A 144,179-nucleotide genomic window follows, 5' to 3' on the forward strand; every position below is an offset into this window, starting at 1 on the left:
AAGTATCCCTGGAGAAGGAAATGGCAATCCACTCCAGTATTCTTGCCTGGAAAATTCCATGAACGGAGGAGCCTGGTGGGCTACAGTCCATGGGGTCACAAAGAGTTGGACACTTTCTTTTTCCACTAAGTATGTATCCATAACCATAATGCAGTTCAATTTTGCCTTTTAAAACTATTTATGTGCAAAATCATACAATGTATTGGGGTGTTTTTTAAACTCAATATTGTATTTTAATATGCCTCTGTTTTATTGCATGCAGATGTATTTCATTAATTTTTGCCATTGTATAGTATGTCAGTATATGAAATCAGTTCAGTCGCTCAGTCATATCCAACTCTTTGTGACCCCATGGACTGCAGCACACCAGGCCTTCCTGTCCATCACCAACTCCCGGAGTTTACTCAAATTCATGTCCATTGAGTCGGTGATGCCATCCAACCATCTCATCCTCTGTTGTTCCCTTCTCCTCCCGCCTTCAATCTTTCCCAGAATCAGGGTCTTTTCAAATGAGTCAGTTCTTCACATCAGGTGGCCAAAGTATTGGAGTTTCAGCTTCAATATCAGTCCTTCCAATGAATATTCAAGACTGATTTCCTTTAGGATGGACTGCTTGGATCTCCTTGCTGTCCAAGGGACTCTCAAGAATCTTCATTAACACCACCGTTCAAAAGCATCAATTCTTTGGTGTTCAGCTTTCTTCACAATCCAACTCTCACACCATACATGACTCCTGGAAAAACCACAGCTTTGACTAGACAGACCATTTTTTGGCAAAGTAATGTCTCTGCTTTTTAATATGCTGTCTAGGATGGTCATAACTTTTCTTCCAAGGAGCAAGTATCTTTTAATTTCATGGCTGCAGTCACCATCTGCAGTGATTTGGGAAATACTACAATTAAATTAACTATTCTATTGTTGATGGATATTTCAGTTATTTCCAGTTTGGGTACACATAAGCATACGCAGGTGGGAGGTAAACACCTAAAATGTGAAATTGCTGAATCACAGGGTACACATCCGAGCTAATGTGTAGCCATTTTCCAAAGTATCTACACGAACTCACACTCCCGTCTGCAGTATATGCGGGATCTTTGCCAAATCCTCCTCCCCAACCCTGGACGCTGTCAAGTATTAAAATGTTTGCCCGCATGGTGAGCGTGGCCCGTATCCACAGTGGCTTTACTTTATCCTCTTCTGATTATTAACCTTTTCCATCCACAACATATAATTATTGGCCACTGGATTTCTTCTGTGAAATTTCTGTCCAAGTCATCTGCCCATTTTTAAATTGGATTCTTTGCTTTCTTAATTTGTAGGAGTTCTTTACATACTCCCTTCCCACTCGGTGGCCTGTCTTTCCTTGATTTTCAACTTTGGAAAAGCCAGTATGGACTGCGAGCGGCTTCATTGGGAGTTTCCGGGATCCTGGGAGCTGTGCCCTAGACGCGGTCATCACAACCCGTCCCACCCTCTCCACCTGGACCGACTAGATCCGGCACTGTGTAACGGGGGATGCCGGGATGGATAGCACAGGCCCCGCCCTCTCGCTGAGGCTCCGCCCACAGCCGGGCGGCCAGAGTCGCGCGCGGGGCTGGCTCTGTTGGCCCCGGTCTCCAGGGCAGCACTGGGAGACGCAGGGCGGGACCGGGAGGCGCCAGCACTGAGGATGCGGGGCCTCCAGGGTCGCGGCAGCCAGGAACGCCCGGCAAGGTGACAGGCGGTTGCCTCCCAAACAGGGTGTGCAGTGCGCCCCCGAGCAGGGATTGGGGGTGGACGGTGGGACCGGGGATGGGGATAGGAGAAAACCTCTCGAGGAAAGTGATCCAGGTGGGGAGAAAAGGGAGCCCACAGGCGGGAGCACTTGGGACCCAGACAGGAAGGACAGACGGTGGCCGAGCAGGGACGGAGCCCAGGGGCCGGTGGTCGGGATCTAGGAAGACTTTGGCGCCCAGACTCCCAGAACAGCCCTAACCTGGGTTGATCAGGCTGGTCCGGGCCATCAGACCCACCGGATAACCCATCACTTCCTGGGCCTTAAAACGCCGCTGGCTGCCGAGTCTTGTCCATCAGAGAATAGGTGGAGGGAGGAAATAAATGCCACGCCCCCTTGGGCAGCTTAGGACTTGTTCCAAAACAGGGCAACTTTTCCTCTGCACTCATCTTGGTGGATGAACCCTTGAAGGAGGGCTACATTTCACCTACAGAAGGAAGTGTGTTCCTCCCAATACTAATGTAATGGGCTGGGCCCAAGGATCTTGACGGGACCCCTTGGGAACGAGGGGTTTCTTGGTGCCTCTAGTCTTGTTTACTTAGGAGATACGTCAGCCGGTCTTTGTCTGAAATTTCAGTGAAAAACTTTGTCCAGTAGGGAGCCACATTCACTGCATTTAGAAGTCCCACTTTCTAATTTATTTCAGCCATCAGCTTTTCCTTTTTTAACCCCATGCTTTTATAAAATCACACCTCCACAGATGACCCAACTTGGATGGTATCTGGCTTTGCTCTCTTCATTATCTCCCAAACATCAACAACAAAAATCGTATCTTTTCCTATGAACATTTTTAATTAACTCCAAGAAACCCTAGTCTATGTCATTTAAGAAACTAAGAGTAATTGAAGGGACTGAATTATTTCATGAAGCAACAGTTCCAAATTGAAATACAATGATTATTTCAAGCTTTTTAAGATCCCAAGTACAGTGACTTGAACTCTTAAAGATGTATTATTACAAACTGTTTTGGTTAAAATGTGTTAGTATTTGAGGGATTTGCTGCTTTCTAAAAATATCCTAAAAGCGAAGGTTGATCCATTTATCAAAATTAATACAATATGGTAGAATGAAATATATATTTTTAAAATAAGGCAATTAATATGAACAGTTTGACAAATAATGTTAGTCTACCAAGAGGGGGGAACTTTAAGTTAAAAAGAAAACCATAGATATTTAAATATCATATGTATTTCAATATGAATGTTACCTTTGGTCTCTTTTGTTTGTTAAGGTGCTTTCCTCCAAGGAGTTACGAATGTTCCATAGAAGCGTTAGCAACAAGGTCAACTAGGACTAAAAAGAAGGTCGTGTTATTTAATTAAAGAAAGGATTTGCCAAAAGAACAGGAGTAGACCATTAAAAGAAATTTTACAGTAATCTCTGATCAGAAAGGTTGTTTCTGTTATCTGACCTACAGGGGGAAAAAATGGCATAAAGGCAGTGAGATAGAAGACAGAGCAAACAGAAATGCCAGCTAGAGATGAAAGGAAGCACAATCCAAAAACATCATTTCCTTTCAATCGTATCTGAACTCAAAGCACCCTTTCCGTAAACCATCTCATGGGTCTTTATGACAGCCCTCTGAGACAGGGAGGGCTCACTTGGAATCATACTCTTAAGCAAGTTAGAAGGGACCCCAGCTGTATTCAGGCCAATCTTCCACCCAGCCAACATTCCCCAGGACAGCATCCCTTTCAGGTCCACGTGGATACCCAGCCTCTGCTATGAATCACTGAATGGCAGAATTCACAAGGCCATCAAATCTTTTGTTGAACAGTTTTGATCATTATCATGGGGTTTTTATTAATACTGAGCTGAAGTTGATCTCCATGTTACATCCACCTAAATTACGTATTCCTACCTGGTAGCAACCTGGACATCAAAAAGTCTTTCAAATGAAAAGTCAGCCAGTATAGGTCTAGTAACAAACTAGCTTCCATCATCTTTTCAGTTCCAACTGTGGAAACCATACTGTCTCCCCCTCCTTTATTTTCCAAAAGGCAGACCCTGAACCTGTTTTACTCTGTCTGTAAATACTACTGAACACAGCATATATATATATATATATATATATATATATATCAGTGCCCTGGGTATTGGAAATAAGGCATTGAAGTACTATCCGTAATTACCCATTTGGCTTTGTCCAATCTTATCTGTAACAGGCTCTTGGAAGCTAGAGAAAGGATTCCAGTCATTTGATTTCCTCAAAAAAGCTGCATTTGATTATTCAGACTGTTTATGAGCTCTGCAGCAGAAGTGTTCCTGTAGATGCAAAAACACAATAGTTTTTCTGATAGACCTTTCTCATACTTACAAAAGGGTGCATACAAAAGCCTGCAGATAATATAATGAGGTTCTCTTACTTATTTAATTTTTTGATTAATATTGGAATTAGAGATTTTAATTGTCACAGAATAACATAAATATAATTTTTTTAGGCAAATGCTTTTGTGAACCACAACTTTAAATATCCAGCCAGCTGCTGCCATCCACAAGAGAGAATCCCTGTTCATTTTTGTATTTTTCTCAAGATGAGTCATAGTAAATTCATTCCCAAGGTGTCTATTCAATCTCCTGTTCATCACACCAACTTAAAGGTCCAGTCCACAGAGCCATCTTTTAAGAAAGAAGACTTACATTTGATTTCAAAAGACTCTTTGGAATCTGACTCAGAAAGCCCCACTCAAAAGATCAAGTCCCAGTCTGACCTTGAAGACCAAATTCAGGACAACGACATGGAGCCTGACAGCCTAGAGGAGGAGAACTTGAGTGAGACGGAAGAGGAAGCAAGCAGAAAAGCAGCTCAGAGGGCCAAGAAGGAAAACCTCCACACCCAAGATGCTGCTGCAATTAACAGGTAAGAAATTGGCTTGTGTAAGAAACAGTGGGTTCTGAGATGCATAATTATTGGTACTGTCCCAAGTGAAAGTAAGGACAGGCTCTTGTTTTGGGATTTTTTTTTTATAGTGGATACAATTGATTTACAATGTTGTATTACTTTCAGGTATGCAAAGTGATTCAGTTATAGGTATACATATATCTAATTCTTTTTTCATTCTTGTCCCATTCTTTTCTTTTTTCAGTATTACCGAATATTGAGTAGAACTCCCTATACTATACAGTAGGTCCCTGTTTATTATCTGTTTTATTGATAGTAGTGTGTACATGTTAATTGCAAACTCTTCGTTTATCCCTCCCCCTGAACAACCTTTCCCCTTTGGCAACCAGAAGTTCATTTTCTAAGTCTATGAGTCTGTTTCTGAACAGGCTCTTGTAACGAGCTCCTTTGTGATGTGTGTGAGACAGATCTCCGAGAAGTTAAGGACAGCTTAGAGCCAAGATTTTTGATGAGAATAGTTATTAACGATAAGGACATTTGTATTTCTTATGCTCCTTACTTCCTGTCCATATTCCAAGGTGCTACAACCTCACCTTGGAGAAATCCCAGAAAGCCTAATCTAGAAAAGTGCCATGATCGTGGACTCAGATGTTCTTGAGTGGGTCGAGGCAATGGTGTTTAGTGTATAATTTGAAATAAGTCCCTTTTAGTCTTCTGCAGCTCATGTTTTCTCTCTTGTGAAATGAGCCAGCCTGCTTCTCTCACAAGATTGCCATCACGTCAGTGAAGTACATTGTTGGGGGGAACTTGAGACCTCTACCTGATCCAGGAGAGGTCTACCTTCCTGGGCTTATATAATCCCAGAGATTTAATTTCTTTAATCATTAGTATTTAGGGTGTATTCACTTTATGCTAGAAGCTACCAAAACATCTAAGAAGATATAAATGAGTGCAATATTATTCAGTTTTAATGAAAATATAAGTGACACACTACAGTATTGAAGTTCAAAGCCATTGATTAGAAAGGGATCTTGAGATGGTGGTGAGTTACAAAGCATCTGAAGCAGACCAAGTGGTTTCAGATTCTGCCACCGACTAGTTGTGTGACCTTGGCCAAGCCCATTTAAACTCTCTGTGCCTCAGCTCCTCGTCAGTAAAAATGGGATAATAATAGTAGTTATCTCACAGTTTATTGTAAGGCTAAAATCAGTGTGTGTGTGCGTTTCATATATATATATATATAGTGCTTCAAACAGTGACTCTTAATAAGTTATGTATGTGTTAGATTAAAAAAAAAAAAAAAAACACTCTTCTACCATGTTCCCCCCCCCCCCCACCATAAAACCAAAGCTGAAGGGTTGAGGAGGAGCAATGATATAAAGTCAGAAGTAGGGCTTAATTTTGTTAGCCAACTAATAAGAGTGCATGGGATTGTAGAAAATAATGCCTTACCTTATTCTCTTAAGTTTAAGGAAATAATTTTTATAAATGTGCAGTATAAACTGCTTTTATTTTTTTGAGTTGGAATATAGCTGCTTTACCATGTTGTATTAGTTTCTGCTGTACAACAAAGTGAATCAGCTATGTATACATATATCCCCTCCCTCCTGGACCCTCTTTGTGTTAGATGTTTTTTAACTTAGAGCTAAAGTAAATTGAGGAAAGTTTATTGGAAGGCTTAGAACTTGGGCAGGCAGGGTTTTGGAAACTAGGCAAGATTTTGGGAAAAAAGAACAGAATTAACATGAGTGTGTGTGGCCCATTGAGCCCCATTTGATGACAGAGGATGTTTTTTGAATGTAGGGAAATTAGAGGAGGAGCCTGCTTACAAGGGCCTTTGTGGTTACCACCAGCCCATGCCACAGATATGACACTGAACACAGAACTCAAATGATGTTTCCCAAGAGTACACTCCTGGCACAGGCTTTCATGGGAGCCAGAATGAGAGCCCAGCCCTACGTCTTTCCCCCCTTTCTTCTTTCCTTCTTTCTCTTTCACTGAAGATACCAAGTTGAATCAAGCTCGTCTGCTTCTTAGGGGCTGTTGGAGTAGAGTAAGTCCCCTATATACGAACCTTCAAGTCATGAACTTTCAAAGATATGAACATATTATAAACTCTAACAATACAGTGCTATAAAGGCAATTTTGTTAGTTGGGTACTGAGGGTAGCTTTGTTAGACTTACAAATATATTGGACTTAACTGATCTTAACTGACTTAACCATCTTGGAATGGAACTCATTCGTATATAGGAGACTTACTGACAAGTGATAAATGCTATAACTGAGGTGCAGCCACAGAGTTAGGGGGTAAAAGAGGCTTCAGTTCAGTTCAGTTGCTCAGTCATGTCCGACTCTTTGCGACCCCATGAATCGCAGCACACCAGGCCCTCCTGTCCATCACCAACTCCCAGAGTTCACTCAGACTCACGTCCATTGAGTCAGTGATTCCATCCAGCCATCTCATCCTCTGTCGTCCCCTTCTCCTCCTGTCCCCAACCCCTCCCAGCATCAGAGTCTTTTCCAATGAGTCAACTCTTCGCATGAGGTGGCCAAAGTACTGGAGTTTCAGCTTTAGCATCTTTCCTTCCAAAGAAATCCCAGGGCTGATCTCCTTCAGAATGGACTGGTTGGATCTCCTTGCGGTCCAAGGGACTCTCAAGAGTCTTCTCCAACACCAGAGTTACCTGTGGCGGATTCATTTTGATATTTGGCAAAACTAATACAATTATGTAAAGTTTAAAAATAAAATAACATTAGAAAAAGAAAAAAAAAAAAGAGGCTTAGAAAGGCTTTAACCAGCTCTCCGCTCCTGACTGAACGGGGTTGGATATACCCAGAGGAAAAAACACAGGTTCTTGGGGAGGACAATAAGATGAAGCAGTATTCAAGGAAGATTATTCTGCAAGCTGGTGCATTATGAATTAGACGGTAAAAACACAGTAAAGAGACCACCAGATGGTAGTAATTATAATGACAACAGTAATAGTAATATCATCTCTTTTGAAAGGCCATTATAACTTCACTCAATTCTTCATTGCAATCCCACAAGAAAGTGCTGCTATTCCCATTTTACAGGTCAGGAAAATGAAGCTGACAGAGATAAAGTCACCTAACATCAGAGTGCTTTGTTACTGATGTTGAGGGTTTCTTTTTTTTTTTTTTTTAATACTTTGTTTATTTATTTACTTTGGCCATGCTCTGCAGCCTGCCGGATCTTAGTTCCCCAACCGGGGATCGAACCTGGGCCACAGCAGTGAAAGCGCCAAGTCCTAACCACTGGAACACCAGGGAATTCCCTGAGGTTTTTAATTAAGAAAAAATTCTAACCCATAGAAAAGTACAGAGAAAAATACCATCTCACCCTTACTGCCATATTTCAGATATATTTTTTAAAACAAAATGTTGAAGATAGTTTCCTTGTTCCTCTTCTCACACCCGTCTTCCTCCTCAGAGATAACCAACGCATACTTTTCTTCCGACCTTGCCGCGCAGCCCGTGGGATCTCAGTTTCCTGATCAGGGACAAGACGCTCATGGTGGAAGCGTGGAGTCTTAACCACTGGACCACCAGGGAAGTTCCAACCAATACATACTCTTATATGAGTATATTTCCTTCATAGCAATTTTTAATTCATTTCCTTCACAGCTAATGAGTGGAGATATACGTATATAAAGAATTGCTAGGACTTGGTGACAATTTAGAACTGGGGTTGGAAAGAACAAGAGAAGGCAAAGATTACTTTAAGGTTCTGACAACAAAAGCATTGTCAGAATACTTGTCCTGAGCCCAATCCCTGTGCCAGACACTTGACATGTATCATCTTATTTAATCCTTTTGGCAGCCCCAACAGGTGGACACTATCATGATCCCATCTTAGAGACTGCAAATAAGGCTTACAGAAGCTGGTTACTTATTTCACCAGGGGCGTGGTAGAGCAGCAAACTCCTGCAGTCTGACTCTATGCTTTAAACCATGTTTCTATTGTAGCACTAATCTAAGAGAGTCATAGTTTCCTAGGAAATAAATGGTAGTTTTATTTATAGAAACAGGGCATCAGAAAGGATAGGTATTCTTGTCTGTACTTTTACGAGGAAGAAACCAAGGCAAGGATCCATTATGTGACCTCATTTCCCCTATGTTGAGTTTTTCCTCTTAGAACAGTTTTCAGAGACCTGACTTTAACCTTGCTTTTTACCCAAGGACAATGTAAATACTATTCAATGTATTTTTTAAATTTATTTCTTTATTGAAGGATAATTGCTTTACCAGAATTTTGTTGTTTTCTGTCAAACCTCAACATGAATCAGCCACAGGTATACATACATCCCCTCCCTTTTGAACCTCCCTCCCCCTCCCACCCCTCTAGGTGGATAGAGCCCGTTTGAGTTTCCTGAGTCATACAGCAAATTCCCATTGGCTATCTATTTTACATATGGTAATGTTATTCTTTCCATATATCTCACCCTCTCCTCCCCTCTCCCCATGTCCATAAGTCTATTCTCTAAGTCTTTTCTCCATTGCTGCCCTATAAATAAATTCCTTGGTACCATTTTTCTAGATTATGTATATATGCATTAGAATACAATATTTATCTTTCTGACTCACTTCACTCTGTATAATAGGTTCTAGGTTCATCCACCTTATCAGAACTGACTCAAATGCATTCCTTTTTATGGCCGAGTAATATTCCATTGTGTATATGTACCACAACTTCTTTATCCACTTATCTGTCGATGGACATCTAGGTTGCTTCCATGTTCTAGCTACAGTAAATGGTTCTGCAATGAACAATGGGATACATGTGTCTGTTTCAATTTTGGTTTCCTCAGGGTATATGCCTAGAAGTGGGATTGCTGGGTCATATGGTGGTTTTATTCCTAGTTTTTTAAGGAATCTCCATACCGTCTTCCACAGTGGCTGTATCAATTTACATTCCCTCCAACAGTGCAAGAGCATTCCCTTTTCTCCAAACTCTCTCCACCATTTATTGTTTGTAGACTTTTTGATGATGGCCATTCAGACTGGTGTGAGGTGGTATCTCATTGTAGTTTTGATTTGCATTTCTCTAATAATGAGCAATATTGAGCATCTTTTCATGTGTTTGTTAGCCATCTGTATGTCTTCTTTGGAGAAATGTCTATTTAGGTCTTTTCCCCCACTTTTTGATCAGGTTGTTTTTCTGGCATTGAGTTGTATGAGCTGCTTGTATATTTTGGAAATTAATCCTTTGTCAGTTGTTTCATTTGCTATTATTTTCTCCCATTCTGAGGGTTGTCTTTTCACCTTGCTTATAGTTTCCTTTGCTGTGCAAAAGCTTTTAAATTTAATCAGATCCCACTTGTTTACTTTTGTTTTTATTTCCATTACTCTAGGAGGTGGGTCATAGAGGATCTTGCTTAGATTTATGTCATCAAATGTTCTGCTTATGTTTTCTTCTAAGAGTTTTATAGTTTATGGTCTTACATTTAGATCTTTAATCCATTTTGAGTTCATCTTTGGGTATGGTGTTAGGAAGTGTTCTAATTTCATTCTTTTACATGTAGCTGTCTAGTTTTCCCAGAACCATTTATTGAAGAGGCTATCTGTGCCCCATTGTATATTCTTGCCTCCTTTGTCAAAAATAAGGTACCCATAGGTGCAAGGGTTTATTTCTGGGCTTTCTGTCTTGTTCCATTGGTCTATATTTCTGTTTTTGCAGCAGAACCATACTGTCTTGATGACTGTAGCTTTGTAGTATAATCTGAAGTCAGGAAGGTTGATTCCTCCAGCTCAATGCTTCTTTCTCAAGACTGCTTTGGCTATTTGGGGTCTTTTGTGTTTCCATAAATTGTGAAATATTTTGTTCTAGTTCTGTGAAAAATGTCATTGGTAATTTGATAAGGATTGCACTGAATCTGTAGATTGGATTTGGTAGTATACTCGTTTTCACAATATTGATTCTTCCTACCCAGGAACATGGAATATCTCTCCATCTGTTTATGTCATCTTTGATTTTTTTCATCAGTGTCTTATAATTTTCTCTGTACAGTCCTTTTGTCTCCTTAGGTAAGTCTATTCCTAGATATTTAATTCTTTCTGTTGCAATGGTGAATAGGATTGATTCCTTAATTTCTCTGATTTTTCATTGTTGGTAAATAGAAATGCAAGTGATTTCTGTGTATTGATTTTGTATCCTGCAACTTTGCTAAATTCACTGATTAGCTCTAGTAATTTTCTGATAACTATCTTTAGGGTTTTCTATGTACAGTATCATGTCACCTGCAAACAGTGAGAGCTTTACTTCTTTTCCAATCTGGATTCCTTTTACTTTTCTTCTCTGACTGCTGTAGCTAGGACTTCCAGAACTATGCTGAAAAACAGCAGTGAAAGTGGACACCCTTGTCTTGTTCCTGATCTTAGGGGAAATGCGTTCAATTTTCACCATTGAGAATAATGTTTGCTGAAGGTTTATCATATATGGCCTTTGCTATTTTGAGGTAGTTCCTTCTATGCCCATTTTTTGAAGAGTTTTAATCATAAATGGGTGCTGAATTTTGTCAAAGGCTTTTTCTGCATCTATTGAGACGATCATATGGTTTTTCTTTCAATTTGTTAATATGGTTGATTTGCATATATTGAAGAATCCTTACATTCCTGGAATAAATCCAACTTATTCATGGTGTATGAGCTTTTTGATGTGTTGCTGAATTCTGTTTGCTAAAATTTTTGTTGAGGAGTTTTGCATCTATGTTCATCAGTGATATTGGCCTGTTCAGTTCAGTTGCTCAGTCGTGTCCGACTCTTTGCGACCCCGTGAATCGCAGCACGCCAGGCCTCCCTGTCCATCACCAACTCCTGGAGTTCACCCAGACTCACATCCATCGAGTCAGTGATGCCATCCAGCCATTTCATCCTCTGACGTCCCCTTCTCCTCCTGCCCCCAATCCCTCCCAGCATCAGAGTCTTTTCCAATGAGTCAACTCTTCGCATGAGGTGGCCAAAGTACTGGAGTTTCAGCTTCAGCATCATTCCCTCCAAAGAAATCCCAGGGCTGATCTCCTTCAGAATGGACTGGCTGGATCTCCTTGCAGTCCAAGGGACTCTCAAGAGTCTTCTCCAACACCACAGTTCAAAAGCATCAATTCTTTGGCACTCAGCCTTCTTCACAGTCCAACTCTCACATCCAGACATGACCACTGGAAAAACCATAGCCTTGACGAGACGGACCTTTGCTGGCAAAGTAATGTCTCTGCTTTTGAATACGCTATCTAGGTTGGTCACAACTTTCCTTCCAAGGAGTAAGTGTCTTTTAATTTCATGGCTGCAGTCACCATCTGCAGTGATTTTGGAGCCCCAAAAAATAAAGTCTGACACTGTTTCCACTGTTTCCCCATCTATTTCTCATGAAGTGATGGGACCAGATGCCACGATCTTCATTTTCTGAATGTTGAGCTTTAAGCCAACTTTTTCACTCTCCTCTTTCACTTTCATCAAGAGGCTTTTGAGTTCCTCTTCACTTTATGCCATAAGGGTGGTGTCATCTGCATATCTGAGGTTATTGATATTTCTCCTGGCAATCTTGATTCCAGCTTGTGCTTCTTCCAGCCCAGCGTTTCTCATGATGTACTCTGCATAGAAGTTAAATAAGCAGGGTGACAATATACAGCCTTGATGTACTCCTTTTTCTATTTGGAACCAGTCTGTTGTTCCATGTCCAGTTCTAACTGTTGCTTCCTGACCTGCATACAGATTTTTCTTTTTTTATGTTGTCTTTGTCTGTTTTTGTTATCAGGGTGATGGTGGCCTCGTAGAATGAGTTTGGAAGTATTCCTTCCTCTGCAATTTTTTGAAAGAGTTCTAGAAGGACAGGCATTAGCTCTTCTCTAAATGTTTGATAGAATTCTCCTGTGAAGCCAACTGGTCCTGGGCTTTTGTTTTTTGGAAGATTTTTGATCACAGCTTCAATTTCAGCCCTTATAACTAGGTTGTTCATAATTTCTATTTCTTCCTGGTTCAGTCTTGGAAGATTGAACTTTTCTAAGAATCCGTTCATTTCTTCCAGGTTATCCATTTTATTGCCATAGAGTCATTCATAATAGTCTCTTATAATCCTTTGTATTTCTTCACTGTCTATTGTAACCTCTCCTTTTTCATTTCTAATGTTGTTGATTTGATTCTTTTCTCTTTTTTTCTTGATGACTCTGGTTAAATAAAGGCTTGTCAATTTTGTTTATCTTCTCAAAGAACCAGCTTTTAGTTTTATCAATCTTTACTATTGTTTCTTTCATTTCTTTTTCATCTATTTCTGCTCAGATCTTTATGATTTCTTTCCTTCTACTAATTTTGGGGTTTTTTTGTCCTTCTTTTTTCAGTTGTTTTGGGTGTAAAGTTAGGTTGTCTATTCAATGTTTTTCCTGTTTCTTGAGGTAGGATTGTATTGCTATAAACTTCCCTCTTAGAACTGCTTTTGCTGCATCCCGTTGGTTTTGAGTTGTCGTGTTTTCATTGTCATTTGTTCCTAGAAATTTTCTGATTTCCCTTTTGATTTCTTCAGTAACCTGTTGGTTATTTGGGAACATGTTGTTTAATCTCCATGTCTTTGTGTTTCTTACAGTTTTTTTCTTGTAATTTATATACAGTCTCATACCATTGTGGTTGGAGAAGATCCTTGATATGATTTCAATTTTCTTAAATTTACTGAGGTCTGATTTGTGACCCAAGATGTGGTCTATCATGGAGAATGTTCCATGTACACTTGAGAAGAAGATGTATTCTTCTGCATTTGGATGGAATGTCCTGAAGATATCCTTCTCATCTAATATATCATTTAAGACTTGTGTTTCCTTATTAATTTTCTGTTTGATGATCTGTCCATTGGTGTGAGTGGGGTGTTAAAGTCTCCTACTGTTATTGTGTTACTGTCAATTTCTCCTTTTATGTCTGTTAGTGTTTATCTTATGTATTGAGGTGCTCTTATGTTGGGTGCATAGATATTTACAATTGTTATGTCTTCCTCTTGGATTGATCCCTTGATCATTATTTAGTGTCTTTCCTTATCTCTTGTAATATTCTTTAAGGTCTATTTTGTCTGATATGAGAATTGCTACTCCAGCTTTCTTTTCCTCACCATTTTCATGGAATATATTTTTCCAACCTCTCACTTTCAGCCTATATGTGTCTTTAGGTCTGAAGTGGGTTTCTTGTAGACAGCATATATATGGGTCTTATTTTTGTATCCATTCAGCCAGTATGTGTCTTTTGGTTGAAGCATTTAACCCATTTACATTTAAAGTAATTATTGATATATATGTTCCTATTGCCATTTTCTTAATTGTTTGGGGTTGATTTTGTAGATCTTTTTTCTTCTCTTTTATTTCTTAACTATATAAGTCCTTTTAACATTGTTGTAAAGCTGGTTTGGTGGTACTAAATTCTCTTAACTTTTGCTTGTCTGAAAACCTTTTTATTTCTCCATCAATTTTGAATGAGATCCTTGCTGGGTACAGTAATCTTGATTGTAGATTTTTCCCTTTCAGTACTTTAAGTATATCCTGCCATTCCCTTATGGCCTGAAGAGCTGAAAGACCAGCTGTTAAGCGTATGGGGTTTCCCTTGTATGGGGTTTTCCCTTGCTGCTTTTAATATTCTTTCTTTGTGTTTAGTCTTTATTAGTTTAATTAGTATGTGTCTTGGTGTTTCTTCTTGGGTTTATCCTGTATGGGACTCTTTGTGCCTCTTAGACTTGATTGACTATTTCCTTTTCCATGTTGGGGAAATTTTCAACTATAATCTCTTCAAAAACTTTCTCATACTCTTTTTTTCCTGGGACCCCTATAATTTGAATGCTGGTGCATTTGATATTGTCCCAGAGGTCTCTGAGACTGTCCTCAGTGCTTTTCATTCTTTTTACTTTATTCTGCTCTTCAGAAGTTATTTCTACCATTTTATCTTCCAGCTCACTGATTCATTCTTCTGCTTCAGATATTCTGCTAGTGATTCCTTCCAGAGTATTTTTGATTTCAGTAATTGTGTTGTTTGTCTCTGTATGTTTATTCTTTAATTCTTCTAGGTCCTTGTTAATTGATTCTTGCATTTTCTCCATTTTGTTTTCAAGGTTTTTGACCATCTTTACTATCATTATTCTGAATTCTTTTTCAGGTAGTTTGCCTATTCCCTCTTCATTTATTTGGACTTCTGTATTTCCAGTTTGTTTCTTCATTTGTGTAGTATTTCTCTACCTTTTCGTTATTTTTTTTTTTAAACTTATTGTGTTTGAGGTCTCCTTTTCCCAGGGTTCAAGGTTGAATTCTTTCTTCCTTTTGATTTCTGCCCTCCTAAGGTTGCTCCAGTGGTTTGTGCAAGCTTCATATAGGGTGAGATTTGTGCTGTTTTTGTTTGTTTGTTTGTTTTTCCTCTGATGGGCAAGGCTGAGTGAGGTGGTAATCCTGTCTGCTGACTGAGTAGGTATTTTTGTTTTGTTTGTTGTTTAGATGAGGCGCCCTGCACAGGGTGCTACTGGTGGTTGGGTGATGCCGGGTCTTGTATTCAAGCGGTTTCCTTTGTGTGAGTTCTCATAGCATAGGAACCTGGAATGTCAGGTCCATGAATCAAGGCAAATTGGAAGTGGTCAAACAAGAGATGGCAAGAGTGAACATCGACATTCTAGGAATCAGCAACCTAAAATGGACTGGAATGGGTGAATTTAACTCAGATGACCATTATATCTATGACTGCGGGCAGGAATCCCTTAGGAGAAATGGAGCAGCCATCATGGTCAACAAAAGAGTCCGAAATGAAGTACTTGGATGCAATCTCAAAAACAAAAGAATGATCTCTGTTTGTTTCCAAGGCAAACCATTCAATATCACAGTAATCCAAGTCTATGCCCCAACCAGTAAGGCTGAAGAAGCTGAAGTTGAACGGTTCTATGAAGACCTACAAGACCTTTTAGAACTAACACCCAAAAAAGATGTCCTTTTCATTATAGGGGACTAGAATGCAAAAATAGGAAGTCAAGAAATACCTGAAGTAACAGGAAAATTTGGCCTTGGAATATGGAATGAAGCAGGGCAAAGACTAATAGAGTTTTGCCAAGAAAATGCACTGGTCATAACAAACACCCTCTTCCAACAACACAAGAGAAGACTCTACACATGGACATCACCAGATGGTCAACACTGAAATCAGATTGATTATATTCTTTGCAGCCAAAGATGGAGAAGCTCTATACAGTCAACAAAAACAAGACCGGGTGCTGACTGTGGCTCAGATCATGAACTCCTTATTGCCAAATTCAGACTGAAATTGAAGAAAGTAGGGAAAACCACTAGACCATTCAGGTATGACCTAAATCAAATCCCTTATGATTATACAGTGGAAGTGAGAAATAGATTTAAGGGACTAGATCTGATAGATAGAGTGCCTGATGAACTATGGACGGAGGTTTGTACATTGTACAGGAGACAGGGATCAAGACCATCCCCATGGAAAAGAAATGCAAAAAAGCAAAATGGCTGTCTGAGGAGGCATTACAAATAACTGTGAAAAGAAGAGAAGCAAAAAGCAAAGGAGAAAAGGAAAGATATAAGCATCTGAATGCAGGGTTCCAAAGAATAGCAAGGAGAGATAAGAAAGCCTTCCTCAGCGATCAATGCAAAGAAACAGAGGAAAACAATAGAATGGGAAAGACTAGAGACCTCTTCAAGAAAATTAGAGATACCAAGGGAACACTTCATGCAAAGATGGGCTCTGTAAAGGACAGAAATGGTATGGACCTAACAGAAGCAGAAGATATTAAGAAGAGGTGGCAAGAATACACAGAAGAACTGTACAAAAAGATCTTCATGACCAAGATAATCACGATGGTGTGATCACTCACCTAGAGCCAGACATCCTGGAATGTGAAGTCAAGTGGGCCTTAGAAAGCATCACTACGAACAAAGCTAGTGGAGGTGATGGAATTCCAGTTGAGCTATTCCAGATCCTGAAAGATGATGCTGTGAAAGTGCTGCACTCAATATGCCAGCAAATTTGGAAACCTCAGCAGTGGCCACAGGACTAGAAAAGGTAAGTTTTCATTCCAATCCCAAAGAAAGGCAATGCCAAAGAATGCTCAAACTACTGCACAATTGCACTCATCTCACACGCTAGTAAAGTAATGCTCAAAATTCTTCAAGCCAGGTTCAGCAATACATGAACCGTGAACTTCCAGATGTTCAAGCTGGTTTTAGAAAAGGCAGAGGAACCAGAGATCAAATTGCCAACATCCGCTGAATCATGGAAAAAGCAAGAGAGTCCAGAAAAACACCTATTTCTGCTTTATTGTCTATGCCAAAGCCTTTGACTGTGTGGATCACAATAAACTGTGGAAAATTCTGAAAGAGATGGGAATACCAGACCACCTGACCTGTCTCTTGAGAAACCTATATGCAGGTCAGGAAGCAACAGTTAGAACTGGACATGGAACAACAGACTGCTTCCAAATAGGAAAAGTAGTACGTCAAGGCTGTATACTGTCACCCTGCTTATTTAACTTCTATGCAGAGTACATCATGAGAAATGCTGGGCTGGAAGAAACACAAGCTGGAATCAAGATTGCCGGGAGAAATATCAATGACCTCAGATATGCAGATGACACCACCCTTATGGCATAAAGTGAAGAGGAACTCAAAAGCCTCTTGATGAAAGTGAAAGAGGAGAGTGAAAAAGTTGGCTTAAAGCTCAACATTCAGAAAATGAAGATCGTGGCATCTGGTCCCATCACTTCATGAGAAATAGATGGGGAAACAGTGGAAACAGTGTCAGACTTTATTTTTTGGGGCTTCAAAATCACTGCAGATGGTGACTGCAGCCTTGAAATTAAAGGGCGCTTACTCCTTGGAAGGGAAGTTATGACCAACCTAGATAGCATATTGAAAAGGAGAGATATTACTTTGCCAGCAAAGGTCCGTCTCGTCAAGGCTATGGTTTTTCCAGTGGTCATGTCTGGATGTGAGAGTTGGACTGTGAAGAAAGCTGAGCGCCGAAGAATTGATGCTTTTGAACTGTGGTGTTGGAGAAGACTCTTGAGAGTCCCTTGGACTGCAAGGAGATCCAGCCAGTCCATTCTGAAGGAGATCAGCCCTGGGATTTCTTTGGAGGGAATGATGCTGAAGCTGAAACTCCAGTACTTTGGCCACCTCATGCGAAGAGTTAACTCATTGGAAAAGACTCTGATGCTGGGAGGGATTGGGGGCAGGAGGAGAAGGGGACGTCAGAGGATGAAATGGTTGGATGGAATCACCGACTCAATGGACGTGAGTCTGGGTGAACTCCAGGAGTTGGTGATGGAGAGGGAGGCCTGGCGTGCTGCGATTCACGGTGTCGCAAAAAGTCGGACACGACTGAGTGACTGAACTGACTGAGGGTTAGTTCTCTGGTAGTCTAGAGTCTTGGAGTCAGTATTCCCACTGTAAAGGCTCAGAGCTTGATCTCCTGTGTCACAAAGTAATTTAGTGGAAGAGATGAAATGGGCACCCAGCTCTCAATTTTCAATCCAGTGATCGATTTCACTACACAGGATCCCCTTAGAAGAGCCATTGGTTCTCTATTTTTTTCAGAGCACTGGAGGAAGAGACAGTCACCACTAAAGAGTAAGAAGAAAAGTAACAATTTCACAAATCCATAGTAGCCAGAAGAATGTGACACTTTTATATGCCAAGGGAGCCCCAAAAATATCAATGTATTTTTAAATAAAGAATAATATAAAGTCAAAAGCATGGTTAGGGCCTTGGTCTTCTGATTCACAGATCCTAAAATGATGGTATTTTCCTTAGACTGATTTGTCTTGGAAACATTAATGAAAGACTATAATCCCCAGGATTAGAGTGGGTTATGGCCCTGGTAGTTGTTTGGCTGTGCAATGCTTCATACATTGACTGGAGAACCAGTTCTCCACTACAAAGGAAAACACAACCAAAGCATTTAGTCAAGTAGTACCTCAAGAATATCATCCAGGGACTTCCCTGACAGTCCAGTGGCTAAGATTTTGCACTCCAATGCAGGGGGCCCAGGTTCAACCCCTGATCAGGGAACTAGAGCCAACATGCCGCAACTGAGAGATCCTGCAACTAAGGCCCCAGCATAGCCAAATAAAAATGTTTTTAAAAGCCTTAAAAAAATGTCATCCAGTTGAGCATTTCCTTACTGGCCCCTTTCTCTGTTCATCTTGGAAACTTTTCCTAGGTGTATCGTTGCTTGGATCTGAGTAGTTTATGAGTCGAGAAACAGACAAATTGATCACAGGCTCTCAATATAAAATTCAAGAGTGCTTTCATTTCTGGCAGGTAGATGGCATTCTGGGAACTGTAGTTCAAAATAATTAGTCAAAGCCTTGCCTTAAAACCAAGAAAAATCTCTTTCTTCTTGCTTTTATGGGCAACCATTTTAAAAGCTGCCTGCCAAGTCACTTGAGCTCTACTCTTGTGTTTTGATGTTACTAGAACCTCCTCAAAGCAATTACTCCCTTGTACCTCAGCAAAGCCAAGCCTCAGCTCAATGCATATGGATTAGAAAAACCTTTTACTTAATAGAAATTGGAGCAGCATTGACTGCAGTGAATGAATCAAGAGTAGAAAGAGGATCTTCACGTGATAATCCTTAAACCCCACTCCAGAACTAGCCTTATGACACTCGGCACTCAGGGAAAAGGAGATCAATGTAATTCCTAGAGCATTAGAAATAACCTCTTCAGCCCTGTGGCCCTCTGAAACCTCATATGATAAAAAAAAAAAAAATCAGAAAGCAGCAATACAGTAACTGGTATATGTGTTTGATAAGGTTTTATTTACAAAAATACCTCAATATAATTAGCTACTATTTGGAGGACCATTTGCTTGATATATACTATCTCACTTATCACAACAAGAGGCTCTTAGACAAATTTTGCAAATGGGGAACCAAGGCTCTGACAGTTTTGTTAGGTGTATGTAGCTACTAAGTGGCCGAGCCAGAAATTGAGCTAAATGAACTGTCTTCCAACTCCAAAGTCTGTGTCTCCACTTGTATGTATCTGGATAGGTGATCAAGGACTGATCTAGTCAAGAACTCAGTTTTGCTCTCTATCAGAAATTAAAGCTGTAACAGCTTCAATATGGACCGAACTGAGGCCAGATTAAATATGCATGTAAAGTGATAAATTTTAGTTAAGTAATATAAATCTATAACGGATCCTGTGTCCTCAGGACACAATAAATATTAATGGTATTTTACTTTTGGGCAGGAGGATCATTTGTTGTTGTTCAGTCACTCAGTCATGTCCAACTGTTTGTGACCCCATGGACTGCAGCACACCAGCCTTCCCTGTCCTTCACCACCTCCCAGAGCTTGCTCAGATTCACATCCATTGAGGGTCCATATGAACAGAATCACAGTAGCCTATATTCCCCAGCAACTCTCCTGGAAAACAGAATGTTTTCCTTCAGTGAAGGTTCTCTCATCACCTGGGAAGCAGAGCCCTCACCAAATATTCCCCATTCTGTCTAAAAGACCACCTTGTGCCAGAAAGTACTTGGTGGAAGACAGGTGCGGGAAAGTATTCTTAGTTAACTTGAATATTTAGAATTGACTGAAAGTAAGAAAAGGACTCAGGAATAATCATCTGCATTTTTGTGGTAGTATATAATTTTTCCTCTCAAAAGCTTTCACATATATATATATATGAAATATGTAGTATTTATATATAAATATGTAGTGTGTGTGTGTGTATACAGTTGATCCTTGAACAAAATGAATGTGAACTGAATGGGTTCACACGCATGAGGATTTTTTGTTAATAAATAGTACTACGGTAGTACAAAGCCCACAGCTGGTTGAATTACTGGATGTGGTACTGTGGATACAGAGGGTGGGTCCTGCCACTTGAGCATCCACAGAATTTGGTATTCTCAGCATGTCCTCATATATACCAGGGATGACTGTATGTTGTCTCCAATTAACAATACAAGAATCAAGTGAAGTACTGAATGGTGATTTTTAGGACTTAAATATTAGTATGGGATAAGCAAAACCAAAAGTACATAGAGAGACTTAGTAAAAACCCAAACTCAGAATTTTAACTTCCCCCTCCAATTTCACACATAAGATATATTTGAGCTGATGAGAGATTACTTCCTCTCATAAGTGTCATAGAGATTTATTTTTCCCCCTCTGATTGGGAGCGTAAAGAAACTTGAGGCTAGGTGTAATATTCTAGTTTTATCAAGAACATTCTGAGAGCTTCCAGGCATCAACTTTCATTCCTGTTGGTTTCTAGCAACATTCATCCATGTTAATTTATGTTGTCTTGATGAGATTTTCCATTTAAGGTCATTGGTTGGCCAGCCTCTTCAAATGCATTCTATTCTATACCCAAGGGCTTCCCAGGTGGCTCAGTGGTAAAGAATCTGCCTGCCAGTGCAGGAGATGCAAGAGACATAGGTTTGATCCCTGAGTGGGGAAGATCCTCCCAGAGAAGGAATTGGCAACCCACTCCAGTATTCTTGCCTGGGAAATCCCATCCACAGAGGAGCCAGGCAGGCTACAGTCCATAGTGTTGCAAAGAGTCAGACATGACTGAGCATGCATGCACATATACCCAATCCTATGGGGTTCACACAGTATTTGGCGATAGCTACTAGCATGTTGGTTATTTATTTCTGATCACATGGGTATCATCATATCAAAGAAGTGACCTGGTGTCATAGGTATTGGTCACTGCTGTCTTATGTTCACTTGCTCACAAACTATGCAGCTGTCAAACCCTGATGCGCTCCTCAGAGCAGGCACTGTGCCATCATGACAGACGAGCAGTCAGAGGAGGAAGTGAAGTGTGTGCGTGGGCATGAATTGTGTCTATTAGAGGCACAGTCCCCGCCAGAAATGCTAATGCTACCATGACTCCTGGGGTTTTATTGCCCTCGGAGAGGACCATGAGTTCCTTTCCAGCTTATTTCCAAATGGGGATGCATTACTGTGTTAAAATAAGTAAATAAACAGTGAGTTCGAAACCTCACAATGTGTTATTGAATTTATATCACCTACAGTCCTGCCAGTCTATCAAGAGGAAGACTGTAACCAAGTAACTGAGCAGATAAGTTTAACTGACAATCTTCACTGTATTCATCTGTTTCTACTCCCTGACAAATTTGGTAATGTGGAAATCTTTGGTTACTAATTTTTTAATGTATTGAATTTAAAAATTTTCCCCAACCCCTATATATATTGGTGAGTTTCCCATGATAGGCCCAATTCAGTTTTTAAAATGGTGGATTCTTAGAGCTGTTTGGTCTTTTAAAGATCAGCCTATCCCTTACTGTATTAATAAAAGGTGGAACCTGAGGCCTAGAGTGGATAAGAAACTTACCCAAGTTCACGTAACTGCTCAGTGGCAAAATCTGGATTAGGGCTCAGGTGTCAAGACCTCTCCAGTGCTCTTCCCATGACATCACAGCTACCTTGCAATTCCAATGCCATTGGTATCTGGCAGTTAAAATACAAGAGAGGACCTCCCTGGTGGTCCAGTGGTTAATATCTTGCTTTCCAATGCAAGGGATGCGGGTTCCATCTCTGGTCAGGGAGCTAAGATCCTACATGCCTCTTGGCAAAAAAAAAAAAAAAAAAATATATATATATATATATATATGAAACAGAAACAATATTGTAACAAATTCAATCTAGACTTTTAAAATGGTATGTGTGTGCTCAATTGTATGACTCTCTGCAATCCCATGGACTGTAGCCCACCAGGCTCCTCTGTCCATGGAATTTTCCAGGCAAGAATACTGGAGTGGATTTTCTTAAAAATGGTCCACATCAAAAAAAAAAAAAATATATATATATATATATTAAAAGAAAAAAGTCCAAGAAACTAGCACCTGGAAGTGCTGTCAGTCTGGGTCTCTGCCTTTTAGCCACTGTTTCTGGAGAATGAAAAGAACTCCCGAGCTTTCCACAGAAAATGTCTGGCAGGAGCATTGTACACTCTCACTGAAGGAGAGGAAGGAATTCTGTTTCTGAATATGTTCTGTGTCATCAGCATTTCCCTTGTGAGGATGCAGCCTTTGTTTCACATAAGATAATCTTAATGGAAACAAGGTACTGGAATTTCACGTTGCAATTACTAGCATGCCCTCTTAAGATAATTTATTTTAACTCAGAGATTGTCCATGAATCAACACTGGTACTAATAAGAACCTGGTGCAAATACTTGGTTATTTTGCAGCCAAAAGCTGTTGTCAAAAAAGGGAGATTTTGGTTGGAATTATCCAAACTGTATGTCTGCAGTCAACAAAATTCACCAGATAACATAACAATCCAAGCCCTTCGTTTGTGGATAGTCTTTGGCCTTTGGTTCATTAAACTACTTTTCTCCTATTAAAATGTTTAATTTTTTTTTAGCAGAATAAATTCCTGCATTAGATGAAATTTTCTGGGTTGTAAATAGCCTTCCCAAAGGATTTCAATATACTTGTGGAACCTTTTTGTTTTGCACTTACAAAAGTGATTTTTTTGATCCTTTGGATTTATTTCATTTTATTTACTTAAAAGCTGTTGATAAAAAGATTAAGATGAGCACAGAATTCAGAAATCCTTGGAAGCAATTGTCAGTTTTATTGCTCCTTAAAGAAGCATTAAAAACTGTACACTTAAACAGAAATTGAATTTGCTGTTCATATCCATAAAAGATTTAATGGCATATAAATTGGGAATAATTGTTCTGTTTAAAAGGATTAAATTAAACCTAAATCAATAATAACATGTGCAGTTTCAATTTAACTGCCTACTTAAAATAAAGTGGCAAAGAAATAACTGCTAAATGATTAATAGCAATGCTTTTATTCACCTCCTTGACAGGCAAAATGGCCAGTTATTGAATATTTTATTATGAGTGCAAAGGATGTTAATTGTACTAGAAACATGCTCTAATTTTAGTAATTTTTTGATTGAATACTAAACTGAACACGAAGCTGTTTGTCAAATGGAGATTTGATTTTATTTGGACTGAAGTTGTCACAGTCAGTGCTCGAATGTGGTCCATTAGAGACAGCAAATAGGATGGCATATGCCTAGGAGACCACCCTCCCCTTCCTCTCTGCATCCGTCTCTAACCTGGGCATCTGAAGGGCAGACCTGGCATCTGTTGTCTGAATAGCAACAAAGGCATTGTGTACTCATTGTCTAACCTCCCTATCCGCTGGGGAGAAAACAAGGTGTGTGTTTTGTGTGCACATGATTACCGATGAAGGAGCACTTCACACTCATTGTGTTCCCAGTGTGTTGACCTGGACCACACAACACAAAGGAGCATCTCAGCACACAAGCTCAGAACAATGGGGTTCTTTAGTATCATGTTCTGTTTCAAGCATTAGATTTGTTTCCGTGAAGTATTACAGCTTTTCACGCTCCTGAGTTTGCAAAACATAACCTCCCATTTGTCCCTACATATGGTTTCCATCAAAAGGAAGAGAAAGGGGCGTGTTTTAAGATAGTCATTGTAGGTGTACGCGGTACAGTGTAATTAAAGCTCTTAGAAGAGCCACATTTTCTGATTCTAATCTTGTAAATACACCTTACTAGAGTGTCTCTTCAAACGATTGGTCCAAAAATATCTTTCACAGCCAGAGCAACTCAGTGTGTCTGATTTGTTTCAAAACCTTCTGAATTTTCCAGGTTTCACTCAAAACACCTGTCTTTTCCAGGGTGTGTGATGCTACTTCTGTGGGCAGTGTCTGATGGCAATTTGTTGAGGCTAGAAATTATATCTCCTTCTGAAAGTCTAAAATAATTGAAATCTCCCGGTTTTATCTTCCTCATCATCTCTCAGCAGTGCCTAAAATTTCTCATCATGTGGAAACACAGACATTTCTTAATCCCATTTTCCTAAATCACAGTTGAAACAGAGTCTCCATGATACCTAGTTCTTGGGAAAATATTTTTTTTCTAAGATAGTGTATTCACACTTTCAGGCCACTAAGGTGCCACTTAGTGCATCACGAGACAATGCTGTGTCCTGGAAATAACTTGGGCCTTAGGGAGAAAATAAGCCCTTGAGATCCAATCAGCAGGAAGCACAGGACACACCAGTGCCGTGTCATGTGACAGAACACAACACACAGCCACAGACACCGTGACGGAGCTTGTCGGCACACGCTTTCAGAGCAGACCCTTCCTGGGACCCTCCTTACTTTGTGCCAAGAACATAGTTCCAGGGACTGCCCCAGTGGTCCAGTGACTAAGAATCGGCCTTGCAATGCAGGGATGCAGGTTTGATCCCTAGTCAAGGAACTAAGACCCCACATGCTGCAGGGCAACTAAGCCCTCAGGCCACAACTAGAGAAAAGCCCGCGTGCCACAGCGAAGATCCCGTGTGCCACAACTATGACCCAACACAACCAAATATTTTTTAGAAAGCAAACACAGAAAATAAGAAAATTATATTTTAAAAAAGAACATAGTTCTCAGCATATATATGTATACAAATGTGCTTAATACTCTCAATGACTATGAAGTAGGTACCATTATCTTTTTTTAGGTAGGTACTATTTGCATCCTCATTTTATTGATGAGGAAACTGAAGCACAGAGAAGTACAATAACTTGCCCACACTCCCACGGTAACTGGCAGTACGAGGAATTCAGTGCAGGCAATCTGATCGGAGAAGGCAATGGCACCCCACTCCAGTACTCTTGCCTGGCAAATCCCATGGACGGAGCGACCTGGTAGGCTGCAGTCCATGGGGTCGCTCAGATTCGGACACAACTGAGCAACTTCACTTTCACTTTTCACTTTTACGCATTGGAGAAGGAAATGGCAACCCACTCCAGTGTTCTTGCCTGAGAATCCCAGGGACAGGGGAGCCTGGTAGGCTGCCGTCTATGGGGTCACACAGGGTCGGACACGACTGAAGTGACTTAGCATTAGCATTAGATCAGCACACCATAATATGTTCTATCTTCCCAAAGCCAGCACTCTACAACCCACCCTAGGAAAGCAGTGGGGCGGTGGGCCCCAATAAGATGTGTCACTTTAAAAGAATTTGTCTTTTAATTTATTTTTGCGTCGTCATTGCTGCGCGGGCTTTTCTCTAGTTGTGGATAGCAGGGACACGCTCTAGTTGCGGTGCTTATGCGTCTATTTGCAGTGGCTCCTCTGGTTGTGGAGCACACGCTCTAGGCTCACGTGCCTCAGTGGTTGCAGCCCATGGGCTCAGGAGTTGCTGCGTCCAGGCTCTAGAGCACAGGCTCAGCAGTTGTGGTCATGGGCTGAGTTGCTCCACAGCATGTGGGATCTTCCTGGACTAGAGACTGAACCCATATCTCCTGCATTGGCAGGCTGATTACCACTGAGCCACCAGAGAGGCCCAGATGTATCACTTTTAAGGTTGCCAAGCCCTGCTTTAAACAGTGCAAAGAAGAAGGCTACCTGTTCTAAAACTTTCCCCCAAAAACCATATACAAGCCGTAGATAACCGTAGATAAGCCCTTTGAACACCACATCACTGTGCCTATCCAAATATATCTGTCTTACCTTGTTCTCTAATTGAGTGATTTTGCTAAATTAAATCCAAACTTTCAAGTTAATGGAATTAAGCCATACCCTTCATGGAATTTACAAAGCCCTGCAAAATCTCACCTCGGCTTAACCCTGACCTTCACTCCTCAACCATCCCCACTCCTACCCTCCACTTTATCCATGCAAAATTTGTCCTTTGAAAGCCCCATGTTCTCTCACCTGTCTGTTCCTTTTTACAAGTTGTTTCCTCAGCCTGGCTTAGACTCTCTGCCCTTCTTAGCCTTCGGTATCAGCTAAGCCATCAATGCCTTCAGAAAGCTCCCCTTTCTCCCAAGATGGGACTGGATGTCCCTCCTGAGTCCTGCATTGAACCTGGACTGGCATCTCGTTTCATACATGACGTTTCACATGTTTCAATGCCATTCTCCCAAATCTTCCCACCCTCTCCCTCTCCCACAGAGTCCATAAGACTGTTCTATACATCAGTGTCTCTTTTGCTGTCTCGTATACAGGGTTATTGTTACCATCTTTCTAAATTCCATATATATGCGTTAGTATACTGTATTGGTGTTTTTCCTTCTGGCTTACTTCACTCTGTGTAATAGGCTCCAGTTTCATCCACCTCATTAGAACTGATTCAAATGTATTCTTTTTAATGGCTGAGTAATACTCCATTGTGTATATGTACCACAGCTTTCTTATCCATTCATCTGCTGATGGACATCTAGGTTGCTTCCATGTCCTGGCTATTATAAACAGTGCTGCGATGAACATTGGGGTACACGTGTCTCTTTCCCTTCTGGTTTCCTCAGTGTGTATGCCCAGCAGTGGGATTGCTGGATCATAAGGCAGTTCTATTTCCAGTTTTTTAAGGAATCTCCACACTGTTCTCCATAGTGGCTGTTCTAGTTTGCATTCCCACCAACAGTGTAAGAGGGTTCCCTTTTCTCCACACCCTCTCCAGCATTTATTATTTGTAGACTTTTGGATCGCAGCCATTCTGACTGGTGTGAAATGGTACCTCATAGTGGTTTTGATTTGCATTTCTCTGATAATGAGTGATGTTGAGCATCTTTTCATGTGTTTGTTAGCCATCTGTATGTCTTCTTTGGAGAAATGTCTATTTAGATCTTTGGCCCATTTTTTGATTGGGTCATTTATTTTACTGGAGTTGAGCTGTAGGAGTTGCTTGTATATTTTTGAGATTAGTTGTTTGTCGGTTGCTTCATTTGCTATTATTTTCTCCCATTCTGAAGGCTGTCTTTTCACCTTGCTAATAGTTTCCTTTGATGTGCAGAAGCTTTTAAGTTTAATTAGGTCCCATTTGTTTATTTTTACTTTTATTTCCAATATTCTGGGAGGTGGATCATAGAGGATCCTGCTGTGATGTATGTCAGAGAGTGTTTTGCCTATGTTCTCCTCTAGGAGTTTTATAGTTTCTGGTCTTACGTTGAGATCTTTAATCCATTTTGAGTTTATTTTTGTATATGGTGTTAGAAAGTGTTCTAGTTTCATTCTTTTACAAGTGGTTGACCAGATTTCCCAGCACCACTTGTTAAAGAGATTGTCTTTAATCCATTGTATATTCTTGCCTCCTTTGTCAAAGATAAGGTGTCCATATGTGCGTGGATTTATCTCTGGGCTTTCTATTTTGTTCCATTGATCTATATTTCTGTCTTTGTGCCAGTACCATACTGTCTTGATAACTGTGGCTTTGTAGTAGAGCCTGAAGTCAGGTAGGTTGATTCCTCCAGTTCCATTCTTCTTTCTCAAGATCGCTTTGGCTATTCGAGGTTTTTTGTATTTCCATACAAATTGTGAAATTATTTGTTCTAGCTCTGTGAAGAATACTGTTGGTAGCTTGATAGGGATTGCATTGAATCTATAAATTGCTTTGGGTAGTATACTCATTTTCACTATATTGATTCTTCTGATCCATGAACATGGTATATTTCTCCATCTATTAGTGTCCTCTTTGATTTCTTTCACCAGTGTTTTATAGTTTTCTATATATAGGTCTTTAGTTTCTTTAGGTAGATATATTCCTAAGTATTTTATTCTTTTCGTTGCAATGGTGAATGGAATTGTTTCCTTAATTTCTCTTTCTGTTTTCTCATTATTAGTGTGTAGGAATGCAAGGGATTTCTGTGTGTTGATTTTATATCCTGCAACTTTACTATAATCATTGATTAGTTCTGGTAATTTTCTGGTGGAGTCTTTAGGGTTTTCTATGTAGAGGATCATGTCATCTGCAAACAGTGAGAGTTTTACTTCTTCTTTTCCAATTTGGATTCCTTTTATTTCTTTTTCTGCTCTGATTGCTGTGGCCAAAACTTCCAAAACTATGTTGAATAGTAATGGTGAAAGTGGGCACCCTTGTCTTGTTCCTGACTTTAGAGGAAATGCTTTCAATTTTTCACCATTGAGGATAATGTTTGCTGTGGGTTTGTCATATATAGCTTTTATTATGTTGAGGTATGTTCCTTCTATTCCTGCTTTCTGGAGAGTTTTTATCATAAATGGGTGTTGAATTTTGTCAAAGGCTTTCTCTGCATCTATTGAGATAATCATATGGTTTTTGTTTTTCAATTTGTTAATGTGGTGTATTACATTGATTGATTTGCAGATATTGAAGAATCCTTGCATCCCTGGGATAAAGCCCACTTGGTCATGGTGTATGATCTTTTTAATGTGTTGTTGGATTCTGATTGCTAGAATTTTGTTTAGGATTTTTGCATCTATGTTCATCAGTGATATTGGCCTGTAGTTTTCTTTTTTTGTGGGATCTTTGTCAGGTTTTGGTATTAGGGTGATGGTGGCCTCATAGAATAAGTTTGGAAGTTTACCTTCCTCTGCAATTTTCTGATTGGCCCTGTTCTCCTGCTCGGTGCACTCATGACTCCAGTTGTAAATCGCTCATTTCCTGGTCTGTATCCCCAACTGAGCTTACCATCATCTCCCCCTAACTTGTGTGGGGATGTGCAGTCGTGTCCGACTCTTTGTAAGCTCCTCTGTCCATGGAATTTTCCAGGCAAGAATACTAAAGTGACTTGCCATTTCCTATTCCAGAGGATCTTCCTGACCCAGGGATCGAACATCTCCTGCATTGACAGGCGTGTTCTTGACCACTAGCACCACCTCCCCCTAACTCAGTACATGCTCAGTAAACATCTATAGAATCACTGAACAAGCAAATGCATGAGGAAAGTTAAATTCTGTTGAATCAAGTGAATGAATGAATGAGGAGAGTTAAACTCACATTTTCCTTTGAATATATCATAGATATGGGGAAAATGGCACATTTCTTCATTTAAAAAAATACTTTCTATCTTTATTTACTTGAAGATGTACTTTCATCTTTTCTTCCCCATCTAAACAACCATTGCTGAACCTTATACTTGATGCAGCACAAAATAAGCCCTAAAGTCATTCACTTGTTTGGTCCAAAGAAAACAGCTTTTCTGCATGTTTAAATACTAATTTACTACTGTTGGGGTTTTTTTAAAAATATAAATATCTAATGCTCAGTTATTGATTCAGGCATCACTTTTTACCTCTTCTGTCCATAGCACAGGGCAGAGGTTAGGGAAAGGAAGGCCAGCCCTGCTGCCCAGGACCGTCACCTAGGTGAGGAGATACAGTTGCCATGGTGAACAGTGAACTAAGCACAAATACAGCACATGAATTTAGCTACATTGTCTCATCTGGATTGTATGCAATCTTGAGAAATAAACAGAACAAATATAACTGATCCCTAACTTAGGGATGAGAGAAACCGGCTCAGAGATGACATGGTCTACCAGCTGAGGCACAGACAGGTAGTGACGGACCCAGGACTTGAGCCCAGGTCTGTCTAGTCCCAAGTCCAGATTATGCCCTGCTGGACCAACCCCTGCCCCTGGGACAGTAGGGGACATCGCACAGAGAGACCTCCTCAAAGCCCCAGGGGCAGGTAGCCCTGTGGAGTTTCAGGAGTGACAAGTCACACGGTTTGATGTCAGTTTCCTGACTATCATGGACCATCCATCCAGGCCCTTTGCTGGAGGAGAATATCATTTTTCTTCCCTCAGTGGAAAAGGCAGAGCAGTCCGTCCCAATAAGTTTTCCATCTTAACATGTGAAGTACAGATTCAGAGTGACGAGGGGAACTCCCCGCAGTCCAGTGGGTTAGGACTCAGGTCTTACACCAGTGTGGCCCACGCTCAGTCCTGGATCGGGGAACTGACATCCCGTCCAGCAAGCCTTGTGTCATGGTTTAAAAAAAAAAAAAAAACACTAAAAATTCAAAGTGACAATTTAGCAAGATATGGAAGTTGGGGCTTTCTGCTCTAGTTTCTGCTTTACATCAAATCAAAGAAATCTAGGTTCACATTAAGAAGACTAAATTAGCATTAGGGACCCCATTAGTTTGTTTACCCAGCATAAAATTATGTCCTCTGTAAACGGGAATATCAAATAGCATAAAAAGCCCAGATGATTTACATTTTCTTTTTGATTAGAGGATTGCATCTACTGTACTCAAGGAAAATCTCTCCCATTTAGCTTTTGAAGATCAAAAGAGGCCATTAAATATGCCCGTATTACCAGCATTTTTTTTTCCTTTTTTGATTAAGACTAGGAGGTGCTTTACAAATTGAGATCGTCATAGGGGAAAAGGGAGGACTTGATTTGGGGTCATATGTACTGATTATGGACCCATTCATATGGACCAGGCAGGACCCTATGCTTAACCTTTTATTCATATAGGGCTTTTCTACACCTTAAAACACATGCTGACCTGTCTACTGAGTTTTGTGTACACAGACCTGACCCAGAGAATATGAGCTGAGAGCTTTCAGAGGCATTGTCTGATCCCAAATGTGAAGGATCTTCCCGTAGCATATTTGAAAAAAAAAGACAAAATGAAGTGATGAATAAAAATCACTGATTCAGGAGGATGAACCTGTGTAGGTGTTCAGTTGGCATAAATCCTGCTTTTCTCCCACAAAGATGCAGACTGAGTCGTTGTCCAGGCAACGGTCGAATTTTCCTTCCTTGATAAACAGCTAAATGTGTATATCACCAGCTAAGTGTGAAATCCATTTTATCTGCAGCAGCTTATTACTTATGCAACTTATGGTGTGTCTAAGTAATAGCATTCCTCGCACCAAGATGATTTCGCTGGCTTAATGTTACAGACATTGGTTTTCCAGCATTTAGAAATGAACCATCCCCCTTTTTTATTCCATATTTCAATGAACTTAGATAATGACGACTTTTTGCCCTTATGTGTAGTGTGTAGGCCTGGTCTGAGCCTGAGATGTGTCTTTCACATGTTACATAGTAAAAAGGAAAATTGTAAGAGAAAGATGGAGACTGATGTCGAGTAAGATGGTCAGCTGAAGAGAATGAGTAATCTGTTTGGATGAAGGACTTGACATTTCTTTTCTGCTCTGGGCAGCCGACAACCCACAGAAGACAAATACTCACACCTCCGATACGATCCAAACTGGAAGAGTAAGAAAGAGGAGGGAAAGTTGTTGCCTGTAGAAGCGTTGCCGGAGTCTGTGGACAGCTCTACAGAAAATCTGACTCTGAACCCACTCTACCCTTCCAAGGAGCCTTCGATGGACCTCTCAGCGGGGAAAGGTGAACAGAAGAGCCCACGGAGCACAGCCTCCTTACTTGGGAGTGAATTCGTAAGCCCGAACTATGAGCTCAGCACCCACCGCACTGAGCCATTTTCCGTGCTGAGTGACAGCGACCCTGAGGAAAAGTCCAGCAACCTCTCTCGGTACTTGAAGAGTTCAAGTTCACGCAGCGAGGCATTCCTGCCAGGATCACGCGGCCCTAGGCGAAGGAAGTCCAAACAATATTTTGTGGAAAAGAACAAGCTGACTTTGGGATTACCCACTCCAAGAATGGACTCTTATCTTCAACTTCACAATAAAAAAAGGGGGGAAGGTCACCTAGAACAGGTACGTAGCGACTTCTTAAAAATCTCTTCCGGGCACTCGACTAGCATTTGCCTCTGTTTGAAACAGCTGGGTATCACTTCCTTTGGGGTGGCGATGTCATTGTAAGCACCCGGCTGAGTAAAACAAACACCCTGTACCTTGCCCCTCTTTGAAGAATTGGGGGGATTATTCCACAAATTCTTAAAAGCAAAATAGAAGTCATTAATGGCTTACAGTGCTGTAATTCAATTATTAGACCCAAAATGTTTCCATCCAAGGAACCATAGGTTTTTTTTTTTAAACTATAAACTCCATTAGATAAAATACAGAGCTGAGGGTTTGATTCTCTGTGTTGGCTGCCTTTGTTCCCACAAAAGCACTGGTCTTCAATCCTATTAAATCCCTCTAGTACATTGGCGGTGACATGACATACTCATTATCAGTAACAGCCACTGACAGAAGTGATTCTTAGCTCAGATTCTGTGTGTATGTGTGTGTATACATATATGTATGTGTGTGTGTATGTATATATATATATGTGTGTGGAGAAGGAAATGGCAACCCACTCCAGTATTCTTGCCTAGAGAATCCTGTGGACAGAGGAGCCTGATGGGCTGCTGTCCATAGGGTCGCATAGAGTCGGACACAACTGAAGCAACTTCGCATGCATGCATGGGAGAAGAAAATGGCATCCCACTCCAGTATTCTTGCCTGGAGAATCCCAGGGATGGAGGAGCCTGGTGGTCTGCCGTCTATGGGGTCTCACAGAGTCCGCCACAACTGAAGCGACTTCAGTTCAGTTCAGTTGCTCAGTCGTGTCCGATTCTGTGCAACCCCATGAATCGCTGCACGCCAGGCCTCCCTGTCCATCACCAAGTCCCAGAGTTTCCCCAAACCCATGTCCATCAAGTCGGTGATGCCATCCAGCCATCTCATCCTCTGTCGTCCCCTTCTCCTCCTGCCCTCAATCTTTCCCAGCATCAGGGTCTTTTCAAATGAGTCAGCTCTTCGCATGAGGTGGCCAAAGTATTGGAGATTCAGCTTTAGCATCAGTCCTTCCAATGAACACCCAGGACTGAAGCGACTTGGCAGCATATATATATATATATATATATATGTGTGTGTGTGTGTGTGTGTGTATGTATGTATGTATGTATATATAGGGTGGTAGTGCAAGGATGGCAGGGTACAACAAGGGTTTTTTTTTATTATTATTATCCAGGTGATTCTATTATCTTTCCAATTCCCATTGATAATCACTGTACTGTCTTTCAACTTGTGCAAATGATGTGATCTGATTATAAACTTTAGTCTCTCTGTCTATAAAATTGGAATAATATTATGTCCCCTCCCTTTCTCATCTGATCATTTTGAGGGTTTATTCTACCCCAGATGATGAATTCAAGACATATTGGAGCCAGTAAACCTAGCTCTATTTCATGGATGCACATAAAGCTCACATCAGCCCACCTCCTAGGGGACATGTTTGTGGACATGGAGAATAGAATGGCTGGATCAGTGCATCCACCAGCCTTACTGGGGAAACAGCTTGAAATTCATCCCCCAACAATGTGGGATCATTTTCAAACATGAAGGAGAGGTTGTTATATTAAATAGGGATGCCCTTGGGGCTTTCTAGGTGGTGCTAGTGGTAAAGAATCTGCCTGCCAATGCAGGAGACGCCAGTTCAATCCCTAGGTGAGGAAAATCCCCTGGAGTAGTAAATGGCAACCCACTCCAGTGGGTTCTTGCCTGGAAAATTCCATAGACAGAGGAGCCTGGAGGGTTATAGTCCATGGGGCCAAGGGGAGTCAGACATGACTCAGCCACTAAGCGTGTGCACACACACATATGCACAAATACAGGGATGCTTTTCTACCTATTCAAATTCAAACTGGCATTATTTAGGGTACTCTGACCTGTTTTAACCTGTATTTTCTGAAGGAACAAGGGAAAGTGAACATTTGTGATTTTTTCTTAACTGAGGAAACTCTGTCTATGGTCTTAAAAGATTATGTCATATCCTTGCCTTCGTAACTGAAAATAAAACAAAGGAGTGGACATGTATTTTTAGTTGATTATCAAAACACTTAGCTGACTTCAAACAGAATTTTCAACATTTTTACTCAGTTTTAGTTGTGAATGTACTTTTCCATGAAACTTATGTGACATTTTAAATTTTGCTTGGTCACTCATTTTAAAATACAAATAAATTCTGTGAAAGCTGTTTATGGTCAATAGTTTCTCCTAGACTAAGGCAATATTTTTCCTTTATTTTTAAATGTATTCTCAAAAGAGAAGAGGCAAATAGTGAGGCAAAAAAGAATTAGTTATATCTCCAATAATAAAACCTAGAAAAGGTTTGTTATAAGCTCCTTAATTGATTTCTTAATTGCTAATTTTTCTTAATAGTTACACCTTAATTTACAAACAATATCAGGGTGTGTTGATTGTCACTGAGTCAATAGCATAATTTTCTTCCATTATGCCCAGGAGGAAACTTTAAAGCAGTTCAGCTTTGCCCAGTCTTTAAACTCTCGAATTATTCTGTGAAATGGCCATGGATCTTTTCCTCCACTTTCTCCAGATTCAAACGTCTAAAGGCTGATTGTTAATTGTATTCAAAACTGTTTCTGCACCGTTTTCCAACATACATTTCCTTCATTTTACTCCAATTCGTTAAAAAAAAAAAAAGATGCAAACTAGTTTGACCTAATAATGATATACAATAATAGGTGTAACTTGTTTTTTGAATTATAGTCAGTAGCATAGAATGATGTGTTCAAGTCATTATTTATGTATGAAGTATGTGCAGGTCTTTCTGCCAGTACAGATTATATATTCCCTGATGGGCAGGAACTATGCTTTGTACTTTTTTTAAGACTTTTATTTTCTTTTTTTGGATGTAGATAATTTTTAAAGTCTTCACTGAATTTGTTACAGTACTGCTTTTGTTTTATGATTTGGTTTTTTGGCCACAAGGCATGTGGTTCTTAGCTCACCAAGCAGGGATCAAACCTGCACCCGCAGCAGTGGAAGGTAAAGTCTTAACCACTGGACCAACAGGGAAGTCCCTGTTCTTATCTTTAAGTCTTCTAGCCTAACATACTATCATGGCTCAGTACATATATGGGAAATAAAAAATGTCCATCTTCTGTCACCTCCAAACTTTATTCTCTTTACTGTGATTTTAAGTTTATGTGGGAGAAATGGTATTTCTAGAACAGTGGTTTGAAATCCTGGCTGGATTCAATTGTGGGGGGCGGTGGAGAGAATGTGATCCTCACTACCCAGACCAGTTTACATATCTGGATGAGATCCTGAGCATCAGTATTTTTTAAAAAGACCCTCAGTGGTCCCACTCCAGTGTTCTTGCCTGGATAATCCCAGGGACGGTGGAGCCTGATAGGCTGCCGACTACGGGGTCACACAGAGTCGGACACGACTGAAGCGACTTAGCAGCAGCAGCAGCAGCAGTGGTTTTAACATGAAGCCAGGCTTGAGAAGCATTGTTCCACACTAGAGCAGTGGTTCTCATCCTTGGCTCCACATTGCAATCACCTGGAAAATGACAAGCGTCTTGGTTCCTGAGCCTGCAGCAACTGAAATTCTAATTTCGCTTTTCTAATTTCACAATTCTAGTTCTAAATTCTAATGCTTCACTTTGGAAGCATTGTGGAGCTTCCAAAGCTTGCCAGGTGACCCTAGTATCTCAGCAAGACTGAGAGTCGATGACCTAGAGCAGTGATTCACAAATATCAAGTGTATCACAGTCATCCAGTTGTTGTTGAGTTGCTCAGTTGTGTCCAGCTCTTTGTGACCCCGTGGACTGCAGCACGCCAGGCTTCCCCATCCTTCACTATTTCCCAGAGTTTGCTCAAACTCATGTCCACTGAGTTGTGTTGCCACCCAAACATCTCGTCCTCTGTCGTCCCCTTGTCCTCTTCTTGTCCTTCCTTGCCTCCTCTAGAATCATCTAGAGAGCTTGTTCAAGCAGCTTTCGGGACTAACCCAGGGATTCCTGATCCATTAGAGGTAGGGTGGGGCCCAAGGTTTGAATTTTTCTACATAGTTGCAGAGTCCACCATTTCTGCTATCAGGCCCACGCTTTAAGAACCACTGATCTTCTTTCCTGCAAACTTCAAGGTATTTATGAACCCCCTTAGGGCGTGTTTAAATATAGATTTTGATCCAGTAGGTCTAGAGTAAGACTCAAGAGTCTGCATTCCTATCAAACTCCCAGGTGATGCCAAGGGTGCTGGCCCCTGGATGACCCAGAAAGAACATAAAGGGCTTTCCAGAAACCTACAGTAACGACTGTGTGAGTCCTTGCTCACTGGCCCTTGATGTTTGCAGTGGCTGAGGATGTGCGGTAAGAAGTTGGGGTGGCAGGTTTGGAGGCTGTTTTAGATCAAGCCGCATCTGTTTCGAAGGTTTTCATATTTGGAAATCTGTTTTTCCCTACTCATTTCTTTGAAAGAGATAATAAACGTCTTACAACTAGAAATATTGAAAGGATAAATGATCTCTGTTGTTTAGTGAATGAATAAATGTCAATTACCACTACACAGCCAAGAAAACTCATCATTTTGTTGCAAGTCTCTATGCCCAGTGAATCAGACAGGGTCTTAAGCAGTGTATTGTTATTTGGGAAGATTTGAAATTACGTCTAAGAAGTTCACAACACAACATCCCAGTAAAAATGTCAACCCATTAAAAAAAAAAAAAGTTGAAAAGGTTAATTATTAAGTTCACATAAGAAACAGGCAAGAATAATAACACAAGCTCTGGAAATTAATGGCAAAAGCCATCACAATATTGTAAAGTAATTATACAATTAAAATAAAATTTTTTTAAAAGAGTCGTGAAAGAATGTAGCCCCACTAGATAACAGAGTATACATAAACCCTCAATAATTAAATAATAAAGTTTTGTTTAATGCATTTACAGACACATAGAATAGAAAGTCTAGAATTAGGACCAAATTAGTGTGAGAATATATGATCTGACATAATTATTTGATAAAGGCAAGACCTCAAATCTGTGACGAAATGAGTTCTCCAAGAAGACAACTGGATAGACATTTGGGAAAAAATTAAGTTGTATACATACCCCATATCATATAACAAGATAAATCCCAAGTGGGTCAAATATTTAATTTTTAGAAATTAAATCATTGTATACACATGGCTGATTTATACTGTAGTACAGCAGAAACTAACACAACATTGTAAAGAAAGTATACTCTAAAAAAAAAAAATTAAACCATAAAATACTAGAGGGAAAACAAGAAAATTCTCATATAACTTTGAAATTATTCAAAATCCAGAATCTACAAAACATAGATAAATTTGACTACACTTCCCCCTTGAGCAACATGGGTTTGATCGCACAGGTCCACTTACTTGTGGCTTTTTAAAAATAAATAAATACTACAGTACTCCACAATGTTTATTTGGTTGAATTCAGAGCTACAGAACCGAAGATATGGAGGGCTGACTGTAAAGTTATACATGGATTTTCTGGAGGGTCAGTACCCCTAACCCTCACTTTGTACAAGGGTAAACTGTATATAAATATCAAAAGCTTCTGCAAGAAAGAAAAGCATAAGAAAATCAAGATACAAAGAACTAGAAAAATATGTCTAATTCATATCACAAAGTAATAGCTCTAATATGTAAAGAGCTCCTAGAAGTCAATAAGAAAGAGACCAACAGACAGTATTTTTGTGAATATAAAAATTTACAAAATATAGGAATATATAGTTCACAGAAAAATTAATACATGTGGTTATTAAACATATGAAAACATATCCAACTTTGGTCATTTAGGAGAAATGCAAATTAATACTATATTGGGATTCCATTTTTCATCTATAATTAAACCAATAAAATTCCCAAATTTTTATTAACCTCTGGGCAAAAAAAAAGTACAGTCGAGCTGGTGAGAGAATAAATTGGACTAACTAGTATGGAGGACAAGTTGCTAATATCCACTTAAAATACAAATACTACACACACTCCTGAGAAAGCAAAGCATAATGGCCAAGAATACAGGCTTTCAAGCCAGGTTGGTTAACACTGCCACCTGCTAGCTGTCTGACCTTGGGCAGGCTGTGCAGCCTCTCTATGCCTTAGTTTTCCTCATCTTTAAAATGGGGATAATAATAGCACCTTCTCTCCTCAAAGGATTATTAAAAAGATTAAGTAAATTAATATATGGAGAGTGCTTAACTTGATGCCTGGCTTATAGTGAATGCTATATAAGTGTTAGTAATTATTATTTTTTTAATTTGACCCAACATCTTCCTCTCCCAGGACTGTATCCTTGTTATATGTGTGCAGTTTTGAAATAACCCTGTATAAAATCATTCATTTCATCCTTACTTCTAATAGCAAAAGATTGGAAGGTACCCAGATGTCTATTATTTGGAAAATCTGTAATAAACTATGGTACGTCCATATACCAGAGCATCCTATAGCTTTAAAAAAAAAAAAAAGATGTTCCCCATGAACCGTTATGGACAACCTATCAGGATTTATTATTACTAAGACAGAAGTTAAAGTTGTAGAAAAGTGTATATAGTGCAAAAAAAGTGGGGAGGAATAAAAATATACATATTTTCTTGATATGTTTTTAAAATAGAAAGAATACATAGGTGGTTAATTGTAGAGGATGGGGCAGAAGTAGAGTGGGAGCATAATTCTTCACTTCATGCCTTTACATATGTCTTACTTTTGAACCATGCTTACGTGGTTGCAATATCTAGTGTTTTGTGGGAACCCTGGTAACTTTATACTCCCTGATTGCTCAGGGTCACCTAAATTGCACTTCTGCTTGAAAATAATGGCTCAGAGTAGAACCACTGATTTTTTAAATTTGATTTCTCCATGACCTTTTCACCATTTTTCATAGATCTGTTTATCTTACATTAAAATGCACTGGAAAAATCACCTTTAGAATGCATTATGAGATCTCAGTCACATGATGTGCAAGACAAGGAATTGATATAAAAACCAACACACGCTAGAGGGCACCTAAGTATCACAGTCGGCCAATACTTAGCTAGTGAATATTCAGTGCTTGCTTTTATTTAAGACTTGTTCAGTAGCCAGAGGTATTTGTCTGAAACTCACTAGAATTAAGTCAATTTATGATCTACCATTAAAGGAAATTGTCTCTTGAAAAGTGAGCTACCTTTCTATCTTGATTCTAAAGTGTGACTTTGAAGACTGATGAAGGTGAAATTTATTATGGGCTCAGAAAACAGCAGGAAGTGCTTTATACATATTATTCTGTCTTTCCCTTGTAATTCTTCAAGAAATTACAGATACTTTGCAGTGTGCATATAGAAAGGTTATTTCATTACCTATGGCCTTCAAAACAATATAAGGTCCTTACATAGAATCCACTACCCATTCTGAGCACCAGCACATCTTTGAGGCTGTTGCTGAGGCAGCAGGTCACTCAACCAAACGTATCTTTATTGAGTACCAGCTGTATGCTAAGTACTCTCCTCAGTGCTAGTGCTATCACAGGAAATAAGAGATGTAGAGTCCAGTCTTCAGGAAACTTACATCCAATCACCTGATGAGAAACATCTGACAAAATAATTTTGGGTAGGATTCAATACCTCAAAGGATATTGAATCAACTTTCTTTAATAAAGGTATAACTGGGATGTTTAACGAGGTGCTTAGGGAAACTTTCACTTTCTGAGAAGATATGGTTTGAGACGTGAATGGGTAAGAAAGAGAAGCTCTGGGTAAAGCCCTGGGCAAAGAGCTTTGGTTGGTCCCAGCCTTGGAAGGGGCTACACAATATAGTGGGAAAGGGGATGAAACCAAAACAGAACACTGGTTTGGGAGTCAGACTATCACAGGTTAGATGCTGGCTCTTCAATGTACTAGGTCGTACCATTAACTAGACATTTGAGCAAGTGACTCTTTAAACCTTAGCTTCTTCACCTGTCTATAGGGGGTTCATTTCTGCCTTGGAGGGCTACTGGAAGAATGTATACAAAGCTCCTGACACATGGCAGACACTCAGTGAAGGGAAGCTGTTATTAAACGGGTCATTCCTTAAGTCATGAGAAAGGAAAGGAATCCACCCTGAAACCAGGTCCTTCTAAACGGCTTTTTTTTTTTCAGGCTACAGTGTCTGAAAATGAAAAGCCTATGACTTCAGGTAGAGTAAGAACAAAATGTTGCCAAAAGGATCACATCTGTAGACCCTAGCTTCCTAGGTGGTGCTAGTGGTAAAAAAAAAAAAAAAAAAAAAAAACTCACCTGCCAACGCAGGAGATGCAGTGAGGTTTGATCCCTGGGTCAGGAAGGTCTCCTGGAGAAGGAAAAGGCAACCCACTCCAGTATTCCTGCCTGGAGAATCCCATGGTAAGAGGAGCCCGGCAAGCAATAGTCCACAGAATCACACAGAGTCAGACACGACTGAATGGACTTAGCACGCACACAGACTCTAGAAGCCCATTCTATGGTGTGACTCCCAAAAGACTGTCCACTAACCAGGCTGTCTCCTGAAGGTCCCCCCATCAATCAAACACTGCCCCGGGGATTACAGGACCCTATAGTCTTGTACTCATTGGCAATATTTCTTTAAGAAGTTGCATTTGGCCTCAGTTAATGTTTCAGACATTTACACTTGGTGACAAGGAACTCAGTGAATATTTGATGCTTTGGTCTCGAAGTGCAATTGCATATCACAGCTCTTGAAAATCTAACTTCTCCACTGCGGTCACAAGTGTTCTTCTTGGATACAAATCTGATCATATCAACCAGCTGCTTAATGAGGGTCCCTGTTAATTTCAAGATAAGAGTCAAACCCTCAGAGTGGTACTCGAGGCCCTTTGTGAGCTGGCCCCTTCTGCCAGTTTAGCCTCATCCTTTGTCACTCCTCCCCTGCATCCTATGCCCCAGCCGTACTCTGGGAACTCACGGCTCCCTGAACCCAGCATTTCCCCTGGCCCTCTGTCCAGGCTGATGAATTACCCTTCCCTGTCCTGTTTCCTTGGGAAAATCTCACCCTCCATTTTGAGATTCAGCCCAAACTCATCCTTGAACACCCACCATAAAACCCCTGACACCACGCTGCACTATTTAATGTTTGTGTCTGTATGTCTTTACATGACTCTGAGCTCCTGAAGGCAAGGACTGGCTCATCTCTGAATTCCTAGAGCATGGCATACAGTAAGCACTTTCTATATCTTTTATGAAGGAATGTAATTTTTAAATACTTGAGGGGAGGTGGTTCAGGTTTTTATCACTCTCAAGTGAAAAAAATTTTCAAAACTGAGGAGTTCATGCTTCTGACTTAAATAATGGAATTTGGCTTTGAAAGACCACATTTGAGCACCATTATTATTACAGCCAGTTATTACCTTTGGTAAATTAAGTCTTGAATGTTTACCTTCTTCTACAGATCCAGTTATTTAGATGGCCAAATAAGATGTTATATGTGAATGCTCTGCATAATTATATAGGCTTATATAAATGTTACATTTATTACTGAATGTTTGTTCTGAATTTAGTCCCCTGTTGGATAAAATTAATATCTAATTGATATAATGATCTCCTTTTCTGTGGTTTTGAATATCATGGTTTAAGAAATCTTTGGTTGTCTATAAAATTAAACTTCTATTTAAATTATGATCATCTTTTTCTAATTATATTTGGTCAGAAACACAGAATGCTTTTTTATAGAATTCTTCCAGTTTGGTGGTGTTTTTGAGTCCTACGTCTCATACTGACAAAAAAAATATTCTTCTATAGAGTAGGTACTTTGTGTATGTTCATTGATAGATTTTTTTTTAATTTGCCCTATGCAACCACAACAAGAGCACTTACTTATAACAGCATAATTTAAATTGAACTTTATGGTTTTTCAATACAAGACGTTTCTTAAGGCATCTTTCTTGTATGCGCTAGTCAGCACTTATTTGTCTGATCTATAGAGTGACACTTCATTAATTCAGCATTACTGAGGAGGGACCCATGAAGAGACAACTTTCCTCATAACTGAAGCATGCCCTTTCAAAAACCAGAACTTTAACAGAATGAATCATGTCTAAGGATAACTTTGAAAAAAACGTGTCTGGACTATTTGCAGGAATAGAGATGCAGACATAGAAAACAGACATGTGGACACCAAAGGGGCAGGAGGAGGGTTGGAAGAACTGAGAAAGCAGCGCTGACATATATACACTGCTGCTGCTGCTGAGTCGCTTCAGTCGTGTCCGACTCTGTGCGACCCCATAGACGGCAGCCCACCAGGCTCCTCTGTCCCTGGGATTCTCCAGGCAAGAACACTGGAGTGGGTTGCCATTTCCTCCTCCAATGCATGAAAGTGAAAAGTGAAAGTGAAGTCTCTCAGTCGTTCCCGACTCTTAGCGACCCCATGGACTACCATGTGTAAATTGGCCAGCTCGTGGGGCGCTGGTACATAGCACAGGGGACTCATTGAAGTACTCTCTGATGACCTAGAGGAGTGGAATGGGGTGGGAGGTTCAAGAGAGAGGAGATATGTGTACACATATAGCTGATTCGCTTTGCAGTACAACAGAAATTGAAACAATAGTGTGAAGCAGTTGTCCTCTAATTAAAAAGAAATAATGTGCTAATGTGAGAATAATGGAGAATGTGATAATTCTGTGCTCTCTTACCCAGGCCACAGTGCCCTGTTCTGCAGTAAAGTCGAGAGCCATGGTGATGGGCACCATCCTTTGCCTCTTTGCCAGATGCCATGTTTCTGTGGTCATTTTTGCCACTCTCAGAGTACATCCTCTTTAGGAGCTTCTGGCCAAGCAGGAAGCAGACATGTAAACAGGACCAAGTGATAACTACTGTCCTAGAGACACATGTGGCCCCAAAAGAACCCAGAAAAAAAATGCCCAGGTCTGTCTGGAGAAGTCAGAGGGGGCTTCATGGAAGAGGCAGTCATTGAACTGAGTCTTTAAGGAGAAGAAGGTAACACCAAGAAGGCAATGGCACCCCACTCCAGTACTCTTGCCTGGAAAATCCCAAGGACGGAGGAGCCTGGTAGGCTGCAGTCCATGGGGTCGCTAAGAGTCGGACACGACTGAGCAACTTCACTTTCACTTTTCACTTACATGCATTGGAGAAGGAAATGGCAACCCACTCCAGTGTTCTTGCCTGGAGAATCCCAGGGACGGGGGAGCCTGGTGGGCTGCTGTCTATGGGGTCGCACAGAGTCCGACACGACTGAAGTGACTTAGCAGCAGCAGCAGCAGAAGGTAACAGGCGGAGGCGGGCAGCAAAGAGACCTCAGGCAAAGGGAGCACGTGGGGTGCTAAGAAGGTGCGAGAGGACACTGCTAAGTGGAGACCTGCGAGTATAGGAGGAACCACTATGGTGCTGGGCAGGAACTGGCAGTCCATCAAGTCAAGTGGTTAAAGCAGTAGGACAAATGACGTAAAATATCTCACTTTCACTCTGCTACTGATAAGTCACTTCAGTCGTGTCCGACTCTGTGCGACCCCATGGACGGCAGCCCACCAGGCTCCCCCGTCCCTGGGATTCTCCAGGCAAGGACACTGGAGTGGGTTGCCATTTCCTTCTGCAACTTTCACTCTAAGTATATAAATATACATTAACTCACGAATTTATTTTTTCCCCACTAAGGGGCCTAGTGCGTATTCTATGGACTGGAGTTTTGCGACATCTTTCTCACATCAGTTTGAAAGATCTATGGTTTCCAATTCCGATTTCTTGAAAGCAAAGTATTAATAAAAACTTAGCAAGTGCTGAGAAACAATCTAAGAACATAACCTTTCTAGATTTTTGTGACTGTGTCCCCTAGTCTCTTACACACACAGACACACACCTCACCTGGTTGTGATATTGGGTCATTCTAAATTATTCAACTCAGTCTTTGTGAAAACAGCTCTCTGTTCACACTCAGATTTCTCCAGATTATCTGATCTTTAAATCAAATTCATAATTTTAACAACATATACAATAGGAATAAACAAGTAAAAGACTCTTGGTAAACATGTAACTCAACTAGTGGAAACAGACATATCAAGGCATAATATGAGTGTTTGCCTATGGGCTTAAGTTAGGATGTCTTAAGAAAGGACTGGAGAGTGTTACTTAATCAAGTGAGTTAGTGGAGGAGGAGGACTAGATTGTATTGTGGATGACTGGATTGTGAGGATGGAGGTCCATATTTAGGCTAGAGAAATGGGCATGGGCCTTTCACGTGGGCCCTTAGGTGCCATTTTAAAGGAAGAACTGTCAGAATATGGTCCCTGACCAGCAGCATCAGGACCATTAGAATTGCAAACTGGGAACTCAGAAATGCAAAGTCTCAGGCCCCAGCCCAGATCTCCCAAACTGGAAACACCAGGGTGAGGCCTTTACATCTGTGTTTTTGTTTTGGTTTAGGGGCTGTTTTGGCTGTGCCGTGAGGTACGTGGGATCTTAGTTCCCTGATCAGGGATCGAACCCGTACCCTGGCAGTTAAGGTACTGGGTTGTAACCACTGGACCACCAGGGAATTCCCTACATCTGTGTTTGGTTTTTTTTTAAAGGTTTATTTATTTGGCTGCATCAGGTCTTTGTTATGGCAGGCCAGCTTAGATGCTCTGTGTCATGTGGGGTCTTAGTTCCCTGACAAGGGATCGAACCCAAGTCCTCTGCTTTGCAAGGAAGATTCTTAACCACTGCACCACTAGGGAAGTCCCTACATCTGTGTTTTAACAAGCCCTCCAAGTGATTCTGACATGTGCTCAAGTTTAAGAACTACCGTGCTGAAGAGTTAGGCCTTTCCTTTATGTGACATGGAATCACCAAAGGGTTTTAGTCACAGAGCAATCTGAATCCTGTGATGGTCCAGAGGTCACACTTACATATCCTTAGCTGTGTTATAGGGAGTTCAGGTTGCTAATCAACCCTCGCTTACGTTTCATGCCACATTCCTAAAAATCTCTTTCACATTCTTGAAAATGGTTGTTGGCGTCATTCATTTGCATACAATTATTAAGAGCTTCTTACGTACCAGGCTTTATCCCAAGTGCTTGGATATATCAGTGAACAAAACTGACAAAAATAAGGGCCAACTTCCTATTAGGAGGAGGCAGACAATAGACAAAATAGATAATCAGCGTATTAGCAGGTGATGTAAGTGGTGAGGAGAGACAGGAAGCAGAGTAGGGACAGGGAATGCTGGGGGTGGGGGTCACCATTGTAGACAGATCACGGAGGTAGGAGAGCAGAGCTTTCTTGGGAGAGGAAACAGCAAATGCAAAGCGCTGAAGAGAGGAAGGGCTAACGGGCCTGGAGCCAAGCCAGCAAGGGAAAGGACAGACAGGGGATCCTAGCTTCTACCTTGTATCGCTGACAGCCGCCACCTGGCTTTAATCGAAAACCACAAATCTAGGCAGAGAAACAATAGATTAGATGTGTTCTGATGTAAATGGAGCAACCAGTGAGCAATGTAGATGAATCTTCTCCCTCAGTAACGTTTACTGAGCACGTATGTGCCAGGCACATCCAGCGTCACCACATAGCTCATGGGAGTAGTGCCCCTGCAGCCCTACAGCCCGGCACAGAGTCCCTCCTTTTCCTGCCCTCGTGGGACTTAACATCTAGAGGCGAGGCAAACATAACGACCAGGGTGAAACTTGTCACACACAGAAAAGGACAGAACACTAAGGCGGTGGTACATCTGTTATAACCTCCTAGGGGTATCAGGGAAGGCTTCCTGGAGGAAGTTATATTTTGGCCAAGAGTAGACCAGTGAATGGGATTGGTCAGAGTAGGTAAAGTGAAGAGTTTCCAGGCCAAGAATGGCGTGTGCATGGACCCAGAGCATGTGGCCCAACAACAGACCTGAAAACATACAGTCTAACGAGAGCAGGAGGAACTAAAGAGGCAGAAAACAAAGAGGAAGTAAAGAGCCTCTGATGAGGGTGAAAGAGGAGAATGAAAACGTTAGCTTAAAACGCAACATTCAAAAAACGAAGATCATGGTTCCATCACTTCATGGCAAATAGAAGGGGGAAAAGTGGAAGCAGTGACAAATTTTATTTTCTTGGGCTCCAAAATCACTGCAGATGGTGACTGCAGCCATGAAATTAAAAGATGATTGCTCCTTGGAAAGAAAGCTATGACAAACATAGACCGCATAGAAATAAGCAGGGATATCACTTTGCTGACAAAAGTCTGCTATGGTTTTTCCAGTAGTCATGTATGGATATGAGAGTTGGACCACAAAGAAGGCTGAAGAATTGATGCTTTTGAACTGTGGTGCTGGAGAAGACTCCTGAGTGTCCCCTGGACAGCAAGGAGACCAAACCAGTCAATCCTAAAGGAAATCAATCCTGAATATTCATTGGAAGGACTGATCCTGAAACTGAAGCTCCAATATTCCGGCCACCTGATGCAAAGACCTGACTCACTGGAAAAGATCCTGATGCTTGGAAGGTTTGAGGGCAGAAGGAGAAGGGGATGACAGAGGATGAGATGGTTGGATGGCATCACTGACTCGATGGACATGAGTTTGAGCAAACTCTGGGAGATAGTGAAGGACAGGGAAGCCTGGTGTGCTGCAGTCCAGTGGGTCACAGAGTCGGACACGACTTAGTGACTAAACAACAACAATGAGAGCAGGGAGGAGAGGCTGAGTGTAGAGGATGTGGGAGCTTATAAACCTTTCAAAGGTTAAGGGCAAAGGAAGTGCACTGAAGGCTCTTTAAGTAGGTGACTGGCGTAATTCATGTAGGGTTGTCAGAAGCTCGAGAGTCTTATACAGAAATTTAATGTAAAAATAATATATTCGGAGATCTCAGTGTCATCAGTTTCTGAGTAGATGCATGCTAAATACATTATGAAGTGATCTACAGCAGCAGTCCCCAACCTTTTTGGCACCAGGGATTGGTTTCGTGGAAGACAGTTTTTCCAGAGACCGAGGGTGGTGGATGATTTCAGGATGATTCAAGCATTACATTTATGGTGCACTTTATGTCTATTATTATTACATCAGCTCCACCACAGATCCCGGAGGTTGGGGACTCCCTGTTCTATAGGACAGAGAAAGTGGCCAGCGGCAGAGCCAAAACATTTCAGGTGTTTCGTCTCTAAATAGCTGAATAATTATTACAAACGCCCAGATAACTCAAACTTCAAACAACTGTACTAAATACCCTTGTCGGAGCCCAACAGCCTGACGTCCCTGCCTCTTCTGCCAGCCACAGAAGAAGATATGTAATACAGGCAGCAGCAGTGCTGACCTTAGCAGGTCCAAACCGACACAGAGCAGTACGGATTAGAAACAGGACAAGTTAACACTGCACATCACTCATCGGCCAAGTTCACAAACAGACGCACGCTCAGTCCACTGATTACGCTCCTAAGGGAGGGATTCAATAACAGATGTGCTGGAATGATGCTAAGCAAACAGCAACTTTGGAAAAATAGGACCCTCTGGCCAATTTTAATCTGGATATATGCTTGTCATATATCATAAATACCATCAAGGAATGAGAATAACAGGGAACCTAATAAATTCACACGAGACTCCCCCACAATAACTAAACACAAGGTTATTACCAGAATATAACGGAAAGGGGAAAAAAGGCCCCAAACCTTCAGCGATGCAGGACCTCACAGTGATACTGTATTTAAACACGTTTCAGTGTGTGTCTCTGTGGGTACACGCGGATCCACATAGGGCTCTCGGTAAAGCATCAACTTGTTTTGTGGTGCCGATTCCCTAAGAACCTGATGAGTTTCTTTGAGACAGAAGTAGCCAGCCCAATCTAGCTCAGCTGTACTCAATCTGAGTTGCTCTCCTACATACAAACCCTCACTTCAAAGCCAGGAACATAATGTACAATTTTTTAATGGCTCTAGACCCAGGCACTCAGGCGCTCTGCTCTGCGCCTTACCTCAGTGTAAACACCTAATCAAGATTGCCCGAGCTTCAACAATAGCAGCCAAATGCAATTCGAGAACCACAGGCCTTTGAAGTCCTCCCAGCAAAGGCCGGTTTTCTAGTCCGGGATAATGACATGGCATGATTGCTGTCTTTGTTGTATCTTTTCAGTAGAGAAGCAATTATAGGTCCCAATTTAACAGAATAGACATTACACAGCTTATGATGCTCAAAATGCAATTTCATTTGATCATTTTCTCGATTTGATTGGTATTAATAGAATGGCTCACCAAGGGGAAAAAAAAAGAAATAGCTAGCAGAGGTTGTGTCCCATTCCACTTTCAAAGAGATAATGTAGAAGTATGCTTTATCCACCCGGAGACTCACTGGGGGGATTCACACACCGAGTTCTACCAAAACAGCCTGTGGATGGAAATACTGTACATCTTACATTCTCTGGGGAAGGCAGTGTAGGACAATGCCTGTATATTCTTTCATCTATAAACTTTTTATCAGAGCTCCATTAAGGAACCCCATGGTTGTTTACCAAATAATATCACCAGTGAAAAACCAAATTAACGAAGTCCCCTTTACAAAAGCTAGGGCATCAAATCTCCTCGTGGCAGATCTAGGAATAAACCCAGCTTCTCCCAGGCTCCAGCTTGTCCAAGACATTGCGTGTTTGAGATTGAAAACAGGATTATTTCCTCGCCTGCTTAGGCAGCCTATTTTAGATTTTTTCCCCCCACCCTGTCCTGACTGTCATTTCTCCTCCCTGACAGAGTTGATCTCTCTTTCAAATGAGTTGTGTTTCTGTTTCACATCACGGCAGTAAGGGATTGAAGCCTTGGAGAAAACAATGACAAAAGTTGCAAAATCTTAATACTTTTATTGTCATCCCGGGTTTCTGGAAACAGTGAAGGGCTGAGAGATTGAAACACGAGAAAACGGCTCCTGACCTTGAGCTCTATTATAGCATTTTAACTCCAAACTTCCCATCTTAGCACAAGTTCAACTGTTGCATGGTATCCTGAAGTTTTCCACTTGCACAGTAGGTAATTACTCAAAACCAATTGATTACTTCCATTTGTAATAAAAAAACAAAAACTCCATGATCCAACAGTACATTGTGTTCCTGTGTTAGCAGTGAGAATTCAAACATGAAAAAGGTTTTACTTTCATTTTTTTCCCTTTTTACAGATCAACCTTTTAAACATTGAAACTTTCACACTATTTGAGTTGGGCAGTTGTGATCAGGAGGCATTCAGATAGAGGGCTGCACCCCAAACAAACAAACAAAAAACAAATTGTCTTTCTTGTGCCAGAGAAGCTACCCTGAATAAGGAGTGAGGTTATCATCACTGTAAAACGCTTTGTTGTTCATTCGCTCGGTCATGTCTGACTCTCTGCGACCCCACGGACTGCAGCACACCAGGCTCCCCTGTCCTCACCATCTCCCAGTACTTACTCAAACTCATGTCCATTGAGTCAATGATGCCTGCTTACTAGTTAATATTTAACAAGTATTTTTGCCTTTCTGCACTGAATACTAGTCTGCTTGTGTAAGTATGAAGTAAAAGTCAGCCACACAGGGAGAATTTAAATGCAACCATGCAGATCCTAAACCCCAATGCACTTTCTGAAAGACGGATTGAGTTATTCTGTGTTATTTCAAAGGGCAGAGGGATAGAAATTACAAACATATCACTGCTCTTATAAGGAACAGCCTAATAGAATCTGGGCTTCCCTGGTGGCTCTGACAATAAAGAATCTGCCTGCATTTTGGGAGAGCCGGGTTCGACCCCTGGATTGAGACAATCCCCTGGAGAAGGAAATGGCTTTCCACTCCAGTATTCTTACCTGGGGAATTCCATGGACAGGGGAGCCTGGCGGGCTACAGTCCATGGGGTGGCAAAGGGCCAGACACGACTGAGTGACTAACACTTTCATTCATAGCAGTTAGGTTTCTCGAAGATGGAAAAGAATGTTCATCATTAATGAAACAGAGATTCAGAGATCTAACATTTTATTACTCCAGCGGATGGTTGGAAGGACTGGATCTCCCACAGCAAGGGATATTCACAAGCCACCTTACTCTGCCTTCCTCTCTCCATCTATACAAATACTGACAAGCAGATTCTCCCGCCTGTCGAAGTGGCATGTGATTAGGCAGTGAGGGGAGGAAGGTCGACCAGGGATGCATGGAAACACCAGAGGGTGTGCTGGGTTATCTTCAGAATCTCTGCCACCTTTAAGATTGCGGAACTTTAAGTCTGTTCTCTGAAATGCTACCCAGTGGCTAGAATTCCATATAGCGCAAAGACAACCTAATTTCTCGACTTAAAACAGGTAGCTAGGGGCTTTCCCTGGTGGCTCAGTGGTAAGGAATCTGCCTGCAATTCAAGAGCCACAGGAGACCTGGGTTCAATCCCTGGGTCGGGAAGATCCCCTGGAAGAAGGCATGGCAACCCACTCCAGTGTTTTTTTTTTTTTTTTTCTTTTTATGGTTTTCCTTTTTATTTAATCAAAGACAGTGGATAAATATAAATACAGCTAATTACTTCAGATCATTCTTTATATTGTATACACACAGGCCAATGAACATAATCTTAAAAGAAACCTGCAGTCAGCAATGAAATGCGTACAGCTTTCCCTTCCCTCGCTCAAAAAAATTTAAAAACACACAGACTTAGAATTGCATCCCTGGTGGCTCAGATGGTAAAGTATCTGCCTGCAATGCGGGAGACCTGGGTTCAATCCCTGGGTCGGGAAGATCCCCTGGAGAAGGAAATGGCAATCCACTCCAGTATTCCTGCCTGGAAAATTCCATGGATGGAGGAGCCTGGTAGGCTACAGTCCATGGGATCTCAAAGAGTCAGACACAACTGAGCAACTTCACTAAAATTGTATCATCACACGCTCTCCTGTGACAAATGATCCAGACATAAATACCAGGTACAAAGAAACTATATGCTAACATATGTATAACCTTTGTCAGTGAAAATCAGAAGCAGCCATGATGATTAATATATATTCAGTTACTGATAACTAGCTGTGCCCTAAAGGGCATTATCAAGACAGAAATTGTGCTGCAGAGAAAAGCTATACACAATGAGAAAATAAACTGCAAGATTAAAGCATGCATGTTTAATACTGGGGAAAATCACAGCCCTCCAAAATTTCTCCACATTTCTTATAAAAGCCCTCTGCACTCAACTAAAATTAAAATGATCTTAAAAGGATAATATTCGCAGAGTTTACTTAAGTCGTTTCAGCCACAGAAACTGCATTGGAAACAAATGTTCAGAGTAATTTTCAAAACAAAAACAAAAATCTATGATGACATTCATGATTAAAGGTCTGTGCAAGATACATTGTTCTACGTTCCCAAGGACTAGGGGAAAAAAACCTCGTCAGTTTTTAGTTTGCAGATAATCAAAGGATTTTGTATCCCAGCAGTTCAAATCTTCTGGATCTTTTCACCAACAAGTACTGGATTTTCTTTTCTGATTTTCTCAGCAGCCATCAGTCTTTAATTGTAAGAGCAGTTGTGTACATCTGAGTAATGGTGTACACTGCAGTAAACATTTCCACCTGGCATTCAAACCAAGTCCCACTTTCTTCCTGCACATGAAACAGAGATTCTTTTTCTGTTTTGGTTTTTCAAGAGACTTGGTTTTCTCTTCAGACGGCTGCTATGCTGTTTCTGATACTGCAGTTTGCAGGTCATCTGTTTCCAGTATTGCTTTGTCCATAGATGTACTGTCCACTTGGGGAAGACACTACAGATTCTGATAAAAGTGACTGATGTGATACAGGGCTTGGCTACATGGACGAAGACGTAGTGTCTAGCGCTGACTGAGCTTCTGGGACACTGCCATCTGTGCTCTGGGCTGGTAAAGACTCAGACAGACTAGAGACAGAAAGTACAGGGGGGCTTATTCTACCATCACTATTCTGAACTACTATTTGAAGATGTTCTTTATTGCGCACTGAACACATGCCATTCGTACTAGGGTTTCCATAAAATCTGCAGCCAGCAGAACAAAGCACAGGCACTTGGCTGTGATTAGTTTCTTAAGCCACATTCCCCTGTTGCCCACCTGGTGACGGCTCGCTCTGCCTGACACGCTGCCCGCTGCCACCGATAGCCACCTCTGAATGGGGACAGGTGAGGCCGCCGAACCCTGCTCACTCCAGGCCCACTGCCACTGGCCCCTCGCTACTCCAGTGTTCTTGCCTGGAGAATTCCATGGACAGAGGAGCCTAGTGGGCTACAGTCCATAGGGTGGCAGAAGAGTAGGACATGACTTAGTGACTAAACAACACAACAAAATTTGACTTCAAAACACCAATTCTCACATCATCCCTACAAGAGAAAACATTGTTTATTCCTATTTTCCTTGGGAATAATCCGGGTACCTAAGCTACCTGAGATGAATGATTGAAATGAACCATAGGTAAGACGTAACACTGCAGGACCTCTTTCGAGAGTACAGACTAAAATGAATCCAGTTAACATGCTGTCTGTGTTTTACCCCTGCAGATCTCCTACCCTGTCAGAGTAACTGACAAGACGTCTATTCAGAATGCCAGAGAGACTGGAAATGTCGCTATAGACCCTGAAGACAAATGGCATCAAAGAGCCCAACAGCTAAAGGTCACTTGCTAGATTGAATTTTAAGTGTGTTTCAAGAGTTACTGCTGGATCTAAGTGATGGTCTGTGGCTGACATCTTATCACTTAAGGGTTTATTCTTATGCCTGAGAATAGTTACCTACCTTCTGATGGGTAAGACGACTTCTGCCCAGATGGGCCATTACTTGCTCAGACAGCCAACCCTACCCACTTTCCCAAAGTTCTCCTTCCTAGAGGAAAATCATTACATCACTCTGCAGATATTCAGAGGAATGGCCTGGAAACAATACGGCAGGTCCAAAACACTGTCCGATCCTATACTGTTCCCAAGTCTGTTTCCTGGGGACTTCCTGGCGGTCTAGTGATTAAGATTCCATGCTTCCATTGCAGGGGGCCTGGGTTTGATCCCTGGTCAGGAAATAAGGTCCCACATGCCACACAGCATGGCAAGATTTAAAAAAAAAAAAAAACAGGTCTATTTCCTTTTGGAGTTATCAGTCACATAGAATCCCTATGTGATGGCGGGGGGAGGGGCACAGTCCTTAAAAATGGATGGGAAACCCCAGAGCCTCAATAAACCTTCACTGGCATAACATGACAGCCTATTACCTAGTAATTTAGCATGATGACATCCCTTTGAGGGCCATGGGTTTACTACTTTGAAATCACAATGTTGTTTCAGGGAAGATTTTCACGAAACTGTCCTCACTGACTGTTTTTCTAGAAGAATCAAGAAAAGGTCTAGCAGCTGATTTCTTCTTGAACCAGTATATAGTGTTATGTGTAGTAGTGATTCTTGGACCTCCCTGGTAGCTCAGACAGTAAAGAAGCCACCTACAATGCAGGAGACCCCAGTTCGATCCCTGGGTTGGGAAGATCCCCTGGAGAAGGGAATGGCAACCCACTCTAGTATTCTTGTCCGGGAAACCTGATGGACAGAGGAGTCTGGCAGGCTACAGTCCATTGGGTCGGAAAGAGTCAGACACGACTAAGCAACAAACGTTTTCAGAAGGAGAAGCCCTTTGAAATCACCCAGGCTACAGAGCCTGTTGACATCATTAGTTAGAATCATGTTCAAAGGAAAAGCAATAATAAGAATAAAGCGCATTCCTGGGACTTCCCTGGTGATACAGTGGTTAAGACTCTGTGCTTTCAATGTAGGGGGCATGGGTTCAATCCCTGGTCAGGGAACTACGATCCCACGTGTTAGGTAATGCGGGGGTGGAGGGGTGGGGGGGGTGGGGGGCGGGAAGAAGAAGAAAGCTCATTCCAGTTTCAGAAACATTAGAGAAGAGGGACAGCTCAAATCATCTTTTTTTTTTTTTCCCCCCACTACAGTGGCCTCCAGGCTACTTTCAGAGTTGCAGAAAAAGAAATGAACTACAAGGGCCATCCCAGCTGCAAAATGCTATGAATCTAAGATCCTTTATCTCTAGTTAACTTAAATTACTATGGAAAACACACTTGAAGCATGTAAGATTCTCACAACCTCTAGTTTTCACACTTGTCACTATGAAAAATTGGAGGCATCTCAGCCAATGATAAAAGAATCAAGGTAAAATTGGGGTGCTTGATGCATGGCATGACCCTAGGCAGAGACAAGAAAAAACTTTGTAAGAAAAAAATCAGAAGAAAGCTGTTTCATCTCTGAGTGCCCTAGACTTACTTGGTTCTAACCCACTCCTGAGTGAAGACAGTAAGAAGAGAAACATCTAAAGATTGTTGGACCCAGAAAGATGGCTACACAGAGCGGCCCAAGGAATGTTTCCCTTTATTTAGAAAGGATTTCCTAGCTGCCCGCTGCACCCAACACGCGGACTGGATACTCAATGTACAAACCTCCAGGCTGCCTTCCTTATTTTTTTCCCTTTGGCCCCACAGTATATGGGATCTTAGTACCCCGACCAGGGACTGAACCCATGCACCATGAATTCAAACTGCAGTGTCTTAACCACTGGGCTGCCAGGAAGGTCCCCAGGATGCCTGCCTTTCTTCTCTCCAATTACCCAGCTCCACTGCCTTTGCTCTGGTTCCCCTTCTCCTCCTGCCTCTCCCACCGCATCCTGTCATGCCTGTGGTCAGGACCACTCCTCCAGGCTTTACCCCGTTTGACCTTTGTCCCATTAGCTGCTGTCTGTGTTTCTTTTGTACCAGCTACTCTCTAAGTTCCTTGATAATTCCCATAATTTTGTATGAACTTTTCTCTCCACTTCCTAGGACATTGCTTTGCCCAAAGCTGATACTCGATATTTAATGGTGTACTCAGTCACTCAGTCGTGTATCACTCTTTGCCATCCTGTGGACTGTAGCCCACCAGGCTCCCGTGTCCATGGGATGTTCCAGGCAAGAATACCGGAGTGGGTTGCCATTTCCTTCTCCAGGGGATCTTCCTGACCCAGCGATCAAACCCACATCACTTGCGTCTCCCGCATTGGCAGGTGGATCTCTTACCACTGTGCCACCCAGGAAGCCCAGTGGTGGATTAGAAAACCATTTATAGGTCATTTACTGAATCTTAAGTGAAAATGGGCCTCATTTGAAATCTGTTTCTTAAAAGGTGACTTTCAAAGAATCTACACATCCTTTAGTAAACATACTCTAACCATGAGCAACTCTTACTAACATAGAGATACCTCTATGTGAAATCAAAATAATTCAGACAATAAATAATTATTGAATACCTACTATGTTCCAACCAGCAGCTTTTAGGTGCCTGGCCCCCAAAACATAGGTTTTTTAAAACTCTTCAGAAAAAAATAGAAATAAAACTTAACAAAAGACCCTTTTAAAAATGGTTCCTACCCTTAAGGAGCTCAAAACAGTTACGTAGTCATCAAAATTCAGTGATATGAAAGTCGGCATAAAATGCAGTATAACTAAAAGAGCACCTAATTCTGCCCTAAAAAGATGGGAAAAGCCTCTCGAAAAGGCATGGCATCTAAGCTGACCCTGGAAAGTGAAAGTGAAAGTGAAGTCGCTTAGTCGTGTCGACTTTTTGTGACCCCATGGACTGTAGCCTACCAGGCTCCTCTGTCCGTGGGATTTTCCAGGCAAGAGTACTGGACTGGATTGCCATTTCCTTCTCCAGGGGAACTTCCCAACCCAGGGATTGAACCTGGGTCTCCCGCATTGTAGACAGACGCTTTACCCTCTGAGCCATGCCAAGCAGACAGATGAGAGCAGAGGAATGAAAGGGGAGGGAGTCTAGTCTGCCCTGAGAGTTTTGCCTGGAGTTCAGTGACTAAAGGGGAAATGTGTGAGGAGGGGACAGAGGCTGGGCAGGCTAGCTGGGGGCCAGGAAAGGCTCTCTATGTCAATTAAAAGATTTTTGGCAACTAAACACTTGTGCCACAACTACTGAGCCTGTGCTCCTGAGCCCAGGAGCTGCAGCTACTGACGCCTGAACTTCTACAGCCTGTGCTTCTCAGCAAGAGAAGCCACCACAGTGAGAAGCCTGTGCACCTGTGCCACGAAAAGGGAGGAATGTATCCAACTCACAGATGCAAGTTTCAAATGATTCAGACCAACTAAGTGATGATGGGACCAGCAATAACAGTTTAAATGACAGAATGTGTATTTGTGTGTCTGTCTACATATGGAGAGTGAGTGACCTACAGAGAGAGAGAATGATGAAACGTGCCAAAATGTTAAAAAGTGAATCAGTGAAGATATCTGGGAGTTCTCTGTGCTATTCTGGCCATTTTTTTTTTCTGTAAGTTTGAAATAATAGTGTAAGTGTGAAAAAACAGAAAGTTAAATAAAGTGGTACCATAGGATTTAGCAACTAAGAGGCGGTAGAGCAGTTTCCCTGGGGCGGTGAGAGTAAGGGTCCACGTGCAGTGTACAGGGGTCAGGATGACAGCGGGGAAGATGAAGACCAACCTGCAGTTTAAGATGCTTGGCGATGGATTACAAGATGAGATGTTTGGGGATTTTTTGTTTGTTTTTTAATTTTTACTGGAGTAGTTGCTTTTTTAATATTATAGACAACTTTGCCGACAAAGGTCCGTATAGTCAAAGCTCTGGCTTTTCCAGTAGTCATGTACAGACGTGAGAGTCAGACCATAAAGAAGGCTTAGCACTGAAGAATTGATTCTTTTGGATTGTGGTGCCGGAGAAGACTCTTGAGAGTCCCTTGGACTACAAGATCAAACCAGTCAATCCTAAAGAATCAACCCTGAATATTCATTGGTAGGACTGATGCTGAAGCTCCAGTACTCTGGCCACCTGTTACGAAGAGCTGACTCATCAGAAAAGACACTGATGCTGGGAAAGATTGAAGGCAAAAGGAGAAGAGGGCAGCAGAGGATGAAATGTTTAGGTAACATCACCAACTCAATGGACATGTCTGAGCAAACTCCAGGAGATAGTGAAGGACAAGGAAGCCTGGCGTGCTGCAGTCCATGGGGTCGCAGAGTCGGGCTTGACTTAGTGACTGACCAACAACAATAGTTACTGTACAATGTTGTGTTAGCTCCTGCTGCACAGCAAAGTGAATCAGCTATTGTGTACATGTATCCCCTTCTTGGGGGGATTTCCTCCCCATTTAGGTTACCCCAGAGCACGGAGTAGAGTTCCCTGTGCTATACAGTAGGTTCTCAAAAAGAATCATCTGTTTTCTAGATAGTAGTATATGCGTCAATCCCAATTTATCCCCCACCCCCACTGAAGAGATGAAGTTTAACCAGAGAATGAGGTCAAGTAAGGAATTGTTTCTTTTTTTTTTCTTTCTTTCTTAATAGAAGAGCTTTAAACATTTACTTGCTTGCTTCCCTGGTGGCTTTACAAGGTCTTTACCAGATGGTAAAGAATATGCCCACAATTCAGGAGACCTGGGTTTGATTCCTGGGTTGGGAAGGTCCCCTGAAGAAGGGAACGGCTACCCACTCCAGTATTCTTGCATGGAGAATTCCATGTACAGAGGAGCCTGGCAGGCTATAGTCTATGGGGTAGCAAAGAGCTGGACACAACTGAGTGACTAACACTTTCACATGCTAGAAAGGATAAGAAACTAGAGATATAGGACCAGAAAAAGAAAGGTGATATGCTGGAAACAAGGTCCCTGAGACCATTTAAGCCTGTGTATTTTCACTTTAAAAATACCAAGAACTGATGGTCATTCTCATTATTTTCTGTATAAGGCCTTACCCATGCTTGACATCTTTATCTCGAGTAATCCATTGTCCTTTACCTGTCCATGAGGTTCTATCACCCTGAACTGTTTTGTGCTCTCCTGTGAATCTTTTCCAGATCCCATTTCTGTTGTGTACTCAGAAATGTACAGAATACTTAGCCAAGAGTCGGAGCCCAGGGGGCCAGTGTAAGAGGGCACACTTTCACCTGCAGAAGAACCTTCCCAGGAGAGAAGCATGTGGTCAAAAGGAAAAGACGAACGTTCCCCGGTTAAGGAAGGCTTCAAAGGGATGAAATAGGATGTTTTCCTTCTTCTCTCTAAAATAACTCTTGCCTCTCTAGATAAGAAATGACGGTGTGAAAGATATGCAGCATCTTTGACTTGTTAACGTCAAAGTTCTCGTAATCCCACCCTAAGTTATCTTTCCACCTTTCTGAAGAGCTATTCATCAGGTTTTGCCTCCAATGCTTTCAGCAGAACTATGATGCATTTATTCATCCAAACACAAAAAATTAGAGCCAGTTAATGTCTTCTCTAAATTTTATTAATATTATTGGATGGAATGTATAACCCAAAGAATATGTGTTTTGTTGTTAAGAAATACAGCACACTTGGAGAACAGATGTAGAGAATGGACCTGTGGCCACAGTGGGGGAAGGAGAGGGTGGAACAAATTGAGAAAGTAGCACTGACATTTACAGACTACCCTGTGTAAAGCAGATAGCTAGTGGGAAGCTACTACAGAGCACAGGGAGCCCAGCCTGGTGCTCTGTGATGACCGAGAGGGGCAGGATGAGGGGTGGGTGGGAGGGAGGCGACATACATATGTATAGTTATGATTGATTTGCGATGTTGTACAGCAGAAACCAACACAACATTGTAAAGCAATTATCCTCCAATTAAAAATAAAATAATAAAAAAGACAACACAAACTTCAGAGCTAATCTTGGAGTCCAGGCATAGCCCTCAGGACTCTAGGGTTGATCAGGGTGGTTGAGAATAAGAATGGCTTTTGTTTTAAAGCAGATGAACATTCCGCTTTTGCTGAGATCGAAGTGTGCATTCTCCCCTCTGCTTATATCATGTAAACCGGAAAGTCATGAAAAAGACAGTCAGCTGCTGCCCTTCTCAGGGTTGGTGGCAAACTTCCCTTGGATGGCACAATACGGAGGAGCATTAAAAACTGAGTACAGATCTTACTAAGAAGCTATCATCCTAGCATCAGGCATCAGGAGACTCTGGTGCTAATGTCCCAGCCACAGGACTCTGCTCTGTGTGTGCTGGAAAAACCTACTGCCATTAAGCAGTTATTCTGAGTGCATGTAGTCTGGACTGATTGTGAGTGTTGCTGACAAAAGAATCCCAGGGAGAGGGGGATGCAGTAGAGGATTTCAGTGTTGATGGAGATTAAATAGCCTGAGAATGGCTTTGTATATTAACTTCAGGGAACTCAGGTCTTGCCCTAAAGAGTGACACCTGATGCCTCAATTGTAGGTAATACATCTTTAGTAAACCTCAGATTTCAAGTAGGCTGCTCGGAAGGTGAGACAAATCACATCCAGCCCGTAAATGTCTTTCTTTACGGAGACTGAAATGCCATCCCTGGGTACTCACATTTACATGAATAGCAGATTTAACACTTGAGACAATTGAAGTTTCTCACGAAATGATGAGTCCTTGGCCTTGTTGACAAAGTGCCCCGTGAAGAGCACTGCTGTCGTCTGAACTGTCAGCAGAAAAGGTATAATGTGATTAAGACCAAGTGGTAAGCCAAGACTTTGGGTCTGGTACTCATTGGTGGAATGACTTCGGGTCATTTCTCATTGGTGGAAATGAGAGAGAACTGGACCAAGCACAGTCAGATGGTAGCAGAAGAAGAACTCCTGGTCACTTATTTTTCCAGCAGTTAAAAAGCTGAACAAACATGGATGGACCTAGAGATTAGCATACTAAGTGAAGTCAGGAAGACAGATACCATCTGATACCAGTCACATGTGGAATTTAAAATATGTCACAAATGAACTAATCTATGAAACAGAAACAGACTCACAGACACAGAGAACAGACTTGAGGTTGCCAAGAGGGAGGAGGAGTGGAGGGATGGCTGGGGAATCTGGGATTAGCAGATGCAAACTGTCATAGATAGGGTGGATAAACAGCAAGGTCTTACACTGTATAGTACAGGTAACTATATTCTTGTGATAAACCAGAATGGAAAAGGATATTTAAAAGCATGTATATATGTATATGAGTCATTTTGCTGTACAGCAGAAATTGACACAACATTAAAAGTCAACAAAAAAGGCTAAACAAATACTGAAAAGAATAACATCAGCATCAGTAAATATCTATAGATCATCGCAAAAGTGGATCTTACTTGACCTTCAAGAACAGTGATAATAGCCATAAAAAGAGCCACTGTGTTTCATGAACACACCTGTAAGAGTGTAAAATAATTTTCTTCTGGATGCATTACAAGCAAGGATGTTCTTAGGCTGTGCACTGGCAGAGCTTTCTTGCCCACACTGTGTCCATGCAGCTCAGTATACTGCATGGAAGGAAGGACCCTTTCAATTGAAATACAGAGAAGGAAGTTTTTCTTTTTTGGACACTGCAGGTAAAAACTTTAAGGAGCTAATCAGAACAATCTTCTAGAAAGTTCAAAATCTAAGGAGAACGTACTCTAAATTTCAAATTATAAGTCACTCTTACATGAAAATCTGATATGAGAATTTTATATATTACTATTTTAAATTCAAAAATCTCAACCTTATTATAATGAGATATCATGAGAAATAGAATGGCACTAAATGATATTATACAAGAGTAGTATTACACAGTAGTAGTATATTTTACAGGAGTCTTGGCAATTATATCAAACAAGTGAAATATCCCTAAAACAATTTGAGCAAAAACATGATTTATTCATTTCAAGGTTTTTTTTTCTTGAACAATCTGTGTAACTTGCACTTTTTCGATTAACCTTGCAGAGATACAGGCCACAGAGGCTTTTTATATGTGTGTTCAGATGGGAAGAAATATGTTGCAGTTGCACAGCACATGGGGGCATATGGTTCTCTGACTGTTTTCAGTAAGCATATAATCATTCTTTCCAGAGGCCTCTTAACTCAGCTAGTTTTTCACAGAGTAATGAGTGCTTTATTCCTTGGGAAATATGTCTAAATGGCTTAGTGCAATATAGTTACATAGTGTATCTATTATACCAGGAGTACATTGTGTTGTTACAAGACTTTGGAAAGCATAAAGACTGTTCTGAAATTGAAATATTTCCCCCAGATGTTTGATTGCCTAAGTACAGGCTATATTAAGGAACAGAAGCAAAACAACCCTTGTGGTTTCACAGATGTCCCATCACCATGCAGACTCTTTTATAATCCTCTGAATAAAATCTAATTTGTTTCATCTGGTGAAGAGGTCATTTCTGGCTTCTGACCTATATGACTAAGATCTGATAATGTGAATTGTATTTCATACTAAACTTGTATTTAGTGGGTAAAGTAAATCGTTGATGTTCTTTCTGGTTGAGATTTTTAATATTTTTCTTAGTTAAGACAAATGTGCGTATTTTGATGCTGATTTGCACTTCCTCTGTATGCAGCTCTTTAGAGAAAAAGCTGCTTTCTCCCCCTATGTGGTAATACTTCATTTTACAACATTTTAAGTCAAAGACTTGCCCTTAATATAATGCCCTTTCTAAGCTATTTTTTTTTCTAGAAAATTCATAATCTGAAATTGCCAAGAGGAAGCATTCAGCTAATCACCCTCTCGTTACCTGAAATGAGGAAAGCCCCCTGTGTTCTCTTTATCTCCTTTCAATCCCATGATCACCTTTCTAGAAGTCTCAAAACTCCCAGTTTGAGAAACACTAAAATTTTTGTCTTTTAACTTTACATTAAATTCAGTCTTTTAACTTTACATTAACAAAAAATATCTTTTTAGGATTACCAGGAACACTGGTCTCAATATGAACATGAAAAGTCAAGCAGTGGACCCAGAGGTCAATCTTCGGAAACAACCAATGGCCAGCAACCTTCCAGAAAACCAGCCAAGCACAAGATTCGAAAACAGCATAGACACCGGCATGGCCCAAAGTCTTTGGTGACTGAAGAGCTGGTTGTCAGTCAAGGAAACCAGAATAACACTCCCAGACATCAGCAAAACCCAAATAAGCCTATTGATACTGAAGTAACACAGGAAACAGTTGTGATTATGAATGCCACCAACGATGATTTACAATACTCAAGTGTACTGAGAAGCCAGGATCCCACAGTAACCTCCAATCAATATGCTCCACTACACCAGATTTCTGACAAAGTATTATATAAAAATCCTGCCAGGTATTACCCAGTGACGAATGCTAATAGAGAAAGAGGACACAACGACCAAGAAGAGAAAAGGTTTTCCTACCAGCAGCTACACATCGACACTCTATCCGATATGCACTTGAACTACCTTCATGAACTTAACAAGAAACACCCATCAGGTAGCCAGAAAGGCTCTCAGTCTGTTTCTAACATAAACAGGCAAGCATCAACCGAAAAGAAGAAGCAACCCAAACTGGCTTATACAGAGACCAAGTATAAGAACTTAGAAATATTATGGTAAGAATTCCCTGTTGTCAGGTGGTTTTCTGGAGAAATGAGAGGCTAGAAGAGGGAGGGATGGGATGCTGGACGGAGGGGTGGGTTCATGACAGTGGTCAGGCAAGAGGAGAAATTCACCTAACAGCGTCCTTGGCTCTGGCCTTCTACCTAAAATAGTCCACTTTTCATGTATTTATTTTCTTCTTCCCTGTCTCTAGCTTTTCCACTGTAGTTAAACCAGAGACTAGTGGGGAGAAGGACAGAGGGACCCTATCAAAAAAGATACAGTTAAAAAAAAAAAAGATACAGTATATCTTGAGAACTGCAAGTAATATTTGGAGGAAACAAATTATCTCCAACCCTGTAATGGTCAATCTTAAGAAAATAATCTAAAATGCAGAAAAAATTATGTATGTGCAAAAATATCACCATTTACAGAAATGACAATCATTGAATAAAGAAATGTTTAAGTAAATTATATTAAATATCATGGAATTATTTAAATGGGCTTCCTTGGTAGCTCAGACTGTAAAGATTTCACCTTCATTTTCCTCTGGGGAAGGGAATAGCTACCCACTCCAGTATTCTTGCCTGGAGAATCCCATGCACAGAGGAGCCTCGCATGCTACAGTCCATGGGGTTGCAAAGAGTCAGACATGACTTAGTGACTGAAAAACAATACACCCTTTAAAATTATGCTTCTATAGGAAGAAAATGTTGTTATTGTTGTTTAGCTGCTAAGTCATGTCTGACTCTTGGCCACCCCCACGGACTATGGCCCACCAGGCTTCTCTGTTCATGGGATTCTCCAGGCAAGAATACTGGAGTGGGCAGCCATTTCCTCCTCCAGGGGATCTTCCCCACTCAGGGATCAAACTCTTATCTCCTGCATTGCCAGGTGGATTCTTTACCACTGAGTCACCTGGGAAGTCCTTATAGAGAGAAAATAGTGAGGTACAAAATTTTACCTAAAAGAGTATGAGCTTCACATAGTGTTAAAATGTACACAGAAGATGGAAAATCATCCAAAACATCAATAATGTTTTCCTCTGGCAAAAGAGTTTGGGATTATTTTTAATTTCTTCTTTATATATTCTGAGCTGTCTAAATTCCCTACAATGTATATGCATTACTTCTGTAATTAGAAAAATGAAAAGTTATTTTTAAAATCAAGGGGATTTCTTGATGTCATTCAATCAAATGTATTTATTACACGCCTGACACAACCGAATATAGGACTGAAATGTTATAGAAGATACAAAAGTAGTATGATGCATGGGAACCCTCAAGGAGCTTATTTTCAAAGTAGACAGACAATTTTAACACGTATGAATTAATCAGCAGACATTTCAGTGCTCCACCTGGAGGTGTGGAATGTACATTTAACAAGATTCAGAATTCACTTCCTAGAAGAGATAGTGATAGATAGATAGCAGGCATTTTTGTCTTTTTTTTCCTGACTTTAGATGGAGTGCTTCTAACATTTTGCCATTAAAAATATTTAATTTTTAGTACTTAGGGAGATATAGAGGAAACGTCATATTTTTTTGCAAAAATCTATCATAAATAGATGCTTAATGTTATCAAATACTTTTTCTGCATCAATTGAAAATTTTTCTCCTTTAATTCTTTAATGTGGCTAAATGTATTAACAGATTTTCTACCCTTCCACCAACCTTTTACTCCTAGGACAATCCCACCTTGTCATACTATTTTAATAAACTGCTTGATTTGATTTGTTAATGCTATTTAGGATTTAACATTCACATGTAGGAAGTGAGACTGGCTTAAAATTCTCCAATCTGTCACTGGCCTTGTCTGGATGTGTTATCAATTATACTAAGATTATACCAGCCTTAGAATAATTCCCTCATTTCACATCCTCTGGGATACACAATTGGAACTGTCCCTTGAAAGTTACATAGAATTTTTCAGTAAATCTATTTAGTTCACATGTGTTTTTTTTGTTTGGCCTTTCTTTTGTTGTTTGTGGGCAAATTTTAAACTTTAGACTACTTATATTTTTTGTGATACTCAAATCTTATTTCCACTATCTTAATTTGTCCTAACCACCCTACTTTTTTCTAATATCATCTTTAAAAAAAAAATATTATCTATTAAACTGATAGAACTTTGTTACCTTTCCCCTCTACTGATTTAGAAATGCATATTTTCTTTCTATTCTCTTTTTTTTTTAACTTACATACTTAACTAGTCTAGTGTTAAATTAATATTTCTATTATCCTGCAGACACGTTCAAAATCATTGGATTGTTCTAATCCAGTCACCCTTTGTGTCATACATACTCTTCTCATTCAGCATCTTATATCTCCTAATTGCTGTTTTATTATTGTTGGATAGAGTCCATGCTGTTTTAGATTTAACTGATTGTTTGTTAATGTCTTTGCTTTCCATCTTTCTCCCATTTCACTCTTCCTTCTTCAAGTAGATCCTTCAGAAGTTCTTTCAGCAAGTACATTTCACTGGTAAACTTACCTGAAATTCCTTTACTTTATTCTCTTAAATTACTGTTTAACTCGGTAAAGAATTACACTCTTTGAAAAACACTGTTTCTCTATTTCCTGGCTTCTGTATTTCTTTGAAAAGACTTTTATCAATGTATTTATCATTCTTTTTGTCTTTTATTCTCTTGTTGGTTTTGCGGTCTCTCCTTTGCTTTTTGTTTTCAAGCTTCACTATGACGTATTTAATTTGAAATTTATAATCTTGCTTGTGACTTTTCTGGGCTTCCTAAATCTGAAGGTTCATCTTTTTCATAAATTCTGGAAAATCATCACACATCTTCCCTTTGAATAGTATGTCTCCCAAATTTGCTCTATTTTCCCTTCAGGAACACACAATAGATATATATTTGATCCTCTTATTCTAGACTCCATGTCTTTTTAACTGTTTCTTATTTCCCATCTCATATCTCTCTGTGCTTCTTTCTGAGAAATTTCCTGTTTATAAGTCTCTGGCTGTGTCCAATATGGTCTTTAACGTGTCCATTGGTTGTAAATTTCAGTGATGGTGCTTTTCATGTCTAGAACTTCTGTATGGTTCTGATTAAAACCTTCCTGTTGCTTTTTCAGAATATATCTCTCAGAGTTTGTGTTTCTTATTTCATGTCTTTAATCATTATACACATGCTTGCTTACAAATGCTTTCTAATATTCAGTTATCCTAAATTCTTAGAAATCTACTACTGCTTTGTATGTGAGTTTGCATGTGTGTCTGGACTCTCTTATTTGGTAGGTTATTTCCTTACATGTTCTAAAATTTTGGATTGTGAACTTATGTGTAACCACCTTATCTGTAGACACCTAGGCAGGTTTGGGTGGGGATGTATCCTTCCAGAGAACTTTTATTTCATACTCTTTTCCACTGTAATTTATTACAGGATACTGAATATAGTCACCTATGATATACAATGCTGTTTATACATTCTGTATACAATAGTTTGGGCCTTCCCTAGTGGCTTAGATGGTAAAGAACCTGCCTGGAATATGGGAGACCCAGGTTCAATCCCTGAGTTGGGAAGATCCCCTGGAGAAGGAAATGGCAACCCTCTCCAGCATTGTTGCTATGGACAGAGGAGCCTGGCAGGCTACAGTTCATGGGGTTGCAAAGAGTCAGACATGACTGAGTACAACTAACACATATAATAGTTTGCATCTGCTAGTCCCAAACTCCCAGTCCAAGCCTCCCCCCACCCCTTGGCATCCACAAGTCTGTCCTCTCTGTCTGTGGGTCTGTTCCTGTTTCATAGATAAGTTCATTTGTGTCGTATTTTAGATTCCACATATAAGTGATATGGTATTTGTCTCTCTCTTTCTGACTTACTTCATTTAGTATGATAACCTCCAGGTCCATCCACGTAGCTGCAAATGGCATTCTTTCATTCTTTTCCATGGCTGAGTAATATTCCATTGTGTGTATGCACCATACCTTATTATCTGTTGATGGGCATTTAGGTTGTTTCCATGTCTTGGCTACTGTAAATACTGCTTCTATAAACATAGGGATGCATAGTTATCTTTTCAAATTATACTTTTGTCTGGAGATATGCCCAGGAGTGGAATTGCTGTGTCATATGGCAACTTTATATTCAGTTTTTTGAGCAATCTCTGTACTGTTCTCCATAGTGGCTGTACCAATGTACATTCCCACCAACAGTGTAGGAGGCTTCCCTTTTCTCCACACCCTCTCCAGCCTTTCTTATTTGTAGACTTTTTAATGATGGCCTTTCTGACTGATGTAAGGTAGTAGCTCATTGTCGTTTTGATTTGCATTTTTCCAGAGAACTTTAGTATCTGCTTCTGCCACCTACAGAGGTATCCTTCCTCCAGTATCATTTTTATGTTGATTTCTTGGTGTTGGAGTTCCATGATTATGTAGGTAAGGTAAATTTGAACCCCAAATATTGCCCCAAATTCCCAGGGAATTTTTTCCCCCCTAGTTCAGAGCCTAGACAAAGATAGTGTTGCTCTGTTGTTTCTCAAGGCTGGTGAATGAGTTTTTTACTAATCTGCCTTTTTATTGAGGCTGTATCTCTTCAGGGCTTCCCTGGTGGCTCAGATAGTAAAAAATCTGCCTGCAATGCAGGAGACCTGGGTTCGAGCCCTTGGTTGCAAAGATCCCCTGGAGAATGGGATCTTCAAGGGTAAGAGCCTTAGTGTAGGTATCTCACTTCTGATTCCCTGCCCCACACAAGGCCAAGGTCTGACATATCTAAACCCAGTGTTAAATGGTAAAATGCAAGCACTTAGGTTCAAAATCCCCTCCAAGAGAGCTATAGCTTCAGCTCATCCAAAATCTGCTTTAGTTTTAGTTCCTGTTTAGTTTGTGGTCTTTGAAGATTCCCCATCTCTCTTACAATTATACAATTAAAAGGATATTTATTTAATTTAATACACCATATCCAGGTATTTTGTGGTGGGAAGGCCTTTGATTTTTCAGAATGGTGTTGTTTCCATTCTGAATGCAGTAAATGAAAGTTCTAAGTAAGAGCTAGAATATCCTAAAGAAAAAAATAGGACAATATGGATAATAATATACTTATGAAAAGATTAAACTAAAGGACATTAATTTGATTGTCATGCATGTTAAGTCCAGTCCACTTCAGTCAAGTCCTACTCTTTGCAACCCCATGGACTATAGCCCACCAGGCTCCTCTGTCCATGGGATTCTCCAAGCAAGAATACCGGACTGGGTTGCCACTTCCTCCTCCAGGGGATCTTCCCAATCCAAGGATGGAACCTGCATCTCTTATGTCTCCTGCATTGGCGGTGGGTTCTTTGGGAGTGGTAAATACAGTAAATCAATGGTTCATGAAGACTTTTATGCTAAGTCTTATGTATCTACATTTTAACAGATTTGTGCTTTTTTTGTTTTTCCTTTAAGGAAATTCCATTCCTCCTCTGAAGAACAACCTGCTAAGGCTTCCCCAGATTCCCGGCTCTCCCAGATAATGGAGCAGCATCAGCAAGCCCTGCTGCAGCTGACAGAGGTGCAGCCCCACGAAGGGGCCTCACCCGGCCTCACCCTTCCACCCATACTGCCAAGGGTGGAGAGTGAATCCCAACTCAGTTCAGAGAGAAGCCAAAGAAACCAAGTGAAAATCAGCCGCAGCAATTCTGAAAGCTATCTGTTTCAACTGGAAAAGGGGAAAAAGCATAGGAAAAGAAGCAGCATTAAGGTAATAACAGCATCTTACTTAACCTTCCATTTTGATAATACGCATGGTCCTTGACTTTCATTCTCCTTATCATAGGCCTGGAATAGGGATGCTCCTCTTCCTCCTCTTTCTCTTCTTCCTGCCCCAGTCCCCTAAGAACTCTTCCTTGACTCTCATCTCAACCTCAGCTCCTGCAGTAAAACACCCAGGACAGCCAATGACTGCACTTTTCTTCTGAAATGTTTGCTTTACTGAGTTCTGTGTTTACTATAACTCGATACTATCTATAAGATTCATCATGGGGTGCGGGGTGGGGTGGGAGGGGGGTTCAAGAGGGAGGGGACATATGTATACCTTTGGCTGATTTATGTTGATGTATGGCAGAGACCAATATAACACTGTAAAGCAATTAGCCTCCAATGAAAATATTTTTAAAACAACAAAAACATTCACCATCATTAGCACCTTTGTGCACTGAAGTCTTCCCCATCGGGTCTGCTTTGCTAAATAAAGGAAATGGGGGTGGGAGGCAAAAAAGGAAGGTTTCCAGGAAGAAATGAAGGAGTCTTTTTATGTCCTTTATGTTTCTCCACTGTTCCAAATAAAAACTCCTCAGGAGAGACCACTTGTTTTCTAGTGTCAAATAGTAAGGGAAAAAGCTGGAAAATGCTTTAAGGGGCAACAGGGAAAGACCTGGTTGGAAGATGGGCCCTCCCAGGAACAGACTCTGAAATGGAGATTTATGAGCTGGAGCCCTCCTCCAGAACCACCCCTGGGAGGGAGGGAGCAGGCAGGGCCGGGCGAGGGAGAGGCGGCAGCTTTGAGGCTGAAAGTGGAAGCTTCAGCCAAGCCCACGAGGGTTCTGAAGCTGGGATGGCCCTTCAGAGGCAAGGCACCAGCTGTACCCTGACACGGATCAGCCACTGGCTGTTGCCCGTCTGTGGGGAAGGGTAGTAACTTTGGGCACGGCTCCTGTGGGCTACTACTTTGTTACTTTGGTAGTAACTTTGGGCTACTCCATCTGGGTGAGGGCAGTTCTCAGGGAGGGACTCGACTGTGAGCCACGGAACACAACACTCAGCAGCTGGGGGCACAAGAGTCTGGTTCCAGGGGAGCGTCCACTCTCAGGCAGATTTAGGGAGCCATCCTCAGTTCAACTCAACACATAGGTTGAGGACATATGTGTCCTTCCAGGACCCGGAGTCAGGTGCTGGGGGATGTATAGTGAACGAGCAGCAGGAGTGGACAATTACCTGGAACTGGGGAAGGCATGCAGGCACGTGGCTTCAGTATCATATTGAAATAAAAAAGAGAGATACAGGGTGAACACGGAGCACCAAGGGGGCACACATCCCCACCTGGGGGTCATGCAGAGTTTCACGGGTGATCGTGAGTTGTCTCAGAGGACGTTCATGAATTAACAGAAGAAGAAAGATTGAAAGCATTTCAGGCAGAGGGACCAGCGTGAGCAAATATTCTGAAGCGCGCGAGAACACAAAGCATGCTGGGAACTGAAGCAATTCAAGGCTGCTGTCACTCAAACTGGGGCTTCCCTGGTGGCTCAGACGGTAAAGAAGTGGGCATGGCAACTCATTCCAGAATTGTTGCCTGGAGAATCCCATGGACAGAGGAGCCTGGCAGGCTACAGTCCACGGGGTTGCAGAGAGTCGGACACAACTGAGCGACTAAGCACAGCGCAGTCCCTCAAAACTAGGAGGCCTGAATGTTCAGAGATGACAGTGGAGAAATAGGTGAGGGAGTTGAGGGGGTTGGGTAGGTCTGCCAGTATCTTGCTTGTCATTGATGGAAGAAGGGCTCTAATCTCTAGGCTGGAGGGTAGAGGTGCGGGTTGGCGGGAGGCACTGAAGAATTTTAACCACAATTAGCTTAGTCTTTTTATTTTATGGGATTAACATTGACCTTTTTTTCTGTTCGTAATTGTTCATATTTTCTGATTTTTTTTTTTTTTTGGAACTGAGCATGCATTACTTTTATAACCAGAAGGTTAATAAAACAACTGAAAAGAAGAGATGAGACAAAAAGGGCTAGGGTGAAAAATTGGGGTATAGTCACAAGACATCAAAAGATATGAATGAAAAGTTTCATGTCAAAGACATTCAAATAAGGTGACAGTTTTAATTAGAATGGTTTGCATCCTTAGCATTTCTTGAGTTCAGAGGGAAGAAATACTTTTCAATGAAGTATTACTTCATTGAAATTGAAAAGAAATACTTTTCAATAAAGGTCTCTGTAAAAACCAGGCTTTCATTTATTCTTTCTCTATTGCTTATGTTTTTCTGTCCTCCATTTATTATTAACCAGTTATATTTCCCAAGTAACTATTCTATTACTAGTCCTGCTTCAGATACATTATCAGATTCAATATCAGGAACAGGGATAATATGCTTTACAGTTAAATATGAGGAATTTCAGTCATGGGTGGTTAATTGAGGGCTTTATTTCTCTTCTGTTTTATTGTGCTTTTGATGATGTTATTGCTCATTAGTCTGTTTTCTGGTGTGTGGATAAGTGAAAAGATACAGACACAAAATTAAGTGTCAGTTCAGTCACATACTGATCAAATGAGGGTCTTGCAAAGAAATTACAGTAAGTCCCCTGACACGTTAGCTGCTCATTTTTGGCCAGAATGTGTATGTGTTCATCAGATGATTTATGGATTAACAGATAGCTAGTGGTTTAAATGGCTCTTTCCCTTAGTCAGCAGTTTACATGGAAACACTAAAGCATGTGATGACAAAACTGAAGGTGGTTTTCTGGTTAGCAGTAATCAGATTTAGAACCTTATTCTTAGCCTCTGTAGTAGAGAGCTAGATCCTACTAACATTCCTTTTTATTTTTATTATTTATTTTTTTAATTTAATTGGAGGCTAATTACTTTACAATATTGTGGTGGTTTCTGCCATACATTCACATGAATCAGCCATGGGTGTACATGTGTTCCCCATCCTGAACCCCACTCCCACCTCCCTCCCCATCCCATCCCTCAGGGTCATCCCAGTGTACCAGCCGTGAGCACTCTGTCTCATGCATTGAACCTGGACTGGCGATCTGTTTCACATATGATAATATACATGTTTCAATGCTATTCTCTCAAAATATCCCACCCTTGCCTTCTCCCACAGAGTCCAAAAGTCTGTTTTTTACATCTGTGTCTATTTTGCTGTCTCACATATAGGATCATCGTTACCATCTTTCTAAATTCCATATATACGTATTAATATACTGTATTGGTGTTTTTCTTTCTGACCTACTTCACTCTGTATAATAGGCTCCAGTTTCATCCACCTCATTAAAACTGATTCAAATACATTCTTTTTAATAGCTGAGTAATATTGTATATATGTACCACAGCTTTCTTATCCATTCATCTGCCAATGGACATCTAGGTTACTTCCATGTCCTGGCTATTGTAAACAGTGCTGTGCTAAACATTGGGGTACATGTATCTCTTTCAGTTCTAGTTTCCTCTGTGTGTATGCTTGGCAGTGGGACTGCTGGGTCGTAAGGCAGTTCTATTTCCAGTTTTTTAAGGAATCTCCACACTGTTCTCCATAGTGGCTGTCCTGGTTTGCATTCCCACCAACAGTGTAAGAGGGTTCCCTTTTCTCCGCACCCTCTCCAGCATTTATTGTTTGTAGACTTTTTGATAACAGCCATTCTGACCAATGTGAGATGGTACCTCATTGTGGTTTTGATCTGCATTTCTCTGATAATGAATGATGTTGATCATCTTTTCATGTGTTTGTTAGCCATCTGATGTCTTCTTTGGAGAAATGTCTGTTTAGTTCTTTGGCCCATTTTTTGATTGGGTCATTTATTTTTCTGGAATTGAGCTGCAGGAGTTGCTCATATATTTTTGAGATTAGTTGTTTGTCAGTTGCTTCATATGCTATTATTTTCTCCCATTCTGAAGGCTGTCTTTTCACCTTGCTTAGAGTTTCCTTCGTTGTGCAAAAGCTTTTAAGTTTAATTAGGTCCCATTTGTTTATTTTTGCTTTTATTTCCATTACTCTGGGAGGAGGGTCATAGAGGATCCTGCTATGATTTACATCAGAGAGTGTTTTGCCTATGTTTTCCTCTAGGAGTTTTATAGTTTCTGGTCTTACATTTAGACCTTTAATCCATTTTGAGTTTATTTTTGTGTATGGTGTTAGAAAGTGTTCTAGTTTCATTCTTTTACAAGTGGTTGACCAGTTTTCCCAGCACCACTTGTTAAAGAGATGGTCTTTTCTCCATTGTATATTCTTGCCTCCTTTGTCAAAGATAAGGGGTCTATAGGTGCGTGGATTTATCTCTGGGCTTTCTATTTTGTTCCACTGATCTATGTTTCTGTCTTTGTGCCAGTACCATACTGTCTTGATGACTGTAGCTTTATAGCATAGCCTGAAGTCACGCAGGTTGATTCCTCCAGTTCCATTCTTCTTTCTCAAGATTGCTTTGGCTAGTCAAGGTTTTTTGTATTTCCATACAAATTGTGAAATTATTTGTTCTAGCTCTGTGAAGAATACTGTTGGTAGCTTGATAGGGATTGCATTAAATCTATAGATTCTTTTGGGTAGTATACTCATTTTCACTATATTGATTCTTCCAATCCATGAACACGGTATATTTCTCCATCTATTTGTGTCCTCTTTGATTTCTTTCATCAGTGTTTTATAGTTTTCTATATATAGGTCTTTTGTTTCTTTAGGTAGCTTTATTCCTAAGTATTTTATTCTTTTCGTTGCAATGGTGAGTGGAATTGTTTCCTTAATTTCTCTTCCTGTTTTCTCATTGTTAGTGTATAGGAATGCAAGGGATTTCTGTGTGTTAATTTTATATCCTGCAACTTTACTATATTCAGCTTAGCCTTTTTAGAAAGACTGTTCTGGCTATGTCGTGCAGAGCACACCAGGAATAGGGGGTCATGAGCTAAAAACTCATGTGGGAGCCTCAGAAAAAAAGGAAAGGGTGACCTTAAAGAAAACAAGGGAAAGTAGACTAGAATGACAGTTCTATATTACAGAGAAGGAAAGGAAGACTGGCTTGCTGTGTCCTCCTAAGAGAGGACCTCAGAGGTTGATGGACATGAAACACCTCAGCCCACTGCCACAGCCTCCACCCAAGAGCCCACACAGCCCAGGTCTTCAGCTTGCTCACAACCCAGGGTCCTTACCACCACCCCTTCCTATACCCCCACCCAAGGGCTCCTTGAGCTCCTTGTCTGACCTTCCCTCACATCCTCTGTCCTAATTCTTACCCAGGCCATGGAGACCACTACCAGTTGTTTGGAGCTGGGATAATCCCCAGTTTTACTGTATTAAGAAGAAATGTGTTCCTGGGACCATCAGTAACTTATTTTTCCACCAAAACATCATTATATGCTTAGGTTACATTACAGTTAGGTTCTGAGGTACAATTAGTACTGTTTTCAAGTACTTCATAAACAGAATAGAGTTTGTAGGAAGCCAGACACCATGTGTATTATTACTTCTATGGGGAAATGTATTCAGAGCTTAGGAACCAGCACATTCTCAAGATGAGGATGCCCTGTCCCTCTAGAACTTATGAGTTATCAGAGCCTAAGAAAGAGTTCAAACACACCACTTTGGATGAGAACCTTCTGGGTTAGGGTTCCTACCAACTGTGGATTATTTTAGCTCAATTTCTAGTGAGCAGGGATCAGTGGAAGTCACACACTTGGCCATTTCTAAATTTCCATCACCTAATCTCTGCATAACTTGGCAAGTTATTAATTCACCTGAGCCCCTAGTTCCCCATTTGTGCAATTAGAGTTGTTATTTTGGTAGATTTCATTTGACAGTTAAATGAAATACCATATTAAAACCTTAGCTTGTTATTGTTGTTTTAGTCACTAAGTCATGTTCAACCCCATGGACTGTAGCCTGCCAGGCTCCTCTGTCCATGGGATTCTCCAGGCAAGAATACTGGAGTGGGTTGCCATTTCCTCCTCCAGGGAATCTTCCTGACCCAGGGATCAAACCCCTGTCTCCTGCATCTCCTACACTTGCAGATGGATTCTTTACCACTGAGCCACCAAGGAAACCCCAAAACCTTAGCTTAGTACCTAGTGAAGAATAGATGCAACTAGATGTTCATTTCCCTTCCCTTCCTTCTCCTCCTGTAGTCTGAATTTGCATTTTACCTGGGAGGGTAGAGGATAGGCCCAGGTAATGGTGGGTATCACCAGACATCTAAGATCTGGAAGAGAGGGAAGAGGAAGAAAGAGAACTTCCACTTACTGCTTCCCAAGCCCTCTTTAAACTTGGGAAATCCCTCTCCTCCTGCTCTCTCTAGGGGATGTTACAATCTTCTTGTGACCATTTTCTCCATCCAAGACCTTCAGCCTACATCCGACAAAGAAGCAGTCTTTGTCCGGAGAGCCATTCCAGAAGCTACAATGATTGAGAACCAAGCTATTTGTATAGGACAGCAGGTAGCCGGGGCCCCAGACACAGGACTCATTACCCAGATCAGGCCCATTTCCCAGTCAAAACAAATCTCTTGGTCTCCAAGGGAATTGACTTGAATCACAGTAAAAATCTGAGGATTTGTCAAGATAATAGGCCTGAGCACCGTCCCTCTTCTCCTGGCAGTTGTATTGTGACTGATTTATGAATACTCAGCATTGTCCATGCCACTGAATCCAGACGTCAGGCAGTGAGAGATTAACCCAGCGCAAGGGATGACAAACAGTATAAGAATATCCACTGCGACCTGCACAGAATAACTGCCTAAGGAGTTCTCTGACAGCTGTGCAGAGCTGAGCCATAGTAATTAACTCGTGTGTTTGTTGTCACAGACAATCTGGGTATTGCTGCTCGACTGCTTCTAAGAAGAGGTTTATTTGGATTAAATTTAGTAACCGCAGAGCAAATTTCCTTCCCTTGCTGTTCCCCAGTATTGGAGACATTGTTTTCTATCCCATCACTAAGTAACTCTCTCACCCTTACACATCTGAGGAATGTTCTGGGGGAAAGTCCTGCAGTGTCCCCCCACATCGGGGCATGACCTCTCAGAGTTGACACAAGTCCTCCCGGGGACAGTTGATGTCATTTTCAGCTCAGGCAGCTCTTGCCCCAAGTTTACAGTAAAAGTCCGTCTTGTAGCTTGAAAAGCATGATGGATGGCTGGCAGAAACCTTCCACCAGGAAATCCTATGCCGAACTCTGCCAAAGTCATGACCCATGGACACCAGTTCCGAGGGGCTGGTCTGGCCTGGTCAGTCATCAACTAGAGCCAGAGCTGGCTAATGTCAGCCCATGGGCATCTCACACAAAGACTAGCGGTGAACCCCACTGGAGATTTGTTGAAAACGTGCTTTTATTTTCCTCATGTTTGGAGACCTAATGAGACTATATTGTTGATGTAATTTTAAAAAATTTGAGGGCATCACGCTGTCGTGACCCTTTGGTCTTGTAACAGCCAAAGAGAGGTAAATCAAAGTAAATTCTAGGGATTATTTGCTCATGACAGCCTTTTGAAGAGACAGAAAGTAGATTAGTGGTTGCCTAGGGCTGGAGGGAGAGAGGGGAGGGGAGTGATTGCTAATGGGTATGGGGTCTCTTTTTAGGATAATGAAAATGTTTTAAAACTGGATTGTGGTGACTCTTGCACAGCTTGATAGCTACACTAAAAACTACTGACTTGTACAACTTCAAATGGGTGATTGTGGTGGTGTGTGAATTTTATCTCAATAAAGCTGTTGAAAAGATTTTTGATGGAAAGGGATCAAACAAAATTACAGCACTGAGAACCAATCAAGATTACTTGAGGCTAACAAGTGAATCCAGGATTTTTCATTGCCGGTCACCCAGAACAAACTCTGTCAGGAGCCCTGGAGCTCCCTTGAGAAATGTCCCTTCTTATTTTCGCTGGCAGCAGCTCAGCCTGTCAAGGGGTCAGTGGCGTTTGGAGATGCCCCTTTCCGTCCACACTCTCTCTTTCGCGTCAGTCTGAGTACTGGACCCTCAGTTCTGTCTTCCTGTGACCGCCATGACGTCCAATCCAGGTGATATTAAGAACTTGGACGGGGCAGCAATAAGCAATTACTCATGCTTCACAATCTGTCTTTTGTGAATCGGTGGGATGATTAAGGCTAAGCTGCTTCAGACTAAGGCTGTGATTTCTAGGCACTAATCATTTCTTTCTCTCAGTTTTGGACAAATTGGATTTGTGACTTGGACACGAGTGGGTTCCCTCTTTTTTCATCTTTGATTTACTTTGGCAAATAGATATGCTGAAAACAGTGGCACAGGTGGCAGAGGCCAGGTAAAGAACAAATCCGCAGTTGCCAAGAATAGGATATCTGAGCTCATTTACCTACAACAAATCAGCAGAGGTTTTAAAATGTAATAATACTCAGTGTCATCAAGATCTGCACAAAAGGAGCATTCTTCTGCCTCCTCAACGGAAGTGTTCATGAATGGCCCTGAATACGTTCACAATTCTGTTTCAATAATCTCACTTCTCTTCAGAGAAGCGAAGAAATAATTCAGAAGTGAGAAGAGAAGAAATACTTGTGAAGAAATAATGAGTGGCCTACAAACAGTGCTCATCCCTGTGTGCATGTGCATGCGTGTGTCAGTCGCTCAGTTGTGTCCGACTCTGTGAGCCCATGGACTGTAGCCCACCAGACTCCTCTGTCCAAGGGATTTTTCAGGCAAGAGCACTGAAGTGGGTTGCCATTTCCTTCTCCAGGGGATGTTCCCAACCCAGGGATCTAACCCACGTTTCCTGCATTGCAGGTGGACTCTTACTGTCTGAGCCACCAGGGAAGTCCCCTCAGTTTTCAGATATTATAAAAAATTCTGTTGTTGGGGAGGAAATTGAGGCACACTGACCCCCTACCCCAGGCTTCTATTTGCCAGTCCAACATCTAGCATACACCCTCCTACTCTCCACCCCCAGCAGAATCAGCTGCACACAGACAGCCTTTTGCCGGGGGCAGGGTCTCAGGAGCCCATCTGGTGGCCTGTTCTGGGGGAGGCTGGCCAGGGTCAAGGGCTGTGGGTGGGGGAGCAGGAGGAGGGGTGTGGTTGGAGGAGCAGCTGCTGTGTGTGTGCATGGGGGGCAGTCAGTGCTGAATAGGGGACCCCAGCTGGGGTTCCACAATGATCTATACAGTCTATGGAATTCTCCAGGCCAGAATACTGGAGTGGGTAGCCTTTCCCTCCTCTAGGGGATCTTCCCAACCCAGGGATCAAACCCAGGTCTCCCACACGGCAGGCAGATTTTTTACCAGCTGAGTCACAAGGGAGGCCTGTGCTCCTCCCTAGGACACCTTAAATGTTCAACATTTGGAGAAAGCACTAAATAATTCAACTACAAAGAGACAATAGCATGTTAAACACAGAAAATATTCAGTGGCAGGGAAATACAGTGTCATGCTAACCTCAGTGAAAAATAAAATAATTTGTAGCATAGGGACAATTTTAGAAAAGTAGGAGCAAACACATCTAAGGGCAGGAAGCAGCTGTAGTGGTTTTTCTGGGTGATGACTCCATTCTCTTAAAGGAGATTTATGATTTTTAGGTGGCTTCAATGAACACTGTTTCTTCTATATACTTAACATTATTAATGTCCTAGTCATTTTAGTCCAAAGCCTTCTTTGACCCTGATGCTGGGAAAGATTGAGGGCAGGAGGAGAAGGGGGCAACAGAGGATGAGATGGTTGGATGGCATCACAGATTCAGCAGACATGAGTTTGAGTAAACTCTGGGAGAAGTGAAGGACAGGGAAGCCTGGTGTGCTGCCATTCATGGGGGTCGCAAAAAGTTGGACACAACTGAGCAACTGAACAACAACAAAGCCTTCTTTAAGAAAGGATCTTCTTTGATCTTTTAGGATTAGATGCACTGAAAGAGTTTTGACTATAAATGTCATTATATAATATAATGTTATATTAACATTCTAATAAGGCAAATACTATTTACAGAACTTTCATCCTTGCAGTGTAGAACTATTGCCTAAATGGCACATGACTTTGGCCCTTTGAAGCCCCAAGATGCACTACAAAAATTCTGTAGGACCATAGAAATATTGCCTTCAGCTACAAGCCATAGAATTGCTATTTACAACAACTCAAAAAATTATTGAGTTCATGCTTCTTACATATAGTTAATTCACAAGCAGGTGGTTGCACTGGTGGTTCCAGAGCTCAAAACATCAGAACCAGTATTTATGATTCTCTTGTTCTTTTTTCCCTTTCCTGGCCTTGAGACTGCTGTTAGCTCCAGAAATTACATCCATGTTCAAGACAAGATCAAAGGAAAGGGGAGGGGCTGTCGCAGTCTAAATAAAAGTTTTCCAAGATGCACCCTCTAGCTCACACCTCAAAGCCCAGAGCTCAGTGCTGGGATCTGGGGAAAAGAGAATTTGGCTCTAAGCCTGGGAAATAGCAATGGAGAAGCTAAGTGATCTGACCTCCAGGTAGTCAGTCAATAGTCCCTGTGAGTAGTAACAGTTGATCCATGTGTATATGTAAATTCACTGTTAAGATTTGAGAATTATATGCAGTAACTATATGATGAAATGTTCCATTTTTAAAGTCTCTTGACTATCTCTGCCAAATTCTCTCTTAGGAAAGAACACATTAGGTATAGTGTATATACCCACTCCAGTATTCTTGGGCTTCCCTTGTGGTAAATGTGGGAGATTCGGTTCAATCCCTGGGTTGGAAAGATCCCCTGGACAAGGGAAAAGCTACCCACTCCAGTATTCTGGTCTGGAGAATTCCATGGACTGTATAATCCATGGGGCCACAGAGTCAGACTTGACTGAGCTACTTTCGCTTTCACTTTTCAATAATTAACAGGAACTTTCAACATTTAGAAAAATGCCTTGTCATTAGCATATAAATAGGTGGTACCATGTACAGTTCAGAACTGCCACCTCCACGGTATGGCTGTTTATTCTAAGCACCAATTTCGATGTGCCCCAAGATCACTACTGTCACCCAAACCATATCTTTGGCATCATCCTTCCTACCCTTCCCAGGTGGCACTAGTGGTAAAGAACCTGCCTGCCAGTGCAGGAGATGTTAGGAGACGGGGCTCAATCCCTGGCTTCGGACGATCCCCTGGAGGAGGGCATGGCAACCCACTCCAGTATTCTTGCCTCTGGAGAGTCCCAAGGACAGAAGAGTCTGAGGGGCTACAGTCCATAGAGTTGCAAAGAGTTGGACATGACTCAAGTGACCTAGCACGCATGCACCCTTCCCAAGGAAGACAACGAAAGGAGCTCACAAATTAAAGGACACGGTTTACCACAAGGGCATCTGCTGCAAATAACAAGTCAGATTTCCCGTCAAAAGCAGGAATTTGGGGAAAATCCCAATCTACCCCACAATCAGGAACACCTTAGTATTTTTCCTGCCTACTACTGTGCTCGTGTCATAATTTAATAATTAAATGGCCTTGTTTTGTATCATCCCTTTAAATATGCAATGGTGATAATAGTTATCTTATAAAATACCTGTGAAGTGAAGTGAAGTGAAAGTTGCTCAGTTGTGTCCGACTCTTTGTGATCCCATGGACTATACAGCCCATGGAATTCTCCAGGCCAGAATACTGGAGTGGGTAGTCTTTCCCTTCTCCAGGGGATCTTCCCAACCCAGGTCTCCTGCATTGCAGGTGGATTTTTTAACAGCTGAGACACAAGGGAATCAAAATTACCCGTACCCTTCAACATATCCAGAATCACACTGAATACAATGAATTTCTCAGTGGGTCTTCCTTAGACTCTTAAGCTTTACATGTTTCCGTTCTTTTGAATTTTAACATCAGACAGGGCACTCTGCCTTTGAAGCAGTGTGCTTACCTGAGTCATTTATTGATAGATAGCCTCTTCCAGGGAGATCATTTGGTTCAGTGAATGGTACAAAACTAGACACACTTGTCATAGTAGCAGCAAAGTAGGAATGTGTCTGTCATGTGAATGTGTCTGTCATGTTAAAAATATTAATAGCAAATCTACCATATGACCCAGCAACCCCATTACCTACCGATCATGTACCCTGAGGAAACCATAACTGAAAAAGACACATGTACCCCAATGTTCAAAGCAGCACTGTTTACAATAGCCAGGACACAGAAGCAACCTAAATGTCCATCGACAGACGAATAGATAAGGATGATGTGGTACACATACACAATGGAATATTACTCAGCCATAAAAAAGAATGAATTTGAGCCAGTTCTAGTGAGGTGGATGAACCTAGAGCCTATTATACAGAGTGAAGTCAGAAGGAGAAAAACAAATATAGTGTATTAACACATATATATGGAATCTAGAAAAATTACGTTGACGAACCTATTTTCAGGGAAGGAATGGAGACACGGATGTAGAGAATGGATATGTGGACACAGTGAGGGAGGGAGAGAGTGGCATCAACATATATATACTATCAGGTATAAGATGGATAGCTGGTGAGGAGTTGCTATGCAGCACAGGAAGCCCAGTCTGGTGCTCTGTGATGACCTGGAGGGATGGGATGAGGGGAGAAGAGGAAGGCTAGGGAGGGAGGGAATGCATTTATAATTAGGGTTGATTCCCATTGTTGTATGGCAGAAACCAACACAACATCGTAAAAAAGTGTTTAAATATTTAAACTAAAAAAATAGGGGAAAAAGTTTTTTAAAAAAGTTAATAACAAAGCAGCACTTTACTCACTTGAAATTTTTTATTTATAATTTTCAGAATTTCAGTGTTTTTTATTGCAGAAGTGGAAAAGTCCACACACGTCAGCCCAGCAGCTACAAATTACCGAGGACACTGTTATCAATGACAACCATTAAAATGGAAGAACTGTCAGGACACACCCACTCCCCCGAGGTCCACACAGGCCACCATTCTTCATTTCGCCTCTCCCCTTTCTCACGTGGCTATGACAACTCGGAAGGGGAGGAGGGGGGAACATACAAGTCTCTAAAAGAAACTCTCTCTTTGATTGTATTTTCAAGAGCTCCAAGCTGAAAGGTTATCAGAACAGAGACGTGAAACTTGGAGGCCTGGGACCTGACCTTGAGTCCATCAGAGACAAAGTGAGTGGGAGGTACCTACAGCATTTCCAGGCTCAGATCTGCCCTTTGTCTTCCAGCAGAACTGTATAGAGAGACCCCCAGAACCAAGTTCTAATTCAAACATCTCGCTCTGAATAGAGACCCCTCTGAAATAGCACTGGTATTAATAATAAGCCCCGGGCACTCCTTCTACCATGAAATAAAATTACTCAGCCAATGTTGTTTTATGTATCCAGCTTTTAAGTTAGTTTTAAAGGCCCAAGCAGAAAAGTGGGCACATGCCCATGAAAAGAGATGTGTGTGTTATGTGGTTGTTGGGCTTTCCCAATAGAGTTATCTTTATAATACTGAAGAGTGGCTACAGAGAAGACACTCAGGGTAAGAGTTTCCCCCATGAAAAGTGCATCCACTTTATTCTCTTTCCTCTAGTGAAAGGAGATCTTCATTTAATGTGTTTTAACTGCAGTTGCACTCAAGGCATAACAAGAGAGTAGAGTTCAAAGTTGGACGCAAGAATGAAAATAAATTGGGTAAATGCAACAAAGCAGAGGCTGGATGCGATTTAGCCCCTGTTAAAGGAACACTGGGTGTATTAGTCCCTCCTTGAGAGAGAATGATTTCTAGGAGAAACATTAATTTAACCATTTCACTGCTGTCACACGTGGTAATCCCATTTCCCCTGTGCTAACGATACTGTATGCCCAGCTCACCAAAATTAGTGTCACTTGAAAGAGAACAGAGTGATCTAGCAGGACCTGTGAGTCACTCTCCCTGCGCTTCTCTGAACAGATGCAGAAATTAATACAGCAAAAGGAATATGCTAAACAAGTGAAGGAATACAATATGAAGGCACTATCCATCCCCTCAAAGCCACAAACAGCAATTACTGAAAATAAATCTGCTGTCCCGCGGCAGAAGGTAAGAAACTCACCAAGGCAGTTCTCTGTTCAATTAGAATTAAAAGGAAATCTGTGTGACCTCATGACTTAAATTCCCCACATCTTTTGAACACAGAGGATGTTTTAGCTACTACCATTCCTGCAGCACCCCATCATTCACAGATATTGATGTAAAAGTGATACACCCACATATGCTGCTGGAAGGTTAGAGTCTTTTTCCCCTGAGGGTCACTATCATTTTTAGTCCTCCATGTGTTCTCCTCCTAGTATTTCAAGTTTGTCACATAAGAATTGAATGCTTAGGTGGTTTTCTTTCTAAAAGAAACTAGTAATCCTGATTAATCATCAATTTCCTTTTCTACCACTAAATAAGTTTTAAGAAATTAGCATCTTCTTGCCATCTCTGGGTGCCGGTGTCAGAGGAAAGTCCTTGATTGTTTCAAGTTCACTCCCTACATTTTTCCTAAGGGATGGTACAACAGGTATAGGTTCCTCTACCTAAGAAAATACTTTGGCCACTTGATGCAGAGTTGACTCATTGGAAAAGACCTTGATGCTGGGAAAGGTTGAGGGCAGGAGGAGGAGGATGAGATGGTTGGATGGCATCACTGATTCAGTGGACATGAGTTTGAGCAGACTCTGGGAGATAGTGAAGGACAGGGAGGCCTGGTGTGCTGCAGTCCATGGGGTCGCAAAGAGTCAGACATGACTGAGCAACTGAACAACAACCCAAGAAAAATGATTTCATAAAATACAGAATGTTCTCCCTCTCAGAAGTCATCCAACTCTAAGTTGTGATGTGAATGAAATACTTTCTATGGGGACACTGAGCTTTGCAGTGCAAGTCTCTGCCTCAGTCCCAACAAGGACGTGGGACCCTTTGCATGAGGGACAAGTGACCCTTTGGTGCTTTTAGGTATTTGTACTTCGTGTTCTCTTTCACAGACTCTCATATTTTCTATCTATTGCCTTTCTTCCTCAGACCTTGAAGACCTCAGTCCTCTTGATTGAGTTTCCATGGTGCCACTTTTTCTTTTTTCTCCAAACCATTATTTTTTTCATGAAAAATTCAAGGCAGCAAGTCTATAATTAGAAATTCCAACAGAAGTCACCTACACACACAGAGAAGTCTGGAGTTTTCTGTTTGGGGAATTTTACCCCTTCCAGAACTTACATATATTGTATCTATCCCCATTTCAGCTCTCAGGAAACTCTTAGTAAAATGTAAAACTAGGGAGGGGAGATAAATTAGGAGTTTGGGATTAACATATACACCCTTCTACATATGAAATAGATAAACAACAAGGAGCTACTATATAGCACAGGGAACTATATTCAGTATCGTGTAATAACCCATAATGGGGAAGAATCTGAAAAAGTGTGTGTGTGTGTGTGTGTGCGCGTGCGTGTATATATGTATATATATATAAACAGAATCACTTTGCTATATACCTGAAACTAAAATAACATTGTAAATTAACTATACTTCAATTTTTTAATTTTAAAAAAGTATTAAAACATATAAAGGCAGATTTAGAAATCATATTTAGTGATCTCATTTTTATTGTAATGCCTTTCAGAACAGCCCTGAATAAAAGACTGCCTTTTTTCAGTATCCAGGTTTCTATAGGTATACTAAAAAAAAAAAAGAAAAAAGAATTTTCAACCTCTAAAGAATACTTGCTAGAGGTCTAAGAGCCAGAAACAAGAATAGTTGGTATAATAATGGAGGCTCAATTTTATCTCAACTACAGTGATGTCTTTGGTCTCAAGCTATAACAAGTCCTCTTTGGATGGAAAGGTCTGTTAATATCGCCTTAATAGAGGTTTGGTTTTAATAAGACTGCCAGAAGCTAAATAGATCAAACACATAAGAAATCTATTTTCAAGCACTTTAATAAAGCTCAGTTTTATAAAGAAAACATCCAAAGGCACAACTGTGTGTATCAGTCTTCAACTCTTTTTCTTCCACAGCATTTTGTTACATGGTTCATTTTATTTAATCTGTGTGTTATATTGCATTATTTGTATTTTCCATTTGGTCTCCATTTCCACCTATGTCTTAGTATATTACCTGTAGCAACAGTCTCCATTTATATTATCAATAAACCTTTTCTAAGACTAGATTTAAGGAATCCAGGGCTCCCTTCCCATCTCAAATAAACTTTTATATGCTTTTAGGCTTTGGAATATGCTAAGACCATCCCCAAACCCAAACCTTCAAATCTGAGTGATCAAGCCTCAAAAGAAAAGAAAACTCCAACCCATGCTGGAAAAGAAGACACCTTACCTGAAATCTCACTGCTGGAAGTGCTGCAGAACAGACACGAAAGGGAAAAACAGGCCGTGGCTGCTTTTAAAGTCCTTCACATTGTATAGACAACATATGTGTTGGAGACCAGAGACACTCGGGGAATGGACATGGAGGAGAGAAACTCCAACTTTAACTGCTCTGCATTAAGTGATGACCTCACGTCATCATGTAACTGCAATCCATGTTTGCTTTGTATAGGATTTAAAATATGGAGCCCTAATTACAATGCGGTGCCATATTTTACTTTTCAGGAAGAAAAACTATTTTAATTATTTATTTTCAAAATCAGTTAAAACTGGGGCTGAATAAGAACTAGGGAATAAAACCTTCTAGTTTTCTATCAGCTCTTCGAATTTCTAAAATGATGGCTACCTTTTCTCAGCATAATGAAACTCTTGAAGTTACCCAGAAATAAATGTATCTACTTGTGTTTATTTCTCATTTTTCTGATAAGAAAAAAAAAAGTATGAACACTTCAGTTTCTGTTGAAAAGAACTCAAATGGGACTAAACACAGGTAAATTTTGAGATGTCGTTTCCAAAATATTTCTAACATCTCTCAATATTTTAAAGGATAAAATCTTTTAAATGAAAGTGCTTCAGATGTGCTCACTCAAGTAAAACCAATCTCAATGCTGTTCTAACAGAGCATCAAGACATTAATCAGAAATCTACCAAGGCCAGGAACGCTCAAGTTAGGCAACTCTGAGATACTTTTTCTCAAAGCTACTTACTCAAGTCTATAAATGCGCTGACCATCTTGCCATCACAAAGATCTTAAAATATCCTCAGGTGTTTGCTTTCACATAAAAACACTGGGTAAGACAAAAACATCCCACTGTGTACTACTGAATGTCAATATTCATAAATATTTTTTTACTTTTTAAAAAATCTTTTGAAACTCAATACACACTGTAAAATTCCCAGGTCTTAATTTACTGGAGGATTTAATTTTTCTGACTTGCTTGTACTAGGTGGGCATTGCATTCTTAGATGGCTATATCTAGAAATGGACACATTTAACAATAGTACAGTATGGTGTTAATCACTCAGTCATGTCCATCTCTGCAACCCCATGGGCTGCAGCCCACCAAGCTCCTCTGTCCATGAAATTCTCCAGGCAAATCTGTTTCTCTCTACAGGTGGCATAAGGACTAGCTTTGGAGATTTATTCCTATGTTGTATACATCTACATATACTACAACATGGTAGAAAGACTGTACAAAATTTAATTTCCTACTGGAAATAGAATTGAAGGTCTGGAACGATAACAAGTATCTGAAGATAAACAGTAAGTTGGAGCACCCTGGTTCAGTAGTATTGGGGAAATCAGAGCATATATGAGGAGTTAGTTCAGGAAAATCATAGCCCAAGCTCCTCCTAAAATGTATTTATAAAAGAAGCAGACCCTTCAGGTTACATGTTCAAAGATTTTTCTAAAAACATGAACTAGAACGATTATTTTTTTAAATTTAAACTTGCTCTGGAAGATAAAGGAAATAATGCATATAAAGACATTTCCATATTTCCATATGTAAAGGGACAGGGTAAGTTATTTAAATGTTCCATTTCTATTAAATTATCTTAAAGGAATTTAGAGCTTGGAAGGGGTTTATCTTGTTCAAGTGTCGATTTTTCGGAAGAGGCAATGATGATCAAGAAAGGGTGTGCCTCTGAAACCCTTCAGTCCTACAGTGGGAGAGCAGGCAGGTCTAAACTCCAGTCTTTGAACAGCCAGGGCAGCACTGTTGGATTGATTGATTGTGATAAGAGAGAGCCCTTGTTTCTCTGTGTGAGCAAAGAGGAATTAGCTATATATTTCAATTTGGGATGTGAACTTCCACCATTAAGTTCCATTTTTTAGAAATATGCATTATTATCTATCTTGCCTTTTTAACATGCACAATCTGGCAACTTCATTACTAAAGTTGTAAGAGACGTCTACAACACAACTCAAATATTGACCAATAAATGAGATGCTATTACAGTTTTTTTTTTTTTTCCCAGAACATTTAAAAACCTCCCCTAACCATTTCTCTCAGCCTAAGCATTAAATCCTTCAGTCATGTTCACACACATCAATGCCATTTAGAACCCACACTCCACTGAAGCAGGCTCAATGAATCAGTTGATACCAACATTTCCCAGAGACTGTACATCCAAGGCAAGGCTTTACCATCCACTAAGTATGACCCTGCTGCTGCTAAGTCACTTCAGTCGTGTCTGACTCTGTGCGACCCCATAGACGGCAGCCCACCAGGCTCCCCCATCCCTGGGATTCTCCAGGCAAGAACACTGGAGTGGGTTGCCATTTCCTTCTCCAATGCATGAAATTGAAAAGTGAAAGTGAAGTCGCTCAGTCGTGTCCGACTCTTAGCGACCCCATGGACTGCAGCCCTCCAGGCTCCTCCGTCCATGGGATTTTCCAGGCAAGAGTACTGGAGTGGGGTGCCATTGCCTTCTCCAAAGTATGACCCTAGTACAATTAAAATTCTTTGTACACAGGGGCTTCCCTGGTGGCTCAGTGGTAAAGAATCCGCCTGCCGATGCAGAAGAAATGATTTCAGGAAGATCTCACATACCCCAGAGTAATTAAGCCTATGCAACTAAGCAACAACTATTGAGCCTGTGCTCTAGAGCCTGTGTGCCCCAACTACTGAAGCCTGCGTGTCTAAAGCCCACGCTCCCCAAGAAGAGAAGCCACTGCAGTGAGAAGCTCACACACCACAACGAGAGAGCAGCCCCCACTCTCTGCAACTAGACAAAAGCCTGCACAGCAACAAAAGACCCAGCACAGCCACAAATAACTTTTTAAAAATGGGACGCTTGCTTTTTTAAAAAGTTCTTTGTACCCAAATACTCAAAGTGACAGGTAGCATCTAAAATGACTTTAGCTAAAAAAAAAAAAAAAGAACATATTTGCTGAAAGTTTGGGGGTCGAAATCAAAGAATAGCTCAAAGTAGGCTTCCTCTGACCCCAAGTCATCCCACAACCATAAGATCCAGCAGAACGTCTCTAACATCTAAGCAGGATGTCATGACACTAGCACAGGACAGAGATTCCAAGAACAGTGGGTGATGAACACTTGTTGGCTCCTCTCAAGAAAACTGTACTAATAACACTGATCTTCTATAGACCCAATCGGATCAGTCATCAATTTTTACAGTATTTCTGTTTCAGATATTTAGGAAATAAAAAGAACCTGCCTATCAGAGGGCACAAAACTATAAACCTGAGTGATAAAATGATGGAGGGCCTGGATTTGACCAGATGTTAGATAAGCCACTGAAAGATCTAGTGTCTAATCCGCCTAATCTCTATGCTGCTGCTGTGAGCTGGTATAAATAAAGGACCTTTAAATCATGAATGTTCTCTTATTATAGCTCCTTTTGTGACGTTTTTCCATCTTGAGTTTCCAACAAGAGCATCCTCCTAGAGGGAGCTTTTGGACAAGTAGCTGAATTTAATGACAGCTGTCTTCATGATATTGTTCTGTATGGTAAGGAGTCTCCTGGGAGTTATCTAGAAACCAACTCAAGAAAAGACAATATTGAGGAATAAAATAAAAGGTAAGCGTAGCAAAAGCACCGAAGTCTAATGGTTCCAATCGGGGCCTTATTATTGGTTAATGAATCATTGTCAAAACATCACAGCAAACATGAGCATGCACAGCCTACTCTAGTGAGAAAACGACTCTTCATCCCAACAGTTATTAGCTGGGAGTTGTTTGAAAACACATCCAGTAATTAGAACAACACTGGAGCTAATTGAGAACTTTGAGTTGATAGCAAATAGTCTATAATATCAGACAGGATAAATTCAGGGGGGATTCTTTTTTAACTACTGATTGAAAAATTGCATAAAAAATGAATTGAATTTGGGTGACAGCCTGCACATATCAGGACAAGTTTAACTAATTCTAAGATGTGCTTCCAAACATATATTACTATTAGATTAGAAGTTGCACTTGAAAACATAAAGTTCTTAAGGAAAAGTTAAGGTTGCTTTCCTAAACATGCCTTTTTAAAGATTATCTTTTCCTATCAAGAATAAACCTTGAATGCGAGAGATGGTGAAGGCCAGGGAGCCTGGCGTGCTGCAGTCCATGGGGTCACAAAGAATCGGGCACCAACTTAACGACTGAACAACAATAATACATATTTCATCTCTCAAGTATTCTACAGGAGGACTATAGGACTTATCCCTAATGCTAACTACGTTTTCATAACTTCTATTCCTAATGGGTAAAAACAGAAAGACAAAAAGATACAGGAGTGCTCCATTTACTTAGCTCTTTTCCTAGTGAAAAAGGATTTGAAACAATAGCATGAGGTGATGTTTTTTCATTATTGCAGATTTTGTTTATCCAATGTCTCACTCCCATTATATATCCTTGATTATAAGAAATTTTTTACATTGTCAGACAAAATTTCTGTACTATAAAGGCAAAAAAAGGAGAAATACGTATTCTAATAAAATGTTCACTTAGATATTCATTCCACTTTTTTTTTTTTTTTCCGGAGGCGATGTCTCCACTGGCCTCAGGAGAACTGGGAACAAGCGACGCCCCCTGCAGAGCCTAGCCACTCTCTCCCCACCTCATTCCACTTTTTAAAGCATATGGAAGTAGGATCTCAGAGTAACTAAAAATCTGATATTCAGAACCGTCCCCTCAACCCACAGCCTCCAGACTAAGTACAGTATTTGTTTCTACTCCCCCTCACACTTCATTAAGCAAAACCACATATCTTTCTCACAAAGGTACTGAGAAAACACAAAATGTCTCCATTTCCCAGGCAAACATCCATCCAATGGACAGCAAAAGGGCTTGGATAGCAGATTTTTCTTTCATTCATCAATTTACTCATTCTTTCGTCTGTTCATTTCATTTCCCCATCTGTCTTAAAGATACCCATTCTTCATGTTTTGTTACTTGATTTTGATTTAGTGGAACAGCTGGAAAGTTGAGGCTTTCCCAAAAGGTTATGGAAATATCACAGTGTGAGATGCAATAAGATGCAAAGTGCACAGATTTTTCAGGTCTCTCCACCACGTAATATAGGGCCTCTTTGGGTAAAATGAAGAGAAGAAAAAAGAATTTGGCGGCAAGGTTTATCTCCCCTGCTGCCTCTCTACTGCCTTTTCATTGTACCCTTGCAAACCCGAGCCATGTAAGTAATTAATTTTCAATAAGCTGAATAAATGATCTTCCACTATTAAGCAACTCTAACAGGTCGAGAGGATTACAATGATGTGACTATCTCAGGCAAATATATTTAGTGACGCCCTGGAAATATCTGATAAGATGTCAGAAATTTTCTTTAATGAGCTCAGAGAGACCCAACCGGATATGGAGGCTGCCAGACTGGCTTTTCAGAGCACCTCTTGTCGCTGGAGTCCCAAGCGTTTGCAAGAGATGCTTAAACTGTAGGTATCCTAAGGGCACAAATTTGACAGTGGGAGAAATAACCTTCAGAAATTTAAAATCCACCAAGTATACCTGTTATCCTTTGAGAAGCTGTTTATACAGGAGAAGGAAGAAGAAAATGAATGTCCAGTGAGTAAAATCCCTGTAGATATCTACACTAAATAATTTGGGCTCCAAATGGACTCTTTCCTCTGTGGCAAATTTGCCTCCTAAATTAATCCTTACACTTTCTTTTTTGCCATCCAGACAATGATCGAAATCACTCTCATGAAACCTGATTGGCCTTACCCCGGATCTCCAACCCGTCACCTGGCAGCAATGTCTTTTCCCATTTCCCCTGCTTCCACACAATGGTGACACTTTGAAGCAGTACCAAGGATGCCGTCTCTACTTAAAATTGATAATCTAGCATACAAACCTCAAGCACCCATTTTTAATGAAACCTTTAGATGAATATCAAAGAACTATTTGCCATGTCTAATGTTTTAATTAGATTATATTCTCAATTTAACCCATTAAACCTCCTTTGATGATGCCCATATTTAGTGTTTAGCCTCAGATGCACGAGGTAATGAATACTGGACCTTTTGATTTAATGAGAATTTCGGCTCTTCCAGCCTGCGCCTCTTTGTATACCTTTTATTTTGCCAGCTATAGAATTCAGTTAATTGAAGGGGTCTCCTACCATCACACATTAAGGAGTATAAATTAGCATGTCCATTCTGATTGGAAAATGCAAGCAGACAGTTTTGCTTTGATCTGAGGACTGAGCTGAAGAAGGCAGCAGCCCTCTGAAAATGAGCTGATGGCCTTGTTATCAGGGCAAAATGTAGATGCGTCCGTGTGTCACAAAACACTTAATGTCTTAATTGATCACCTTCCAATTCTCCCTGTCCTGTGTGCAGCATTCTCTTTGTGAGCCTGTGCGCACACGTGTGCACACATGTATTTGTGTGTCTGTGGCTCTGTTTTGCTGTCTCTATTTATCTTTTCCGTTTCTCTGTTCAGAGATCAGGGACCCAGGTTTCAAATTAATCCGAAACCAAGAAAAATGAAATAACAAATCCTTTCACCTTGAAATTTCTAAGAATACCCTGTAAAACTATTCAGGACCTTTCACAGACAAAGATTCTTAAGGACTAACTAACTTCCAGTACTTTCAAATGGGTAGATCCCAAGCCATTGGTACTACATTACTGAATATGAGGTAAGAGGGGATATTCTGTACTTTGGCAACGAAGTCAACCTTTTAGTCTGTTGTAATGATAATGCTACTCCTGAATTTAACAAGTTCAGTTACATAAAAGAAACATCAAGATAAAAGATCACTACCTCCATTGTAAAAGCCAGAATAAACAAACATTAAATTCAAATTATGAGAAATCTGGATAAATACCGTAGATTGAACATACACACACGTGCCCATGTGCATATGTGTTTCACTCCTTTGGCAAGCTCCCACTAAAATCACAGTAACAGCTTTTTGTTTTTTAATGGCATAAACATATAAGAACAGGGAGAACGGGAAGAGGGATACCAGTAGCAACTTTTGTAAAACTAGAAAAGGGATGAATAGATTGTAAAATAATAATACTAATTAAAAGCCTCAAAAAATAAGAAATCGTAACCAAGCAATGGGGAAATCCAAGAATCAATCTGATTTACACTACAGAATGCCCCCAAATGCTCAGGAACTGATGAGGTCAATTACCACTGGAAGTAGTGGGGAAAGGGGGTGGGGTGAAATGAAGGACAACTGACCCTCCACCACCCCAGTAAAAGGCTGCTGGACCCTCTGCAGAGAGTAGGACAGTGTCTCAGGAGTGAGAAACAACTTGCTGTTAGGAGGCACCATCCCAAGAACAGGGTCAACAGTGAGCACAGGTGTTCTAAATACACAGACCTCTGCTCCTCCTTTGCCACTAGGCTCCCAGAAAGTTAGGCCTTCATCCTACAAGCAGAGATTTGAAAATTCTTCTCTGGGAATCTGACCAGCCCAGCAGAAAAGAGCTAAAGATTCTGACCTCAGAGGTTCTCCAAGTGAAGGAGTCAACCATGATATCCTACAGGAGAGCTCACAGCTAGCAGGTCTCACTAGGTATTCAGAGCTTCCTATCAGCTTTCTGTCTCTCCTACTTAAATATGAGCAGACAATCAAGGTTTTCCAAATATCTGAGGATATTATATGGCTACTGCTAAATATTACTAGATATTATACTACTAAAAAGGAGAGGGAAATGAAAGAGATCTTGAGAGTTAGAAAAAGGATAGCTGAAATTAAAAATTCAAAGGTTATAAAGTAAAACTGAAGAATTTTTTTCAAAAAGCAGAGCAAAAAAGGCAAAAATATAGAAAAGTAGGAAAGGAATAAGTTTAGAGGATAAATTTGGAAGGTTGAAAAAAATCAAAATAATAGGAGTTCCATAAAGAACAAATATAGAAAAAAAAGAGAGAAATCATCAAAAAATTAATTCAAGAAATTTCCCCATAATTGAAAAAAAAGAGTTTTCACATTGAAAGGGCCTATTGAGCATCTGAAAAAGTGTGTGAAAACAGACCTCCAACACAGGCATATCACTGTAAAATTTCAGCACATTGGCTCCAAAGAGAGGACCCTACAAGCCTCCCAAGAGGAAAACAAATGAATAAATAAGACAGGCTATATCAAGAATCAAAATGGCATTAGACTTCACAGCAGCAACTGGAAGCCAAAACACGATTGAATTCAAAATTATTCAAACGTATTCAAAATGATTTCCAATTGAGAATTCTATACTTACCCAAAATACTAAGAAACTAGAATAAAGATGTTTTTACACAAGAATGATCTCAAAACATTGACCTTTCACTACCAACCAGGAAGCTAGAGGAGCCTGTGCTCCACCAAAATAGAGTAAACCAAGAATGAGGAAGAAAGAGGAAACAAGAGTGAACTGAAAGGCAGCCATGGGATAAAGGGGAAGAAAGATGCATTGACACAGAATTCAGGGTGGACAGGCTAGAGGCTGTGGGAGAGCCTGGTTCAGGAAAATGAAATGTTAAGAATACACGCACAGGGACTTCCCTGCTGGTCCAGTGTTTAGGACTCTACGCTTCCACTGCAGGGATGCAAGTTTGATCCCTGTACTGGAGTCACAGGCAATTCTTTCTCTCTTAAGAGGGTTCCCAAGAATTTGAATTCTAACTTCCCTCTTTACAGAGCATCATGTCTGTTACTAAGGAAGATAACAGAAACCTGGGACAGAAGGGGGCTGGGCTAGGTAAGGGGGAGGAAAAGGAGCATTCTGGATAAAGCATCCCCAGCGACACTTTCTATTTCATCCAGGCTGTCCGATCCTCTCAGTCCACACATGAGGTCAACAACAGAAATTAAGATGAAGTTATAAAAAAACAATTCCTTGGAAAGAGACATAAAATCCCCTTTTTAATGATGGTGCTGGCACACAAAACTAATACTGACCTTTTGGTACCATATTGCTACAGCCGATGTCCTCTGCAGTTTAGTATCAAAGACCAAACTGATACCTTCAATGTATGTTGTAGTTCAGTCGCCAAGTGGTGTCCAGCTCTTCAAGACCCCATAGACTACAGCATGCCAGGCCTCCCTGTCCTCAGATGTATGTTGTAATTCATCATCTTTCTCTAGCACATTTCTTCCAAGATACCACAGTATGTATTTTTATAACTGTTATCTCACATCCCCTCCCATTCTCAACTGATTTACAGGGTACTCTCCCTGTTTTTCAGATACCAAGTAAGAAAAATTTTTAGCAAAGTAATAATTTACAGATGCCAAGTAATCATTAGCAAAAGAAATGATTAGAATTGAAGTCTCTAAGCCACCTAGCTAGTGGCCAAATCAGCTATGGTTCCACAATAATACAAAGAGTAATAAGAGAAAACTGGAACCGCTGAGAAAGATTGAAGGCAAAAGTAGAAGGAAGTGGCAGACGATGAGATGGTAAGACAGCATCACTGACTCAGTAGGCATATATCTGAGCAAACCCTGGGAGACAGTGGAGGACAGAGGAGCCTGAAGTGCTGCAGTCCATGGAGTCGCAGAGAGTCGGACACAACTTGGCAACTGAGCAACAACAAAAATGAAATCACGGAGGGAAGGTTCTCCAGTGTACACACAGGGAATTCTGCGAGAAGGAGAAATGTGTCTTTGGGAGGCAGGATTAAAACTAGAAAATACAACGGAGAATCTGAAGAGAAAACATGAAAGTCATTTCAAATTTTTATCTCCTAAATATTTACTGGAATGCTCTCTGACCTCTACATGTATTAATTCTATAATTTACCAAATTAATAGCCTGTGTGACATGAGGCAAGTCAGTCTCTCTCAGTTGCTTTGTCTGCAATTAAAGGAGATTTAGGCCAAAATTTTTAGAAAACTATGGGGATTTGAAGCAGCTTAGTGTTCTTGCCTGGAAAATCCCAGGGACGGGGAGCCTGGTGGGCTGCCATCTATGGGGTCGCACAGAATCGGACATGACTGAAGCAACATAGCAGCAGCAGCAGACATATCTAGTTCATCCTACTGGACACACAAACATCTTCTAAAACATCCCACCCAGCAAATTGTTATTCCCCTGTGGCTTGGAGAAAAAACAGTCTAAGGGACTCAGTACCTCCTAGGAATGTCAATTTAAGTTTCAGATTGCTCTTAATTAGGTGTACCATAAATTGATCTAAGAATCTGCCAGATAATTTCCAGCTATTTTTTAAAAATTTTACATCTAAAATTACTATGCAAAATCCTTTCCTCCACATAATAGAATGATAATAACCCCTCTGCCACTTCTATCACAATATGAATTAGTGGTAAGGTATAATTAAAATTGACTTCTAGTCTTAATTCCACCACTGTCTATTTGACATTGGCCCGTAATTTGTTATATCTGGATTTTAATGTCTTCCTTTATAAAATGAAGGACTTAGATTTTGTCAAATGTCTCTTGTAATACGGACAATTCCTTCCTAATCATATTTTTGTCTTTAACTCACAGGAACATCACTTAGTTTTCACTTACTTTTTAGAGTGAGGTTCTGGGACTTCTTTAATGAATAAACGAATATCCTTTTCTTCTTTTTCTCGTTTTTGTTAACTCTTCTATTTATTTAGAGTGTACGAACTAAAATCTTATTCTTAGTAAGATGACAAATAATTTTAAATGTTTTGCCTGCCAGCTTCTGATCACACTTTTCTAGTGAAAAGTATTTAGTGTTTTGTGGATTTAGCCTGTTCAACTGATGGTCAACACAATACCTGTCTTACAGAAGTTACTCAAATATTGTTCCAAGATCTACTTCCCTGGAACCACCCAATGGCTCTGGTTCTGCCCACTCCAGCAGAGCAGACTAGACATGCCCTCGTGATATGTAATCCCTCTGCAGCCACTGAAACACAACTAACACAGCCTTTCCCAACCCTCCCCAAAGCTTTGCTTCTCCAAGCTAAAAAGTTCACATTTCTTTGTTTCCTATATCTTTTACTATCTAGGTTCCTGTATTCATTCCTGGATGAATTTAACCTTTGTCAATATCCTCTTTAAAATGTGATGTCAAGAACATAACATAAATATAATATATTTCATTAGTTTTGCACACACACTGAGCCCAATTCAAGACCAGGAAGTTATTGATTCAATTAAATATGTTTATTGCACATTTCTCTTAGCACCAGAAAGCATTCTGCTTGCTCTGTGCCTTCATACCTCTTTATCTCTAGTTATCAAATCCATCGATAAAAGCCAGTCCTCTGTCTTTTGAAGTGGTGTCATGGATTTCAATTAATCACTTCTTAGTGCCACTATGAGCTAATACTAGGCTAAGTGACGTATTGTCAATTTCTTGCATTCTTATGTCATATGAGTAGAAATATTATTGAGTCCCTCTCTGAGAGGCTATGAAATGCTGTCCATCAGAAACAACATTGAGAACAAATACCGAACAAATTATTTACTACATTTAGGATTACAAGTAGGATGACTTGTCCACCAGGGCTATTTTAAGATGGTTTTGACCCTTCAGAACCAGATCTGTGTATATCTCTCTTTAATATATCATAATGAGCGTGGTTTTGTCAGATCTTCACCACCAAGTGAAACTGAGTTGAAGCAAAAGCCTGCGTAATTCAGACAAAATATCTTTTCAGCCTATGGAGGCTTTGATCAGTATTGAAGGCCCAAAACGAAAAGTACTACCATGTTACATTAAATTGAGACTAAATTGTGTCTATCCTCTACCATCATCACTAACTCGCTGTATATAAAAAAGGGGGAAAAAAGAAAAAGGAAAGAAAATCTAGGAGAACTTTGCTATTGAATTGTTTGCATCAATTTCAGGGAATACTGTCTGATGTGGAAATGGTGCCACAGGTTCTGCTGGTGCTGCAGGTCTGAGCTTTTCCCTTCCCAACTAACCCACCCATTGAGGGAAAGCCACAGAGGGAGACCAGGATGAGGCAAAGTGAACATCTTCTTGTGTTGATGCTCATGAATGAAAGACACAGCTACTTCCTAGCTCCAGGATTCATTCTGCCTCCAGTCAAGCAATGTTGTGCCTATGCTAACAGTGTTTCCTATTTATCTGTCTTTTCAAGGCAAAAAAGTTTTTAAAATGTAGCTAATCTGTTACTCTTAGAGCCAAAATAACCCCTGCCATCTTCTTGTGAAGACAAGAGAAGAAAGAAAGAAATGTTTGGTGCTTTGGGGTTTGTGTTAACCATCTAATTTTTTTTAAATTTCCCCCTAAACACAGTATTTCTACTCGCTTCAAAGATTCTCCCCCAAAATCCCTCTTAGTAGTTGCTCTTCCTGGGATTAGAAGAATTTGAGATTTATTTCCCCTTGTGTAATAAATAGGATCTACTTTCTCTTCCCAGTTACCAAGAACATTCTTATTCACAAATTGCTTTCTTTCTATAAACAAGTCTTCCTTAAAGCATTTGTCAAAAACTTGCTTAAAATGGTACCGTCGTTATCTGAACAGGGAGAGAGAGAGGAGGAATCTGAACCTAGACTTGCATTTGTAGCACATCTACAAGATCTAAATAAATGAGAGGGGTGTCCTTACGAAGTGTTAGAAGCAAAATGCCAACCAATGCATTGTTATCGGAAGAAAAAGTGTTTGAGGCAAAGAAGTGATCAAGGAGTCAGAAGAGATTTTCTGTCCTGCTTTGGCGCCTAGCTAGTCCTGATTTCATGAGTAAATCCTTCAACCTTGCCAAGCCTCAATTTCCTTATTTATGAATGGAAAAACAATCCCTTCTTGCCAAGACTCACTGATTGTTAACTGATAAAGAGCATTTGGAAAATCCAGGTAGTATATACAATGCTTGTGTTTTTAAAGCAATAGTTTTGCTCCTAAATAATATAGACTGGATAAAGGTCTCACTCTGATACTTATCTCTGCTTAAGTTAGTATTTCCCCAAACAAGCTTACTTAAAAAAAAAAAAAAAAGTCTGCTGCTACATTCATAGAATCATAGAACTTAGACCCAGAAGGATCTTGACGGTTCATCCTCTTATTAGAGAAATAGGGAGCCAAAAAGTGTAATTAAATGGAACCCAAGGTCATAGAGCTGTAATTCATGTAATTAACGTTAGTCATTAGGACCCAAGAGTCAGGACTCGACATAGCCTCTTTTCCAGGTTTCCTGGGCTCTTTTACCTAAATACACAACCAGAACGAAAGGAAGGTAGGAAACTGAGGTCGCCTCTGGCACGGGTGCTATATCTGATAAGTGTACTGGGTATGTAGTGTCGTCACACAATTCATTTAGCACAATTTCAAACTCCTAGTATCAAGAGACCGCTGTCCTTTCAGCATTTGAGAGTCAAAAATACCATCTGCAGAGACCTTTTTCATGTAGGTGGAACCCGAGACTATTAAACGATTCAAAACAGAAAAATCGGCGTTGGGGAGATGGGAATCTGTTAAGTAAAAGTTATTAGCCCTGCTCAGTCCTGCCGAGGACAGGAAATTGCCCAGGGCTGAGCGGAGGGGGCGTGCGCGCAGGAGGTCGCGGTAACAAACGATTCCCGGAAACTCGTGTTCGTTCCCAGTTTTGCCCGGCGAGCCCTTTATTATCTACAGAGAGTGCAAACCCGGGAAAAGAATAGGAGACCTCCCAGGGGAAAGGAAAGGGGAGCGACGGGCAGGGCCAACCCGATTCCTGCCCCCACCTCAAAAGTCCCCAAAAAAGAGACAGGCACGCCTGGTAGGGGATGCGCATTCTCCTTTAGGCTTCATCTTGCTAAGATTCCCTAAAATGCAATGAGAACGAGCATTTCCATATAGAACCCGAGAGACACTCAGTTTTAAAATATCAATAGCCGGCGGGGTGTGGAAGAGTTGCGGGGCAGGCGCGCAACAAGGTGGGGAGCCGGAATTGCTCGATGGGTTTTCTCCGCCCAAGTTTCTCGCCTCCCAGTACGGGGGCCGGAGTCACCGGAGTGAAGACCGCGGGGGCCTAGGGGACCACAAGCTCAAAAAGGGTTCTGGGTGCAGAACCAAGAGATCTTGAGAACCTTGGAGAGAGAGGATGGAAGCGCCGCCCTGAGAAGAGGAGGGAGTCGGGGGAGAGTGGGAGCGTGGCGGCGAGCAGCGCGAGAGTCTGTCCCGGAGTGGATGTGAGCGGAACACCCGGTCCCTTACCTGCAGCCCATCGGTCTGCCCAAGGAAGGGCAAGGGGTCCTGTGGAGAGGCCGCAGCGCCTGGACAACGAGCGGGGAAAGGTGGCTGAGGGCGAGGGCCGAGGGGTCTGCAGTCGCGGCAGGGAAGAGGTTTCCGCACCGAATTAGGGCGCCGAGAGCCCAAGCTCCCGTGGGCGCTGCCGAAGGCGCGGGACGCGCGGACAAGCGAAGCAGGCGCACTCTCGCCCCGGCGGCGCGGGCTCTGGCGGGCGGGTGGGCGGGGGAAGGGGGCGGGAGGCCGGGCGCACCGGCCCGCACGGGTTGGAGGGCTAACAGGTGTGTAGCATTTGTGTTCCCGAAGCCGATCTCCCAGGCCCGCCCCGCCGCGTCCTCCCCGCCTCTCCGGCCCCGCGGCTCAGAGCACGTGCGGCCCTGAGCCCAGCTCCGCCTCGTCCCCAATGTCCACCTCGTCCTCCGGCTCAGTCAGCACGAAGGAGCCGGCAGGCAGGCCCAGCCGAGCCTCGGCGGGTGCGGCCTCGGGGCCGCGGGGGCTGCCCTCGGGGCTCTCGGGCCCATCAGGCGCTTTGAGTTCATCTTGACTTTTCCTCAGCTGCTTTTTATGCTTCATCCGCCGGTTCTGGAACCACGTTTTCACCTGATTCCGGGGAGAAAGACAGAAAAGCACGTCATTCCTTCAGACTCAGCGAAGATAAAAGCGATTGCTGGGGTTTGAGAAAATAGACTTCAACCCACTGACGAATTATCCAGAAGCCATTGACTGTCTCACCCTTGGGTTAGGTCACACCTGAACGGCTCACAAGTTGTCGTCTTAGCTTGAATGGGAACCAGATATCCTAGAGCTCTCAGAAGTAATTGCCCCAAAATAACAACGAGGCTCAATATGGTGTGCTTAGTACATACTAATACTGCTATTAATTAGAACCTCTAACAGTAAGTGCTGCGTGGGTGAGCTTCCTTTCCGTTCAACTCACGTTTCTCTGACTGTGACATCTAAATACCTTGTCCAGCAAGACCCCTGGACAGGAAGAGAAGAGAAGCAGAGTTGCTGCTTCTCATCAGAGAGAAAAATCACTGGGGCCTGGCAGGCCTGCGCTTTCACAGCAAGTTGGGTTTCAGAGAACAGAGGAGAGGGAGTGGAGCCAGGCGTTTTGAGGTTGCAGGTGAAAAGCATCTGGAAGAAAATGAAAACAATTCTCCCACTCAGGACAGGGAAATAGGAAGAAGGCTCATATTTGTGCATGTGTGTGAGAGTGTGTTAGGGAGAGGGTGGATATGAAGACTTGCGGCTGTGAGAAACATTAAGGGGGGGGGGGGGGGATCCTTATGTGGACTTCTCTCGGGTCAAGAACCCTCTTTATTTCTTATTGATTTGCCTCTGACCCGGGCTACTGCCCTGATGGGAAAGGAGTGGGGGAAGGCGCAGAAATGGTAGTCCTCAAACAGGACATGATCATCGGAATCATTCGAGGGGGTTTTCCTCCGTGTCCGGAACCCGCTCGAGAGATTTTGCTTCAGTGACTCAGACAAGAGATTGGAAGTGTCGGTAGTCTTCCTACGGGTCTTTGGAGAAGTCTAGAATAAAGCGGGAGCTCTGCGGCCCGCCCAGAGGCGTTAGGGAGAGGAGCGAGCGGAGAAGGGGCCTCCCCCTCCTCCGGCCCACCTGCGTCTCCGACAGGCTGAGGGCCGTGGCCAGCTCCACCCGCTCCGGCGTGGACAGGTAGCGCTGGATCTCGAATCTCTTCTCCAGGCCCGAGAGCTGCGAGTCCGAGAAAACTGTGCGAGCTTTGCGGCGGCGGCAGTGCTTCCCCGGCAGCTCCGGGTGCTGGGGGTGCGGGAACAGCGCGGGGACCGGCACCCCTGCGGAGAGAAGAGCGGTCAAGTGGGCAGAGAGCGCCCGCCCCACTCCCACCCTAGTTCCCCGGCTGCCCCTCCGCCTCGCGCCCCCACCGGTCCCGCCCCACGTCCCCAAAGCTTCTCCTAGGAATCGCAGGGCAGGGGAGAACAAATTGCAAGAATAGCGCTTGGAGATCTTTATCAGAAAGGCCATTTATAAATACAAACAGTAAACAGTAAGTAAAACGGAAAAGAAAATTATCAAATAGATCCGGAGGTCTTTGAAAATGTCCTCTTGGAGAAAAACTTCTGGTCGCGCCTACTAAAATATTCTTGCAAACGTCGAGTGGTCCAGCAGCTATTTCTCCCCACCCGCCCCCACCCGATCCTTCCAGTCTTCTCTGGACACTCAGTGACAATCAGTGATGTCCTGGGGCTGATGGAAGCAGTGAATGTGATCCTGCTTCACAACCTTACTTAAAAAGCACCTTTCTCTTCACTGAGCCGCCCCGGTTCTCCCGCCTGCAACCAAAGGGAATAGACCAACAGTCAGATGCAAGTAAAACTCCTGAGCGAAAACGGAGCAGTAATTTCCGTCTCGCACGTTTCCTGTCAGTTTCGGGGAAGCGCTGGGGACCCCGCTCTCTGATCTGGTTCTCATTCTTTTTCTCGTTCTTTCCCTCCAACCCCACGCAGAAGAATTGAAGCGCCTTGCCTCGGGACACTTTTTGAGTCTTTCCTGACCCTCGCAGGCTTCACAGTGTCTGAGACGCGCCAAGCGGACCAGCCGCCACAGACATCAATATTGACTGATTCCAGAGAGAAAAAGCAGAAACAGAAAACAAGTAGTTCCTGTTTCTCGGGCTTTGTCCACTATTTTCTATTTGCGGGGAACATGGGTGCAGCGATAAGAGCTGTCTCCGGCCCGTGGTGAAGCAAAAACCAAAAGGCGAGCTCGGACACAAGTTTTAAAATTGCCCCTCCAACCCAGTGCCCCTAAGTCTGGGTTTTACCGCTTCACAAACGCTTTAACTTTTGTCGTGGATTCCAGCGCCCACATTTCACATACTGTCTCCCGTCTTTCCAGACCCCACCCCGACCGGGATTGTTTTTCCCGCTACGCTCTGCATCTGGACTCAACGAATCAACGAATTCGGGCTGTAATGAAGAGGCCGGAAAAGAAAGTGTGAATGTGGCCTTTCGGAGAGAAGCAGAAAAAAAAACTGGGTATTTCCCCCACATATCCCTGTCCCAGCCAGACTTTGCTGGTCTCTGCTCTTTGCCATGCCTCGGAAATCAAATTACTTTGGCTGGGGCTCCAGAGACGCCAGCAACTGGGGCAGGGGAGGGCAGCCCAGCCCTAGACTGTGAATTAAATGATGGATGTTGGAAGTGAAGAGGGTTAACGAACAGCCTCCTCTCTCTCTCTTTTTTCTTACCTTTTCTCCCTTATTCAGGCCAGTCCAAACCTTCAGTCCTTACAATATCCCAAACCCTCCTTTACTTCTAAACCCCTGAAGTATCTGCGAATGCTCAGCACCTGGAAGGAGAGAGCTGGCCCCACTGGAGACTTTTGAGCTTCTGGGCTGAAAAGTTGAGTTCCCTTCCATGGGGTGGGATAGTCAGGGGTCCCCCTCAGAGTGAAAGAGATAGCGATGGGGACAGAGATGGACCAAAGTGACCAAGACCAAGAAAAAGGAAACCGAACACTGTGCATCAAGAATATCACCCAAACCTACAGCCACTTCTTGGCTAGGCTTGTTTCCTTCATAATAAAAAGTACAGTTACCACCCTGGGTTGGCATGCCTCAAGGGAGCTCCCTGTGTTCTCAGCTGTATCCCCAACATTCTTTCCCTGTTACTTAGAGAAGGAGGCCACCAAGCCAGGCCCAGGCAGCTCTGGCCTTTCCTCCGCTCCATCACAGGCTCAGAGTCTGCTGGAAGACCTGTTCTTGCTCCCCATTCCATGAGACCCCTGTTACTTACCCGAGGTGGTGAGGAAATAAGGGTGGTGGTGGTCTCCCTTATGTAGTGGGTGATGGGGGTGAGGAGCCAGGAGGGTGGGTGTGGGCATGAGTGGGTAGCCATAGTCTAGCAGAGGCACCCGGGAGGCCAGAGTGCTGGTGAAATGGTCAGGGGCCACCTCTCTCAGCGGCTTGGGCTTGTGTAGCAGGATATCCTCGATGAAGAAGGACGTGGGCCTCTGAGATGATGCCGGGTGTAGAGGGGAGGTGAAGTTGAGATTCATCTTGAACCGAGCGCCTGCCACAGGGCGAGGGCCGGGGACGAAGTGTAGGAAGCAGGCGGCGTCTCACCACGCCTGGTCGAGAGCCAACCACCCTCGAGCTCGGATCCCTGATGCTCTCTTCTCGGCCTCGGGCTACCCCCGGAGCTGGAGAGGCGAGAAGATAAGCTCCTGGGTAGACTGGGTCTACGTGTAGGAGAATTGGCAGCTTGGAGAGGGGAGCCGGGAGAGCCAATGGCAAGGCTGCCAGAGGCAGAGGGGAGGGTGCGGTGGGCGCGGGGCGGAGCGGGGCGGGGCGGGGAGCTGTCCGCGGTGCTGAATGCGACCGGCCAGGCCCGGAAAGAGTGAAGCAGAGACAACTGGATTCTTGCTCTTGCCAGGTTTCTGGACCTCGATTTCTGCCTGGCCACTGCAGGAGCTGCCTAGCTCCCAGTCGTCTTTTAAAGAAAGCGAAAGAGAAAAGGTCTCTACCGTCGGACAAACTCCTCTTTAGAGAGCAGAGGGCATTTAAAGGGCCCTGAAGCAACAGGAATAAAGTATGTACTTCAGCTTTGGGGTCTGGGCACTTTAGAACAATGGTTGCAGAAGGGGAAGAGAAGTGAGGAGAGAGCCTATACCTGCTGACCCAACTTAAGTTGATGGCTAAGGGATGACTGGATTGTGGAGGTAAATAAATGATCAAAACATTATTTACCTCAGTTTTAGAGGGTGGTGTGAGTAAAGTTATATCTACATTAGTCAAGTAATCTGATCTGTATAAATATGTCCAGAACTACCTCTTAATGCCAGCCTCCTCCTCTTCTCAAATTTCCACTACTTTCTCATTCCACTCACATGACTTGCAATTCCTACTATATCATCACTTGTCAACCAACCCTAGCCTGCAAAATAATTGTACTGTGTTTTTGTCTCCCATTCCCTTTTGCAACCTTTCTTTTCATTTTCCTCCCTCCCAATCTTTTGGTTTTTTTTTTTTTTTTTTTTTCTGTTTGTCTTTTTCTAAACTGTCACATTTATTTCCCTGGAGTCAATTTGCTAAAATTAAGGTGATCATCTACAACACAGCAGGGGTAATTTCAGCTCACATCTCCGAAAATTGCTCTAATTATTGATGTTAAACTCAGGGAAATTAAAAGAAGCCACTTCTCTTCCAACTCTCCATTTTTAAGCTCTAATTTGTTGAAATCTAGTCATCATCACAATTCCAATCACTACTGCTAATAGTAAAAGTGTTTTAATAGAGACTGAGTCCACACAACCCATGCTATTAGATAATTAGAGGAGGTGTTAGAAAGCCAAGTGCTAATCCTTGGGCGCACGGGTAGGATTTCCATCTGATCTAGCAGGTAGAACAAATTAATTACCAGAATCAATTAGGCCCCAAACTACAGCACTCCAAGAAGTGGGAGCGTCGTATTCCATACGGATGAACTGGTAAATGGTAAATAGATGAGGAGAGTGAGAGGAAGGAGAAAGAAGGGGGAAATAACTTTAAAATAAGATCTTGGAAAGTAAGCCTCTAAATGAAGTCAGAACTCATGTCCTGGAGCCTGAACTATGATCTTTTTAAAGTTTATAATGGTAAGAACTGAAAACCCCAAACAGGTGGTCTCAGAGAGGGAATACAGCAGACTTCTGGGAGTCAATGCTTGGTCTTAGCTCTGGTCCAGAGGAAGACAAATTCGTGAAGAGGTGGTGGGGGTGACAGTCCACACTTGATGCACATCTACCAGCTCCCAGTGAGAGCTGAGGCATCTTGTCTACTGAGACTCTAGAGGCAGAGTGGCCATTGAGGGAATGGCGCATATACAAACAGCAGTAGCCATTGTAAAGAGCCTTTGGGTCTGCACACCTACACTGCATCCCTACACGGAGCAGACTCACATCCACCCTTGAGGGTGAGATTTCAGCTTCACCTGGGGGCGGGGACTAATTTCAGCCTCAGAAACGACAAGATTTCTGAAAGTCCCTTGGGAGTAGGGGCAGTAAAACACTCTGTTGGATAGCAGTTACCTTGGAGCCAAGGTGCTGCAAACCCTGTCTCAGAATTCAACCTTAACCTCTCCTGGGATGTTTGCATGATCCAAAGAGGGAAGGGAGAGGGCGAGGTATGCAGCCTGCTCAGTCCTTACTGCCTCCTTACTTTATATACTTTTATTTCATACTCCCTGTTCTCCCTCCAAGCTAAGGCTATCTCCCCAGGCCCTGCCCACACTCCCCTCTCTCTACTGCTCACACCGCACCCGCCTGCCCAAGAGCTCAGCCCCATGGAGAAGCGCTTGAAGGCCTTTTCCCCAGGAGTCCAGCCCTCCCTCCTCTGCCTCCGCAGAACCTGGGAACCTGGGAAATGACAGATGGAGGGAGGAAACTGGACAGCTCTGAGAAAGGGCAGGACCTCCAAGACTGCCGAAGTTTTCCTTGCCTTTCCCCTTTCAGCAGTGCTGGGAAGCAAAGCTCTGTGGCTGAGAGAGTGGACCCACTGTCCACACTAATGCAGGCCCCTGGAGGCTCAGAGGTAGAAATTGGGGATCGGAAGTGGAGGCCGAGAGAGGGATTCCTCCATCATCACCCCTTTCCATTAAGGATACACCTTTCTCCCAGGGTGCTCAGGTAATCTCAGCTGGGACCCCACTAGGGGCTGTAGGGCCTGAGTCCAGTATGAGGGCAGGCTGTCCTGGCAGGGCTTGTCCCACGAAAGTTCCTTTTTCCTCTTAGATAGAGTTATTACAACCCAGACTCTTGGAAAATCGGGAGGTGAAGAAAGCTGACAAGTTTCTCTGTGATGCTAGGGCTCTGGTCTGACCCATCCTACTTCCCAGGTTGGGTGAAGGAGGCCCCCTGAGGTGCCCAGCCCCTTCTTGAGATTAAATTTTGGGGTAAGGCTCAGGGTGGGCTTCCCAGGTGACTCAATGGTAAAGAATCCGCCTTCCAATGCAAGAGACACAGATTCAACCCCTAGGTGGGAAAGATCCCCTGGGGAAGGGAATGGCCACCCACTCCAGCATTCTTACCTGGAGAATTCCATGGACAGAGGAGCCTGACAGGCTACAGTCCATGGGGTTGTGAAAGAATCGGATAGGGCTGAGCGACTGAGCCTGCCTGCATGATGAAGGCTCAGGTCTGAAGGAAGAGGCATTCCAGAGTCAACAGGCTTCCCTCTCCCCTCCTCTCCCACCAGTCTACCTAAGGAGAAAAGTAGTCATATAGCTACATAGCTTGCAAGTTGGCCCTTAAAAGCAGAGATATTTCATTGCCTACATTATCTCCAAAGTCCAGACCAGCATCATCTAATTAAAGTATAATGCAAACCACATAAGTAATTTAAAATTTTCTATCAGTCACATTTGAAAAGTAGAAAGAGAGAGGTAAAATAGTAATGTATTTCATTTAACCCCAATATATAAAAAAAATTATTATTCAACATGTAATCAGTATGGGTATCATTGAGGTTTTTTGCATTCCTTTCTTTATACTAAATCTTCAAAATCCAGGGTGTATTTTATACTTGGTGCACATCTCTGTTCACAGTTCAGACTAGCCACATTTCAGGTGCTCACTAAACACATATGGCTAGTGGTTACCTACTGAACAGTGCACGCTTAGTTAATTGCCGTAATTCCTTTTGCCCTTTTCCAATGTAGGTATTCACAAACAGGAAATGGAAAGAAGCTGTTGAAGCCAGCCTCCAACATTCTCAATGCTTGCCTTTCATCCATCTATGATATTCTATTATTGTGAGCATTCATTGAGCATCTACTGTCTGAGAGGGTACTCCCTACCCATCTTTGCAAGCTTTCCCCAAGCCTTAGGAGATTAAAGAAATGCATTCACATTACATTTATTTTTTTATTCTCTTTTGACCAAAATTGATCTACCCAGAGTCAGCAGGCTGTAATTGTATGCCAGGCTGACACATACATTCAGATCCTATTTACTATCTGAGCAAAAAAATAAAGATCAAAAAAATCCCTGCCCCACCCCCCCTCAACCCACAAGACCTGATCAAGCTCCTGTTTATGGCTTCAGCTGAAGAATTATTAATCTAAAGAGAGAGAATGCATGTTTCTCAGGGAGCTAATAATTAAAAAATCCTTCTCTCTTTCATGTCAGCCTCATCTAAGACTGTCATCTGAACTGAGACTTGGTTTCCCGAAAAGATAACCCTACTGATGATCAAAGGAAGAGACTGGTTCCATTAGTCAAGATGCCTATACCGTGGCCTTCAAAATAGAGAGAAACGTATTTTAGAAGGATCTGAGTAACACACTTTACTCATAACATTTTGTATTATATTGCTTGTTGTCTGTTTCAACTTACCTTCTATCTGAGTACTTTATTTTAAGCACTACCAAAGTGGATGACATGCCGAGAAAAAGAACAAGAATCACCGAATGCTTCCTGCAAATGTATCTTCAAATAATGCTTTTACACTGAAAATTAGGATGTGAACTCTTATGAGAACACATTCAAGGATAGGGTATTTAAATCATAGTATTCCTAACCTAAGGAGAAATAACTCTATCCAGTTTGCTCATTGAGGATAAAATCTGAACAGTTAAAAACTTCCATTTCTCTTTTGAAGTTTTCTGTGCTGACTTTGGCCTCTCAATTCAAAACAAGCTTCACAAAGTGACAGGAAAAAAAAAAAAAAACCTGACGTTAAAGGTTTGAAATGTGAGCGATTACACATCATTTTTTAATCCTCTAAGAAGTATATAGTAGAATAAGAATGAGGTTTGAATAAGTTTCTTATTAGTATTCCACCATTTTCTCATCAAAACCCCAAAAGACATCAAGACCCCAAAACTAAGTATATTACCAGAGGGGGAAAAAACCTAATAAGCTTACAAAATGCCTTTTAAGTATTCTTTTCTTCCATTCTAAATTATTTAAATTCTATGTCAGATTTAAAACTTAGCACCTACTAGCACAATGTACTTTAAACAACAATACAAAATTAGTATGCATAGTTTCAAAAATAATGAGTTGCTACCATAATACTTACTATGTGATTTTCTAATATCAGAGATTATAAGATCCTTTCAAACTCTATCACTGGGTACAGAAATTTGTAAACATTTTCCAAAAGGACTATGTTCATAGAACTAAATATTGAGTATGTTTTTTTAAAATGCTGGATTGTTTATATTTTTTTGAGAATATTGTTCACGAAGCAAACTGATTTGTATTCTTTAAACTCTCATTAAGAATGCAACCAAGTTAGGTGGGCCAAAAACATGGGAGGTACAAATGTCGCTGCAAGAGAACAATATTGGGTTTGTCCTCCAATAACCAACACAGTACATAATCTTCAAAGAAAACAGGAGGGAAAGTACGGGGGAAGTTTTTTAAAACTTAAAATAGGAAAAATCATTCTGTGTATAACATAAAAATTTGGAAGTCACAGAATAAAACATTGATAAAAATTAATTTTTAAAAATTCTGCATGCCAAAAATTATCATAAGCAAAGGAAAAAGACAAGAAACTGGGAGAAAGTATTTGCAATTTGTATCCCAGACACAAGGATAATTTCTTATATATAAAAAGCTCCTACAAATCAATTTTAAAAAATCAAGAGCACCATTTAAGGGCTTTCCCTGGTGGCCCAGTGGTAAGAACTCCACCTTCCCAGTGCTGGAGCCCCGGGTTTTGATCCTGGTCAGGGAACTGGATCCTCCATGCTAGGATGAGGAGTTCACATGCTGCAACCAAAGACCAGGCATGCTCCAACTAAGACCCAGCACAACCAATTTACCATTTATAAATAAATAAATAAAAATAAATATTGTTTTTAAAAAAAGAGTACAATTTAAAAACGGGCATAGGATAGAAAGAGATCACCTAAAAGAAAATATAAATAAATGGCTGTCAAGCATTTTAAAAGATGCTAATAATGATAACTACCAAAAATAAGACTAATGAAAGAGAACAGTGAGACATTAACCTGTTGAATAAAAAAAATTTAAAAATCTAATTACTCATTCTGTTGGCAAGGCTGTGCAGGAAAGAATCACTCTCATATATTGATGCAAAGAATGCAAATTTGTACAATCTCTATGGAGAACAACTTAGTAATATATGTCAAAATTACAAATGCACATTGAAATTTATCCAACAGATATGATTTGCGCAGCACGACTAAATTATACAAACCCAGAACAAAAGGAACTCCAGGAGGTATTAGCATTAGTTGCCTTCAGGGATTGAGGTGCCAGGGACTTCATGGGAAGTAGGTTTCTCCCTAAACGCCCTTTTGAATTTTTTCTGTAAGAATCATATGAATGTAATATTTATTCAAAAATAATTTTAAGATTAAAATATAAAAGAAAAAAAAGTTATTATACTTCAACCCCAGAATGTTCCAGTCAAAATTCACTCTATTATTTTTATTATGATTTTAGCTTTTCTCTGTAAGTTACTGGACCCAAATTAGTACACTGTTGTGTTTAATTGATATTTGCCTATAAGGGACTTTAAACTTTAATTCCTTAGTAAAAGTTCTTCAAGTCTTTATTGTCATATAAAATATGTGATTTCAAAAAGTTGATCACACACTTCACTTTCAACCAGAAATTAAGAATAATATGGATTTAGTCACTTCAAGTCTTTGAAGAATGCTTTTTAACTATTTCAATGATGACATTATGGATCATGAGGTGAATTTCTTGCATTTATATTATTTATCATACATTTGGCTCTGCCTTCTCATTTGAGTATCACAGCTCTTCCTTTTTACATACTAAGAAATGGAAGATCACGTAGGCAGAGCCGCTCAGCTTTGTACACCAGGACTAGAACTCAGGTTTATCTGACCCCAGGGTCCATACTCTGTTCATTGCAACCACATTACTATGGACAAGCAAAACAATAATAGATGCTGCCTGTTTCCCATCTGGAATGGAACTTGAAACTACTGCCCTAGATTTAAGAGGACAGTCTCCCCAGTTCTTCTCATTGGAGGATTATAAATCCTCCAATTTATAACTTTATAAAATTTATAAAATTCATATCATGACCTGTAATAACCAGAACTTAAAATAACAGGTTGTTTTAAAGTTTTAACTTTGCAATATGAATACACACACACGCACGCTTCAAGATGATGAGAGCAGTATACATTGCCAGTTGAAAATCGAGCAAGGTTAGAGTCAAGCAGACTAAGAGTAGAGATCTGGCTCCATCACCTTTCCATACTAGCTGTATGATAATGGACATTTTGTTTAATTCCTCTAAGCCCTATTGTTCTCAGTAGTAAAATGGAGACTATTTAAGGTAATATATACGTGTCAATTATATCTCAAATTTTGGGGGGATTGGGGGTATACCACTCAGCTTACAGGATCTTAGTTCCCTGACCAGGGATCCAACCAGAGCCCTGGAAGTAAAAGCACCAAGTCCTAACCACTGGACTGCCAGGGAATTTCTTATATCTAAAATGTTAAAAGATAATATATGTAATGCATTTTGCTCAGCGCTTAGTAAGCATTAACACAGTTAATGCTTAGTAAGTGGCCCTGCTACTGGTGCTTCTGCTGGTGATAGAGATGGAGCTGATGGTGGTGGTAGTGGTGTTGGTGGTCCAACTAACTGATAAAAGCAAGCCCAATGATCAATATCACAGACACGAGGGATTAATGAATCTGACACCATGTTGCCACACGAAAGCAGGCTTATATAATTGCAGAGTTTTTTTGTCAAGAAAAAAAAAAAAAAGAATATACTGAGAAGGTGGAGTCATCTCTTGGATCCAAGTAGGGAATAGCTATTTAGCTCTAGAAGATACTTTGAAGATGATTTTAAGAAAGATGACAACTTCTTATTGGATGGCTGCATTATTCATGTTCCCTACTTTCCCCCAGACAGAGTTCAAAAACATTAATTTAGAAAATAATATCAAGGACTTCCCTGAAGGTCCAGTGGTTAAGACTCTGCCTTACAAAGCAGGGGACATTGATCTGCTTCCACTTTTTCCTCATCTGTTTGCCATGAAGTGATGGGACTGGATGCCAAGATCTTAGTTTTTTGAATGTTGAGTTTTAAGCCAGCTTTTTCACTCTCCTCTTTTGTACTCTGAGGTCTTAGCCTCACAAAACTTGATTATTAAAACTTGCTTCCATCTATCTCTTTCAGGAAGGTTCATCCATATCACCTCCCATTTACATAGAAAATTTCCATCCAAATCTAGATCCAGTTCATACCCTTGTCCCTGAGAAAACTATCCCTGTCCACAGCACTTAGTCACCATAGTATTAGCAGATGTTCCACTCACTGTGCTTTTAGAATAGGCTAATTACAACATTGATATATTTTATCTCTTTACATGGCCATGTTCTGTTTCTCCAACTAGACTATGTGTTATTTTTTCTATAGGAAAAATATTCAAATCATTCAAGGTGAAAAACCATAAAAGTTATGAAGTGAAAAATCTTCCCATCCCACTCTTCCAACTTTAAGAGGCTTAGTTACTCTATCTGCAAAGTGGGGATAATGTCACTTACCTCAGAGACCCATTGTAGGACTATTTTATGAGGAAAATATGCAAAAGATCTTTCAAAGCTGTCCAGCAGCATGAAAATGCTAATTATTATTAAGGATAATAGATTAGAGCACTTACTCTCTGATAGCATTGTGTTGTTGTTGTTTAGTTGCTAAGTTCCCCCTAGACTGTAGCGCACCAGGCTCCTCTGTCCATGGGATTTTCCAGGCAAGAGTACTGGAGTGGATCGCCATTTCCTCCTCCAGGGGATCTTCCCTACCCAGGGATCGAACCCCAGTCTCCTGCATTGCAGATGATCTCCTGCATCACAGGCAGGTTCTTTACTACTGAGCCACAACAGAAGCCCAACAAATGTTTATTAGTCACTTTCTGTGGACGTCCGCCATGATAGTAGTAGCTTGTGAAGTCAAAGTTGCTCAATCGTGTCTGACTCTTCGCGGCCCCATGGACTATACAATCCATGAAGTTCTCCAGGCAAGAATACGGGAGTGGGTGGACTATCCCTTCTCCAAAGGATCTTCCCGACCCAGGAATTGAACCGGAGTCTCCTGCATAGCAGGCGGATTCTTTACTAACTAAGCTATCAGGGAAGCCCAGCAGTAGCTTGCTGCTGCTGCTGCTAAGTCGCTTCAGTCGTGTCCAACTCTGTGCAACCCCATAGACGGCAGCCCACCAGGCTCCCCCGTCCCTGGGATTCTCCAGGCAAGAACACTGGAGTGGGTTGCCATTTCCTTCTACAATGCATGAAATTGAAAAGTGAAAGTGAAAACACTCAGTCGTGTCTGACTCTTAGGGACCCCATGGACTGCAGCCTACCAGGCTCCTCTGTCCATGGGATTTTCCAGGCAAGAGTACTGGAGTGGGGTGCCATTGCCCTCTCTGAGCAGTAGCTTAGAAAATGTAAATACAACATCATCTGCTTTTAAGACTTTCAAACCTCATGATATTGGCATGATGTTAAATGCTAATAGTCTCTGTGTCCCTCTTCTGTCACTCCCTCCAATCCTTTCTTCACTAGCCAATGTGATGATTCAAAAGTACAAATCTGATTGTTAGTCCATGCTTAAAATCCTTTGGCAGTAGGTTAAGTTACCCTCTCTGCCAGGAACATTCATTGCTCTTGCCACTTCTCATTCTGGCGCTGGCTTCCAGTTTTCAGCTAAAACAAATCACTTCCTCCTGGAAGCCTTCCCCTGATGCCCCCAGGTGGATTAGGAGCCCTGCCCTTGTGCTACCATACTTCTGACATCATCATAGTTTTCTCACTACATTGCAACTGCCTCTTTAATCATTTGTCTCCCTCTCTAGGGGCTTCCCTTGTGGCTCAGTCAGTAAAGAATCTGCCTGCAATGCAGGAGATCGCCTGTAATGCAGGAGACCCCAGTTCAATTCCTGGGTCAGGAAGATCCCCGGAGAAGGAAATGGCAACCCGCTCCAGTATTCTTGCCTGGGAAATCCCATGGACCCCAGGGAAGCCTGGTGGGCTACAGTCCCTGGAGTCGCAAAGAGTCAGACACCACTTAGCGACTAAACCACCAGCACTCCCTCTCTCAACTGTAAACTCCACAGAAAGGAGGACCAATGATCTTTCAAGCATCGAGTTCAATGTCTGGCACATAGTAAGGTCTCAACTATTGAGTAAGTGAATAAATAAGAGCATACGTGAAAGAAGAGCCATTCAGATGATCAAGCCTGGAAGATTTTTCTTGGCTTGGGAAAGAAGTGTTTTCCACTGCGTATAAAATGGCATGAAAGTCAATCAATGCCTGGTCACCTTTCCAATTCACTATCAAATGGGGCAGAGAGCCGACCTGGCAATCAGATAATAAGCTATGGGGAGGGCAGTGGTTGCTATGACAACCTGTAAGCTTATTAAATACCACAAATCTCTGGTGCAAGAAGGGGCTGGTGGTTTGCAGATTCAAGGAGGTTCAAGATCTGCAGGCTCCAACCACCTGGTCCAAATAGTTCATCATGTTTTTTAGAATTCTAAGGCTGGTAGAAACTTAGAGATTTCTTTTTATTTTTAGTTATGTCCTGCAGCATGTGGGAATCTTAGTTCCCCAACTGGGGGTCAAACCATCACCCCCCGCACTGGAAGCACAGAGTCTTAACAACTAGACTGCCAAGAAGTCCCAGATTTCTTATTTTTGTAGTCCTTGTTTTACACATCAGTTCCAGAGAAGGTAAGTGATTTGCCCAAAGTCACACAGCAAACTGTTGGCCGAGCTGAGGCTAGGAAACCTGAGTCTCTCCACATCCAGTGAAGTGTTAGTGTTTCATGACTCCCAAAGTTGTTGAGCCCTTTGACCAATGTATCAGTCACAGGAGGGTATACAGAATTTCTCATTAAGTTTTTTATTCTCTCAAAACCAATCACTTTTTGAATTGTTACCATATCAGTTACACAACTAGATGCTGCAGAAAACAGGAAACTTTCTAACGCAAGGTTCTTGACCCTCATTTGCTGGGAAATGGGGAAACTGATTTTTTTTTTTTTTTTTTTATGACACCAAAGTACCACCCCACAGATTACTTGCTGTCTACAGACAAGGAACTATAACTCTATATTGGTGCAATCAGGCGGTCAACTCTTCAATTCAGTGATCAATTTTAACATCCCTAATGGTGGGACAACTAGACATTACCTGTGTCCTTGCTGTGATGTCCTGCCAAATGCTTAACCTGAATTCAACCAGGTTTAGATCCGACTTTAAGTTTCAGAAAATACAAAAGGACCCAAAGGTAAGCTAAACCATACTGCATAGAAGTGAGATAAATCCAGGTGATTCAGCATTCCATGGGACAATTCCCCATTTCCTTCAACAAAACAATGCCATGAGGAAAATAAAAATAAAATGAGTACTGAAAACTTAAGACACAAACACGATCTGTGGTCCTTGATTAGATCCTGCTTTGAACATACCAAGCATAAAAAACTCTTTTAGAAAAATGGAAAAAGGTAACTAAGTCTTGGAGACCAGGGCAGGGAAGAAGAAATAAATATGACAAAAGGCTAATAACCAGTAAAATTTAGTGAGCAATATATGGAAATTCCTTATAGTTTTCTTTGTTCTAGTTGTTGAAAATTTCCATAATAAAAAGAAAGAAGAGCAAAAATACCATTCAACCATAAAAAGAAAGTTAGACAACAGTAAAAGTTGTGTATGTTCAGTATTCAGTGTCCAGAAAGCATCACAAAAACATAAACCAAAAGCTATCTAGGAGTCCTCTAGACTCCTAGGGGGGGAAAAATAAATCTCTTGGCCTGAGGTAGTCAAGGAATACTTCCTGGAGGAGGTGGGACTTTGGATGACTGAAACTGAAACATACAAGAAGGTCAGTAATCCTAGCATAACCAAGACGATGGCGAGTTTAAAGACACATTCACCGCCACTCTACTCCCACTGTGGGCTACAGGCGGGGTGCTGGCAAGTCTAATCCTCAGAGGTGCCAAGCCCTATTGCCTAATTTGATATTAAAAGACCATACTCTGTTGGTCCACAGCGAGAGCCAGAGCCAGACCTCCTGCTGCGCACCGCCGTGGGCCCCTAGCCGAATAATCAAAGCTAATTACAAACACAAAGGGATGCTCATTTGCAAAGAAATGACCTCCAGCTACTTGTTGCACCAGCCAGAGGTCATCTCGGCCCAACCCAATTAGTGCTTTCCCGAGAGATTCCCAGGGTGTCCTCACCCATCCAACCAGCAGGTCCCGCTGAAGCCCCGGCCAAACCACCCAGAAGCCTTTGAAAGCCAGAGGGGTATATTTTCTCTGAAGCTCAATGCCAACTGGTTTTACCAACCCTTATCCCTTAAGAACAAACTCAGTGAAGCCGCATCAAGCAAAACAACAGGCGACTGGATGATGCTGCCATTTAAATGCTCTGACTAATGCAGTTTCTGATTTCTCTTCCAAATTAAATGCATTTCACTCGGTACGTTTTCAACAGACGTTACTCATCTGCCCGATTAATGAGTTGCTGTGAAAGCTACTTCGCGAGCAATTTAAAACAAAAGCACCTCAACGTGACTGCGGCTCCGCTTCCCCCTCTCTCTCTGTCCTCGCCTCCCTTTCTCCCTCTCCCTCCCCAGGGCAAATGCATCACCGCCTGAAGACGGGAAGCTGGAGTCGGTGAGGGTTCTCTTCTGTGTCACTACGCTACATTAGGAATAAAACCTTCCACTTAAACACTTAAATGAAAACATCGAGAAACTAATTTACTATTTGCAATCACATGATTTAAGCCGAAGCTGCCTTAATTTCCTTCCCATTTTGCTTCATATTCAATGTGAGCGCACACTAGATTGGTCTATGAAAAGGCTGTCTTCAAATCACAACACTTAAGACCTCTTTCATTTTCTTTTTGATTAAATAATTGAAATTCCTGTCAGGGCCTGCACTTTACCGATGCACAGATTTGGTGTGTGAGGATAAAGACCACTTTTTCTTTGCTGCCTGGCTCTTAAAAGCCGGCGGGCTTTACTTCATTAAGGGGCTGATAAAATGGACCCACGCTATTCACCCATTTCGCAGAAATTTCCTGTGCCCATTAAGTGATTGTTTGAGACAAACTGTGAAAAGCATCTCCTCTCATTTAACCATCCTCATTCATCGGGGAGGCTTCCCTTCTGGTACAGAGAGCTCAGCTTCTGCCATGCCAACTTCATCCATTAGGAAAATAAAAGCAAAAGCCCATGTGTATAGGTACATATGGACACAAAACACACAAAAACCAAAGTGAAATAAGGCACAGAAATTTTCATTTGCTTCAACTAAAGAAATGTGAGGTTATTTCCATTCTGTGACGGGGCCATGGCAGGGAAACCCCAGACCAACAGCATGGCCCAGGCTGGCCATGAGCTCCTTGAGGTTGAAGTACACGGATCCTGAAGGAAGAAGGGAGCCCATCACTCAGAAGAGAAGCTACCCCACCGCCTCTGCAGTCCCATCATGCAGTGAGACAGAGACTGACCCGGACAGCAGCAGCTATTTATGTGGTCTCCATGATAAATGCCCAGTCTTAAAATGTGTGTCTGTCTTTAAACACAAATCACACATCCTCTTTCATGAGGCTGATCATCAGACACACCTGGACGTTCAACCCAGCTCTCCCTTCTTGTGTGCCCTTGGGTATGTTATCTGGGACCTCTCAGAGTCTATGTCTCATCTGTAAAATGGGGACATAAATAAATGGTCCCATCTCTTCACAGGATGGTTGGGAGATTTAAATGAGACAGTGCACAGAAAGTGGTTGGTGGGTCCAGTGCCTAATAAAAATTAGACAATACTGTTATGTACTTCTGTATATGCATATCAATGTAAGGCCATGTTCACATTCACTCAAATAATGTACTTTCAGAGAACAGATGATCTTAGTCACATTTACCCATAATAAAAGACAAGCAAAAACCTATGTCTGGGTACAGCAGAAGAACCATATGCTACACACACACACGTGTGTGTGCCAAGTAGCTTCAGTTGTGTCTTGCTCTGTGTGACCCTATGGACTGTAGCCCGCCAGACTCCTCTGTCCAAGGGATTCTCCAGGCAAGAACACTGGAGTGAGTAGCCATGCCCTCCTCCAGGGGATCTTCCCAACTCAGGGATCCAATCCAAGTTTCTTGCATCTTCTGCATTAGCAGGCAAGTTCTTTACCACAGTGCCTCCTGGGAAGCCCATGTATATACATATATGTAATATGAACGCAATGGCACCCACTCCAGTACTCTTGCCTGGAAAAGCCCATGGATGGAGGAGCCTGGTAGGCTGCAGTCCATGGGGTCGCTGAGTCGGACACGACTGAGAGACTTCACTTTCATGCATTGAAGAAGGAAATGGCAACCCACTCCAGTATTCTTGCCTAGAGAATCCCAGGAACGGGGGATTCTGGTGGGCTGCCGTCTATGGGGTCACACAGAGTCAGACATGACTGCAGCAACTTAGCAGCAGCAGCAGTATAATTTTATAGCAGGAAAGGGCCTTAGCAGACATTTGTCCAAACTCTACCCAGAGTAGGCCTTCCACCTAAAAGACGTGAGACAGTGTAACAACTCCCTCCTATGAAGTCTCAATTTACTTCTGTGTAACCTGTACAACTGATTCCTGTTCTGAGCATAGAATCACATAGAGGAAAACTGCTACAGAAAAGCTTTTCAAACATTAAACAAACAAAAAAAAAATTAAAAGCTCTACTGTTTTCTCTGAGTATTCTCCTTCCCAGAATAAATATCTCAGAACCAGCGCTGCTCCTTGTAACATCATTTTTTAGCCATCTCACCGCTATGGAGCTCTGAACTTTAAAACAGAACCTGCCTTGAATTGAACATAATATTCCAAATGTGGTATGAATGATGCTGTATAGAAATACACATTGTATTATTTATTGATAAACTAATTAATCCAACACTTATTGACAAAAAGTCAATCCAAATCCTATTGACTAGCAGAAACTAAACTAGTCACATATTTGGACATACTGAGTTGGCCAAAAACTTCGTTTTTCCATAACCTCTTAGCAAACCCCAACAAACTTTTTGGCCAACCCAGTAAATATTAAACAGCATAATAAATGCTATATGTAAAAGATCACCTCTTAGCATGTTGTCTATAGTTAATAATATTGTTTTGTGTCTTTGAAAATTGCTAAGACAGGAGATCTTAAAAGTTCTCATCGCAAGAGAAAAATCGTCACGAAGTGTGGCAGTGGGTGCTAACTGGACCTGTTGTGGTGATCACTCTGCAATATATACAAATATGGAATCATTTCATTGTACACCTGAAGCTAATGTTATATGTCTATTCTATTTCAATGAAAATATAATAAAATATTCTACAAAACATAAAGGTTGCCTCTTGGTCGTGCATGTTGAGATCTTCCATGGCCAAGCACTCATTGTGCGGATGTTGCTCTCAACCCAACCATGCTTCCTGGGTTTCCTCACTTTGTTTGCAGTTGCTATGGGCTCAGGAACCACAGACTCATTTTTAGTCTCCACCCAAAGAATAAAACAGAAAGAGATGCATGTCTCTCAAGAAGTTCCTCCACACTTCTCAGCGCCATTCAGAAAGATCTCGGTGCCAGGCACTGCTTTGTACTGTTGCCCAGTCATCCTTTTCCGTGGCAACAGCACCAGCAACTGAGAATGAATTCCAGAGTTAAAGAAGAAAGTGGAGCGAGCATGAACAAGTGAGACCTGTGCAGGCCCACACTCTCACCAGCCAAGGAAGCTTCTGTGGGAAGTGACTGGGAAGGGCAGGCGTTCGGATGGAGGGCAGAGGGCTTGCACAGCCTGGCAGGAGGGAGGGGCATACGGCCCAGTGGCAGCCACCAGGGGTGGTACCAATGTAGGCCTGCCTGGAGGCCAGAGGAGAGATCAGATGCTACTTAAAGATCCAGCAGGAATTTCCTTTCTCTAAAGCAAAACTAGGGGCTTCCCTGGCAGCTCAGTTGGTAAAGAATCTGCTGCAATGTAGGCGATGCAGTTTCAGTCCCTGGGTCAGGGAGATCCCCTGAAGAAGGAAATGGCAACCCACCCCAGTATTCTTGCCTGGAAATTCCCATGGACAGAGGACCCTGAAGGGTGACAGTCCCTGGGGTCTCAAATGAGTCAGACAGGACTTGACCAAACAAGGACAACAAAAGCAAAACTAAACCAAGCTCATGCAGAGTAAGGGAAGCTCACTGTTTATTTTCCAGCTGTCAAGTTCAGGCAAGGACCCTGGCCTTCTCACTTCCACCCTGAAGCCTGGGGAACACCCTGAACAGCCTTCCAGCCTCAGACCTCAGGCCTGCTTCTCCCCCTATGCTCTTCCTCTTTACTGTGCCCTCTCTCAAGGACACTTCTCAGTGTGTACGTCATTGTATTGCCATTTCTGAGCCTGCTGCACAGCTCAGCAAGTAAGAGATACTAGCCATGCAGACCCATTGCCGTGAATTCTGAGGTCACTGCTTCAGGCAACAGAGAAGACTCTAGTTTGTCCCATGAATAGATCCATGGAGGAAAAGCAGAAGAGCCAGGATTGGTCCTAAAGCCACCTCTGCCTTGCCAGGTGACCTCTTCCTGAGGCTTAGTTTCCCTGTGAGGGAAATGAACCTAACCTCCCAGTGCTGTACATGAGCTGCAATGAACTGGGAGATGGAAAGGTGCTTGGAATGCTTTGAAGGGTCTCCGGGCACACCAGTGAGCGTATAGAAAAAGCAGGCAAAGTAAGGTGACGCGGACACTGCCACTTAACCAGTGGAACCAAAGCACCGGAAGTTGCACTCAGAGAAAACTGGCTCCTGCCACCCCAGCGTACAAGGCCACAGCCGATTTCCCTGTGAGCCCTGTGACACTATCTAAAATTTGATCTGATTTCCTTCTATCTGAAATGACTTCAGGGCTCTGTCCTTGGAAACAGATAAATGCATTAGATACAGAGTTCCCAAATGCTGTGGACCAGCATTTAGGAACACAAGGATTTTACTAATCCCGCCACACAAGGATTGTACTAATTAAGATGAAAAGATAACAATAGGTACCCTGGAATGAATCTTTCACAGAGTTTAATTTCTTTTACTTAAAGAGTTGAGTTATATTATTGGCACATCAGCTCCAAGAGGACAAGGACTCTGATGTTCTCATTTTCCGTTTTTTTCACCAACGCCTAGAATACAAGTATGAAATGGGCACTTGATAAATACTCACTGAATGAAGGAAGGAAGGAATTACTTCCTTTCTATTCTCCTAGCATCAAAATATCCTTTCTTGGGCTTCCCTCGTGGCTCAGTGGTAAAGAATCCACCTGCCAATGCAAGAGACACGGGTTCAATCCCTGATCTGGGAAGATCCTACATGCCAAGAAGCAACTAAGCCCATATGCCACAACTATTGAGCCTATGCTGTAGAGCCCAGGAGCTGCATTTACTGAGCCCTCAAGCCAGTATACATAGAGTCCATGCTCTGGAACAAGAGAAACCACCATGATGAGAAGCCTGTGCATTGCAATGAAGAGTAGCCCCTACTCACTGCAACTAAAGAAAAGCTTGCACAGCAACAAAGACCCAGCACAGCCAAAAATAAATAATAAAGATAAATAAATAAAATTATTTTTAAAAATATACTTTCTTCAATGAAATGGCATGAGTAGTGTCAGAGTATTTTTAAAATATTTTTCCTTGGAAAAAAATCAAAGTATATAATTATCTTTAAAAGGTTCATGAGACTTCCCTAGTGGTCCAGTGGTTAAGAATCTGCCTGCCAATGCAGAACACATGGTTCAATCCCTGGTCCAGGAAGATCCCACATGCCATAGAGTGACTAAGCCTGTGCCATAACCACTGAAGCCCGAGTGCCGTAGAGCCCAAGAGCCACAAGAGAAGCCATCACAAAGAGAAGCCTGGGCACGGCAATGAAGAGCAGCCCCCACTTGCTGCAACTAGAGAAAGCCCACACCCAGCAATGAAGACCCAGAGCAGCCAAAAATAAATGAAACTTTAAAAAAATTTTCTTTAAAGGTTCATGGATCTATTATAAGGTTGGGAATCTCTGGACCAGATGATCCACCAAAGAATATTCAATCCTATGCTCCATCAGATGCTGAGTGGATACATACCCACCATCCTTAGGTCACATCCCAGCAGAGATGTTTCCTTTCTGAGATCTTAGAGGTGGGGGGATCTGGGTTCAGATACGGAAAACTCATACTAGCCTTATGACAATGAACAAGCTGCTGAAGGCTGTTTTCTCCTCTGTAGAACGGGAGTCATGCTACTTGGTTTTTGTTTCGTTGAGAGAGTTCGTGGGTTTTCAGCCCTGTGAAGGAAGGGCTTCTCTTCCTGTGCTGGCCTCTCCTGTTGCAGAGCACAGGCTCTAGGGCGCTCAGGCTTCAGTGGTTGCAGCTCCCGGGCTCTAGAGCACAGGCTCAGTAGTCGTGCACAGGCTTAGTTGTTCCTGGGCATGTGGGATCTTCTCGGATCAGGGACCGAATCTGTGTCTCCTGAATTGGCAGGCAGGTTCTTTATCACTGAGCCACTAGGGAAGCCCTTAGATCATTTCTTAATCGAATCCAGGCAGCCAGATCCTGTACAAGTTTCTTAAAATTTGACGAGGCAAAATTCTGGGCCTGTTCTGAACCGTGTAGGCCATTGGGCTACAAGTTGTTCATTCATGACAATGCCTCGTCAGTATTTCTAACCAATCCACAATATCTTGAACATCACTCATTTCTCCAGTAAAAAAGTCATTTCTGACACCAACTGCGCATATTAACAAAACTCTGATGTTAATAGGAGTTAAAGATCATTAAAGTGCTTGTAGCGACCACTTCAGGGGTACGGACTTGTGATTAGAGATTTTCAAATGCTAACTAACCAACTAAAGAGTGCGAGATATACCATATTCTTCATCCTGAAGTAATTTTCAATAAAGACAATGTAATAGCTCAACACAACATCTACTTAGATATCCCAAACCTTTCATTATTATTATTGAAGATGTTATTGATCCATGAAACCCAAAAGGCTGAAAACCACTCCCTCACAATGCTCTTTGTGCAAGGCTATGTAGGTAGACACAAGTCCCTCCAAAGGGAAACAGGTCTCTGGCACTCAGACTGTTCCTGCATGTGATCTGTGGCCAAATTTTAATGAAAACTAAAGTTTCCAACCACTTTTCCCAACTGACAGAGGATGGGTTAGAACAGAAGTCAGCCTAGAGTCCAGCCTGGGGGTGAGCTGCATGATTGCCAACCAGAGTTTGTTCTTCGGCGAGTTTGTGTGTATAAGAATGCACAAGTTGCAATTAATTCCCAGCGAAGTCACTCCTCAAGTTAATTAGAAATGCAAAGTGTGAGTCTAAATGTTATGAGATTATAAAATGGCTTAATAATGGGAACAATGAGATTGAAGCATATGCATTCTGGCCATGTAAATATTTCATAACAGTGCCAATCTGATTTCATTTGCCTAATCATGCCATTGATATGCAGTCACCAGCCTGCAAATAGAAAGGCTGAATTGCAGCAGATCACCCCTCTAATGTCATAATTATTAATATTGGAGGGAAATGGAGCTGCTACCCTCGGATGGAAACCGCTGGGCCTTTGGAATTGAGATGGGGATGGCCCTGCTGGGGAAGAGGAGGAAGGTGATGGATACACCAGCCCCAGCATCCCCTTCCTGCTTCTTGGCCAGAAGTATTTAGGTAATTAGGCAGCTCAACAAATTAAAGTGATGAGAATGCTGGGGAAAAGGGTTGTAGGGCATAAATCTTCCATCCCTCAATCGAAATCATAATGAAACATGCAGGCAACTCGAGGAAAGGAAAAGGAAGAGACATTTTGTGGCCACAAAAGATTCTGCATGCTGCGGTTCAGCTGGGTGCCAGATGATGGGGCTAAGGCTTGAGCAAGGCAGCAACCTCTCTCTCTTCCTCCCTTTTGGTCTCCTCTGTTGGGTCAGCACGTTCTATATACTTTGTGCACACATCTCTCTTCTATGCACAGGACCCGACTTCCTCCTGGCACAAGTTTGACCCCTGTGTCTGCACTGAACTTCAGCATGTCACCCAGCCCCTCCTAGTCTCAGTTGCCCCACTTATAGAATGAGAATCTCACAACTGTTGCAGAGGTTTCTTCAAGAAAAGAATGTGAGACTTCCCTGGCAGTCGAGTGGCTAAGATTCTGTGCTCCCAAGCCTGGGTTCCATCTCTGGTTGGGGAACTATATCACACACACCACGACTAAGACCTGGCACAATCAAATAAATAAACACTAAAAAGAGAGAGGATTTCCCTGGTGGTCCAGTGGTTAAGAATCCACCTGCCAGGAGACACAGCTTGGCTCCCCAATCTAGGAAGACCCCACATGCCTTGGGGCAACTAACCTGGTGCACCACAACTGCTGAGCCCGCTCTCTAGAGGCTGCTCTCTACAACGAGAGAAGCCACTGCAGTGAGAAGCCCGTGCAGCACAGCTAGAGAGCAGCTTCCACTCGTTGCAACTAGAGAAAACCCATGCCCAGCTACGAAGACTCAGCACAGTGACAAAGAAAACCAACCAAACAAAAAATAATGTGACATCCCTATTTAGTTACATAATGCCTTGTTTCAAAAACAATCCAGAGCAACCAGAAGGCACTCAATAAAATGCCAAATGCTGTGCACATTTTCCCAATTTCACTTTTGCACAGTTTAAATTGTACATCTTCAGCCTTGAGTTTCTCTGCTTCCTTTTACTCCAAGCTATCTCCTCCTAGCCTAACAGGTCACTACCTGGAAACAGCACAAGAAGAATTCCTTTTAAAGAATAATTCTGGGAATTCCTTGGTGATCCAGTGGCTAGGGCCAAGTTCAATCCTTGGTCAGGGAACTTTCTTTTGACGCAGCATGGCCGGAAAAAAAAAAGCTCTTACCTCCAGAATTTCTTGTCCATAAGTTTTATAGACACTGACATAGTTCAGTTCAGTCCAGTCATTCAGTTGTGTCCATGGACTATTTGTGATCCCATGGACTGCAGCATGCCAGGCCTCCCTGTCCATCACCAACTCCCAGAGCTTACTCAAACTCATGTCCATCGGGTCGGTGATGCCATCCAACCATCTCATCCTCTGTTGCCCCCTTCTCCTCCTGCCTTCAATCTTTCCCAGTATCAGGGTCTTTTCCAAAGAGTCAGTTCTTTGCATCAGGTGGCCAAAGTATTGGAGCTTCAGCTTCAGCATCAGTCCTAGCAATGAATATTCAGGACTGATTTCCTTTAGGATGGACTGGTTTGATCTCCTTGTTGTCCAAGGGACTCTCAAAAGTCTTCTCCAACACCACAGTTCTAGGTATCAATTCTTTGGCGCTCAGCCTTCTTTATGGTCCAACTCTCACATCCATACATGACTACTGGAAAAACCATAGCTTTGACTAGATGGACTTTGTCAGAAAAATAATGTCTCTGTTTTTTAATATGCTGGATAGGTTGGTCATAGCTTTTCTTCCAAGGAGCAAGCATCTTTTAATTTCATGGTTGAAGTCACCATCTGCAGTGATTTTGGAGCCCCCAAAAATAAAGTCTGTCATTGTTTCCACTGTTTCCCCATCTATTTGCCATGAAGTGATGGGACTGGATGCCATGATCTTAGTTTTCTGAATGTTGAGCTTTAAGCCAGCTTTTTCACTCTCCTCTTTCACTTTTATCAAGAGGCTCTTCAGTTCTTTACTTTCTGCCATAAGGGTGGTGTCATCTGCATATCTGAGGTTATTGATATTTCTCCCGGCAATCTTGATTCCAGCTTGTGTTCATCCAGTCCAGCATTTCCCATGATGTACTCTGCATATAAGTTAAATAAGCAGGGTGACAGTGTACAGCCTTGATGTACTCCTTGCCCAATTTGAAACCAGTCCGTTGTTCCATGTCCGGTTCTAACTGTTATTTCTTGACCTGCATACAGATTTCTCAGGAGGCAGTCCAGGTGGTCTGGTATTGCCATCTCTTGAAGAATTTTCCACAGTTTGTTGTGATCCACATAATTAAAGACTTTAACGTAGTCAATGAAGCAGAAGTAGATGTTTTTCTGGAATTCTCTTGTTTTTTCTATGATCCAGCGGATGTTGGCAATTTGATTTCTGGTTCCTCTACCTTTTCTAAATCCAGCTTGAATATCTGGAAGCTCTCAGTTCAGGAACTGTTGAAGCCTGGCTTGGAGAATTTTGAGTATTACTTTGCGTGAAATGAGTGCAATTGTGGGGTAATTTGAACCCTCTTTGGCATTGCCTTTCTTTGGGATTGGAATGAAAACTGACCTTTTCCAGTCCTGTGAAAAAAGATATTGACATAGGATTATATTAAATTGAGGCAGCTTTATAAAAATTGACTAAGTAAAAAAAAAAAATTGACTAAGTAATTTAGTTAACTTTTGTAAACCTCAGGAACCTCATCTGTAAAATGAAGATAATAATAGTCCTTGTCATGTACAACTTACATGAAAACTGAAATGATACATAGAAAACAATTAGTGTGGTATCCAACTAATAGAAAATTCTCTATATGTAGGCTTCCCAGGTGGTGCTAGTAATAAAGAATCCACCTGCCAATGCAGGAGATGAAGAGATGGGGGTTCCATCCCTGAGTTGGGAAGATCCCCTGGAGAAGGAAATGGAAATCACTCCAGTATTCTTGCCCGGAGAATCCCATGGACAGAGGAACCCTGTTACTTTTAGTTAATTTTATTATTATTAAAATACTGTATTATATAATAAATAATACTATTACTAATTATTATTAATAATTATAAAATAATGAGTGACGTAATGGTGACCTCCAGGGAACCTGGTAAATTAGAGATATTGTGACATATATGGGGTTTCCCAGGTATGGTGAAGGACAGGGAAGCCTGGTGTGCTGCAGTCCATGGGGTCGCAAAGAGCTGGACACAACTAAGTGACTGGACAACAACAGGCGGCACTAGTGGTAAAGAACCTGCTCGCCAGTGCAGGAGACATAAGAGACACAGGTTCAATCCCTGGGCCAGGTAGATCCGGGAGGAAGGCATGGCAAGCCACTCCAGGATTCTTGCCTGGAAGAATCCTATGGACAGAGGAGCCTGACAGGCTATAGTCCATGGGATCACAAAGAGTCAGACACAACTGAAGTGACTTAGCACGCATGCACACGTGACATATATACCTTCTTGCTGTCAGGCTGCACACAGAACTGTAGGTTGTCGTTGTATGTCCACAGCATCCAGAACTTGTGAGATGTGCACTATAGAAATAATCATTGCTGACACTTATATGGCACCAAAGAGGGGCCAGACACTGTTCTAAGCAGTCTACATGTAACTCATTTAATTCTTACAACAGCTCTCATGAAGTGGGTCCTACTATTTTCCCTATTTTACAGATGAAGACATGGAGGCCAAGGGAGGTATATGAGTTTGTCCCAGGTCACACAGGTAATAAATAGTAGAGCTGGGGTCAAAATGACATAATCTGGCTTCGAAGTCCATGCATGCCTTTACAATGCAGAGGAATCACACCACGCTGCTTCCTTACTATTAGGAATTCACAGGAAAGGAGAAATTCTAGGTTCACTCCCATCCCTCCTCCCACTGGGGAGCCAAGAGCCCTGAACTGCTCAGCAGTGTTTTTTATGTTTTTATCCTGAAAGCTTTTAGGCAAAATGCTTGCTTTTAAGGTTAAGGCAGGAGGCACCACTCATTCACTATTGAGTTATACCTCCTTTATTTACCAAGGATATTTGAACATGTAACTCTGCTCTGAGAAACAGATTGGAGCCTGGCATGTGGATTTGAACCCAAGCAATTCTTCTGCAGTCAGGGGGATGCTGGGCTTGGCCAGTAGGGTGGCAATGAGAAGACACTGCAACAGGAGAGAGGGATTTCCTCTTCTCAGTCTTCATCCAAAACAAGTACCTGAGGCTACGAGCTTGGCAGAAGCCACGAGGTGAGGGGCCTGTGGTGCTTTACTAGAGAGTTTGGGCTTTGTGTTTCAGGCCATGGCCCCAGTGGCAGGTGTTAATTTGCTTTTGCTTGTCTCAACCTGTTGCATATCCTGTTTCCTTGACAGCCCTAATGGATGTTCCCGCTCAGTCATGTCCAGCTCTTTTCGACACCATGGACTGTAGCCTGCCAGACTCCTCTGTCCATGGGATTTCCCAGGTAAGACTACTAGAAGAGAAAGAAATGGCAACCCACTACAGTATTCTTGCCTGGAGAATCCCATGGACAGAGGAGCCTGGCAGACTACAGTCATGGGGTGGCAAAAAAGTTGGATACAACTTAGTGACTAAACAACAACAATAATAGTTACTCAACTTAGCAAATATATTAAAAGCCACTGAATTGTATATTTTAAATGAGTGGATTTTATGGTATGCTGCTGCTGCTGCTGCTGCTAAGTCGCTTCAGTCGTGTCCAACTCTGTGCAACCCCATAGACGGCAGCCCACCAGGCTCCCCTGTCCCTGGGGTTCTCCAGGCAAGAACACTGGAGTGGGTTGCCATTTCCTTTTCCAATGCATGAAAGTGAAAAGTGAAAGTGAAGCCCCTCAGTCGTGTCCAACTCTTAGCGACCTCATGGACTGCAGCCCACCAGGCTCCTCCATCCATGGGATTATCCAGGCAAGAGTACTGGAGTGGGGTGCCATTGCCTTCTACGTTATGGTATGTTAATCATAATAAAACTTTAAAAATTCCAATTATATGAATAAAAAACTCATTAGTCCAAACAAACAAACAAAAAAAATACTGGAGTGGGTTGCCATTTCCTCCTCCAGTGAATCTTCCCAATCCAGGGACTGAACCCATGTCTACTGTGTCTCCTGAATTGGCACGTGGATTCTTTACCACTGAACCATTTGGGAAGTCCACCTAGTGTCCCCAAACACTACCTGTTTCCTCTGTATCCAGGTCAGAGCTCTACATCGAGGAGGCACCTCCATCTGCTGCTCATCCAGGCTCTCTTGGCAGATAACTGGGAGATCACAGAGACCTAGGCTTGATGATTCTCAGCAGCAGCACCTGTAGTTGAGTCTTTGCTCTGATGCTGCTGCTGGCTCAGCTCTCTGACAGCAGCCAAGGGGTGACCTTGGGGAGAAGCCAAGCAGTGCAGTGGTTAGAGCACAGAGGCAGCAGCAGGAGCACTGAGGCCCAATCTTGGTTTCTCTTCAATTTAGTCATGGCCTTGGGCAAATACTTAACTTTTTAGTGCCCCCATTTTCCCCATTTTTTAAATGAGAATTAACAACTACACCTAACTTGGAGAGTGCATATGTGCATGCTAAGTTGCTTCAGTCATGTCTGATTCTGGGACCCTATGGACTGTAGCCCACCAGGCTCCTCTGTCCATGGGATTCTCCAGGCAAGAATACTGGAGTGGGTGGCCGTGATCTCCTCCAGGGGATCTTCCCCACCCAGGGATCCAACCTGCATCTCTTACATCTCCTGCAATGCAGGCAGTTTCTTAACCACTTGGGGCTTCCCTGATGGCTCAGATGGTAAAGAATCTGTCTGCAACGCAAGAGACCCAGGTTCAATCCCTGGGTCAGGAAGATCCACTGCAGAAGGAAATGGCAATATAAAACAGCTCACAGTTTTTCTCTGCAACATACTTTAAAGTGTTTCTCTGTTACTTCTGGAAACACAATATATATTGTTTTTTTTAACTTCTTGAAAAGGCTAATTTTTTTTTTTCTTTTGCCTACTTCCCTCCCAAAATACCACCTTGGTCCCTTTAACTTATGTTCTGAACTTTGATATAAATGGTGGTTTCTAGCATGCTAGTAGTTAGATTTATTTCGATGCCATATCTGGTGATACGGTTTTAATTTTTACTATATTAGTTTTTTTGGAGGTTTATTTGTTTACCCCACTATGCTCAAAGCACACGCAGGTTTTTTGTTTTGCTTTGTTTTTTTGAGCCTGGGAGGAGAGAGGAAGGGAGTAAAATCACAGAAGTCCTGTTGTTCGTTTGTCCTTCAGTATAGTTGCTAGTAGGTTTATATTTACCTGGTGAAGAAGTCAGTGACCTGAACTACCTATAACTACCTATAAAAGTTTAGCATTGCTGCAGTGTTGATTGAAACCCTTTGGCTATCTAGTAGTTCTTACGCTACTGAACCTTGGATTACTATATGATACTCAGCTTATATTTTGGACTCTCTATGTAGACAAAAACATTGTATTCATAATAGAATTGTATACTAGCCTGTTTTTATAACATTGAAATATGAACAACCACTGCTTTCAGTGTGACTTAGTAGGGTTGTTTTGAAGCAGGAAATAACCATTTATATTTGCACCTGTGTATATTGCATATCAACTATAACATACTTGGCAAGCGCTTTTCTTTTACCTGTGAAAATTCTGAAAACTGGTCCAAACAACACTGCATACCAAATTGTGCTCTTATATATCACTGCATTGTGTTCCTTTATAGTCAAATAGCATGTTTTAGTTTTATTATAGTGGCTTGCTGTAAGAATGCCACTTGCTTATCTTTTATTGTACTTGAATTCTTAATCATGCTTTTAACATTTTATTTAACATCATTTCATTAGGTTCCATTAAAAATGTCATTCCTTTGAAAATGCAAGGATTCCCACTTTCAAAATTTTGAAGTAAAGATAACGTTTATTCAAAGAAGGAAAATAGTTCAGACTTGGTATTATGAAATAAGTGAAGGTTTCAGAAAAGGGTTTGTTTAGATTTGCACAGATGATGACGGCACCTTTTATTAAAAAACAATCAACAGTGCTAAGGAAAATTTACACAAAAGTACTAGGTTTAAGTGTGAAAATGTGTGCCTTTCAGTGTATGTACTCTTTTTTTTTTTTTTTTGGTGGTCATTTGGATAATCAGACCATTTGAATGGCTGAGAGCACATTTAAATTCTGTGGAGTGCCACATTTGGCTAAAACAACTCTAATGTGCAATTAGTTTCTGGACTAAAATGTCTGTTATATGAGGGGGATCTTTATATTGGGCTTTTATATTTTTTTAAATGTTCACATTTCTTTCTATTAAATGCCATCATAGCACCACATTTATATTGTTGCCTCTCTTAAAATCAAAGCCACCTTGATGATGTTCTTTTTGGTATGCATCAAGATTTGAGCAGTGTGTATAGCGATTAAAATGTGTTCTTGAAGAGCATAGTCTAATAGACTCTGGTTTAGACTGCAAGAACATAAAAATAAAAGTATAATAGCTTTTGTATAAAGATTTTCTTTTGCTACATGAAAATCAAGGATTTGGTTTGCTTTTTTTCTGGCTTTTATGGAGGAATGAAAAGTGTTATCTCCTTCTAAGAGTAATTTTTGATTATCTTATAGCAATAATGTCACCGTTCTTTTCAGAAATAAACCTTGTATAAGAAATCAGACATAATTTTCTTGGGAGCTCCCTTTATATCTTAGCTTTTTCTTCCTCTTAAGAAAATTCCTGTGTTTTCAGATTATTTCATCTTGAACTTTTTTGAGCTTTTGTGCAATGTAATATTTTATTGATCCACCTTTGTACATTTTCGTTTTATTTCATACATCTATCTATCTCCCACCTATCCATCTGAATCAGCTGTTTCAGGTTTTTAATTCATTGGTTAAAAAATAGTTGCTTTATATATTTCCTCATGGGTTTATGTTAAATAGTTTTGCATTTTAATCTATTATGCTATGGAAATTATTCTGAAGTTTGTATTCCCTTTTTAAGTCTGCCTTAGTCTATTTTTTGTCATTTTTTATGGTTTAAGGAAGAACACACAGTACTTGATATTTTTATTTTGAGGAACAAGAAAAATTGTTTTTTCTTTTAGGAGAAGAACTACACTGAGTTATTAACTACTATTTCAAGTTAAGTTTCCTTAAATCATCCGGTATGCTTCAGGGCTACAATTTGGGGGAGGAGCTAATTCTTTTTGCTGTTCTGAGCTACTATTGTCAACTGCTGTTGTACATACTGTTATGTGTAAGGGCATAAATATATTTATTATGTTTGTAAAATTCATTCTGTACAATTGCAGATCAAGGTTGCTCTTCTGTGATATATGGGATATTATGTTTTAAAGACCATCTTGGAATACAATTAGAGAACTTAGTATTTTGATGTACTAAGACCTATTTTAAGTTTAATATTTTACCTTTGCAAAAACTTTAATTAAAGATGTTATTTAAAAAAAAAAAAAAAAGAAGGAAATGGCAACCCACTCCAGTATTCTTGCCTGGAGAATCCCATGGATAGAGGAGCCTAGTGCGCCACAGGCCATGGGTCGCAAAGAGTGGGACACGACTGAGCATCGAACACTTTTTTACCACTACCACCACCTGGGAAGCAACTTGGAGAGTTGTTGTGATTAAATCTGTTAATCCATAAGTAGCATTTAGAATGGTGCTTGGTCAGAGCTCCCTGGCAGTCCAGTGGTTAGGACTCAGCGCTTTCACCGCTGGGGGCCTGGGTTCAATCCCTGGTTGGGGAGCTAAGATCCTGCAAGTCCCATGGCATATCTAAAAAAAAAAAGTTCCTGGTGCATAATTAATGAAATTCAAAAAATTGTTCAAAAAAGGATTTTTATCCTTTTTTATCGCATGTAAATCAGTCACTAATGTGTCTAGGTAGTTCCTCCATCTTTGACCTCTGACCCCTCTGGCCAACCACCTTCTGTCTTGATTGTCTTTTTCTAGGCTGGAGACAAAGGAAGGACCGAGTCCCTTCTCTCCCTCCCTCCGTCCCTCCTTCTGCCTTTTCTCTTGGGGACACAATTAACACATGATAACGGCACAGGTTGGACTCAATTAGGACCAGATCCCAAAGCAGATGCTCCTTCAGTGCAGAGAAACGAGTAAAAAAATTGGCTCCAGAAGGCTTGGGACCTGCTCGTAGAAGATACTAATTGGTTTCTTGCTGGTAATTTTTCACCCCTAAGTGAACAAGAAAAAGGGCATTTCAGAGGCTCATCTGCTTTGCAGGTGATCAGGCAAAAGAATATCTGTGTCCAGGGAGAGGTGAAGATTGTCTTTTTTTTTTTTTTTTTTTTTTACTCCAGAGGGAACATAATCTCATTTGTCCCAGGACTTAATTCCTGTAGATCTGCTGAGCTTGACAGAGATAAAGGTCACCTCCAGAATTATATGGGGGTCTCTGACTCCCACACACTCGTGGGAAGTCTAACATTCTGGATGCTGGGGAAGAGTGGATAGTCATTTTGTCACTGAGGAGTTTGAGAGATATAAAGAGAACTTGACTGTCAGGGGCAAGGATCCAGTTAAACAATAGAGAAGTAATCACAAGAATCACTCACCTTTAATCAATGAAATATTATTACAATATGCTATTTGAAGCACTATTTACTTTGCTATTTGAAGCACTGAAGCACTATTTACAATAGTCAAGACATGCAAGAAACCTAAATGTTTATCAACAACAGAGGAAAGATAAAAAAGAGGTGGTATATGTGTATATATACATATACATACACACGCACACACATATATAATGCAATACTACTCAACCATAAAAACGAATGGAATAATGCCATTTGCAACAACATGGATGGTCCTAGAGTTTATCATACTAAGTGAAGTAGCAGAGAAAGACAAATACCATATGATATCACTTTTTTGTGGAATCTAAAATAAAAGATACAAATGAACTTATACACAAAACAGAAATAGACTCACAGACATAAAAAACAAGGTTACCAAAGGGGAAAGAGGGGAAAGATAAATTAGGAGTTTGAGATTAACATATATATACTATTATATATAAAATAGGTAACCAACAAGGACCCACTGTATACCACAGGTCACTATACTCAATATTTTGTAAAAACCTAAGAGGGGGAAAAACCTTGTAGGTTTTTCCCACAAGTTAAGTCGCTTCAGTCGTGTCCGACTCTGTGCAACCCCATAGATGGCAGCCCACCAGGCTCCCCTGTCCCTGGGATTCCCCAGGCAACAACACTGGAGTGGGTTGCTATTTCCTTCTCCAGTGCATGAAAGTGAAAACTGAAAGTGAAGTCGCTCAGTCGTGTCCGACTCTTAGCAACCCCATGGACTGCAGCCCACCAGGCTCCTCCGTCCATGGGATCTTCCAGGCAAGAGTACTGGAGTGGGGTGCCATTACCTTCTCCAAGGTTTTTCCCACAAGTTAAAAAATAGATACAGATTTTAAAAATAGATATATATGTATCATTGAATCGCTTTGTTGTATACCTGAAACTAACATAACAGTGTAAATCAACAATACTCCAATAAAATTTTTTTTAGAAAACCACTCCCAGAACTTCAGGACTCTGTGCTTTGAATCGAGGGGTGCAGGTTCAGCCCCTGGTGGGGGAACTAAGATCTTACATACTGCATGCCAGCCAAAAAGCAAATTAATAAATAAATAATTTTTTCAAAAATCACTCCCCTTTAGAACTCTTTCTGACCCTTGTGTCTATACCTGTTACTGCAGTGTCTTGCTAGACTGGATGAATACAGTTATATGATGCTGTCCTTGAGGGGAGGGGCTTTGTCTTACACATCACATTAGCAAACACCAATCACTTGCCACTACTACTACAGTCACTTGCATTTCTCCTATAATTAGGCACTGTTCTATTTGCTTAACCTATATTAGCTCATTGAATCCTCACAGCACAGTAAGACAGGTGGGATTATTTTTCTCATTTTACAGCTGAAGAAACTGAAAGGAGGAGTTACATATAGACTGAACGGGGAAGCCTAATCGAGTCCCACATGTCTCCTCTCATCGTATCTCCAAACCCTAGGACAGTACAGCCTTAATGCATGTTATTGACCTAAGCCCAAAGTGCAAAAGCAGTACTAACGCTGAGGCTGTGAACAGATCATTCTAAGTGCTCCATAAATATTTGCGAGGGAAATGGCTGGCCATAGGCTCTGCCCAGATGACTGGTAAAAGCTGTGGTCCTACAGAGGCTGCTGCCCACCTGGACATAGGAGGGGGGAGGAGACCATTCATACCAGCCACCTCACCCCCCTGTCAATGCAAATCCCTATCTGAGCTTTATCTTGGTCCCTCATTGGGTCATCTGAGTCTACTCTGACACCATCCTTCCTTTCCATTCTTACTGTCACCACCTCCATTCAATTACTGAATCTCCCTCAACTGAAGAATTAATGACCCTGGTCATCTCTCATCTCCCTAAAATCCTAACCTCCCTGTTCACTGCTTCTAATCTTTCTAAAACATGATTCCAACCAAGTCAAAAGTCTGTGTTACCCAGTGCCTTTCCAGGGCTTCCCCAGTGGCTCAAGAGTACAGGGTCCACCTGCAATGCAGGAGTTACAGGAGACTCGGGTTTAATTCCAGGGCTGGGAAGATCCTCTGGAGGAGGGCATGGCAACCCACTCCAGTATTCTTGCCTGGAGAATCCAATGGACAGAGGAGCCTGGTGGGCTATAGTCCATGGGGTCACAAAGAGTCAGACACGACTGAAGCGACTTGGCACCACACGCACAAGTGCTTTCCCAATCCAGTCAAGGTCTTCTGCACAGTGTATCGGCCTTCCACATTAACACACGATGCAGCCTCATTCCCCACTCCTTTCCTGACCCGGAACCCTGGCCACTCCCCCTGCTTCAACCCTCTTTTACACATGTCTCATTTCAGGGCTTCCCAACATAGTGTGCCTGTCTTTAGGCCTCTCTGGCAGAAGAACAGAATGACAGGAGCACTTTTATTTTTTACTTAAAAAAAAATTTTTTTAATTTATTTATTGGAGGGCTTCCTTTGTGATCCAGTGGTTAATAATCTGCCTTGCAATGCAGGGGACATGGGTTTGATCCCTGATTGGGGAACTAAGATTCCACATTCTGCAGGGCAGCTGAGACTGTGTGCCTTAACTAGAGAACCCCATGTGCTGCAACTAAGACTCGACACAGCCAAATAAATAAATATTTTAAAAATTGTTATTTATTATTTATTTGGCTGCACTGTGTCTTAGTTGCAGCCTGCAGGATCTTTTTAGCTGTGGCATGTGGACTCTTAGTTGTAGCATGTGGGATCTAGTTCGCTGACCAGGGATCAAACCCAGGCCCCCTTAATTGGGAGTGCTGAGTCTTAGCCACTGGACCACAAGGGAAGTCCTGAGAGGAGCACTTTTAAAGTCAGACAGATGTGAGATTTAAACCCTTGCCCTGTCACCTGGAGTTGCACGGACTTGAGCAGCTTATTCAATCTCAGAGTATACTGCTCAGCAGTGAAAGAAAATAAATCACAACCACCTTGCAGGTTGTTAGACTTGAATTAATTCCTGAGCTCAGTCCAACTAGTATTTGTTGAACACCTACTCTGCATCACTGTGGGTACTGGAGACACAGCAATGATCAAAACATGAAGCTTGTATTCGAGTGTGGGTTGAAGGAGACATGAATGAATAAAACCACACCTACAGAAAGTGCCCAATGTGTGCCTGGCACAGAGCTGTCTCTCAGTAAATTGTAGTTGTTTTCCTTTTCAAATATTTCAAAAGGCCTAATAACAGAAGTACCCAAGATAGTATGGGACAGAACTGTCCAGTTAGAAAACTCAGAATTGAAGAAGCGCAGTGACTTATCTATCGATGTATTTCAAGTACCAGACACAGGACTATATACATAGAAGGTGCTGAATACCTCTTTGTTGAGTACATACTGGCTAGTAAGTGATGATCAGGAGCTTTAATCAACAGTTTTATTGATTTAAGTATAAAAATATACTACTTAATAAATCTGTTTTGATAGCACAGTCTTACAGATGCAGGGCCATTGCAAAAAGGAAAGTTTAGGTATCACAACTGTCAGTTCAGCTCAGTTCAGTCACTCAGTCGTGTCTCTTTGTGACCCCGTGGACTGCAGCACGCCAGGCTTCCCTGTCCATCACCAACTCCCGGAGCTTACTCAAACTCACATCCATCGGGTCAGTGATGCCATCCAACCATCTCATCCTCTGTCGCCCCCCTCTCCTCCTGCCTTCAATCTCTCCCAGCATCAGGGTCTTTTCCAATGTGTCAGTTCTTCGCATCAGGTGGCCAAAGTATTGGAGTTTCATCATCAGTCCTTCCAGTGAATATTCAGGACTGATTTCCTTTAGGATGGACTGCTTGGATCGCTTTGCTGTCCAAGAGACTCTCAAGAATCTTCTCCAACACCACCGTTCAAAAGCATCAATTCTTCGGCACTCAGCTTTCTTTATAGTCCAACTCTCACATCCATACATGACTACTGGAAAAACCATAGCCTTGACTAGATGGACATTTGTTGGCAAAGTAATGTCTCTGCTTTTTAATATGCTGGCTAGGTTGGTCATAGCTTTTCTTCCAAGGAGCAAGCATCTTTTAATTTCATGGCTGCAGTCACCATCTGCAGTGATTTTGGAACCCCCAAAAATAAAGTCTGTCACTGTCTCCATTGTTTCCCTATCTATTTGCCATGAAGTGATGGGATCAGATGCCATGATCTTTGTTTTCTGAATGTTGAGTTTTAAGCCAGCTTTTTCACTCTCTTCTTTCTCTTTCATCAAGGGGCTCTTTAGTTCTTCACTTTCTGCCATGAGGGTGGTGTCATCTGCATATCTGAGGTTATTGATATTACTCCCGGCAATCTTGATTCCAGCTTGTGCTTCTTCCAGCCCAGTGTTTCTCATGATGTACTCTGCATATAAGTTAAATAAGCAGGGTGACAACATACATCCTTGACACACTCCTTTCCCGATTTGGAACCAGTCTGTTGTTCCATGTCCAGTTCTAACTGTTGCTTCTTGAACTGCATACAGATTTCTCAAGAGGCAGGTCAGGTGGTCTGGTATTGCCATCTCTTCAAGAATTTTCCACAGTTTGTTGTGATCCACACAGTCAAAAGGTTTGCCATAGTCAATGAAGCAGGAGTAGTTGTTTTTCTGGAATTCTCTTGCTTTTTCTATGATCCAATGGATGTCGGCAATTTGATCTCTGGTTCCTCTGCTTTTTCTAAAACCAGCTTGAACATCTGGAAGTTCATGGTTCACATATTGTTGAAGCCTGGCTTGGAGGATTTTGAGCATTACTTTGCTAGCGTGTGAGTGTAATTGTGCAGTAGTTTGAACATACTTTGCATCGCCTTTCTTTGGGATTGGAATGAAAACTGACCTTTTCCAGTCCTGTGGCCACTGCTGAGCTTTCCAAATTTGCTAGTGTATTGACTGCAGCACTTTAACAACATCATCTTTTAGGATTTGAAATAGCTCAGCTGGAATTCCATCACCTCCACTAGCTTTGTTCATAGTGATGCTTCCTAAGGCCCACTTGATTTTGCATTCCAGGATGTCTGGCTCTAGGTAAGTGATCACATCATCGTGGTTATCTGGGCCAGGAAGATCTTTTTTTTATAGTTCTTCACAACTGTAGGACCTGGAAATCCCCTCCCCAGCTTTCTTCATTCACTGGTATCCTCTCTTCCCTTCAAGACCCAGGTCAAGGGGGACTTCCTTGGCAGTCTGATGGTTAAGATTCCACACTTCCACTGCAGGGGCATGGATTCAATCCATGGTTGGAGAAATAAGATCGTGAAGGCTGTGCAGCCACGGAAAAAAAAAGACCCAGGTCAAATTCCTCCTTATCCTATCTGATTCCATCTATCATATGCACATCTCTATGATGAACCTCCAAAGCACGTGTCTTCAACATGTAAGCCTTATAACCCAATCATTTGAGTATTAGTTCTGTGCCACCTCTAGGCCACAAACAGTTTGGAGGCCTGCATCATCTTTTCACCCCAAAGAGACTAAGATATCTTGCTTTTAGAAGACATACTGTCACCACCTTTCTCCTTCCCTGTTCCTCCTTCTGCCCTCACACCATGACCTGCTCAGTCCCTTCTCTACATCCACGGTGTGCATCCATCAGACTTTTCTCTTCTTAGAACAAGACTAGCTTAACCACAAAGAATCATTCTTACAGCTTCAACAACAGAGGTGGCTGCTTTTGCAAAGTAATTGCAAAATATCATGAGGTTTAGGATATAGGCTCTGAGTCAGACTAACAAAGTTCCAACTTTAACTCTACAGGCACACCTCAAAAATATTGCAAGTTTGACTCCAGACCTGTAATAAAGAGACTATCTCAATAAAGTCACATGAGTTTTTTGCTTCCCAACACATATAAAAATTGTTTATTAACCGAGGAGGTGAAAGTCCTATATGCTAAAAACTGTAAAACATTGATAAAGGAAACTGAAGATGACTCAAAGACATGGAAAGATATCCCATGCTATTTGACTGGAAGAATTAATCTTGTTAAAATGGTTACAAGACTCAAAGCAATCTATACTCCCTATCAAAATACCAATGACCCTTTTCACAGAACTAGAACAAATAATTCTAAAATCCACATGGAACCACAAAAGACTCAGAATTGTCAAAGCAATCCTGAAGACAAATAATAAAGCTGGAGGTATAACCCTTCCAGACATCACACTATATTACAAAGCCACAGTAATGAAAACAGCATGGTATTGGCACAAAAACAGATATACTGATCAAAGGAACAGAATAGGAAACTCAGAAATAAACCCATGCGCCTACTGTTAATCAGTCTATGACAAAGGAGGCAAGAATATACAATGGAGATAAGACAGTCTTTTCAAGTGGTATTGGGGAAACTGGACAGCTACATGTAAATCAATGAAACTAGAACATTCCCTCACATCATATACAAAAATAAACTCAAAATGGTTTAAAGACCTAAAAATAAGATGAGATACCATAAAACTCCTTGACAAGAACATAAGCAAAACATTCTCAGAAATAAATCATAGCAATATTTTCTTAATCAGTCACTCAAGGCAAAAGAAATAAAGGCAAAAATAAACAAATGGGACCTAACCAAGAGTTTTTGCACAGCAAAGGAAACCATCAACAAAACGACAACCTACAGAATGGGAGAACATATTTGAGAACGAAGTGACCAACAAGAAGTTAATATCCAAAATATACAAATAGCTCACAAAACAATGTCCAAAAAAAATACAACTCAATTAGAAAATTGGCAGAGGGAACTTCCCTGGTGGTGCAGTGGTTAAGAATCTACCTTCCAGTGCAGGAAACACGGGTTTGATCCTTGGTAGGGGAACTAAGATCTCACATGCTGCCAGGCAACTACTGAGCCCATGTACCACAACTAGAGAGAAGCCCATGTGCTACAACCAAGACCCAATGCAGCCAAAAATGATAATTTTTTTAAAAAAGATAGCCCATGTTTAAAAAAAAGTTGGCAGAGGACATAAACAGACATTTCTCCGAAGAAAACATAGATGGCCAACAGACACATGAAAAGATGTTCAAAATCACTAATTATTCGAGAAATGCAAAGCAAAACTACAATGCAGGCTTCCCTGGTGGCTCAGTGGTAGAAAAAACCTGCCTGCCAATGCAGGAAACACAGGATTGATCCTTGATCTGGGAGGATCCCACATGCCACAGAGCAACTAAGCCCGTGAGCCACAACCACTGAGCTTATGCTCTAGAGCCTGGAAATTGCAATTACTGAAGCCCCCGTGCCCAAGAGCCTATGATCCACAAAGACAAGCCATTGCAAAGAGCAGCCCATGCACCCCAAGTAGAGAGTAGCCCCTTCTCCCCATGACTAGAAAAAACACCTGTGCAGCAACGAAGACTCAGAACAGCCAAAAATTATATGAACTTTAGAAATTTATATAAAATTAAAGAAAATTATAATGAGGTATCACCTCACACTGGTCAGAATGGCCATCATCAAAAATTCTACAAATAATTTCCCCAGTGTTCCAGTGGTTAAGACTCTGCATTACCAATGTATGAAACACATCCCACGTGGTATGTGGCCAAAAATTAAAAATAAAGAAATGAAAGCGTTTTTTTTTTTTTTTTTTTTAATAGTAAATGCCAGAGAGGGTTTGGAGAAAAGGAAATCCTCCTACACTATTGGTGGGAATGTAGATTAGTGCAGCCACTATGGAGAACAGTATGAAGATTCCACAAAAAGCTACAAATAGAGCTACCATATGATCCTACAATCCCACTCCTGGATATATACCCAGAAAAAATAAAGACTTTTTTAATTCAAAAAGATACGTGTACACCAGTGTTCACAGCAGCACTAATTACAATAGCCAAGATACAGAAACAACCCAGGTGCCTATCAATAGACAACTGGATTAAGAAGATGTGGTACAGATACAGAGTGGAATATTATTCAGCCATAAAAAGGAATGAAATATTGCCATTTGCAGCAACATGGCTAACCTAGAGTAAATTGTATTTAGTGAAGTCAAAGACAAATACTATATTATATCACTTATATGTGGAATCTAAAAATAATATAAATGAATCTATGTAGAAAACAGAAACAGACATAGAAAATAAAGCTATGATTACAAATGGGATGAAGGGAGGGACAAATTGGGAGTATGGGATTAACAGATACAAACTAAAGCTCAACTTTCAGAAAACTAAGATCATGGCATCTGGTTCCATCACTTCATGGGAAATAGATGGGGAAACAGTGTCAGACTTTATGTTTTAGGAGGCTCCAAAATCACTGCAGATGGGGATTGCAGCCATGAAATTAAAAGATGCTTACTCCTTGGAAGGAGAGTTACGACCAACCTAGATAACATATTGAAAAGCAGAGATATTACTTTGCCAACAAAGGTCCGTCTAGTCAAGGCTATGGTTTATCCAGTGGTCATGTATGAATGTGAGAGTAAGACTGTGAAGAAAGCTGAGAGCCAAAGAATTGATGCTTTTGAACTGTGGTGTTGGAGAAGACTCTTGAAAATCCCTTGGACTGCAAGGAGATCCAACCAGTCCATCCTAAAGGAGATCAGTCCTGGGTGTTCATTGGAAGGACTGATGCTAAAGCAGAAACTCCAGTACTTTGGCCACCTCATGCGAAGAGTCAACTCATTGGAAAAGACCCTGATGCTGGGAAGGACTGGGGGCAGGAGGAGAAGGGGACGACAGAGGATGAGATGGCTGGATGGCGTCACCGACTGAACACACATGAGTTTGAGAGAACTCCAGGAGTTGGTGATGGACACGGAGGCCTGGCATGCTGTGATTCATTGGGTCACAAAGAGTCGGACACGACTGAGTGACTGAAGTGAACTGAACTGATATATAAAATAGATAAGCAACAAGGATTTACTGTATAACACAAGGAATAACACTCAATATCTTGTAATATCCTATAACAAAAACTATCAGAAAAAAATAACTGAATCACTACACTGTACTAAGACTAACAAATATTGTAAGTCAAAAATACTACAATTTTTTAAAAAGTTATGTTTATACCATACTGTACTCTATTAAGTGGGCAACAACATTATGCCTAAAAACATTCTATATACCTTAATTTTAAAATACTTTATTGCTATGAAATGCTAACCATCATCTGTCTTCAGCATGTGATTATCTTTTTGCAATAGTAACATCAAAGATCACCTATCACAGATCTCCAAAATAAATAATAAAATATGAAATAATAATGACAAAGTTTGAAATAATGCAAGAATTACTAAAATATGATATGGAAACACAAGTGAGCAAACATTTTTGGAAAAATAGCACTGATAGACTTGCTCAATGCAGGGTTGCCACAAACTTTCAATTTGTAAACAAACAAACAAACAAAACCCAACATCTGCAAAGTGCAATGAAATGAGGTACACCTGTACCTTCATCTCTTGCTGTGATCTTGGGTAATTCATTTCACCTCTCTGGGCCTCAGTTTCTTCATCTATAAAATCAAGAAAATAAAGATAGCATTTGTAGGTTTTTTGGGCGGATTAAAGGAGATAACATGTAAAAGTCCTAACATAGGACCCAGTGTATTATAAGCACTCAAGGGATGTTGCCTATAACAATAACTCAAGGGCTTCAAAAAGGCCACAAACCCCAAATGTAATTCACCATCTGTGAGGTGGTACCTAAACTCTACATAAAGAGTATGGGCTGAGGAGCCAGAGTGCCATGGTTCAAGACCTGTTCCTCTAATTACCATCAGTGTAGCTTTGGGTAAGTTCCTAAATCTGATGCTTTATTTCCTTTACAATGGATGCTGACAATGTGGTCCCTCCTAAGGGACGTTGTGAAGATCAAATAAATGCATGCATGTTAACTTAAGATGATGCCTGCTACACAGTAAGTGCTCAGTAAGGATTTAAGTACAGCCACCACAGCTCCTTCCCACTGTAAAATGTTCTGTCCATTTGCTCACACCAGGGTAAAGATGACATATTTGTTTTGGTCTGTCATTGAACCCACAGTGATAATGACTCTTTGATTCCATTCTATCAGACACCCATAGCTGGAGTCTGAACTCAAGGATGACTTAGACATGACTCTTGTCCTCCAGGGATGTCCAATCTGGTCCAGCGGATCTGGTCCATAATGGCCAATAATTGTGCAGCAACTTGCAGTTTATGGAGCACTTTTCCATTTACCATTCTGTGTTTGTTCACAATTCTGAAAAACAGACATTACTAGCCCATTTTGTAATGGAGGAAACAGATGCACTGAGTGTAAGAGGCTCACAAAGGTCACACAGGTACAGAGGGACTGAGTCGGGATTAGAACGTGAACCCTCTCCATGAGGCATTCTTGCAGCCCGGAAAATGGATTTAGACGAGTGGAAGGGGACCAAGGCCCCAGGATTCTTGAGGGAGCCCTGAGGCAGCTCAGACAGCAGGAAGGAGAGAGCACATGAGTCACAAGTTCCTCTTCCTGGGACTTCCTTGGCGGTCCAGTGGTTAAGAATCCACCTGCCAATGCAGGGGATGTGGGTTTGATCCCAGGTATAGTCAAAGCTATGGGTTTTCCAGTAGTCATGTAGGGATGTGAGAGCTGGACCATAAAGAAGGCTGAGTGCCAAAGAATTGATGCTTTTGAACTGTGGTGTTGGAGAAGACTCTTGAGAGTCCCTTAGACTGCAAGGAGATCCAACCAGTCCATCCTAAAGGACATCAACCCTGAATACTCATTGGAAGGACTGTTGCTGAAGCTCCAATACTTTGGCCACCTCATTGGAAAAGACCTTGATGGAAAGATTGAGGGCAGGAGAAGGGAGCAACAGAGGATGAGATGGTTAGACAGCATCATTGACTCAATGGACATGAGTTTGAGCAAACTCTGGGAGATACTAAGATACTAAAGGACAGGGAAGACTGGGATGCTGCAGTCCATGGGGCTGCAAAGAGTCAGACATAACTTAACGACTGAACAACAACAACAACAAGGAACTAAGATCCCACGTGCCGTGGGGCAACTAAGCCTGTGCGCTGCAACTACTGAGCCCATGCACTCTGGAGCCCTCACGTCACAACTAAGACCTGATACAGCCAAAAATAAACAGCTAAACCAGTTCCTCTCTTCATCTACCAGCAATGGAAGCCAAGTGGAAGGGCCTCCACGCTGATGATGGAGAACAAGCAGAGGAGGCCTTTTCTGCAGAATTCCCCTTCTCTGATTATGGGCCTCCCTCTCCTTCCTGTCTACCCCATCCCAGTTTTCTCAAAGGGCAATTAAGTCCCTCTCTCCTAACTGTCAGGGAGGCTGCAATTGTCATTCAGGTCTTTGAATTTCAGGTCTGCTTTCTCCCCCATTGTTTGGCAGCTAATGAGTCCTTGTCTAACTGGAGTTTTACAGTCACCTATAATTAGGCCCCTTCAGTGCTTTTGAATAGGACCTATTTTGCCTAGTAATTGGAGGCCTCCATCCAGGTGTACACGCACGGGAGCAGGCAAGGTGAGGGTAGAGAGTAAGGGGGCTGGTCAAAGGCACACAGGCCTATATACACATATATGCACATGCATAAATGTACATAAAAGCATGCATATTCATACATGGGACTCTCGTTGGGTACATGCATGGGGTGACTGGGGGTATGACAGACACATGGCTGCCTTGTGTGCATATGCATAGTTGGGTTCTGTGGTACAAGGGAGAAGACTTGCTCTCTTTTAACTGTTCAGACGCACCTGCGGAAGGAAGGGGTGCGTGTGCAGAGAGTTCTAGGCAAGGGGAGTAGGAAGTAGTATACTGTTGGTGAGCTCCTACTATCTCTTTCCAATAAAGGAATTTATTTTTAATAGATAATACATGTACATGGACTTAAAAAGTGCAAAAGATACACAGTAAAAAGAGAGCTCCCTCCCACCACTGCCCCCAGCCATCCAGTTATCTTCCCCAAAGGTAATCTTTATTACTAGAGATACTCTATGCCAGCACAGTATATATTTACAACAGTCGTAAGAGGACACGCTGTTCTGAACCTGGCTCTTTTCCTTTAAAAATAGATCTGCTGCCTGTTACTATTAACAATCTTGGTCAGTGTTCCACATCTATCTAGAAAGCTTTTTTCCTATCTTTTTAGGGACTACAGTGTTTTGTTTTCATACTATCATCACTAAATTAACAATACATTTGTGTAAGGATACAAATGAACTTATTTACAAAACAAATAGGCTCACAGACACAGAAAACCAACTTAGGACCGTCAAAAGGGAAGTGGGGAGAAGAATAAATTAGGAATTGGGGTTTGGCAGACCCACTCTTCTGTATGTAATATAAGTAACCAAGAAGAACCTACTACATAGCACAGGGAACTCTACTCTTCTGTAATAACCTATAATGGAAGAGAAGGTAAAAAAGAATACATATATTTATATATATTAATATATATGTATAACTACTATACACTTGAGAAATTAACATTATAAATCAACTATATTTCAAT

General features: G+C 41.6%; 2 protein-coding genes and 1 pseudogene across 5 annotated transcripts; 1 reads left to right on the forward strand and 2 right to left on the reverse strand.

Annotated features, from left to right (window-relative positions):
• The first annotated feature begins 1,582 nt into the window (after positions 1 to 1,582).
• JHY (junctional cadherin complex regulator) lies at positions 1,583 to 87,640 on the forward strand. Of its 4 annotated transcripts, none has more exons than XM_070803559.1 (9): positions 1,583 to 1,713; positions 4,216 to 4,634; positions 31,565 to 32,081; positions 52,515 to 52,628; positions 61,701 to 62,362; positions 67,748 to 68,042; positions 81,005 to 81,085; positions 81,854 to 81,982; positions 84,145 to 87,640. In XM_070803559.1, exons 2-9 carry the CDS (start codon positions 4,309 to 4,311, stop codon positions 84,340 to 84,342), a joined length of 2,322 nt encoding a protein of 773 aa, XP_070659660.1. In that variant the 5' UTR covers positions 1,583 to 1,713; positions 4,216 to 4,308; the 3' UTR covers positions 84,343 to 87,640. The 4 variants fall into 4 exon arrangements, with proteins under 4 accessions (XP_070659660.1, XP_070659662.1, XP_070659663.1 ...); XM_070803560.1 differs by having other exon boundaries at positions 1,601 to 1,740; XM_070803561.1 differs by lacking the exon at positions 52,515 to 52,628.
• Positions 51,384 to 52,335, reverse strand: LOC109568753 (AN1-type zinc finger protein 6 pseudogene; annotated as a pseudogene).
• A 10,293-nt stretch (positions 87,641 to 97,933) lies between the features above and the next one.
• On the reverse strand, positions 97,934 to 106,077 carry BSX (brain specific homeobox). The gene is made up of 4 exons (XM_019974712.2): positions 105,458 to 106,077; positions 102,188 to 102,593; positions 100,029 to 100,225; positions 97,934 to 99,002 (listed from the first exon to the last, which is right to left on the reverse strand). Exons 2-4 carry the CDS (start codon positions 102,447 to 102,449, stop codon positions 98,763 to 98,765), a joined length of 699 nt encoding a protein of 232 aa, XP_019830271.2. The 5' UTR covers positions 102,450 to 102,593; positions 105,458 to 106,077; the 3' UTR covers positions 97,934 to 98,762.
• Positions 106,078 to 144,179: the final 38,102 nt, after the last annotated feature.

Source organism: Bos indicus, chromosome 15, assembly GCF_029378745.1.
Source record: "Bos indicus isolate NIAB-ARS_2022 breed Sahiwal x Tharparkar chromosome 15, NIAB-ARS_B.indTharparkar_mat_pri_1.0, whole genome shotgun sequence".
NCBI lineage: Eukaryota > Metazoa > Chordata > Mammalia > Artiodactyla > Bovidae > Bos > Bos indicus.

What these genes read in the sequence shown, in the direction of transcription:
- JHY (XM_070803559.1), top strand. Translation starts at nt 4,309, where the DNA reads ATGAGTCATAGTAAATTCATTCCCAAGGTGTCTATTCAATCTCCTGTT. An exon ending in AAAGAGCCCAACAGCTAAAG is followed by an intron (nt 52,629 to 61,700) that starts GTCACTTGCTAG and finishes ATATCTTTTTAG; the next exon opens with GATTACCAGGAACACTGGTC. An exon ending in TTGAGTCCATCAGAGACAAA is followed by an intron (nt 81,086 to 81,853) that starts GTGAGTGGGAGG and finishes TTCTCTGAACAG; the next exon opens with ATGCAGAAATTAATACAGCA.
- BSX (XM_019974712.2), bottom strand. Translation starts at nt 102,449, where the DNA reads ATGAATCTCAACTTCACCTCCCCTCTACACCCGGCATCATCTCAGAGG. An exon ending in TTATTTCCTCACCACCTCGG is followed by an intron (nt 100,226 to 102,187) that starts GTAAGTAACAGG and finishes TTCTCTCCGCAG; the next exon opens with GGGTGCCGGTCCCCGCGCTG. An exon ending in TCAGCCTGTCGGAGACGCAG is followed by an intron (nt 99,003 to 100,028) that starts GTGGGCCGGAGG and finishes CCCCGGAATCAG; the next exon opens with GTGAAAACGTGGTTCCAGAA.